Raw genomic sequence first — 137,938 nt, 5'->3', positions numbered from 1 at the left:
ACAAAGACGTTGGAGTCCCCAATCGGGATCCCTAGACCCCATGGCAGTATTTCCTAAAGCCAGAACCTCATCCCTGTGGGAAGTGAGGCCTTCACCCACAATTCACTTAGCCAGATACTGATGAGGGCAATACCGCTGCTGATGAGAGGCTCTGAGTGCCTGGCTAGCTGTGATCACCCCAAAAGGGGGTGGACTGGGTGAGGGGAATAATTAGCAAAGTCCCTTCAGGAGATAAACACTTTCCCCACTGCAGTCCAGCGGGCAGATGAGATCAACGGGGCCTGAGGTGGTGAATAAAGTGGTGAAAACTTCTTTTCATCCCAGTACTCATATTTGACAGATGACAACACTGAGGGCCAGAAAGGATAAGTGACTGCCCAGAGTCACACCACAAGTTAAGAGGGATGGAGCCAGGACACCTTCTAAATTCTGTCTGCAAGCTCCCATTCTCCACCCTCCAGCCAAGTGGCCAGACTGCAGAGTGAACTAACCGATTCAAAACAAAATGTGACCACAGCTTATCCAAGCTCCTTCCTTGTCAGAGAATAAGTCCCTGAGGATCCCACTGAGTCCCCATCACTCCCTTGCCCCGTTCTCCATCCCATCCCCCCACCGCACACTCTTTACTCCCCCAGCGCTGAATAACTTGCATTTTCTGGAGCATACCTTCCTGTTTAAAGTTTCTGTGCCTTGCTCATGCTCTCCTCTCTACCTGAAACGCCCTTCCTCCCCTCCAGTGTGAGTTAGCGTGACCTAGTGAAGGAGGCAGGAACCATGTCATCTGATGGGCTTGGATCCCAGATCCCACTTCCGGTCCTTAATTCTGTGACTTTCTGCAAGTTGTGTAAGGCCCTCAGGGACCTTCACCAAGAAAATGGCAGTGACTGCGGGTCTCCCTGGAGCAACTGACCTAAGTGTGTTTTTGGCAATAGAATCACTCCTGTGATGGTTCACAGCCTAGAAGAGGTGTTTGACTGTGATGATCAGAAGTGCAAGCTGTAGACACCACACAGCAGTTCTACCAGGGAAGCAAGATGTACCTCCCTGCCGTTGAAAGCCATGCTGGTGATTCCATTTGGAGGAGTCGATGGAGGGAAGAATGGAAGACGGAGCAGTACCTGAGAAGCAGGATTGGAAATGCCCAAGATTTTAGAAGGACCATGATCACATCATGATCATCTCCCAGGTGTGAGTGCAGCTCACCTCCCCGCTCTGAAGATAACACAGATCACCGAGGAGACCACTTGACCGATGGGGTCCCAACAAGTCCATGGATGCTGAGTTAAAAAATTAAAATCCCTCTAGAAGGATTATGGGAGCCCTGAACAGTCCACAGAGGATGTTGTGTGTGTGCCATTGTGTGTCCATGAGAGGGCACATTTGAAAGGACACAGAATAAATCAGGTGAAACCTGGCATCATGGGCTCATCACTGACCTTCCCTTTGTCCTAACATCTCCGTATCTAGAAATAATGCTTTTGATCTGAAAGGTTACTCTTTCTCTCTTTCATTTCTCCCAAACTCTGATGCCATTCATAAAGACAGTTTCTTAAAAGATGCTTTTTTTTTTAATACACCATGAAAAGTCATTTCTCACTCACTGGGTCTGGGCACAGATTCCTAGAGAGGATTTTTCCAAAGAAAAGGGGGCAGTTCTGAAGCCACACAGGCAAGTTCCCTGCCATCCTCTCTGTGGCCCAGATTTACAGCTTGTAAGCTTTAATTTTGAACAAAGTCAAGTCTATTCATGAATAATGAACAATGAAACACCATGGTTGCCAAAGCCTGGGTTAGGAAATGGGGCTTCTGCACTGGAACAGAACAGACATGCCTGTGCTTCCCAAAAGGAGAAAGATCTCCCACGTGGGGCCTCCTGACTGCAGGAAGGACCCTGAATGGCTGGGGGCCCCTACTGCCTTTCCTAATCCACAGGACTGGAAGCTCAGTTCCTCGAGTAATACTCTTCTCTGACTCTTCTTCCAGTCTTCACACTCTCCTACGCCCTGATTTCTCTCAGTCCCACTCAAACGAAGTCCAGACTTCTTATCTTGACATCCAAAGTGCTCCATGCTCTCATCCAAGCTGCCCTCAAACCAGGCTGTCCTCTGGTCCCAGGGGTCCAGATACCCTGAGTTTCCCCTAGTACCCATTTCCCCCCTCTCCATAGTAACAGAACCCTGGCCACCCAGATAAAAGGTGACCTCTGAGCCGGTTCTGGCTCCCTTTCCTCCCATCCCCTCCCGCCACTCCACAGTCAGCAGGCCATCACCTTCTGTGATGACAGGCACACCCTGGTCCTGCTTCCCTGAAGACAGTCTGTGCAGTTTGGTTTAGTTCAAGAGAAACTTCTTGAGCATCTGCCAGACACTCTGCTGGACACTGGAGATGTGGTGAGCCCCTGCCCCCAAGGAGCTCAAAGTCTAGAATTTCCTGCAGTGATGGGAATGCTCTCTTCTTGTGCTGTCCAGAACGGTAGCCACTATGTGTGCCTGCTGAGCATTGCACATGTGGCAAGTGCGACTGAGAAACTGAATTTTATTTTTCTTTCATTTTAATTCATTCAAGTGTAGATAGCAGCACAGGTGCACCCCGTGAGCTACATGAAACCAGCGCCTGTTACACTGGAGAAAGAAGGATAAGAAAACACATGCAGGGGCATTGGGGAGAGGGGAAATCGGGACGTTAGAGTGGTACTGACTGAGCTGCATCTTGGGGGGTGGGGAGGACTTCCCTGGGGGTCGATGTTATGAGTCCACCGTGTTGGGGAAATTCCAGCGTGCCTCCAGGCAGGAAAGGGGTCCCCGTGGGCAGGAGAGGCAGCTGGAGTGGGGGCCCAGGTTGTGAAGGGCTCTGCTGTCCTCCTAAGGAATTTGGGCTTGCGCTGATGCTGGTGAGAAGTTCCACTAGGCTTATAAGGAGCTGTGTTTTGGCAGAATCACCATGCTGCAGTATGGATGGTAGACTGAAAAAAGTGGATTCAGTAACAGGCAGTTTTAAATATAGATTTTAGGTGAAGGAGCACTTTGAATTATATTGAAGATGCAGTTAGCTTAACCCAATGGGATAAGAAGGAAAGAGATTCCATTAGCTTTGTAATAGTTAATTCATTTCCACAGCGACCTCTTCCCAGCAAACCCCTGCTTCAAAACTAGTGCCAATGGTGAGGATGTTTAAAATATTTTTGAGATCTTCTAAAGCACTTTAGAAATGTTAGCATTTCTAATATCAAATCACAAAATATTCATGTCTATTAATTAAAGAAGGACCCTCCTAAAACCGGTCTAGACCGGGCTGCTGCTCTGTGTCCTTTCAAACCTTCAGGACCTATAATTCAGATCTTTCATTAATTTAGACTAACCTGTCCCGTAAATCAACTGCAAAAGACCAGCAGTCCATGTTTGCACTAATTGGATCTTTCTAATATATTTGCTTTAGAAAATTAAAAGCGCATGGTGCATGACCAATTTTTTCCACTCTCAGTGACCAAATATTGGACAGACCCAAGTTCAGATAGATCCACAGGCAGCCACCAAAGTGTAATGAATGACAGCTTGTCGATTTTCTGTCATTCAGGAGCAGCATGAAAAGCTGAACAGGGTCACATGTAGAACATTCTGCCTTTCAGGCAAGATTGTTTGACTTTTTTATTTTTTTGAGGGGAGGATGGGAACCAGCATTTCCTGAGCACCGGCAGATTCCCAGTAGTTTAAAAATACAAGCCTTACAACAACCCTGTAGTGTAGGTATTATTATTATTACAAACTTGTTTTTTAAATAAGGAAACTGAGGCTTGGAAAAATCCAGGAACTTACTGAGGTCATGCAGCTCGTCAGTGTTAGAGGTGAGATCTGGTACCCAGGTCATTCTGTTTCCTGCCACTTGTGTGTAATTAACTCTTCCTGGCCAAGTTGGAAAAAATTTCATGGAGGAAGTGACCTTGGAAAGAAGGCACAGGAAGTATGTCTAAAGGCACAGAATTATGACAAGGCTGTTTAAAGAGCAGCGAGGAGCCCACTTTGTCTAGACAGGTAGGAAATAAGAATGGGAAGGGAGATTGGGGCAAGTTCATGTGCCTTGCTGAGGAGTTCGGATGAATCAGCACAAACCAGCACCACATCACAGAAAACAAACCAAAATGCAAACCCCGCTGACGGTGGGTTGATGACATCACCTTTATGTAGCGAACGAAGGTAGCATCCTGCTTGCCTCTTGGGTTAGTCACAAAATGTGCCCTGGAAAATATAATTCAGAAATTAGTCGGAAAAAACACTTATTGGGAAAAAAAAAACCTGCCTTCAGAAAAGGTTTTTTTTTATTTTTAAAGAAAATATTTTTTTAACATTTAAGAGGTTTTTTTTGAATGTATAGTTCTTTTTTAAAGGATGTTTCATATTTTTGTTGATGTATTTATTTTGGACCTCAGGTGCAGAGGATAGAGTAAACATATTTTTTATATTTTCCCACTCTTGCTTCTTTATGTGTTTATTTATTCTCTTTTATTCACATATCCATCTCCCCACCTCTGTCCTGCTGTCAGTCATTCTAATGGTTCAATGTGTATCTGCGAATGATATTGTTTGTAAGTGTGCATTTGATTGAGGTATAATTGACATACACCATTTTATTAGTTTAAGGTGTACAACACAATGATTGGGTATTTATATATTATGAAATGATCACCACAGTAATTCCAGTTAATGTCTATCATCATGAATAGATACACACTTCTTTCTTGTGATGAGAACTTTCAAGATCTACTCTCTTAGCAACTTTCAAATATGTAATACAATATTATTAACTGTAATCACCATGCTGTACATTACATCCCCAGGACTCGTTCATCGTATAACTGAAAGTTTGTACATTTTGACCCCTTTCACCCAGATCTGACCCCCCTTCACCTGTATGTGAACAAGGCCACATACAGAACATGCTGTCTTTTAGGCAAGATTGTTTGCCTTTGACTCAAGGAAATTATGAGCCAGAATTTTAAAGGTGTTTGTGAAAAGACTGTTTAAAGGGAAGGGGGGTTTCAACTTTTGAGTTATCTCACCATCTAGTTATATAGGCATTAAAGTACCCCAAAGTGTCAAAATTCAAAAAGCATTAAAAAGCTTAATTGCTAAGTTTATTTACTAATAGGATCTCTAAGGCGCTTGGAAGTCAACCAGCTTGACCTAGAAGGCCCAGATTCTTTCTCTGCAAACTTGAATTGTTGTTTTCTTACATATACTGCCAAGTGTTTTTTGGGGTTTTTTTTAATCCTTAAACTAATGAAAACCACAAGATACGTAAAGCTGTGAGAATATAAAAGAATTATGCAACCCTTCCAATGTCTACTTTAAAAACCTGGACCAGAAGGCACTGATGGCTGAGGTCTCTGCTTCCATCAGTGTTTACCCTAAACCCCACCACCAACTGGAGGGGCCGCCCAGATGGCCTTCTACAGGCTTTGGGATTCCCCTAACCTGGTCACATCCTCCCAACCAGTTCATCTTCCTGTTTCCTTTGTCTGGCACAGAGTAGGTGCACTGCAAATATTTGTTAACATTCTTGATCTACCAGATGCAGAGAACAAGTACTTTGAATTACATGAACCAGAGAAGGTCTGGTCCTGCCTGGACCTCCCTGTGGCCATAGTTACTAGACCAGGTGTCTCAAGCCTGAGCGTGCACCTGGAGGGCTGGGAACAGCGCAGATGCTGAGCTCCACCCCCTAAGTCTGATTGGACAGGTCTGGGGTAGCCCTGAGAATTCGCATTTTTAGCAAGTTTCAGTGGTGTCTGGAGACACCGCTTTGGATAACAAGGCACTAGTCGATTCATCTGTGTCCCCTCACCCATCCTTCTCTGGTTGCGAACCTGTCTCCATATACACCCTCCAGGTGGTATCACGGGGGAGAAGCAAGGCTTCCATGGGGGAGCAAATAACCGGTCTCAGAGTGGCTTCCTCGGAGTAAGTCTTATGAAGTGAGTGGGAATTAGGGGCCAGTGGGTAGGGAAGAACAGAGCACAGACAGCCACTGCTCTGCTTTATTGAATATGAAGGAACCCGGGCTTCATCTAGATACAGGGTTTTAATCAGGAGCAGGATATGCTCCGATTTGTGTGTTGGAAAGACCACCAGGACCAGGGCAGAAGCTGGTCTGAGGGATGGGGGAGTCGAAGAAGAGGGGTGGTCTCTGGAAGCAGGTTCTGAAAGGAGTGAGAAGACACAGTATCGACAAGGATTTTAGCAGCTGGGATCCTGTTGTGCAACATGGAAAGAGTTTGCCCCTCTGCTTGTAACCAGCTCCCCCCACCCTCGCCCTCAGATGTCAAGCACAGACTCTCCAAGGGCGGAAATGAAGGGCGGACATCCAACTAAACAGAACAGACTCACTGTCCCGGGCCCTCAGGAGCCCCGGCTCTCCCGTCCTCCTCCTTCTCCTCTCCAGCTACAGCCAGTCCTGGATGGAGAATGTGCCCTGTGCCAGGTGCAGGGAGCATGACACAGTGACCAGGGTGCTGTCCCCGTGCAGGCTGGCTGTGCATCTGGTTCAGCTCCGGGAGAGGCATCTTTTCCCAAGTCACACAAAGTTGCCCCAGGGGTTGAGGCATCCTGAAAACCGCCCCAAATTGCTGGTGGCCTCGGGGCAGGCGGTCTTCCTAGCTTTCACGGTCTGCTTCAGCGAGAGGGGGTGACAGAGTTCCCTGGAATCTATTAGAATCATCTTCAAAAAAGCTTTTTAAAAAATGACAATATCCAGGAATTTGGCAAAATTGAATAAATTCAGTGAACAATAGTATTGAGTCAGTGTTGATTTTCTGATTTTGATCATTTTACTGTGGTTGCATAAGAGAAAGTTGGTGTTTTGTTTTGTTTTGTTTTGTTTTAAGGAAAGACACACTGAAGTATTTAGCAGTCACGGGCCTTCTGTAACTTACTCAAACGTTTCAGAGATGGAGAATGATTAAGCACGTGCGCTTAATCTTTGAGGTATCCGGGCCTAGGGTATATGAGAGTTTTGTACAATTTTTGCATCTTTTCTCTAACCCTAAAATTATTACAAAATAAAAAACCTTTCGTAAAAGGGGGAAAAAAGGCACCAAGGAGCACATGAAAAGATTCTTAACATTGTTAATCATCAACAAATCAGCAAATCAACACCACAGTGAGATTCCACTTCACACCCACTAGGGTGACTAGAATCAAAAAGCCGGGTGGTAGCAAGAAATGGAGAGGATGTGGAGAAATGGGAACCCTCATTCACTGCTGTTGGGAATGGAAAATGGTACAGCCACTTTGAAAAACAGCCTGGCTGCTCCTTAAATAATTGAACACAAGAGTTAGCAGCAACTCCACGTCTAGGTGTGTACCCAAGAGACACAAAAGAGTATATCCAGAAACTGGTGCATGAGTGCTCATAGCAGCATTATTCATAATAGCCAAAAGGTGGGAACAACCCAGGTGTCCCACTGATGTGGTATAGCCAAGTGATAGAATGTTATGCAGCCATAGAAAAGAATGAAGGACTGATACATGCTATTCATGCCATGACAAGGGTGATCCTCGTGAGAGATTCACCAGCTCTTCCTTGGGATTACCTCGTGATGGAGGACCCAATTGGAGGAAGCCAGTCACAAAAGACTTCATACTCTATGCGTTCATTCACATTCAAGGTCTAGAACGGGAAAGTCCGCAGAGATCGAAAGTTGATTAGTGTTTGCTTAGGGCTGTGGGGGTGCTGTGGGGAAGATGAGGGGACAGAGAGGATATAGCTAAGGCATACAGGGTTTCTTTTTGAAAATATTTCAAAACTGAGTGTGGTGATGGTTGACATATCTGTGAATATATTAAAAACCATTGAATTGTATACTTTTATATGGTGAATTGTATGCTATTTGAATTCTATCTTAATAAAACTGTTTAAAAAGACCCTGAGGGGGGCGGGTGTATATAGCTCAGTGGTAGAGAGCATGCCTAGCATGCATGAGGTCTTGGGTTCAATCCCCAGTGCTTCCATTAAAAAATAATAATAAATAAATAGCTAAATAAACTTAATTCACCCCCCCAAAAAAATAAATTAAAATTAAAAAATAAAAATATTTTTAAAAAGACCCTCTAGAGGGTGTGATTGAGCATCTCTGCTGTCTAGTTTTCAGGGCCCCCCAGGGACTCCATTGAGCAGCCTGGCTGAGAATCACGGACAGGCTATTTCTATGTATTGATGCTACATGAATTGTACCCTTCGATAGCTCAGCTGGTAGAGCGGGGAACTGCAGAGGTAAGTGATGCTACATGAACACCTGTTTAAACCATCCAGTTTTTCTATAGCCAGCATAATGTCCTGAGAGATCCAAAATTCGGTGGCACTGGGAATTCCATTTGTCTAATCTTCAGCCCTTATTTAATCAGCTCAAACTGTGTTCAGATGAGCCATCACTTGCCCCCCAAAAATCCCCTGCCCACCCCTTGGCAGGAACAGGACACTGCCTGCCCACTGAGCCAGACAGCTCCAGCCACACAGCAGACCCTGGTCTCATCTTGGCTGAGTCAGATGTTTGCTTGCAGCGGAAGCCGGGTATTGCCTTGAAGTAATACATTCTCAGCTTGAATTTTCATTTACTTTGTTCCCTTAAACTTGGTTCCATCTGTGACATGACCTCCAGCTGTCACCGTCAGCACTCCTGGATGGCGATGGCATGGCACCGGCAGCACATTATCCATGATGAGTCATGCCGGGGTACTTTTCCACTGGGCCCGCAGCCACAGCCCTTTCTCCATCCTCCCTTAGTGTCACCTCACACCGTAGAGTCTGGTGTCTCCTTCTCTCCCACTGGACTCCACTTCTTGGGACCCATTTCTGGGTATCCAAGCCTAACCTAGCACCTGGCACTCAGTTATTAAACTGACTATCAATTCCTTTAAAAAAAACTAACTACCCCATTTTAGAACTCAGACCTGAAAGCTGAGTCTCTCGCACTTAACACCCGCCTTCCTGCCCCGAAGACCTGCAGCTGGATAGGAGGGAGGGAGAAAAACCAGAACCCTCAGCTTCAGGAAGAACAAGCCCAACCACTGTGATCATTCAACGAGATTTCAGGAAATCCTTGAGAAGGGCCCGGTTTCCCTGGTTTGAGATTCGAGAGGAAACAGAGTAACGACCCAGGTGGTTACTTCTGCACTGAACAAGAAATGCAGGATATAAAACTGTGCGTGCTGTTTGCTCCTGATTGTTTAAGAAAATGATCATCAGACTCAAACCTGGATGGAACAAAGCCTGAGTGTTAACAGTGGCTCTTTCTGGGTGGAGGGGTGATGGGTGACGGTTGATAGTTTCTGCTTCTTTTTATTTTCTGTACTGACTATTAATACTGGGGGAAATGGGCAATTTAAAATGAAGGACGGAAGGGGGAGGATATAGCTCAAGTGGTAGAGTGCACGCTTAGCAGGCACAAGGTCCTGGGTTCAATCCCAGTAACCCCTCTAAAAATAAATAAATAAGTAAATAAACCTAATTATCTCTCCCTACCAAGGGGGGAAAAAAAACTAAAATGAAGGAAGGAAAGGTCAAGAAAGCCTCTGGGGGTCTGGGCTCCCCGGGTATGCTCTCCTTGAAGCAGGGGCCCTCTCTCCTAGGACTCCCCAACATTGGGCAGTGGTCCTACGTGGGTCACTCCTAGTCCCTTAGGCACTTCAAACCCACCCTGTCCCACCTCTGAGCTCAGCTTCTGCCCCAATTGCTTTATAAACTCCATCCATGACTGCCGTCTATGTACTGGGCACACAGTAGACTATGTACCAGGTGCTAAGCACGGAACGAATACAAAAGATTACGGATTGTTCCAAATCTGTATTTTCTGACATTTTAAAATGAGGCTATTTTTCTATGCTTTTTAATCCACCAGGACATCTACATATCTTAAAAAAAGAATTCAACCTTGACGTCTTTAGAAAAGCTCTTTTGGTATCTGGACCTGGCTTATCCACTCCCTGTTTTCCCTGTTTTCCTGTCCCCATCCCTAAGGGCCAGTGTTCTGTGTCCTGGAACAAGAAATGGCCTTGCAAATGCTACAGAAGGTGGCATCTCAGGATACCTTCCAAGATGGTGTTTAGATATCAGAACATAATTTGACAATAATCAGGACAGCTGGGTATGGGCATATGGATGAAAATATAGTTAAATGGAACAGGAAGGAGCCCAAATCGGACTCATACAAATAGTCACCTGATTTAGCACAGGCACAACTGCAGTTACATAGGGTCGTTTCAATAAATGGTGCTGGATCAATTGTCTATTCATATGGGGAAATAAAATTAACCTAGGTCCCATACAGACATCAAACATAATTAATTCAAAGTGGATCACAGACCTAAATTTGACAAGTAAAAATAAAGAGGCCAGGAGAAGAGAATCCAGAGAGGAAAATATCTTTCTGATCCTGGAGCAGGCAAAGATTTCATAAACAGGACCTGAAATACATCATTTAAAAAATCGATAAATACAATTAATTAAAATAAAGAACTTCTGTTCATCAAAAATGTAAAGACAAACCATCAACTGGGAGAAGATATTTACAATACCTGTATTTAACCAAGGGCTTATATTCAGAATATACAACTCAAAAATAAAAAGACAAAGACATTTTTTAAAAATTTGTGTCAAAGATTCATAAAAGACATGCAAATGATGTCAGGAAAATACAGGTTAAAATAACAATGAGACACACCCACAAGAATCGCTAAAATTAAAAAGGCTAACAAACCTAAGGCAGGCAGAATTCTATTTTGACCTCCAAGCTTCCCACCCCCAAGGGTACAAGCCTCATATAATCCCCTCCCTTGATTGTGGACAGGACCCACAGATATGCTGGACATCACTTCTGTGATTAGGTTACGTCACATACCAAAATGGAGGGATTTTACAAATGTAACTAAGGTCTCTAATCAGTTTAACCTTGAGCTCATCAAAAGGAGAGTACCCTGGGTGGGCCTGACCTAATCAGGTGAGCCCTTTAGAAAGGGCATAAGTGCCGTGAACTTAGAGAGGGTCTCCTGCTGGCCTTGAAGAGGCAACCACCATGAGTTCTACTGCCATGTGCAAATGAACTGTCAACAACCATGTGCACCAGAAGAGGACCTCAAGCTCCCGTGACCTCCCCACCCCACCCCATCTCCTATCTACAAATCATCTGTGCCTGATGTGGAGCAGAAACTAGAACATCGGCTCCTTGAAGACAGGCAGCTTGTCTGTCCATCTGTCTGTTTCACGGCTCTATCCCAGCACCTCGCACAGAGACTGACTCATTGCAAGAACTCAGCACATTTTACGTTTAACTGACTGAGAGATGCTCCTCAAAGCTGGAATCCAAATCCAAAGGTTTTGAGACACCCTGTGCCATTCTACACATGGACGGGTTGGTTGTCTGTGTCCATCTCAAGTAAAATGCAGGATTTTTGGATTACAAAGGACTCATCTGAATTTAAAAGAAAATCTTTCATACTGTAGACATTTTGCAATTTTGCTGGTACCTCTATGGGGGCAGATTGTACAGTTCAAACTTTCATTGCCTTTCCTTTGGAAGGATTATGTTAGGTTGGACCACATAAAACTGCTGACAGTTGATCATTTTTGATTAACAAAATGGTAATCACCTATGATTCAACCTCATCCTTCCCTGCCCCTTGGAGGTCAGGCTTGAGCATGTCATTTTCTCTGGCCAATGAAATGTGAGCTTCTGTGGCATGTGGCACGTCTGGACAAAGTTTTAGGAGTGGTTGCTCGATTGGCAAGCATGTCTTTTCCCTCTGCCATGATCACCATTTTCCAGGTGGAGATTACTCAGTTAGCCTGGATTCCAGGTGAAAATGCAGGTGCAGGGCTATACCCAATCCACGACGGACAGACAGCCTGACTGATCAATAAACCTCTATGGTGATAAGCCTGCTGGGATCTTCGTCACTGCACTGTGGCCTCACTTCTGCTCTCAGATACGTTCTCCTCTGGCCTGCCTTGGAATAGAGGAAACTTCTGTGTGTCTGCCCCCCTTATTTCTTATACCCCAGAGTCCAAGAAAATTTCTTGTTCCTAGGAAGCCCTTGAAAAATATTGATTGAATTTAATCAAGCACAGTATTTCTTCTGCTGGAAATAAAAAACTGGCTGAGCACAACCGAAGCCATAGTGTGGGATTTACGAATGCCTGTTCTGCATTTAAGCGTAAGGACAAGAATCCATCACGAGTCAAGCATAATTGTCAGCAAAAACCCCAAAATGACAAAGACCCCTTTAAAGATGGAATGGAGTCGTTTCCAGAATCAGAATGAAACCCAGTTTTTAGCATGTGTGCTGGCTTCTCCTCTTGGGCCTTCCTGTTGCTCTAAGCAGGAGGCTGAGGTGCCGCCTGCAGCACTGACACCAAACCCAAGGTACGAGGGAGCTGGAGGACTCAGGACTAGGTCACATAGGGCCTTCAGAGACCAAGGGATAAGATCAATGGAAAACTAGCAAAGGTTTTTACTCAGGGGAGTGACAATCTGGTATTTTAAATGTTGTGAGAGTGGACTGTAGGGAGACAAGAATAGAAACAGGGAAATGGGATGAAATAAAAATGTTCTCAGAAATCATAAATTACCAATGTTGACAAATGAGAAATCTTAAATAAACTAGTGTCTATAGAAAAAAGAAGCTTTTGTTCAAACAAAAAATCACCTATGGAAAAGTCTTAAGGCCAAATAGCTTCATAGTTGAATTCTTTGAAACCTTAAATGAACAGATAATTTCATGGTTTTTAACTGATGTAGAATAGAGCACAGGGAAAAATGGAAAACTTTCCAGTTCGTTTTATAAAGCAGGCACATGCCAATATTAAAACTTGTGAAAGATAGCCTACCTTCTTGCCCTGCAAAACAATTTACAGATCAATATTATTTAGGGGCATTACTAAATATAATGTAAGAAAATCAAGCTGGCATTATATTAAAGATCTGAATAAGAATGAAAGAATAGTATAGTATTAAGAATTTTTTTTTAATATAATTCACCATATCATCTCAAAAAATTCCCAAATCCGATAAAGAACTTAATACAATTTCATATCCATTTAAGAGAGGAAGTAAAAAGATGTAAAAAAACTAAAAATAAAGAAGCCTACAAAAAATATATGATAAAAAATACCTTAACAGTTAGTATCATACATAATGAAACACCAGAGACATTCCTATTACTATTTGGACTAAAGCAGGGATGCCTGGCACTAGACATCCAGGCCAACTCAGTAAGAAACCAAGAACAAAAATTGGGAAGAAGGAGGTAAAAGGATTATATATGACTGATGATATTACTGTATTACTGAAAACACAAGAGAATCAACCAAAAAAAAACTTCTAATAATTCAGTATGGTAGCTAGCCTAAAAAATTAATTTATACAAACTATTAGCTTTCTTACAGACAACTAATAATAGGAAATAATAGAAAAAAGACACCATCCAATAGAAGTACAAATAAAATACCTAGGAATTTCCAAAAAACACATAGGAGCTGTATGACTAAAATTATCAAAGGATTTAAATAAAGATTTGACTAAACAGAGAGATATGCTATAATATTACTAGATGGGAAAAATATTACATAACTGGAATTTTCCAATTCCTTCCTCTGTGAATACACAAATTTTCACCAGCTCATGGGCTCCTCCTTCACAACTACAGAACCTCGATCCCCACCTCAGAGTCTGCAGGATTATTTCTGGTAAAGCCCAGAGTATTGCACACCACCCCAGAGCAGCAATCAGCTGTTCTTCCTTTGCAAAAATCCAAGACAGTTGTTGGCAGGTCTTCTGAGGGGCAGAGATCACTGCTGTCCCCAGTGCCAGGGGGTTTTGGTGGGAAGGAACCGCCTCCCTCCCCAGGGTGCTGCCGACCCCCCATCCTGACCCCCGACAATTTGTAAAACCCTCGAAGCAGTATTGTGCTGGTAAGCACTAAACAACCAGTTCTCTGAGGGGGAAAAATTTTATTGTAAGTTTCCCTGATATGTGGGATAATGTAGCACATGATTTACAAATAATAATAAAATATAACACTCCTGATTGCGAATTCCATGTAGCCAGCTGACTCTCACAGAATGCCTGCTTAGAGAACAGGGGTTAGCAAATGCAATCCATCCCCAGCAAACTGAGAATGGTTTTTACATTTTTGAATGACTGGCAAAAACACTCAAAACAAGAATAGTATTTCATTTCACATGAAAATTATATGCAATTCCAATTTCAGCATCCACAGGTAAAGTTATATTGGAACCCAGCCTCGCTCGCTCATTTCTGTCTTGTATAAGGTTTCTGTTGCTCTGCAGGGGCGGAATGAGGACTTATAACGGGAACCGTGGCCTCGTGCAGAGACTAAAACGTTTGCTCTCCAGCCCTGTACAGAAAAAGTTGCCAACCCATCATCTAGACAATCAATAAGAGAATAATTCAAGCCCAATTTGTAGCATTTGCCAAATTCCGTGGTGTAAATATTCCCACTGTGAGCGCGTCAAGCTACCAGCATGACATCACTGGATGTGGAACTGGGAGGAGAGGCAGAGAGCACAGCGCTATGGGGTCTGTCAACCACACAGCCCCATGGTGGTAAATAACCCCAAGCGTAGGTAAGAGTAGGTGCAATGAAACAACTCGGAAGGGATGACTTTGGAGTTCTTTGCTACCTTTGTTCCTGACGTGATTGATTTAATTGTAAGTCTATATAGTCTAACTTTCAAGAATGGCTGTGTTTAACAACCAGCTTACAAAATTTCCCCCAATTCAACAGTTGGCTCTCATGAGCCAGCCCCAGCACCCACTGACTGGAGTGACCAATGGCCAGGCAGATGTCAGCCCTGTGGCCCTTGTGCACACCGGGTCCCACAGAACTGGAAACACCCTGGCCGAGAGGCAGCAGCACCGCTTGTCCCATCTGCAAAGGCAGGTGTGACTCACAGCCTTCTCTGTGTTCAGAGCACCCACCCGCCCTTCCTCTGCCTCCAGCACACAGCTTCCAATCTGCACACCTCCTTCCCCCAAGCGCAGACCAGGAAGATCCCTAGTTAGCTGGGAGACTCACCTGTCCACAGAGTCACCAAACACAGCTAGTGTCTCATTTCACGTGTAATGGGGACGAGCACCTCACAACACTATGAACTTGAGATAACTTCAAATTTTTAAAAACTAGGATACTTTGGAACTCCAAAAAAAGATTCGGAGGTTCAAAAATTGAATAGAAAAACATTTCTGTGAGATTAAAATGTATTATTAACTACAATTACTCATATTGTATGATACTGGCAGAGAACTCTCCTTATTCATGTTACAGAAAGTTCAGAAACGAACTCCAGTCTAAGCGATTATGGCTTGAGTGCCATAACCTGAATGTTTGTGTCCCCCTCAAAATTCACGTCTTGAAACCTAACCCCCAAGGTGATGGTATGAGGAGGAGGGGCCTTTGTGAGGTGAAAAGTTCATGAGGGCTCCACTTTCATCCTTAGGGGAGACCCCAGAGAGCTCCCTCGCCCCCTCTACCATATCAGGACAGAAGAAGACAGCCGTCTATGAACCAGGAGGAGGGTTCCCACCAGACCCCAAAACAGCGTGATCTTGGACTCCCCAGCCTCCAGAAGGGTCCGAAATAAATTTCCATTTTTTGTAAGCCACCCAGTCTCAGGTATTCTGTTGTAGCAGCCTGAACTAAGACACTGATGAAAGTCTTCTTATTCCAAATCAGTGGAAAGAAACAGATTTTTAATACTAACAGCATAGAGAAAACTGGTTGAATTCATGTGCTGGGGTGTTAAGGACATCGTCGCTATGTTACCCAGTGTCCCTTATAACACGTCCATATGACAGAAGCTTCTGCATATTCAGTGCCAAGAAGGTTCTCTGGCTCAGCCCAGGTGTTATAGCACAATGTCTGCTTCTTCCATTAGCAGGAGGCTCAGAGTCAAATGGTGTAAGCACCTTTCCTAGCTTCCTGATAAAATTCTATCTCTAAGAAGATATCAAATAAGGAAAGCTTTTTATTCCCTTCTGACTGTGATCTGGCAAAGCAGGTGGATACATGCAGCCTTTCCCAGTGAGGTTCCTCAGCTGAGCCCCAGAACACAGATGAGGATGTGGGTGACTATTTTCTCAGCTCCTATTTTCTATTTTCTCCTAAGGAGATGCCTAGGAGACAATTCATCACACGCAATGGATGCTTTAAGGCAGGGGGTCAAACTAGGATCCCCTGGATGTGTTCAAATAGATTTGCTGGTCCCCATCCCCAGAGGCTCTGGTTCAGTAGCACCGGGGAGGAGCCAGATAACTTGCACATCTCCCAAGTTCTCAGGTGATGTGGATGCTGCTGGTCTCAGGACCAGCCTTTGAGAGCCACTGCTTCCAGGAATTAGAGTTTACTTTCTCTCACTGCAGGCTCAGAGGAGCCAGAGAGTGGTTAAGAGTGCCCTGGAAGTCAATGTAAAATTGAACGTGCTGAGTGTGAAAGGCGCCCTTGACCTCCAACAGCTGTGAGCGCCTGCTGACCCCCGCCCACAGCTTTCTCGTAGTACTTCTGCAGAGTGGCCGTCACTCCCAGGATCTGTTTAAAATTTCTTCCTGCCTTATTTACTCCTCTTTGGGGCCAATCTAATCAACAAACAGCTAGATTTGGGCTGTTTCCATTTTCTAATCTCTTCCAAATTTTGAAGTCATTGGCTTTATAAAAAGACTGCAGCAGTGAGAGAAAAAGCTATTTAGCCCTGAGTTTAAGAACAAAAGCTTACATTGAATTCCAGTTCCAATTAACTGAATTGAATGTTGGCATGGGAAGGGAGAGGCCATCAGGTATTTTGAGGTCATCATGGCGTGTGTTGTGGACAAGATGAGAAAGCAAGTCTAACATCTCAAGGAGAAAGTTGCATCTTAGTGAGACTTGAAGGATGAGTGGAATTAAACAGCGCAGAGGGTCAGGAACGTGGCGCTCAGGCAGAAGGGACAGCAAGAATAAAGACAGGGAGGTGGGAAAACCAGGAAACAAAGAATGGTCAGCTGAAGTGGAGTGTAGGATACACAAGAAGCACTGTGTGGGAGGTGGAAGCAGGGGCCTGAATGTAAGCTAAGAAGTTTGAACCCTTCCCAAAAGGAGAGTGTGTCTCGGATGGGAAACCCAGACTTGTTCTCCGGGAATCGGTGGTTATGATCATGAGAAATTATACATGTCACACTTGAATTTTTATTTTTGTAAGGCTCCTAAGTTTGATTTAGATGGACCCCTTATACCTGAATACCACCGTTTTATTCTGGTATCCATAATCGTGTTCGTAATTACCTTGGTACCAAGTAAAAATCAGATGATATCAACTTGCCATATAAATAAAATGTTCGTGTTAGTTCATATATATTTTTAAACCATTTTTTATTGAAGTATAGTCAGTTTACAACGTTCTGTCAATTTCTGGTGTACAACATAATGTACTTTCTTTTTAATTTAGAAAAATGCATTTAATTATAAAACTTTTCTTTTAATAAAAAAGCAATGGCACAAACCATCACAAAATTATTTAAGTGATCATATCCACAGGCTGCTCTTGTAATTATATGCTAAAAATTTGCAACTGTTCTAATTAGCAGCATTTTTCTCTACATAATATTTCAAGTTCGTATATTTTAAGTTAGAGACGAGGTGAGTTCTTGCACTGTGTGTTTTGCTCAGCTACATACAAATCCATTTGAAAACTTAGAATGTGTAATTTTCTAGGACTATAATTTATTAAAACTGATTCTGGGAAAGAGAGAAAACCTAACTGCATCAATTTTCATAGAGGAAATGAGGAAGTTGTCAGACGCGCCCCCGCAAGGGAGGTCCAAAGGGTTTCAGAGGGAAAGTTCACCAACTCTTTTGAGTAATAATTCCAATTCTTTTTAAGCTGTTCCAAAACAGCTTAAAAGAAAATCTTCCAAGTTCTTTCTATGAAGCTAGTATAAAACCATAAAATCTAAGACTAGACCCACACAAAAGAAAAATACAAACCAGTATCACTTGTATTTATGCAAAAATCCCAAATAAAATAACAGCAAACAGACTAAAGCAATATATTTAAAAATAATACATCCTGGCCAAATGGTATTTATTCCTGAAATATAATGATAGTTAAATATTAGGAAATGAATTAATATTATTCGCCAAATTATTTGATCTTAGAAGGGAAACGAGATTATTTCCACAGATACTGAAGACATTTGATAAAATTCAACTTCCATTCTACACACACACACACACACACACAAACTCAATAAAATATGAATAGTTAAATGCTGCTTTAATCTAATAAAATATTTCCATCTCAGCCCAAAGCCAGCGTCATGTTTAATGGGAACCACTAGAGGTCTTTCCACCGAAGTCAGGAGCCTGACGAAAGTGACCGCAATCATCTGTCACTTAGCACAGCACTTCATGACCACAGAGCTCAGGTGGGCTCTTCCTCAGCGCTGCCAGGACAGCCTGTATCTCCCCAGTCCATTCCTTCTCCTTAATCCAAGACAAATTCACATCTTCTACTCTCTTCTCAAACCTCTAATACCACCTGCCCCGCCTGCCCACTGAGGATTCTGTTTCCTAATTTGCTGAGACTGAGGCAGTCAGACCTTCAGAGAGTCCCTCCTTCCACATGCACCCACTTCGTCTGCCCTCCAAACACAGATGGACCCTGACGCTCTCGTGCAAAGCCAAGCCCTCTGCTTGTGCACTGGATCTCATCTCAGCTCCTCAAGGACTTGGTTCCAACAGTTCTCCCCATCCCCTACATCTTCGATCCTCCTTTCCCTTTTGGGTCATCCCATCCACAAAATGCCACTATTTCTTCTATCTTAAAAAAACAACAAAAAAATCTTGACTTTGCGTTTGCCACCAGCAACCATTCCATTTCTCTGCTCCTGTTGCAGCAAAACTCTCTAAAATAGTTCTATTTGGTCCACTCCACCTGCTCCTTTTAAGATTACTAAAGGCCTCCACAATGCCAAACCCAAAGGTCACTTCTCAGTCTGCCTCTTGGTTGACCGAGGAGCACCATTTGACACATCTGACCTCCCCCTCATCCTTGACTTGTTTTCTTCACTTGGCTCACAAGACACCACATACTCTCGGTATCTTACTGACCTGGTAATCACAGCTTCTCATTTTTCACTGCTACTTCCTCTTCTGAGCTCTTAATGTTGGAATGCCCCATCCATTCCTTGGTCCTCTTTTCTTCTTTCTTCATCTAATCCAGCCTCATAGCTTTAAATGTCACCTAGCATATTGAAGACTCCCCAATTTTTATCTCCAATGAAGATTTCTTCCAATTCCAAATCTGTATATCTAACTACCTTCCTGACATTTCTACTTGGGTATCTAATACTCAACTCAAACCATCACATTCAACACTGCAATCACAACCTTTTCACTCTACCTGCTGTGCCTGCAACCTTTGCCACCTCCCTTCATGGGCTCTCTGTTCTTCCAGGTGTCGGGGCCGAAAGACTTGCCATCATCCTTAACCCATCACTTCCTTTCAATCACCGTCTCTAATCCATCAGGAAATCTTCCACCGTCATAATACAAACAAAAGGAGAGGGAGGAAAAAAGGGTGATATGAACCAAGACAAGGAGCCTGATATATATGAAAGTCACAAAGGAATAGATGTCACTGGGACCAATGGCCTCTATTTGGAAATAATAATAAAGTTCCACAGGGAACAGATTAAGTTCATGTGGTGAAGGTGCCAAAGCTAAGCAAAAATGAATTTTGATGTGGTTAAGTTCCTAAATCAGGGAATGCTCCCCCACATTTCCCACCCACTCATTCTCTCCCTGCTTCCCCGCCCCAACACCCACAATGCTGAAGAAGACTAGCGTGACGGGTAAAGCCCCACAGTTTGGAAGGGGAGAGAGGCAATGAGCCTTCAAGAGAACAATTTAAGTTTTATGCACCAATTTGGATACTTCAAATTCCAAATCAACATTTCCAAATTATCATGTCATGTTTTTACTTATAAGTACCTTTTCTTCTTCTGGGAACTTTTAAAGTCCCCTCCATCACAATGTTTCCCTTATCACCCACTCCATCATTCACGGACCATCTGTCCCTGGATGTGTAGTTTCCCATGCTACTGTAGTTTTCCTAGACTGATTTTATTACATAACACACCTTCTATTTCCTCAGGCAAATTCCCTGGGGCCGCCTGCACCATCTTCTTCGGGCTCCTGTGCACTGCGTATTGTACACCGAAGACAACAATTTGACCCAAGACTTCATCAGAAGGCCAAGTTTCTTCACATGGAAAAACACCTCACTCTTACCCCACACCCAGTGACTATAGTCAATCTCTCCAACTATTTTCAATGCAAGAATTTGACATCCTAAAGCTATTTTACTTTATAACCCTTATTCTGGAAATCTTATTAAATTATATAATGTCAGATGTCAGGGCTTAAAACCTCTCAAGGAGATTATGATCAGGGTATTTACCTATTATTGATTCTTAAATGTTAAATTTAGATATATCTATAAAGAAATCGATCAAATATTATGGCTCTGAAAAATACTGAAAAAAGGTTAAAGGAAAAGTTCAACTCATTTACTAATCTGGAGACAGTACAGGATAAACAAAGAGGAATTTTTAAGACTTCTACTGAGGCAGAAAACCATAATGGTTAAGAGCCCAGACCTTGGGATAAAAAAAGATTCAATTTTAAACCTAATGTGATTTTAGGCAAATGACTTTTATTTCCAAATCTGTAAAATGGGAGGTAGATGTCATTATAAAAAGGCCAACAATGAGAGATCCTTGGGATGATGGAATTGTTCTGTTTCTTGACTGTATCAGTGTCAATATCCTGGTTATATTATTTTACAGAGTTTTTCAATGTTATTGGGTAAAATTAAAAGGGTATACTAGAACCCTGTTATTATTTGTTACAGATACACAAGAATCTGAAATTATCTCCAAATAAAAATTCAGTTGAAGAAGTCATTCACAAATGTTGACCTAAATTTTATATTACTGTCCACACTATCCTAGGCAATTACATATCTTCTCTAATTTTCTGAGTGAAATAAAATGAAACTCCAAATTCCTTTAAATGTAGCAACGTAACCAGAAGGTGGCGCTATTACCACACGAATATACCATAGTAAGGCACTATTCACTTTGCCATTAAAAATAGAATAGGATTTTATCAATCAAAACTGTAAATGCTAACCCCAATTCGGCAATATTTTCAATACACGTATTACATGAGGTTTGACAAAAATACGATTTTCATAAGTCATTAAAAAAATAAACAACATATGAATAATCAATTCTGGATCTGCTTAACAGGGAAGTTTACAAATGGAAAATACAATCCCACCTAAGTGTGTTTTTCCTTATGTCCTACATGGACTGTCAAACCCTTCCGATGACAAGGAAGATTCTTACCAAATCTGGTACTAAGCTGTTAGTTATGTCTTTCCATTTTTATGCTGCTCATCACCTGTTAGAACTTTTGATAAAGACACAAGCCCTACTTAAATTAGAAGTAAAAATGGCTGAGAAAGGGATCTCTTTTGGGGGGAGGAGGGGAGAAGCAATAAAGTGTCAGAACTTTCTCTCTCTCTTTTTTTTTTTTAAGATAAAAACATTTAAAATACTTTTCAGGGAAAGAAAATTAAGTTGCACCAGTTAATAAAAATTACCAAGACAGATATCCTTTATCCAATTCCATTATTATTAGATGCTGGACAGAGAGCAGATGTGGACTATTTGTTACTAACAGCAGGTGTGCAAGAAGCAGCCTCTAACACTTGACGAGGCATTTTCATGGGTGCATGTCCACAGCCACGTGGGGACCAGCATGTCCTCTGCACTCATCCTTACTTATGTCATATCCAGTCTAGCCAATAACCAAGCACTGCAAAAGCAGCCCAGATGATTCAAACTATGCTCTGAAGCCAACATAATTCTGCTTTTGAGAACATGTTTTGTAACTAAGCAAAAAAGGCAAGCTCTTTTTTCCAAAAGGACTCATCTTTCCTTGTGCAATTTCATATCAAGCTATGCCTTTCAAAGGTTACCAAATAATTAGCCTGTCCTTAAATATGTAAATTCAATCAACCAAACACATTTTATCCTAGTTCTGTTTACTTCACCCAAGAGCTGAGCCAGAACAAATGAGAAATGAGTTAGAATTAATTTGGGGCAGTTTATTCTCAAATCATTACAGTGTTCAACCAGTTTGACACATAAAGATACCAGACGTAAAAGTAAACTCTGGGAAGCACACATGTATTCCCATTCTGAAAGAAGACATGTTATATATACAGAAAAAAATGCAGCAAATATTAAGGTGTTCAAAGTAATTTCTGACAATTCAGATGTGACATATTTACAAGAAAAATGTATAAGTTTTAAAATAATTAAATAATTTTCATAGAATTATAAAAGTACTGAGATAAATATTAGGAGACCCTGACAATCACGAGAACATTTTCTTACGCTATTGAATACAAGTATAGTTCTATAAAAAGTCCCAAAATAGAGCTAATATTTTGCCACTATGAAATATATCAAATTACCAATTCCAAAGTATGTTAGAGTGAACATGCAATGTGGAAGCTGTACCAGAGAAAACAGCATTAGGCTCCTGAATGTCACCAACTGTCCACACAAGACTTCTTAGGTGTGTTCACAAAATAGGAGCTTTCAAAAGAGCCGCTGTAATGGATACATCAGCAGAATAACTACTTAAAACCTTTTCATTCTCTCATTTTTAAATGTAGCTGCAAAAAAGAAAACAACCTAAATATAACTTTAAAAATATTAGCTTATGGATAAAAATGTTGAGTGGTGCGTTCTTTATGCATTTGGATTTTTAAACTGATGCTGTAAGAATCCTAGGATAATAGTAACCTCTGGACCCCACCACTGCAGTAAGAAACCTCTTTCTCAAACAAGAAATCATCTTAGAAAATGAAAAGGAGAAAGAGTGACATGTATGAATTCAAAACAAAACAGTACTGTAGTATGGCAAAATATCATAAAAATAGCAGCATGTGAATTCAAGACTATTTTCTTAAAGCAAATGCTTAAGACTGAACCGTAAAAACGGTACTTGCTCCAACTGGTCTATTAGTCAACACCTGAAACTTAAGGATTTTTTTAGAGAGGTGCTTATATCTGTGATACCCCTGTGATTAAATGTACACTCAAATCTGTGTTTTAAAACATACATATTGCACAGGTAGTAGCGGAAAGCACTCTGGTATCTCTAACACAAAATGGTATCTTATTTAACATATTACCCTACGCTACTGGAAATTAATCTTATTCCAATTACTTAAAACCAATCATGTAGGACTTTTGAGCACATTAATCTCAAAACATTCCTAAACAAGAAGAAAAAACACAGGCACTTGAATATAGGTTATTAGTGACAAAATGTAGAAGTCACAGCCGCATCTCAGGAAAGTATGTCTTTACATATAAACTTGAGGTCTTTCACTGATCCAAATACAGAAATAAGAACTATTTACAAAACTTTGATAAGAAAATTAGATCGCTCAGAAATTTCACACCAAATAATTTTCACTGAATAAAGCAATGACTGCTGTAGCTCTCCATTCAGCATTTACAAACCAATGTCTGAGGTACAGGTGCCTGAATTAATTTTCCCCTTTTCACCACCCCAGTACATCCCACAACTCTCACTAACGGTCCAATAAGATCCTCTGCGCAAAACTCACCGCTCACCTGGAGACCCAGAGCGTCAACAACGGGGATCATTTCAAAACTGTCCACACTGCACTACAAATTTAACAGCACCACAGACGCCGTAAGTTCAGAGATCTTTGTCTGACAATAGTTCACTCAGTAATATTAAACAGTAAGAATGTGTAAAGACTGAACATCTGATAGGAAGTCACAGTAGCATTTTTAAAATAACCAAAACGACTAATAAGCATTTTTAACGTTTTAAATGGTGAAACATTTAAATTGTCATTCACTAGGGAAAAAATACCACACATTTTTATCCCCCCAATGAGAACAGGCAAAACTTCGACGGTTGATACTGAGACACTTAGGGGTTTTCTTTCTTTTTTTAAAGACGTTATGTTTAGTTTGGCCAGTCCCTAGACTCTTGATTTACCAGCCTATAAACAGAACACCTACGAGGCAGCATAACACATGCACATAAAACCGTTTCCCCGTGACCATCTTTGGCTGGAGCCTCACGAGAGGACACAAGGGTGGACGAGGCGGCCTGGGCTCCACGCGTCTCCGTCTCACACGTCACTGACTGGCAAGCTCGCGTCATCCAGGTCCACGGGGTCACAGTCGTGGTCCTGAGGGCCACTTTTACTTTGAGGTTTTAGCACAGCTGGTTCAGTCACTTTGGGAGCTGGTTCTCCTGGAGAGACAGTCTGGACCTTGAAGTTCCCTGGCTTGACCTTGGCAAGAGATTCGTAAAATCCTCGCTTCTCCACGGTAAAGCCTGAGACCAGAGAGTTGCTGCGAGAGGCTGTGGAATGTGAGGCGGCTGCGGCGGCGCTGGCCGAGCGGAGAGCGGGTCTGGACTCGGAAGGACCGCTGGAATGCTCCTGCGAAGAGGAGTGGTGGTCAGACACACGCAACCGTTAACCCCAAGGCTAGCAACTCAGTCTGAGCCTTTATTCTCTGAAAAACAAACAGAACAAAACACACACACACACAGAGCAGAAGCACGAGCCATGCAGCATTCATGTGCAAGTCCTTTCCCAAAGCAATGCATTTTTAGGAGTGAGTTTAAAGCAATGACAGCCAACAACCATTTCCGCTAAGAAACCCAGTTCTGCCACCAAAGCCCAATCTGCAGCTTTGACTCTTTGAAGGCTCCGTCAGCCTAAACCGGAATGCAGTGCTCCAACTGCTACTCAGCTGTGTCTAACAAGGGGCCTGCCAGCTTGATCGCTTTATTTAAGGGTACATTCTCAATACACTAGGAATTACCCCACATAATTTTGAAAGATTAAAAACGGAAAATGCAGAATTTAAAAATAAAAGGCCATTATTTCTTTAATAAGCAGAACTCAACATTTTTCAAATGCATTATTTTGTCTGGCAACCTGACAAACTTAGCTTTTGCTTCCCTGAATTTCACTGCAAACAGTGACAGCAGAGACTTTTCACTTCTTATTTAATTGCATTTATTTATTTTTGCATATGCCATCCATTCATAGGCTTAAGATTTTAAAGGTAACAAAGGGTACAAATGTAAGCATTTATTAAAACTGTGGTGAGATAATTTCAGTTGTGAATATTATTTTCGGTATGCTTCTAAATCAAATCTAAAGCTATCCTTAAATATGACCATTCCAAATGCATTGCCATATAGTTCCTAGTATACTGTGTTCATTTATGATGTTAGTGGCTTCGAAAACAAAGAGCTACAAATCACCAGAACACTACAGACTCCTATTTCATTTGAGATTCAATACGCCATGCAAACTACAGTAATGGAGAGTTTATCCAATGCATATGCATGCATGAGTCCGCACATATTATTACCACAAAGGCGCACTTCAAGTGGTGTAGTATAAAAATTTTCAAAATACATAAAATACAGAAATTGAAATTCTCATGGTAATTCAGTAAATTAAGCTTTAGAAGATAGCTACAACTTTTTCAATTAGTTAAGTTCTATTTTTCTCATTACTTTTTAAAATATACATATCCAACCTGTCGACTGTAGTGAAATAGTTTGCGTTAGTGTTGACAAAGTCAGTTATGGTAACTGCAGAAGGCAGTGTGGTTAACTCAACTTTCTAGAATCAGCTGTCAGTAGTGAGTTAAGTCCGGGCCCTCTAGTAAGAAGGCACGTTTGCATGAGAGCCCACATACGTGCTGCATTCCCCAGCTCTTGACGTATACCTCTGTATACAAGGATTCGACAGCCTTCTGGCCTGCCGCATCTGGAACACAGTGCAAAGCTAAGATTAGAGTTAACCTATACTGGAGACGAGGAGGGAAAAGAAAGTTCTGCTGATAGTGACAGCTGGAGAGCCCAGTTTGCCCCACCACGAAGCAAGAAACACAGACGCCCTTCTCCAGCTTCTCCTCTTCCCAACAGACACTGTTTTTACAGAGAGTCTCATACCTGACTGCTGAAAGGGTCACAGAAAACATGGGCAGTTACAAAATTAACAACTATGAAAATCATTTCTGAGATATTTCAAAAACATTATAGAAGAGTAACTTTTAAAATGAGGAAAATGGATTTGTATTTACTGATCTTCAATTATTTCTAACAAGAAACTATTAAAAGACAGCATTACTGCAATATTAGTGCCAGGAAAGTACTAGAAGTGCAAAATACCTAGCATGGACCGTGAGGCTAGATAATAAAGGCCGTCACGTACGTATCAGACCGCCTTCTGCAGGCAGCTGTGCTGCATTTCAAGACTCTTAAAAAGTTTTTCATTCCTCAGTAGAATTTGCATTTTCAGTTCAGAGATCAGTGACAAAGTATTCTAAAGCCAAACCTTATTCCTGTGATGTACACGGTAAACTAAAAAGCAAAGGAGACACTGCTTTGAGAAAGATCCCCAGCGTTCTCCTTACTTGCTGCAAGTAATAAACCCCTTTTTCTCTTGGGGGAAAAAAAAGTAAAAACATTTTCCTTACCATCTGAGAATGTTTAGCTGTTTCAGTTTTATTATTATACTACCACAAAGATAATAAAGACAGAGAAAATCAGCCTTTTAAATTAACCTAGTGAAAAATGAGAAGGAAAACATGAGATGGAAAATACTGACTGAGAACACTAGGCTATGTTTGAGGTTTGAGCTGCTCAACTGTCTTATGGAACTATTAAGGCAAAAAACCTAAACTGAAATTATAGGAAATAAAAAGGAAATTGAGTCACTCACAAAACTGTACAGTGCTACAACTGAAGGTGCCTTACATAATTAGGTCAAATACCAAGCTAAGAACTGGTAAGGTTATACCAAACCTGGACCTACTGTCCAGTAAGAACTCTTAAAACAAAACAAGGATACGTTCATTCTTTAGCTGCCCTGCTTGTGCATTTAAGACAATACAATGCACAGAGAGTTATGTATACGTAACACTACAGGAAGCATTAAATTAGAAATGCATTATTTTTTTTGCAAATCCAATTGGTATGAAAGTCAACATGCAGATAAATCTCAAAACAGAAAGAAACCAGAAGGATTAAGGGGAGAGGAAGAAAAATAACTTGACAGGATCAAGGGACCCATGGGAGCATCACCCCAGGGAACAGGAAACATACAGAAGCTGCCGATCTGCCAGGCCCCCGCTGTGCTACGATGGCACCCGAGACCGCTTTAATCCAGCTGTGCATCTCCTCCGGGCTGTCAGCCTAAGGAAGGAAGGAATCGTTCAGTCGGTTTTTGCACAAAATCAGCTCCTAAGTCTATAAATCTAATGTTATTTTAATAATCAATAGTGTCAACAACAAAATCGTTCTAAGGCAATGGTCTCCAAAAAACTTTAGAAATCACTTTTTTAAGCCAAGTTTTCCTGGCTAAGTTATGACAGAGACATAAGTTGGGCACTTCATATTTTAAGATGAAGACACATCAAAAAGTGTCAATATGAGTAACTCCAGAGACAACAAGGAGAGGAAGAAGTCAAAGACCTCATTTTGCTCTACATTCTGTTGCACTGTCTGAATCTTCAGGAAAAATATTTATGTAATTGTGCAGTTTAAAAAAGCCATTTTGACTTCGTTTTATATCATTTTTCTAAAAATAATGTCTAACCTTACCCTGAACCCTAAACGAAGTGCTGGTAGGCCTATTCCAAAGCATCATCTTCCTTGACAGGAGCACGGCTCCCGATGTGGATTAAACACTTTACTATGACTTAAATCCATCTAAACAAGGCCCTCGGAGGGGTGGAGATGTAATTCTAGAAACTAGAAGTTAAAATATTTTAAAGACACAGGTAATATTTTTGAACCAATGATATTAACGAACACTTTTTAAAAGGGAAAACTCAGAGTAGGCAAAGGCAGGGTATACCTTCATTCACTGCAAATACTTTCATTCACTGCCTTGTTATTTTCTAAATTTTCTGCAATAAGCATATGTTTATTTTTATAAAACAAAAACAAATGTTCTTTTAAAAAACTTCTAAGTAAATCAATGTGGTAAGTAAAAAGTGTATCTAAACTTAACCACAGAATATTTACCTACCATTAGTGAAAATTTAAGACCTATTGTCTACTTTTATTATTAGCATTTGAGCCCCCTTTATTATAAAATTACCAAAAAATGATGTAACTAAAATTCCAAAATATGTGCAAAATAATCTAAATTGAAAGTACACACTAGTATCTAGATTAAATAATATTTCCCTTCTTCCAAATAGTACTTAGTTCTATTCAACTAACTTACCGCAAAGAATATCCCTATTTGCTGAACATATGACCTACCAATAATCTTACATATAACATTTTAAAACTGAGTTGGCAATCACATTTTTCACATTTTTTGCTTATTTTTATGAGAAACATATTTATTTTACCTCTAAAATTATTATTTTCTTGTTAGGAGGATCTATAATCTCCAAAGAAGTATCTTACCTGCACATAGAAAGTTCGAGACGATGTTACAATTTCAAAGAGGTTGTCCCTCATCATTATGTCACTGTAACAAAAAAAATTTTTTCCAATTGTACCTAAATTGCAGTTGTTTGACAGTTTTCCTTTCATTTGTTTACTCAGTACCAAATGTGTCAATAAGAAAATAAATATTAGTGGTAAAATGCTGATTTAACTGAAAAATACCAAATTACCGATTTTCAATTTATTTTTGCATTAAATTTTACATATTTTATATAGGCATACGTATTTTTAGAAAGGTTTATACAACAACTTTAAAATTCAAAGTTTTCAACTGTGAAGAAATCAGCTTGCTCAAACAATGGCACAGGTAAACATGTTTTCTTATAAAGCTATTCTTCAGCAACCTTGAAATACTAAAATTAATAATACATCAATCTGTCACAAATGACAGAAGTTGTTCACATTATATTTCGTCCTTTCCATTAATAAGCTTAAAAACTGATAATTTTTAGTTTTCAAACAAAAGAATCTCAATATTTTACTTAATCTGAAGGTTTTCAAAGTTTTAGCATAACCAAACCATACAGAGTTTAGCACTAGCAATAATACAGAAAAATATCATCTTTACGTACATCAATTAAATTAAGGCACTACTGGGTATTAAAAAGTTGTGTCAGGCACCAAGTCAGAGCTGGCACTTACCTCTGCTTACATTCCTGGACTTTATGAACCTCTTTAAGTGGTATTACACGGAGAGGTTCCTTTTCCTATCAAAAAAAGCAAGTAAACAGATACATGACATACATTCTTAAAATCCTTTACACATTGGTTGTCTTATTTGGAGATCTGTGTAAAAATCATGCTTCTTTCTTGGAGCACATCTAAGACATAAATCTACCTTCTTGAACCATCCAGCATCCGAATAGCTCAAATATTACAACCTTACATACACTGTGATTTGAAACAAGGAAACTGGCATATAACCCATAATCACATTATTACTGTCCTTAATGACAGTAACTTATTAAAAGCCATCACCCATCAGACTTTTCCCCAGTGAACCCCTATGTACCCAGTAAATGGAGTACTTATTCTTTTGGAATTTTACTTTCATACAGAAAGTACCAGAGCAGTGAATACCCAGCATCTTTGAGTTAAATGTGCCATTTTAAGAATATTACTTTTATATAAATGCATTATTACAAGAACAACTTATTAGACATCCACTAAGTGCCAAGACATCTGCTAGGTGTTAAATGTGTTATCTCACTTTCCACAACCCTAGAATACATACACTGCTATTTATCTGCAGAAACTGAGGATTAGACATAGTAAGCACCTTACCTAAGGCTATAAAGCTTGATGTGAGATTCAAGTATAAGACGTAACTAGTTCCTAACAGCGTAAGATTTACACTAAACGTTTCATGAAATACTACATACTGTGTTTTACTGAATGACATCATGAGCTTAAAACGTATCATTATTCTATGTTAACACTAAGAAGATAATTAAATCATGGCTGAAAACTTTCTAAAAATTTTACAAAATAGCTCATTTTAAATTCTTTTCAGAACGTAAAGATAGAAAAATAGTACAAAGAATTTCTGTATACCTGCACCCTGTTTTCCAAGATATTACTATTTTTAATTTGCTAAATCATTGTTTGTGTACATATATGTGAATATGGGGTATGTATATATATTTTCCCTGAAATGTTTGAAGGCAAGTTACAGATATGATACTATGAGATACTTCAGTGTATATTTCCTAAAACAAGCACGTTCTCTTATATAACCACAGTATCATTACAAAACCCAGAAACTGCACACTCATGCAATACTGCTATCTAATCTACAGTACCATATTCAGACGTCATTAACTGCCCCACCAGTATCTTTTTACAGCGAAAGAAAAACTAGGCATTTTCTGACCCTGGGGTCAATCTGGGGTCAATCTGGGATCATACCTTCTGTTCAGTCGTCACGTTTCTCAGTCCCCTTTACCGTGGAATAGCTCTTCAGTCTTTCTGTTTCACGACTTTTAGAGTTTTAAAGTGTCCAGGCCAGTTATTCTGTAGCATGTCCTTAATCTGGGTCTGTCTGATGTTAATCGTGCTTGGATTCAGGTTAGGGTTTGGCAGGAAACCACAGACGCTGATGTGTTCTTCCGAGCACATCATTCTCAGGGGCACCTAAGAGTGCTTTGTCCTATTACTAGTGTGTTAGCTTAAGGTCACATTTGCCCGTAACTGTAGAATTGCTCTTTTCCACTTTATCATTGTTAAGTATCTTGTGGAGAGACACCTGGAGCTTGTGTAATACCCAGTTCCCATCATAATTTTGCCCAATAGTTTTATCAAACATGGAGGCTTTTTTGCCTGAAACCATCACTACTATAGTGGCTGTCAAATGGTGATTTTTCTAACCCTATCAATTATCTACATATATTATCTACATATATTAGAATTTTACTCTAAGGAAATGTTTTCCTTCTCCATTTATTTATTCATGACTCATTTTGCTCTATGGGTTGTAATTCAACACTATCATTAATTTTGTTGCTCAAACTGTCTTAGTTTTGGGCACTGGGAGCCCCTTCAAGCTGACTTGTGTGTCCTTTCGGCCTGTCCCCATCACCCTCTGAGCCACTTCCGTATTTTCTGTCACAACTAGAAGTTCTAGATGGCCTCCTCTTGCACTTTCCCTGTCCCAGCTCTGAAGCGGGCCATTTCTCCAAGGCGCCCTGGGTTCTTTTGTTAGAAATGGCATTCAGAGCTGCTTTTGGGAAAAAGGATCTGCCCATCTCTCCACTCAGCTATGAGGGAAAAAATAATTTTGTTAAGTTTCAATTTGAGCTTCTTTGACTGATGCTGCATATTTTTAACATGTTTAAGAACCATTTAGATTTCTTTGTAAATGAATTGTCTGGTTGTGTCTTTTGCTTATTTTTCTACCAGATATTTTCCCCTTGATTTTCTTTCACTAAACTCTGAACCAACTAGTAAGGAAAACAGAACTGATTTTCCTGAACCATTTCAGAGTGAGTTGCTAACCTGGCCCACACGACTAACCTGAATATTTTAGTGTGTATTTCCTACAAAGATATTTTCTTATATCGTCACAATATAACTGTCAAAATCAGGAATGTGCCCCACCAATGTCTTCCATTAAAGCGAAAGAATTCAGTTCAGAATCACAGACTGCATTCACTTGCCATGTCCTTCCCTTTCCTTCAGTTATTCTCTCCTTGACTCCCACAATTGTGACTCTATTGAAGATTACAGGGGCGCTGTTCTGTAGAATGTTCCCCATTTGGGTGTGTCTAACGCTTCCTCATGCTCAGATTCAGGTTACGCAGCTTTGGCAGGAATTTTCACAGAGTGATGCTGCAATCTTCTCAAGCTAGCCTGTCAGGTGGTAAATGATTTTAATTCATCTGAACACTGATGAAGTTCACTTTAATCATCTGATACACTGATTAAGATGGCAGCTGCCGGGCTTCTTTAGTGAAAAGTTACTCTCTCCCTCTTTGTACTTATGTATTTTGTAGGTAGGTTCTTTGAAACTATGTAATCTGTTGTTCCTCATCATCATGCATGTAGCCACTTGTTCATTTATTTATTCATTATATGAATATGGGTTCATGGATTCCTATTTTGTTCAATGGGCAATAATCTATTATCATCGTTACTTATTTTGATGCTCAAATTGACCCAAATTTGGTGGGGTAACATTTTCAAGTTGGATCTGAGGTCCTTCTGACATGTCCTTATCATTATGTGAGCACTTCTTTGCTTTCTGACACAAGACATTCCAATCTTATTTTATATTTATTTCTCCCGTCCCGACTCTGGAATCTTATCTTTTCTTCAGGGAGCCTAGGTTTCTTTCCATGGAAAATGGTAGTTTCTTTTTAGTACACAGAGCCACGGAGTATATTATATGCATACAGATATATATATAAACACATGAGGACATTTACATGTATTCCTATATCCATCTCTCTATACTAAAAGTTCATACCAATACATCCAATCTAACAGAAAACTCTTCTTCTTCTCCATATTCATTATGCCCTTTCTTGACAACATTTATGACATTAGCAACATACCAGTTCAGATTTGAAGTAGCCTATTGTGTTCTCATCCAATTGAAAGTATCTTCTCTTCCAGTTTTTCATCTACCAGAGATAAACACAGACATAAGACTTCTGTTTCTAAGAATGTAAAATGTTAATGACCACTTAATTATCCTGATGTGAACCCACAGTCAGAAACATCAAGCAATGACAAACCTCACTACCCTCCCTCCCTGGAGACACATAAAACTTCATCTCTTTTGCTACTCAGGACTCGAACTCCTAGATCAACTTTGATGGCTGGCTTTCAGCTCTTACTATATGATTTTATAATCTGGCCTTATATTTTTAATGCTCTAAAAGTTGGTGAAAAAAAAAAAACAAAGGCACTTCCCCATCCTCCCCACCCCCAACCCCCACCAGAGTTCAAGAGCAAGCACAGGAAATGTTATTAAACCACATCAAGTTTCTTTGTCTGTAGAATGCATGAATCCTTCTACAGGTACTTTATAATACTAAGTAACAAGGCAACAAATATTTAATAAAATGAACCTATTTTCTATAAATTTTTTTTGTCAATGAAACATAGTTTTTGTGAAAGCACTTCAATATCTTTAAGGGTTAGTATTTTGGACTTAAGAGTAAAACTAAAAGAAAGGAATTAACCACCCAAGTGAGTCACAGCCTAATGAGAATTCTGGCTTTACTCACAGACTTGCCAGAATGAAAAACCTTCTTCCCTCACCTTCATTTTCCTTAGCCTAAAGAAAGTCAAACAATAGGGCTGAAAGAACTTTCCTTTGGCTGACGTAAGCTAATTAGAGTTACCAGAAGTGTTGTGAAGTTAAGCAGAACCACCAGTAGACTTTCAAGTATTTCTTTACTCACAGAAATTTTGTAAATATTATTTTCAAACTCTGAAGTTTATTTTCTTATGAAAGTCTATGATTTAGTTTGTTTTGAAAGGTGCTTTGGAACCTTAGAAATTTACTTGCTGTTCCCACAACTCCCCATCGTGGATCTGGCTGGGTGCGAGCATCCAGGCTAACCCATAACAGCTCTTACTAAGGGCCAGGTGCTGTGACAAGTGCCCTCTTGCTTACATCTTTCAAAGAAAAACTCTGGATGGTAGGTTTTATAATATGATTTTCCGTAAGAAGAAACGAAGAGCCTGAGAGGTTAAGTAAGTAGCCCGAGGTCTCAGCGCCTTCAACTGGGGTCAGCCAAGCACCATGTCGCCTAAGTGACCTTCTACACCCCGTTCTCTGGCCCTCCCTTTCCTGCCATCTTCCTACTAGAGCTCCCTTTCTCTGACTTTCTGGAATAAACATAAACTGTTAGGAAAACTCATTTAAAACTGAAGGTTGGTGCTAATAAGCATTAACTTACGCAGCTGCCGACAGACCAAGAAAATAACAGCGCTGAGTTCTGAATACAGAACAACCCTGTTCTATCTCCTGCCTCCGGGTCAGCATGCTGGGCTTTCACAAAACAAAGTAAACCACCTGTATGTTGGGAGTCGCTAATACACACTCATTTTCCATTATTTCACATACTTTGTTCAGCTACTCACCACTGCTCCTTGTTTTACACAATATCCAGCTTTGATAACTGCACTGTCTGAAGGTGGTTTAGGAGTAAAGTAAGGAAGATGGCTTTGTGACCGCTTCAAATTATTTCTGTCAATACTTTCACCACATTCATTTACTTCTTCTTTCTAAAATGAAGCAAAATAAAGAAATTATTTTCTTGCTTGTTTAATTTCAAAGCACACTTGTAGTTCATGTCATTATCCTAGTAGAAAATCTTAAAATCTTTCTTAGGTCAGTTAGCAACACAGATTTTGAAGAGTTTTCTAATTAATTTGAGATACTTAATCATAACTTTCAATACCACTGATTAAACCACAGATTTCTCTTTTACAACAGAAGTCCTGCCACCAGTGTTTTTTGAGTGGGGTTGGATGGGAGGTTTTATTTTTTATTTTGAAATAATTTACAAAGATTCACAGAAAGTTGTTAAAAAAATGTACAGGAAGTCCTGTGTACCCTTCAACTGTTCTCCCCCCACAGTATCAAAGCTGATACTGAAAACCTTCCACAAATCTTATTCACGTTTCATCAGTTTTATACGCATTCCCCTGTCTCTGTGTCTATACTGTTCTGTGCAATTTTATCACCAGATTTGTGTGACCACCACCACAACCAATGTGCAGAAGTGTTCATCACAAGACAGAGCCTGTACTCCCAGTTCCTCGGCAGTCACTGATTTGTTCTCCATCTTTATTATTCTGACATTCAGAGAATTTGATATAAATGGAACCATACAGTAAGTAGGTGACCTTTTGAGACTGGCTTTTTTTACTCAGCATCATTCTCTGAAGATTCATCCAAGTTGACCTTTGTATTTTCAGAGTGGTTATACTATTTTACATCCCCACCAGCAATACACGGGGTGATTCAGTTTCTCCTCATCTTCGACAGCATTTGTATGATCACTTATTTTTAGTAGAGTCATTCTGATAGGTACACAGTGATATCTCCTTGTGGCCTTAATCTGCATTCCTCTACTGGGTCATGATGGTGAATATCCTTTCTAGCGCTTACTTGCCATCGGCATATCTTTTATTTTTTGGTAAAATCTCTGTTAGTGAGTTCTGCCCAATTTTTAATTGGGTTGTTTGACATTTTTACTGTTGAGTTTTGACAGTTCTTTATATATATATTCCAGATACAAGGGCTTTGTTGGATATGTGATTTGCAAATATTTTCTCCCAGTGTGGGGCTTCTTTTCATCCACTTAACAGGATCTTTCAGGGAACATTTTTAATTTTGATAAGGTCCAAGTTATCAATTTTTCCCCTCTATAGATTGTGCTTTTGATGTCAAGTCCAAAACCTCTTTGCCTTGTCCTAGTTACTAAACATTTTTCCTTTGCTCTTTTCTAAAAGTCTCCCAGTTTTATTATTTTTTTAACATTTAAGTCCAGTGCATTTAAAAAAAAAACAAAAACCTATACTCAGGTTTTCATGTTCCCCAAAGCATGAGCTTCCTGTTTAGGCACAGCATACCACACATGTGATAATCTATTCTACAAATTAACCAAAGGCGTATTTTCAAGAACTCCTAAATTTCAAGAGAAAAACTAAGTAACTTGAGTCATATTTTAAGGAATTTTCAATCTGTTCTACATTTAGACAGATCAACAGGATTAATTACATATTTAACTTTGTAAATTAGCACTTAACTCACTGCTAAACAAAGTTACTGAATAAATTAATCATGCAAATAAGATGTTTGTCATTTTCCTGATAATATAGCCTCTACATGCTTTTATAATGGGTAAATACTACTTTAAATAAACTATATTACAAAGTGATAAAGCAATAAATTCTTTGGGATCTTTTTAATATGGCACCTGCCATCGACTCTTAGAACCTACTGAATAATCTATGTTAAAATTAAAATACTTAATCTTAATTCTATACAAAATTAAAACAGCCACAGACACAAACTATTACAATATCTTAATACAACTATAGGCAAATTATTACTTTTTAAAAAAAGTAAACACACATACACATATAAACAAAAATCCTAGTTTATTTTTTATTCAATTCTGGTGGAAAATGTAACTTTCCACTAGAGCAGGGAATTTTTGCTCATTAATACAAATATCCTCTGCCTAGCAAAATAAACCATTTAGTAACTAATTAACTAATAAGTTATTTAAGTCCAAAAAGGCACACAGGTAATGAAATGCCCAACACTGGCAATACCAATTAATGACCTCAAAATTCTTAGTTTCTCAACTGCTAGTAATTTGCATTACAAACTCATTCAACTCAGTATCAACACAAGAAATATAAGTTCATATAAAAGTTTTAATTTCAACAAGAGTTTTAAAATAAGTTTATACTTTTCATAGTAACCAAATAAGAATTAACTTAGCAGATCAGTACTTTCGGGATAGAAATGAGTCAAAATTCTAATCCTCTGTCTAGCTCATCTAGGCCAGGCTGTAGAAAAACAAGTTTAAAAATTTACACATATTAACAAACACTCTGAATTGGCATTTTCTTTCTAGGAGTTTGTCCTTTAAGAAATAATTATCTATGTCTCTAAAGTTTATGCTATAACAATGTTCATCAAAGCATTTATAAGATAATAGAAAATGCATCTATAGGTCTCTGCCCACCCCTCCAAACCCGGTTCCTGGCACAGAGCTCCTAAAATCCTCGTAATTTCCTAAGTTGTCAGAGCACTAGGAGCTTCTTTTGTTCTAATATTTAGTGTCTGACACAGAGCTCCTAAATCCCTTGGAATTTCCTGGGTGATAGGACTGTCTTTTGTTCTAATGAGATGACTTGCTGGGCTCCTGGATTAGAGCTAGTCACCAAAAAGACCAAGCCACAAGTAAAAGCTTGCAATTTTCAGCCCCACTCCCTATTCTCCAGAGAGGGGAGAGGGCCTGGAAATGGAATTAAAGATCAATCACACCTACATGATGAAGCCTCCATAAAAATCCCCAAAGTACAGGATTCCGAGCTTCTTGGTTGGTGAATTCGTGGACGTGCTGGGAAAGTGGTGCGCCCAGAGAAAGCATGGAAGCGCCACCCCCTTCCCACATACCTTGCCCTACACATTTCTTCCATCTGGATGTTCATCTGTATCCTTTATCATATCCTTTTATAATAAGCAGATATACAGTAACTAAACTGTTTTTCTGAGTTCTATGAGCTGCTTTAGCAAATTAACTGAACCCAAGGGGTCGTGGGGGTTTCACAGGAGCCTCCAATTTATAGCCCGTCAGGAGCACCTGGACTTGCGACTGGCAGAGGAAGGAGGTGGAGGGGCAGTCCTGTGGTCCCGAGTCCTTAACCTGTGGGGTCCAGGCAGACAGTGTCAGAACTCAGTTAAACTGTAGGACACCCAGCTGGTGTCACATAATTGCTTTTGCAGGGAAAAATCCCACTCACTTTGTGGTAGAAGTGTTATGAGTGTAACAGCAGTGAGAGAATAAAGGAGGAACACAGGGTTTTTCCTACGTACACTGTTTGCAGAAGAAAAAGGAAAAAGAACTCTGTCTAACAACAGAGGGTTTGTAATTTGTGGTAAATCCATGGCAAAACTATTACACAGTCATTTAAAATGGTGTGAAATAATGTTTGAGATGCAAGTGAAAAGCTGTTTATAAAGTATTCTCATTGCTGGGGCAAAAGTACACAGAAGAAAAGCTCAGAGAAAACATGAAAAGCGTTACATGCTGCTTATCTATGCTTTCCAAAATTTTTACAATAAAAGCATACTTTTGAAATAAGAAATAAATACAAAAGTTTTTTGTATTAATTAACTATTGTATTAATTCAGTAAAGATCTACTGTTTTACTTTTGATAACAAGACAAAAATCAACACACAGCAGTGAAGCCATCACACCCTGGAAGAATTAACTTGTCACCTGAGTTGGGGTAATGATGGGCACGCCACCAACAATGTCAGTTCTGTAAGACACTTGCTTCTTCCCACATTCACCTTGGCGACTCGCGTTATCAGAGTGAGGCTGTGAGTCTGACTGCTTTGGTACCTAAAATAATACGTCAACAAGCATTATATGAGACCCTTCTTCCTCACAGTATTTCCAACTAATAATTTATATATAATTGGCACATACAAAAATTATTTCTAGTATGTGTATGTACCCCTGTAAGTTTCATACTAACCTTTCTTTTACAGTATTACTGTAATACAGCCATCATTTTGGTGCTTGCTTGGGCAGGTGCAATTTCCTGTGTTTTCCCGTTTAATCCTTATTAACCCTATGTGTAGGGGTGGCATCACCACTGTAGCCTCAGGAAACAGGCTCAGAGGCATTAAGGAACACAGTTTTAGACCCTGGCTATGCTAAGCCCTAGTTAAGTTTGTGTAACTCTCTTCCTCATTCACCATTACCCCACATCCCCAGTTTATCAGAGCACTTGACGCTGTATTATCGCTCAGTGCTGTTACCTTTCCCTTTCCTCCATTTCTGACCATGATTTTGCAACATCCGTGAGGTCAAGGGATCCTGTCCCTTTAGATCCCTTTAGACGCTTCCCCTCAAGGCTTTCTTCCCAGGTCTTAGGCCAACCCTCCATGCTCTCATCCATATTTACACCACAATACCAGTCAGGGGCAGAAACAAGAGAGAGAGAAAAAAACGGGAAAGAGAAGAGAAATGAATGCTAGAGAGGAATGCCTCCTGAATTCTTCTAAGAGTTTTTTCTAAGAGGTTGCACATTTTGAAGTGCTTTTTAAAGATAATTATGATAATGGGCAGAATTTTATTTGACAAGATTCACAGAAATATGTGAGTAAAAGGGCTACTACAAAAGACTGCACCTAGAAACAATTCGCTAAGGAAGCCCCCAGTGTTTTCTAATGAACAGTGCCATGTATTTCAATTATTTTGATAGAGAAAAAGTGGCCAAGTTATCCCATTAAGAGCAGAAAATAGCATTAAAATAATTTGAAAACAGAGAGAAAATTATCTAATACAGCTGAAATGTGCTGCTAAAGTTGACCCATGTGGAAAGTGCCTATTCTCTCTTTCAAGAAGTTGAGAATTTAGTCATATATGAGAATTTCCTTAAAAAAAATAGCTTTAATATCATCCTAAAAATATACTGAAATTTATATTGGTTTTTCCATTTTTCTTCCAGAAACGACAGTATATTAAAAATCTCTGCCTATACTGTTAAACCCACTGCTTCTCATTTGTCCTTATAATAAAACAAAATGCTAAATATAGCATAATTCTAACCTTATAGTTTGATAATTAACTTAGAATTACATTTTACAATAAAAAATTATCTAAATTGTAATCATCTTATTCCCTAAGAACCAGAAAAATACAAGCAAAATACCCTCAAATATAGTAACTCCCTTAAAAATTCTGAATGAAAATTTAGTCTAAATTCGGTCATTAAAAAAACATATTTTCAGGACCAAGAAAACCAATCAGGCAACTGTTTAGCTCACTAGGTAAATGTCAAAGACATTGAACACGCTTGGTTTCATCGCCTGTCACCTCTTGCCCCCTCCTTAGCTTCCCTATCCTCTTTTATTATAACAGTCGTGTTTTTTTTTTCCAGTGAGAGATCTGAATGTATTTTTAGCAGGCATTTGCACATGATCCTAACTGCAGGAAATTCCAACAGTAGAAAAAGAAAAGGTAAAAATGTCTAGAGAAGAAATGAACAAAATGGAGGGCTTGAAGACTGAAAGCTAAAAAAGATCAAACACGAACCCCTGGGTATTATGATCTCTCTGAGGGCTCTACCCATGACCTGTAGGTTGAAAAACACATTATAAGGCTTTAAACTTTGGGGCACAAATACCAGCGCATATACCATTTTGTTAGGTTGAAAGTCCTCTAGCTTATTCTACTTGCTCCCACTTGCCAATTAAAATAAAAAAGTGTGGAATTTTGGCCACAATTTCAAAACTCTAATTTTTAGATTAAACTTTAATAAATTTTTAAATTAAAATCTATAGTGGGAAAAGACACTATTTTTAAAAGTAGGTTTCTCCTTAGGAATATACCATATACATCTTGGGTAATCTTTAATAATCAATACGGGACCAGATCCCACCATATTTATAGTTATTAATATAAATGAATAGTTAGTTGAAAGCACACTTTAAAATTTGATTTTATGAACTCTAGTCATCAATACTCCTTCAGGGTTGGTTCCTCTACTGTTGCTTTTTTTTTTAATAAGGGGAAATTTTTTTAATGGCAGCCACCAACACACATTCACATACACTTCATGAAAGTAAGTAAGGAAAACCATGGACTGTGGTGTAGGATGATGGTCTATTAAGATGGCAAGGTACAATAATTAATAAGTAGTTAAATAATCACCATTCCCTTACGCACTACCCTCTAATCACCTCTGTTATGAAACCATATACTTCCAAAACCTAATTTTAGATTTTCAAAAATTTTAAGTTTATACATGACATTGTATTCTGCAGACAACAAAATTACATAGTTCACCAAAATGTCATTTGGAGTGATTCCCTAGAAAGATGAACTGCACACATATTAAAATGTAAACTTCAAATTTTCAAAGAAATCTACATGTAACTCACCAGCAATTTCCATAGGCAAGTATGACAAATTAAGGATTCCACACCCTAATACACTTAAATGAGTAAAACCCATACGAAATTAAAACTAGCTAAGATTTTTTAAAGAATACAATTAAATAAAACGTACCCTATTAAAGCATGGGAAACCCTTTCATTTCTATCCTATGAGTGAATGTGTATCTATATAAAGCTGATTTTTCAGTAAGTGCTATCTATTCTATATTCACTTCAATATAGGAATAATCACTTTGTTAACAAGCTAGGAATTCTATATCTTATACGTATTTATGTTTTCTAAATGTGAACTATAAAAACATGAATACCAATAGATTTATCTTAAACACTTGAAAATTTCAACATGTAAAAGTTGTAAGACCACAAAAGCTACTTAAAAGTCTGCATACTTTGAAACATCACCCAATCCCCAATCAGTTTCTCTTGTATTTGAATAAGTTTAAAGTGTCATCTGTATAAGATGGTTTCATATCTTTAATTCAAGAGCCCCCAAAATGATAAAAAGCCAGAGACCATTCACTACTTTTTCTCTTAAGAAACCAGTGCTGCTTATTATTACAAATTATTATAAAAATGAATTTAGTAAAGTTACTACATACTGTCTTTCTAAAGAAATTTTCCAAATAGAGAATATTTATTGAGTTAAAAACAATCAGTTAAAACTCTTTTAAGAATTCATACTTCTGAATAAGTTCAAAAAATTCCTTTCCTGAAACTGCACAAACCTAAAATAACTTCTGCTTCATGTACAGATCAGATGCAGTGCGTGGGTGTTTTCTGTCATGTGGTAACAAGCTGTTCTGGTGCAAGATAAAAAAATCGACTTAACTCTGAGAACAGCTTTAGTTATATTAACTCTTTATTGTGTTATGATATAAATATGGAACCATTCATTTTAAATGGAAACAAACATATGCTGTCTTTCAGGGCATATGTTTTGAAAGAATAAGTCGTCTATGGTCAGTAAATAATCTCATTTTAGCAAGACACACTTCAATTTACACAAATCTTACACAGGATCTCCTTCCTGACCTTTTGTGGGCGGGCCTACTCTGTTTCTCTACCAGTGCTGCGAAGAAAGGGAAGGAGAGGCTTCATCAGGGCATGGGACCTGTCTACTCGCTTATGGTCAGCAGGAGTAAACTCTCCCAGGGAAGTCTGTTTTCTGCTTTAGGGTCAAAGAGTAAGGATGGAGGCTCTTCTGTTCAGGAAGCAGTGAGGCACTGTGCCTCCGAGTTAGGCTCCAGAGTCAAGCTGCCTGGGTGTGGCTTACAGCTCCACAATTACCACCTACGAAACCTGTAAAAGTTACTCAACACTTCTAAGCCTTCCTTTTCCAGATAATTTAGGTAAAACCTTCAGAGCGAGGACTGGCACACTGTAAATAATCAAGGCGTATTAAAATTCATCAGAAGACCAAGAAGAGAAGCCCGGGCTGGAAGGGGAAGCTGCAGCACAGAAAAGGGGTGCGGGCACAGCAGGCCCGGGAACTGGAGGGCAAACAGCTGCGGCAAGGAGTTTCGAGCCTGAGACAAAGGCCCAAGGACCACGTAGGCAGGACTCTGGCTGCCACAGCTCTTCAGATCAGTCCCTATCAGTCCCTTCTGAGCCCTGCCCGGCCTCGTCCTGCTCCTAGCTTCAACTCCTACCCCATCTAACACCAGTCCCAGCCCCGGCTCATAGGACAGACGGAGGCCTCCTCCTATTCCCTGGGTGGGTGGCCTCAAGCCTCTTAATCTACTCTTGGGGTCGGGTAGGGGAGAGGACACAACCTCGAGGTAGAACTCTACAAGCATTTTCCCCTAGAAACACCACTGTAAAGTGGTTAAAATCTACAGTAACATGTATCCTTATTAGGTACACAAGGGGTTAAAAAGGCATCTATCTATGGGCTGATTTTAAGGGCCAATAGTTACCATGTACAAGAAAATATATTCCCATTATAAACATTGGTTTTTTAAACAAACTGTGAGTAAGCCTGGGACAAACTGTTGTTAAGCTGAAGACATTCAGTAGGTGTATTTTCAAAATGTAAAAATCACTTTCAGACATTAAAATTTTTTTCACAAAAAATACAAATACTTACTGTAATTTTTATAGCTTTGTTCAACACATTTACCCATTCTACTAGGTCCTGCTGATCATTGGCTTGTAGGAAATATTTCCTCATCCCTGCATTCATAACTGTTGAGAGAAAAAAATAAACTACAACACATGAAATTTTGCACTTATTATCTCTAAGTTTATGTCTGCAGCAGCTGAAAAATCTTGCTGGTTTCAGTACAGTGACTCTTCAGCCTGACAAAATGTCAAATCACATATAAAACTGCTTTTATCACCCAGTAACATAGGCAAAACTCTTACATTTAATGGCCACAGTTTTCATTAAATGTGGAAATACCACAATATATTTAGCCAATCCTCTAATGACGAACATTTAGGCTATTTCTAAATTTTGAAATTGTATAAAATATCTCAGTGAAACAGCACGTAAATATACTTCTCCATACTTGGGCTAGCATTTCTATAGGATAAATTTCTTAACATAGGCTTGTTGGGTCAAAGAAAATTCACATTTAAAATTTTTTATAGTATAGGGAACTATGTTCAATATCTTGTAATAACCTTTAATGAAAAAAATATGAAAACGAATATATGTATATATATGCATGACTGGGACATTGTGCTATACACCAGAAACCGACACATTGTAATTGACTGTACTTCAATATAAAATAAATAAATAAATAAATAAATAAATAAAATTTTTATAGGTATTAGCAAACTGTCTTCACCAAAGGCTGTTCACATTCCTACCAACAGTACATGCAAAGGCCTGTTTTGTCTAATACTCCTCACCCCTAATATCGTTTTCAGCCCCAAGGCTCTGTGGCAATGGGGCTGCAAGTTTGCAAACAATATTTTCTAGACTTCCTTGGCAGCTTGAGCCATGTTCTGCCAATGGGAGGTACTGCTGTGAGACTGGAAGGTGGGAGGAAGGTGAGGAGAAGGACTCTCCTGCAGATTCCTGCTTTTGCTGATCTCCCTCCAGCAGCAGCAACACACAACCAGCTACTGCTTCAGGCTCTTCTGCTACTCCCTACACCAGCCGTGCAGTCCACTCACAAGTCCCCTCAGACGCCAGTCACTAGCTCCATGGTGGCCCCTCCTCAAAGTCCTAGGTTCTGGTAACACCATCCCTCTTCCCTTTCCTCTCTCCAGCTGAGAGGGTGATAGCTGCTTCATACAGTTTCTAATTTCTGGGTTATTCCAGCATTCCCTTTGTGCTCCTTCAGCCTTTCATCTGCTGGGAAACCAATTCCCTGTAACAAATCCCCTGGGTTAGAAATGCCCAGGGTGGTGTGCTTTCCTGACCCGATCCTGACGGATACAGCATGACACTCTGCCAACCTAACTGGTGAAAAACTATACATTGTTTAAATTTGAATTTCTTTGATTACTGAGACAAATTAGTTTTATATGTTTATTGGCCATCTGTGTTTTTTTTTCCCAGCTACCTGCATTTGTTTTATGAGTTCTGTTTATCTTCTGTACCCATATTTCTCCTGAGTTGTTCATTTATTTTTTTATTGATATGTAAGAGCTTTTATATTAATCCTTTCTGTTTTATTTCAAGCACTTTTCCCAGTTTGTCATTTGTCTTTTCACTCTGTTCATTGTATCTTTGATCAAACAGAAATATTCTATCAGTCTTTTCCTCTTCCTTTAATGACTCTAGATTTCACATTATATTTAGAAAGATTAAACTCAAGATTACAAAAAACCGCTTAATTTTCCAACCACATGTGTTTTCTCTATATTTATTATCTTAATACATTTGGAACTTTTTATGCAATTTAGTTTGTATAATACCCCTTTACTACCTACTTCTATAAAGCAAAGTATACCTACGTATACAGCTGTCAACAAATAACTACAGTCAACCTTTAAATTAAAGCTTATTAATTATATTTTAGATAAATTCATTTTTAAAAACAAATATTATTTGAGGAGCTAAGGCATCTGAATAGCTACAGTGCTGCAATTTTTTTTAAATATACAAATAGCTTCCAGAAGCCTCCATCAAAATTTTAAATAATATACTAACACTCAGTTGAATGTGACTATGGGAATGGGGAAATGAAAATCAAAGAAAAAAAGGGTATTTCTCAAATGCACAAGATTTTGAAATTGACACTGACACCAAGACACTAAACCAGAGCTTCCTTGAATTGATATGAGTCTCATCTTGTGAAACGACATAAATCAATTAGTCTGGACCTAAGAAATTTAACACACTATAAAGCCATTCTTTTATACCTTGGTAGAGACTGGAGAAATTGTAAAAGCCATGAATATAAATTAAGATAAATTAGTAACTCAGAAGGTTATTATATATGTCAATATACAGCTTTTGTTTTTAATTTCTAGCAATCAATAAAGCATCTTTTCATAATCTTTTTCCAGATTAGGCAGAAGCTGAGCTCTCCTCAAAATGGCTTTTTCTCTTCAATGTTGTTTCGAGCATCTGCCAAGAATATCTGAAGAGTTTAAAAATTTAAGCACTTGGTAATACATTACACCTGCTATAAAGTGCTTAATACATACAGTTCTGAATAAATAATATTTATATAAGGATCTCTTTTAAGGTAAATAAAAGAGGCAAATATACCTCTAAAAAGACTCTTAGCACACTTTGTGGTCTGAATAAAAACTCAAGTGCTTTTAAGTTTTACTTCATGGTAGGAAGAGGTATAGCGATATGATGGGCGGGGGGCGGATCAGAGCCTGGAGTCAGCCAGACCTGACAAGCTCATGCACCTACTAGCAGCAGCATCTTGTAAAATGCATTTAACCTCTGAGCCCCATTTTCCTCCTCTATAAAATGGAATGCTATCCGTCCCTTCCTTTAGGGGTGGAGGTGATGTATGTGAAGAAACTGATGCAGTGCTTGAACAGAAGAGATATCCTTTTTAACCACCTTTAATCACCACCACCATCTGGAGATTTCCAAGTAAGGAAGCGTTGTGGAAAATGTAAAGCAAATTACTACAAATCAGTATTAGCAATGTTGGGGGTAGGGTGGACAGGGACAGGAAGAGAAAGAACTTTAAAAAACAGCAACAACAACAACAAAACTACATGGAACCTGTAAGTCTCTGTGCTTTTAAAGCAAAGATTCCACTGTGTATGATAAATGTATAGCAGAGGCTTGAGTGCTCACTACCTTTTCACTTGAGTACTTCTTTATTTCATTTCAAATCTTTATCATCAAAGTGAATATATCAAATGGATAAAATGTGAAGCATAAACATTAGCTTGACTCCAAACAAAAATCATTGCACAACCTAGGATCAACTGCTTATGGTTCAAACATGATTATGAATCAAATGGTTATGAGCCATTTTATCGTATTTCTTTGCCAATTTTCTCCCGTTTTCTCTATTCCCTCTTCTTTCCCTATCCTTTCCTTCCCTATTAGTTAGATGGTGGCTTTCTTAATGGAAGCTTTACTTTTATTTCTCTATTATCTTAGTTCTATTTTTAGCTTTCTTTGACTTTTTCATCTGAATTTTGCCTTGTCTCCTGTTTCCTTTCCTATTTGATAGTCCTCTCTCATCAAATGTCATGTAATCCTGGGCTCTCCATTCATACTCAAAACAAGGTACTAAAACACTGATTGGAAACTCTCCTAAATACACACAGGGTTTCTGACTGGTGGACTTTACTGCATGGCAAGCTCCCCTGGTAGAAACATCCAGATGTCAGTGCCTACGGCTCTCTTCTCTGGGGGGTTCAGATTCTTGTCCCACACCCACCTGGCTGCCTGACGCTCTGGGGCTACACAGAGGAAAGGGCTGCATCCAGCGTGCAGACTTTCATTTAATCCTCCTGTTTCCCATTTCATGCCTCATCTCCCCCCTTCTCTGGGACTAGTGTCTCCAGGCACATAGCCTCACTGATTCTATTTCTGGAGATACTACACATGCCATTCCTTGCTGGGATGGGGGAAGGGTGGCTGCCTGCCTGGGCCAGATGGAGGCAGGAACCAGAGACGGTTTCTTATATAGACATTCTAATGAACCCCTGTTTTCAGTCCCTCCCCTCTGTTGCTTCCCTAGACAGGATTCAGCACCTAGTCTATTGGTGTGGGGGCAGGACACTGAAATGACTCTGCTAGGTCATTTACTCATCTTCCATCCACTCTTCATCTTTATACACTATAGATTACAGGTGTCTGCTAGCTTCAGCAAAGATGGTTTGAATGTTTCTTGTTCTCAAGGTTTGGAGGCAATATGCGAGGAAAGTGAGGAGGAAAAGTCTTTGTGTTGCCATTTTGAATGGAATTTTAATTCCATTTTAGAGACAAGTGCCTCTCTCTGAAGGCGAACATTACAGAATCTTTACTCCCTCTGGTAGTGGAAGACTAACACTACTGGCAGACCAATAAAAAAACTAACCTTAATCTTTGATTTCAACTAAACACTCATTCTAAATACTCCAATAACTGAATGTCAAATCCCTTACTGTATATTACTAGCCCTTCAAACTGTACGAGATTTTACATTAGAGACGTGTCAAGAGTATGTACACAACACACTCTAAAATACAAGCTTCTGTCACTTGACTTGCCCTCAGTAGCGTTTCACTCACAAGGTTCTGAGACATTTTCCTATTTAGCAACCAAAAATTGTAAATTTGTAATGACTTTTTATTAGTTTTTTAGTGGTTATAAAAACATTACAGAGGATTCTCTGAACAGCTATATTACATCCTGCTCATATATTTTCTTACTGGATGTATATGATTGCCATCAGATGCTATCCCTAACAGACTGCCTACAGAAGAAACCTACTCTTTTCAAGCAAAACAAAACAAAGAAACTTAACATCAATTCTCCTCCAAGAAGCATCTTTTCTACTTTAACGTAAAACAGTCCCTTTTGGTGTCAGCTGGAAACTCCTAACTTTTGTCCCTTTCATCACTAATGTCCACTAACTTACTCTCTGAAAGTGTATCGATTCTCCCAGCTTCAATGATCACCCACTATTTTAACAGATTCTAACTTTCTCCATCCTTGATCTTTAAGCATCAACCAGTCCTCAACTACTGTCACCAGAATATTTCCATTTGGATGTTTCCTCCACTCCATTTCAAACTCCTTACCAAACATTTTACCCTGTCTAATCAGCTCTCTTTGATTCCTCATTTTTCTTGAGCAAACCTACCTGACACCTCTCTCTTCCCTCCGACTCCCACATATCCAGTCACGGAGTCCTTATTCTTTACCTTCCAATATTCTTTATCCCTCCTCTTTCCCCCAATGCCATCACCTTAATTCAGGCTCTTACATTAAGAACACTAGTTTAAAAGTCACTTAACTAATTTACCTGCATCAAACTCTATCCATACAAAAAAAAAAGTCAAAAACAAACAAACAAAACCTTCCTTCACCTTATACCTACTTTCTAGATGCTAATTTACTGCCTCTTTAAAAAAAAAAAAATCGACTTGTCAACATATTACACCCTGACTCCTGCCTGCCTTCTTACTTTCTAGTCTCTCACCAATCCCTCCAGCTTTGCTGAGTGTTCAGTTCCCCACACACACCACGTTCGTCTCTATGCACCCTCTATCCGTGTGGCCCTCCCATCTTTTTTCCCCAGGGATAAAGGAGGATCAGGTTAGACTCATTAAGTGTAGCTCCCCTGATGCCCAACATCCTTGATAAGAATTTGAAGCTCTTCCTTCATGATTCTTTACCAGATTGTACACCCCTTTATCTACAACTGTGATAAATGCAATGATAATTACCTGGTTTGTATCTGCCCGTGAGGTAACCAGCCTGTGAGATTCTTAAGGGCAACAACTGCCTCTTATTATTCACATAGCCCCCATGCCAAGCATACTGCACATATACTAGTCATTCACTAAAAGTTAATCAAATACCCTCAACTACCCCTGCCCACAAACTGTAAATGTCTCATTACCCACATGCTGCAAACTAAGTCCTTTCCACTATTAAAGTATTTAATATCCAATAATGTCAGGTAGAAAGTTTAAAATTAATCTTGCTGGATGGGATCACTATAAATGCATAGATAATGACTACACATGGGCAGAGAGGGAGGAGACTGACTGGGACAGGACACAGGAAAGAGGATCCAGGGGTGGAGGGGCAGTTTTATTTCTTCACCTAGATGGTAGTTTCAAGGGAATTTGCCTTAGAATAATTCATTAAACCAAAGGATTGTGTTGTGTGGTTTTCGGTGACTATTTTCTCTTACAATATGGTGTAATTATATTTGTCTAACTTAAAATAACTAACATATAAAATATGGCTACTCACCAAAACAGAACTCAGCCTTTGGCCTTAGCTTAGTTGCATCGCTAACCTAACAAGAAAGAGAGATGAATCACTCACTTCTTCATACGCTACTGTAACCAACCTTAAATACTATGTGAATTTCCACATGTATGATTTCCCAGTAATCTTACACATTTAGCACATGGATCTAAAATTAAACTTTAAAAGTAACTGGAAAAGAACTATAAATTAAATTTAGGAGATGTGTTCCAATTGTAAGATGCTTAAAACAAATGATACTTCCATGTTCTCTCTGGACAAAATTTTTTTTTTCCAAAGGAAATGTGAAGAAATTGAAAATAAACCATTAAGTTTTATGGTACACATATAAATGTTTTTGGTTTAATATAATTTTCAAAATGCCCTCAATGAATAATACTCCACAGAAACTGAATTCGTCTCAAACTGCGTATTTCTAAATTAGCTGTGAACTATAAGAGGAAATGGTGGTGGGTAAGGGGGAGATGGTATATTTAATAGAGTCCAAAAGTAGGCATTAATTTGTAATGAGGAACTCAAAACAGCACTGGATCCCCACTTGTACATTCAAATCCCCCAGGATGATGGGGCCCCCCTTTACTAATGCAGCACATAGCTCCATTTAGAAGGTGAAGCAGCTAGCTGCACCTGGCTGCTGCCAGCCCTTTCAATAAAGTGACTCACTTGCCATGCTGCTGCCCAGGGTCAGAAATGAGAATTTCTTCTGAAGGTACAAAACAGATGCTACAATTCTAGTCTAGGATTCCTGGCTGATCCCAATTACAAATTGAGAGTTCCAAGTCACAGTGAAATTTGTTCCAGGCATAAGTTCTGGGGGAAAAGTGGCATATCTAAAGTAGAATACAAGTTGTATAATTCAAACTTCAGTAAACTGTGAGACAGAGATAAAACTTAACAGAACTACACAGACAAGAACATATCTTCAAAAGGAAGCAGTGGAGGAGGGGAAGAGCTGGCCAGTCTGCCTGGTTAACTGAGTTAATTCCTTAATTTTTAAAAAGACTTCTCATTTTTAAAAAGACTGGGCAACAAGCAATTGAAAAGACACAGACACATGGGCAATTTCTACCTCAACTGCCTATTCTAATAAAATAGGCCTTTCCCTATCACTTCATTAAGAATCAAAACTCCTTGGCAGCATATTTACATTATAGTTACATGTAAACATATACTGCAGGCAATCATGTGAGGGGAAGCAGATCCGAAATTTGTTCTACAATGGAATTCTATGCTTCCTAATGATAATCTCTGTAGAACTGAAGCTGCAAGCTACCCTGAAGTATTATTAAGTGTTTTATATTTACAGGGACACTTGAAGTGTATTTAAACAATATTTGTCTTTTGCAAATTTACATAACATGGCCTTAACATAAAACGGTTCTCTTTAAATATGTAATAATTCTTACTGTCCAAGGACAAAATTCTTTTTTTCGGTCAATGAGAGAATGAATAGCTCCATTGTGATAGTGATAACAAAGCTTTTTGTTTATCAAAATATCTGTCATTTAAACAGAGGCACACTTGTAAACTGGTCTTCTGTTGAAGCTAACAAACTCCAACACATGCATAATAGTATGCACATTACTCAGTCATACGGTGTGGCTCCTTTTCATATCTCATCTCAAGTCATCATCAAGCTTATTCTTACTTTGCATAAAACACAAAAGACCCATAAAGCTACTTCCTCAGTGTCTCTGTCTCAGTTCCCAAAACACCAATAAAAGAAAGTAAGGGGGGAAAATACTTTATACCAAATCTAAATTTTTGAAGACAAAAGAAAAATAGTGTTGCAAAATTCTGGAAAAATAAACAAGCAAGAAAACAAATTAGTAGAGACAAAGTGAAATGAGGGAAAAATCATTCTTTCATCATGAAGATGGTTCATAGTTTCCTCAAAGTAAAATAGAAACAAAAAGTCAAAAGGTAATGAGATAAAAAAAATTACAGTTTAAATAAATAAACACAGACTTAGAAAAATCTTCTCCAGACTTCCCAAAGACAGAACCTAATTGTTAAGGGATTTCTCCCCTTCTGATGTTCATATATCTGATAATAAAAGTCTGCAATTTGCTGCATCCTGTAAGTTAACTCCATATTCTTCCTAATTTTGTCAGAAAACTTCCTAAACATAACGATCAGGTACTGTGTTCAGCAAGATATGAATCAAACATCATCACTAAATGACAAAGAGAGGAAATCGGTCTTTTTCATTCACACTCTCATTCTATGGGATTTTAACTCATGCTTGAATGTAAGACAATATTAGAAAGACTTACCTTTGAAATGTAGGTAAGTTTAATGGCTCCAACACGTGATGATCCAGAAGGTAGGTTCTGTAAACAAATTATTAATATCTAATTACTATTCAACATTACTAATTTATTTCATATAATAATGTTCTACATACACCAAAAAAGTTAAGAAATTAGATCGTTTAATGTCACATTGTACATTTTTTACACAGAATTTTACAAATTAACTTTTCAGTTCAAGTATTTACTAGGTCTGAAATCAAGCGGACAACATGGATTGAAAAATGGAACTCTATGCCGTTCGACCACAATGCGTTCTGTAACTAAAAGGCCACTTTGTTATCACTGTGGCTAAACTTTTCGTTTCCATGAGCTGAAAAAACCATAAACGAGATCCGATTTTGTTCCAGAAAACAACGAGAAAAACTATTTAGAGACGTAAAACAAATAGAGCTGTAAGAAATTTCCAGAGTATACGTAATACTTTGTTCTATTAAAGTTTTTAATCAAAAATCTCTCTTTAAAAAGATTAGATTTTCTCTCATTTAAATTATGAGTATTTATTATGCCATTACTAGTCTACATTGACACCATTTTTCAAAAAAAATTATTGATACTTTTTAAACCATATGCAGGGAATGTATATATTGCCACTTTCATAAAAAATATTTTTATTCTTTCCATAACAAATTTCGGATGTGGTTTGAATCATAAAAGAGCAATGGGTAAAGAATTAAGAAGAGAATCATTTCTGGCTGAGGCTATCAGGAAAGACTGTGGAGGAATGAACAGCATTTAAGCTGGACTCAAAGACAAATTCTGAAACACAAAGAGCAGAAGAGAATATTCCAGGCAGAGAAAACACATGAGCTACAGCCAACGGATGAGGACGCCAGAAGCTCTGTACTGACATGGGAAAGCTGCTGTGCTGGGTTATAATACAGGCTCACATAGGGTTGAAGTGGGAGATGGTGGCTTAGGAACTTGAACTAAGAACCTAATTACAGAGGACCTAAATAAGAAACAAAGTAGCAAGGAATTTATACTGTAAAGAATGTGAATCCATTAAAGAAGGCTTGTGAGCAGTTTTGTGATCAAAATCGTGCTTTAATTACTATATCTTACAAAATAATAAACTAAATGCATTATAAAGTGGGAAGATGGAGGTAGAAAAACCAGATAAAATAGTCTGGAAAAAAGGAATAAATATAAATGTAAAGACTGATAGAAGATTTCAAAAGTAAAAGTAAAACAATCCTGATTTTGGAAGTTTCCTCCATTGTAGATTAAGGATCAACTTTTTAACTTGCTTTATAATAATGTACATTAAAAAAAAATCTATGGGTGTATTTTCATGAATGATTAAGGTATCTTTCTCAAATCTCTATAAGCTTAGTGAAAATAGTTAATTACATGGAAGCCTAGACATTTAAAATACTTAAGATTCCCAAACATGAACTAATTATTGTTGATATGGACAGGTCTTTTCAAAACTGTCACATCTATGTAAAGTAAACTGCTTTATGTTCTGTTTTAAACTATGTACAAGTTTCTATATATAAATCATCAATATGCATACAAAATCAAATTATAATTTTTTAATGTCTAATTTTAAATGGTTGTGTTCTTACACAAAATGTTTTATGCTTTTTTTTTAAATTTTGGACAAAGGAAATGAAATGTTAAAATACCTTCAACATCTCCCAACCACTACCAAAGTGACTTTTTTTCAAGCATTGCTACCCTTCCACTCAAAACAATTATTTTTAAGTCCTCCATAAGTCTATTATTTAAACCAGCTGAGTATAGCTCTAATCTCTTATGTGAGGAAGAGAAACAAGCAACTATGTCATGACTGCATGCCATAAGGGGTCCTAGATTAAACAGTGGCACAGTACAAGGAAATATAAGTAGCTGGGAGATAAAAGATATTCAAAATAACTAGAGTCTATGAACTGGTATGATTGCTGCCAAGTTCAACCAGAAAAAAAGTGGGTTTCAAAATTTGTTACTTGACAGTGAGTAAGGAATAATAAACTAATATGACATTTAAGATAAAAAGGGAAATAAACCATTTGTTCTTATGAGTTCCTTTATTCATTCTGCCAGAATAATTTTCCAAGTTTCTTCAAATTCACTTCCTAATAAAGCGACTTAATTATTTAATTCTCCACCATTACTCACACCATTAACACAACACAGAAAGTCCCAAATTGATCCCTCGTAATATACTAGAATGGATTCTTAAACCAACGGTTAGTAATGAAGAAAGCAGTGATCAGACAAAGAATGGCTCCCAAGGACAAATGAGTCAAACTAATTTTCTTTTATTATCAGGGTTATTATGACCAGTTAAACAGTGCTGTTACAGCAGTAGGATCAATGGGTAAAAGATACAAGGAACTAGTTTTTGGCTCACAGAACAAATAATAATTAAAGCTGTCTCAAATATAATAAATACTTTTTAGTTATGTGTAGTTCAATCAACACTTAAAGTGAAGACCAGGGGTACATGGGTTTCTTGCATTAAGGAGAGGCTGAATTAATACTAAGGTCCCCTGCAACTTGAATTCTATATAAATAAATATAAATGCATGAACACATATGTATTTTGTCTAATTTAAAGTCACCATAGGCAAAGAATACTAAACTAGTTGTTAGGGGATCTGGTTCCTGCTCTCTGAAACAGAATGGACCCTCCTACCAGGCCCTGCTCTTCCTTAACTCTTCGTACCTCACCTGCACAAGGAGTCCACTAGACCAGATCAACTTAAAAGTCTGCTAGGGACTCATTCTTGCAACATATTTCTTAATCTGAATAAAAAGGTAGAGAAAATCTAAAACTACTCAACAGGTGATCTCTAATTCAAGCTCTCTCACAGATCTTTAAACTGGGATTCTAACTTTTAATTTATGGTATTTACCTCCAGTAATTTGCTAGGCAACAATAAAATCAAATTCACGAATGGCTGACACTCAAATGTGACACTACAAGATGAAAGGACTCACACGTGCAAGAATGTCAAAAAACAGCAGTCTCTATCCTAGGGACCATATCTTAAATCTAAACGATTTAAAAAATTTTTTACCAGAGATGGAATGGGCTCTCCCAAGGAAGAAAAATGTAAACACACGCGTAAGTTTTCATCAAATAAACTTAGTTTCATCTTCTGAAATTCAAGTAGGACAGCAGGTGTTGGGGGTACAGGGCAAGGAGAGAACAGCCAGCAGAAATAAATCTAAATGTATGTTGGTGAGGAAGACAAATCCTGCCACCTACATAGTATACCAAATACTTTAATAATGAAAATTCTTGTATGCTTTTGAAGAGGTAACCGTATGGATTTTACAAACCTGTGGATTATCCATGTACCATACAAAACTATCTTCTCTGGTATCCAGTATGAAGTACCTCCGAAGAAATTTCCCACTGTTTTCATTTTCTTCAATGTCTAGAAAACCACAAATGCGATTCTGACGATCCACATAAGGCATTTCTGAGCTTGAACATTACACTGTAAAATAAAAACATTAACAGTAAGTACTTCTCAGTGGACTTCAAGCATAAAACAGGCTATGGTAAGGTTTATTCAACAAAGAGCTTGCTTTCCAACATTAGGTGAGGGCTGGTTAATGTGAACACAAAAGCATGGGCAAAAATCACTTGAAATTAAGCTTATTGTGAGTGATTACTAAATGCAACTGTACACATTTATGGGGACAAAGGAGAACTATTCATCTTAGTTGAATAATTTACTTACTTTTTTCCCTATGATCCCCATTTCACAGATAAGATATTTAATACTGAGAAGATTAGAGAACTAGTAGGTAATGAATCAAAACATGAACACAAACAAGTTTATACTGTGTAGCACAGTGAACTATATTCAATATCCTGTAGTAACTTACAGTTTAAAAGAATATGAAAACAAATGTATGTATGTTTCTATTAAAAAAAAACATGAACGCAGATTCTTGAACTCTAGAACTTCTATCTTAACCTTTACATCATCCTGTCTCTCTAAAATCCTTTTAATTATTAAAACCAAAATGAATCAAAATAAAGCTAACATCATGAAGAGAGATAAGCAGGTATTATGTGCCTCCTAATGGAAGACACAAGCATCACCAATGAAGTGCATATAACAACAAGATGTTCTGATCAAGTCTCCAAATTTCCCTATATTCAATTTCCAATTTACAGGAAACAAAGAACACAGAGGAACATATAAACTGCATTGTAGGTATTCAACCAGCAAAAGCGGACTATGGGAAATGCCAGGACAAACAGCCATTTCCTCAGCAAATAAATTACTATAGGGAAAGAGAGAGAGAAGTTACAGATTAAAAGAGACTTGAGAGGCACATATTCTGATTCTAAAGGACTGAAATTTCTGTTGTACTGATTAAACTTAAAACCCATGATTTGGGTAAAAAGCATTTGTTTCTAGCCATTTTCTCTAAAAACTATAATGTGATTCCCTCCTGATGTGATGCAAACCTGCAGACTGTTCCTACTCTGGTACTTCTATAGCCGGTGTCAACACATTTTGGCAGGTTGAATTTATTTATATAACTAGTTCTTCATTTAACTTACAGTGTAAATTCAATTAGAATATGCCCTGATATACTGTACATCTTAATCACTATTCTATATGCAGCCAGAAGAACATCAAAACACATCAAAAAGTTTTAAACATAACTATTCATTCATTAAAGTTTGATGTGTGTTATTACAAATCTGGCATTTAGAGGAGATAATTTTTTAATGAACTTACCCAAAGTTTTTAAACATTTCCAAAATGTAGTCAGAACTTGAAAAATCAATACACTATACCAACACATACTACAGGCAAAAACTATCAACTTATGTGGTGCTGCCATGAGGACAGACATAGATCAAAGGAACAGAACTGACAGACCAGAGAAGAACCCATACATCTATGGCTAACTGGTTTTCAACAAGAGTGCCAACATCATGCAATGGGGGAAAAACAGCCTCTTTAACAAATGTTGCTGGGACAACTGGACACCCACATGCTAAAGAATTAAACTGGACCCCATTTTATACCATATACAAAAATTAACTCAAAATAAATTAATCTAAATATAAGAGCTAAAACTATAAAACTTTTTAGCATAGGGGAAAATCTTCATGACCTTGGATTTGGCAATGAATCCTTAGATATGATACCAAAAGCACAAAAAACAACAACAAAAAAATAAGACAAGTTTTTTTAAAAAATAAAACAAAACTTTTTTGCATCAAAGGCCAACAAGAAAAAGGCAACCTACAGAATGGGAGGAAATATTTTCATCAGGGTCTAGTCTACAGAATATACAAGTAACTCTTAACAACTCAACAACCAAAAAACTCAACTGAAAAATAAACAAAGAACTTGAAAACGCATTTTGCCCAAAGAAGATAACCAAATGGGCAATCAGAACACAAAAAGATGCTCAATATTATTTGTCATTAGGGAAATGTAAACTAAAACCACAATGAGATACCACTTCATACCCACTAGGACAAATACAATTAAAAGAGGAAAATAAAAAGTATTGGCAAGGATGTGGAGAAATTGGAACCCTCCTACATTGCTGGTGGGAATGTAAAATAGTGCAACAGCTGTGTAAAACAGTTTGGTAGTTCTTCACAAGTTAAACACAGAATTACCATGTGACTCAGCATTTCCAATTCTAGGTATATATCCAAAAGAACTGAAAACAGATACTCAAACACTTACACAAGAATGCTCACAGCAGCACTATCTGCAACAGCCAAAAAGTATAAACAACCCATATGTCCATCTACAGTGAATGGATAAACAAAAATGTGATACAGCCAAACAATGGAACATTATCCAGACACAGAAAGGAATGAAGTACCAATACAATATATCCAATCAAAATTCAAGGATACTTTATATAAAATTTGACATGGTAATTCTATTATACATTGAAATGTAAATGACCTAGAAAAGCTAAATCTATCTCCCGAAGAATAGACTTACATTACTTAATTTCAAGAGTTACAATAAAGCTATGGCAATAAAGAGAGTGTAGGATTGGTGAAAAGATGTAATAAATCAATGGAACAGAATAGCATCCAGACACAGACCTATACATATACTGTCAGTTGATTAATTTTCAACAAAGATGTCTAGGCAATTTCAAACATGGTCTTTCAACAATTGGTGCTGGAACAAGTAGCTATCCATGTGGAAAAATATTAACTTGAAATGGATCAGAAACCTAATGTACAATTAAAAAATTAAAAAGCATCTAAAAACATTATTTATACACACACACACACACACACACACAAATGAAGGTCTTGGAGTACACAAAGATTTCTTAGATATGACACAAAAAGCCTGAACTATATATGGTTGCTATACTGGACTTAATCAAAATTAAAAACTGCTCTTTGAAAGACAACAATAAGAAATCAAAAGACAAGCCACAGAATGAGAGAAAATATTCTGTACACATGTATCTATCAAATTACTGATATCCAAAAACAGACAAGGAATTACAATAAGACAATCAGTTAGAAAATGGGCACGAAATCTGAACAGATAAGTTAACAAAGAAGATATGCAGCTTTTTAAATAATAAAAAAGAAAGAAAAAGGAAGACATACAACTAGTAAATAAGCACAAAAACACACTCATCATCATTAGAAGATACTACAAATCAAAACTGAGATATCACTACACACCTATTAGAAAGGCTACAACAAAAACAAACAAGGAGTGGGTGGGTATAGCTCAGTGGGAGAGCACATGCTCAGGGTCCTGGGTTCAATTCCCAGCACCGCCACTGAGAAAAAAAATCTGGCAATACCAAATGCTAGCAAGGACGTGAAGCAAATGAACACTCATATTGCTGACGGGAATGACAAAAGGCACAGCAATTTGGGAACCCAGTTTGGCAGTTTCTTAGAAAGTTAAACATATCCCTAACTATATGAGCCAGCAATTCCAATCGAAAACTTGTATTTTCATAAAACCTGTATGCAAATATTTAAAGCAACATTATTCATAATTAGCAAAGAGCAGAAACAACCCAAATGTCTTCTGACTGGTAAATGAAGAAATTGTGGTACATCCACAACGAAGAAATACTACTTAGCAAAGTAAGGGAACAAACTGTTGATGCACACAATGTGGGTAAATGTCAAATGTACCTTGCTAAGTGACAGAAGCCAGACCAAATGGCTATAGGAATGGAGAACAGATCACCATGAGTGGGTGGAGAGAGAGAGGTTGACTTCAAAAGGTAACTTATGGAGTGACAGAACTGCTCTGTATCTTGATTCTGATATGACACAAAATACGCATTTATCAAAACTCATAGGCTCATACACTACAGAGTGAGCTGTACTGTATACAAGTTAAAAAAAAAAACCTACAGTAAATAGAAAGCAGATCAGAGTTCCTAGGGCTTGTGACAGGCCTGACTACAAAAGAACTTGAGAGAAAATTTTCTGGCAACATAAGTGTTGCATATCTTGATCGTGGTAGTGCTTACATAATTACATGCATATCTCAAAACTTATATAGAACTGTATACTAAAACAGGCAAAATTTACTGTATGTAAATTAGACCTCAATAATGCTGAATTAAAAAAAAAAAAGATGCCATCAACACTCACCAGAATGTCTAAAATTAAAACAGACTGACAATACAAAATGTTGTCGAAGATGTGGTGCATCCAGAATTTATGTACTGTTGATGGGAATATAAAATGGTACAATCACTATGGGAAAAGTTCTGGCAATAAAACCAAACATGCATCTATCCTATGACCTAGCCATCCCATTCCTAACTATTTGCTCAAGAGAAATGAGAACATATATGCATGCAAAGACTAATTCACAAATAATTAGAGCAGTTTTACTCATAATAGCCCCAATCTAGAAACAATCCAAATGTCCATCAAAAGGTGAATAGATCAATAAAATGTAGTATGTCTATACTATGGAACAGCACTCTATAATATAAAGGAACCACTACTAAGTGCAACAGTATGGTCAAAACTCATCAAATTGCAAACTTGAATACATTTTATTGTATGTAATTTAAACTCCAGAAAGTTTTTAAAAATCCAGAGGCAATGAAAAAAATTCATTGAAATATTTGACTATAAATAACTTTAAAAAAAATTTTGCATGGCAAAAGCCTGATCAAGTTAAAACCAGCAGAAAATACTTGCAGCTTATATCACAATACTCGCAGCTCATCTCCCTAACACTTAGAAGAGTTTGCAAAAAATGTCAAGGAAAATATATCAAAAGTTCAATAGAAAAATGGTCCAAAGACATTAAAAGACATTCTACAGAACACAATACAAAAATGATCCTTAAACATATAAAGAGATGCTCAACTTCACTCATAACAAGAAAATCCCAAAATAACATACAGAGATAAGTAGGCATTGCTACCACTGTCACAAAAAAGGCAACCAGACCTTACGTACCTCCTAGAATTCACACCACGTATAAGACATTCACGAAAAAAAAAAGGCATAAAAATACCTGAATCTGACCAAGGCTCTAGACCCAACTACAAATTTATAGGAAATAAAGACAGAGGAAGGACATATTAAACTCTATCACAGAGATTCAAATAGCAAAATCCAAACTATAAGAAATTTCTCAGGACAAACAGCACGCTTTCTTCAAAAATAAACTCCAAGGGAGTAAGGGGAAAGAAACTGGAAGAATCGATAAATTAAAAGACTTAAAAAGACAATCACAACATGTGAACCACTTTTTAAATCTTGTTAAAAACAACACTGATTCATCTAAGGAGACTGGAAATTTGAATACTGCCTCATGATACTAAGAAACTAGATATGTATTTTCAGTATGACGATGGTATTGTGGTTATGTTACCAAGAAAATGCACCCTTATTATTTAGAGATATTTACTGACACAAAGATAAAATGTTACCTGAATAACTGGGAAGGAGGGAATGGATGAAGGAGAGATGGCCAGGGTTGACAGTTGTTGGAGCTAAATGATGGATACTGTAGTTATACAGTTCTGTCTACTTTTGTGGATGTTCACAATTCTTCATAACAGAAAATCTTTTTTTTAAAATCTATGCCACACAGAGGTACAATTTCTCATCTATGAGACTGGCAAAAATTTTAAAGTTTGACAATACACTATATTGGTAAGGCTGTAAGAAAATAGGGACTCTTACATTTGCTGGTGAGAATGCAAAATGGTACACCTACTGAGGTGAATTTGTCACTGTTTAACAAAATCACATATGCATTTATCCTGTGATCCAGCAATCCTACTTGGTATTGTAATTCTGAAACTATTTATATGATAGAACTTCACATGCATCATAGGATAATGTAAACATATTGATGCTATCTATGACTATTTAAAAACAAAACTAATAAAACAAATTTTATTTGTTATTATGAACCTAGATTTCCACAGTAAAAGGAAAGATGTACAAATACAAAAGGAAAAATTCTACACAATACATCTGAATTAGAGGTAGTATGAATTCAGGATCTTTGAAAATATGTTAGTAATAGAAAAACATCACTTTGCAATTCCAGTATAATCACTGATTTAAGCAAGAGTATTCAATGAACACTAATATCATGAGAAAAGCGGTTGTTAGATCATACAATCTCAAAATTATCACCCCACGGTGTTCCTATCTAATCACAAAGAGGAAAATGTATCTTTACAATGGAGGGATCTTTTAGCCCCCACCTTTGCCAGATGATTAAGTACCTAAGGAATCTAGAAGCTAGGTACTAATGGGTATCACTCCTCTCTAAATAGACCACACATCACATGATTCCACTGGTATGAAATACCCAGAATGAGCAAATCCATAAAGACAGAAAGTAGGTAAGTAGTTGCCTAGGAGTATGGGGTACGAGGGGGAATGAAGAGTTGTCTAGTGATGGGAGGGTACAAGGTTTGTTTTTAAGGTGATAAAAATACTCCAAAATTGACTGTGGTAATAGTTGTACAATTCTGCCAATATACTAAAAATCCCGAATTGTACACTTTAAACGGTGAATTATACCTCAATAAAGCTGTTTAAAAAAAAGAATTTCACTTGTCTTTTGTCTTTTCATTCTAGACCACATCAGAAACCTTAAAAAACATTTTCGTCTCCCAGACCTGTGAATGCTGTAGTGTCCCAGGGGATAGTCCACAGACCTCTTCTTTATACACACTCAGTCTCCTGGTGAGCTCACTCATTCACATGGGTCTAAATACCGATGACTTCCAAATTGCTATCTCCAGCCCCGGACACTCTGCCGAACTCCAGACTCGTGTACACAACCACCCATGCTGCAGATCTACTTACTTATCTAACAGGCATCTCATATTTAAACTGAACTCCAGATACACCCCCTCAGCAATCTGTTCCTCTCTGTCCTCCCCATCTCAGTAAAAAGCCACTCCCTTCTCCCAGCTGTTCAGGCAAAATATCTTGGAGTCACACTTGATCAAGCCTTCTTTCACTTATGTCATGTTCAATGCATCAACAAATCCTACTGGATCTATCTCCTAAATATACCCAGAATCCCACCACTTCTCACCATTTGCCAATGGTCCAAGCCAACATCACCTCTCAGCTGGATTACTGCAAGGGCTTCCTTGCCCCCTTCCCTCTATTCTCAACACAGCTTATCAGACACATATTCATTAACTATATATTCAAGTGTTTATCCAAAAAACACTACACATATTATTACTTGCCAAGCACTATTCTGAAAATTTAAATATTAATTTAATCCCTATAACAATTTTACAGATGAGAAAATGAAGGCTCACATGATTAAGAAGTGGCAAAGCCAGGATTCAAACCAGGGGAATCTGGCTCTAAAGCTCACGCTCCTCAATACTATATCGTGTTATTCCGCTCAAAACTCAAAGCTGAAGAACTCTGGCTGCCTATTAGAATTACCTGGGAATTTCTGAAAATCCTGATGTCTAAACTGATACCCCTAGACCAATTAAATCAGAAATTCTGGAGATGGGATCTAAGCATCAGTACATTTTTAAAGCTCCCCAAGTAATTCCCATATTCAGCCAAGGTTAAGAACCATTGTTTTAATGCAATCCCATCTCATTCAAAGTAAAAACCAAAGCTGTTGCAAAGATACACAGGCTCTACCTACACCCCCTCATCCTGTCCCAGTCCTCCCCTCGCTTACTTATCTGGCCCCTGGACTCCTACTGCCCTAGACAAACTCCCCACTCAACAAAACCTTTTAATTCAAATGCCACTTTCTCAGTGACATCATATCTAAATCCTTCTTGACATCATATCTAAAATGCAAATGCTCCAAACTGTCCTGCCAATTCCCCTCTCCCCTCCCCTGCTTTATTCATTTCCTTACCGTTTATTGCTAACAAACAATATCGTTTACTTATTTACCTATCTCTGTCTGTCTCCCTACACTGGAACGTAAGCTCCAGGAAAGCAGGTTTTTTGTTTCTATTTACCACTGTTTCTCCAATGTCTAAAACAGTAGCTGGAACATGGAAGGGACTCAGTAACTATCTGTTGAATGAAATATGAAGAAATCCATAATTATTGCATCAAATATTAACATTTAAGTTTCCAGACAGAAAGTTGCTTTCTCCTCATGTGATAAGAAATCATTCAGCAGATTTAACTGACTGGCTTTAGATGACGGAAGGAAAAAGGTTCAAATACTATATTTCTGTTTGGATTTACATATTTAGTAAAACTAGTATGAGGCAAGAACAGATAAAATTGTATTATTAAAACCTCCACAAAATCTGTCCTTCAGCTTCCCTGGTACTCTAAGGGGTAGTTAGATCATACAAACATTCATAAATTAACATATTCAGTCAACACTTGATCAGTCAGGAACCATGAAGTCAAAAAATAAAAACAAAACAAAAATCAGAAACAGACAAAGAAAAGAAAAAGAAACAATAAATTCTGCACGGTGAAACTTCATTAGATCCACAGGACTTCACTATTATTTAATGATTAGATATTGAGTGGGACTAGTCTTGTCCCTAAGTTGCTGACAAACTCAAAGATGAGGATCTACAGACATCAAAGATCAAATATCTGTGAAATCTGGCACCGACGATCCCCACACACACAGAGCTCAGGGCTCTGGCACCCTAACCAATGCTAACCATCACTCCACTCTATACAGGCAAGATGACAGAAGAGAAGGAAGAAACGAATAGTCTTCCAAGTGATCAGACAGAACCCAGGGAAAGGAAGGGGATATTCACCCCAAAACAGTGGTGGGGGCCCCAAGAGAATCATTCACCAAGATCAGAAGTGCCTACAAGAAGGAGAGATTGTCATCTCATTCTCCAGTTCGAAGTCTGCTTATGAAATAGACTGAGTGACTGACCCCGTGCCTATCTGAGCAGGGGGACAAGGAGAATTAATCAGAAATGGCAAGGCACAAAAAGGGGGCAGACCTAAGCAGCCTACAGGCCACCATTTGGCATCAAAAGGAAGTAAGTTTCCAGCGGGTTAAGTGGAAAGTACAGAAGGTAGCTGGACTTAAGCTGTCTTGCTGTTATCAAAAAATCTGGCTGCAGAGAGAAACCCACGTTACCCACAAACACTCACAGGAACCAACAGGTACACTGACAGGATAGGAACAAGGAGGTGGGGCTGTAGGTTTGTAAGGTTTACCTACAGTGAATTTTATATCCAGGAACTGTGCAGTGGGGAGTCTCCCTGCAAGGTCTCACCAAAAATTCAGTTTGGAAGCCTACCAAAAGACATTAACAGCTTGCCATTCTTAATCTAGAGAGGGCTTTAATAACACCAGGTAAGAAATACTTGCCCTTTTCCATTTTTCTTCTGACTAGTCCCTGTCCAAATAAGTCCCCAAAGACGGAAGAGAAAGAGGTACTCAGAGAGCAGACCACAAACCCTCCCCACTCCAAGGCTTCAGGGAATAAGTAGCTAGATATTGGGGTAAGAGAGGAGAGGAGCTTTAATAGGAGATTGAAGGTTTAAACTGAAATAGATTAGACTTGAGATTTTGATAGCTGTAAATGTTAGAAAAGCTACCGTTTGCCCATGAAGTCATGAGGTAGTAGGGAGAGAGAAGATCAATTTTGAAAAATATAACTGTCTTATGTTTGTTCTCACCAAGCTCAGACTGCTCAATAACCTGATGACATACGGAACAGCATTACTGCCCTTGGTGATGAGAAGGAACACCTGACATGGAAATTCCCATGGGGGCTTTGCTGTACTCAGTAAGATGCTACACTAGAAGCTCTCTGAGATCTCTTCCAATTCTGCGTGCCTGTGATTGTCTTTTCTTCAAGAGGTTAAATTGAATCCAGAATCCAGATTTCAATGGCTAAGCTATTAAAGGCTAGCCTGCCTAAAGGAATAAGACCACAACGTTTTGAAGAATAAAACTATCAGACTGACAACTTTGATAAAGGTTCCGTGCAGGAAACAGCATTTGAGACTGCAATATTTTTAAGACTCTAAAGACTTATTTAAGTGTTAAAAAATATCCAAAATGACTTTAATTTTCCTTTACATTGAACAGAAATTCCAGTTCAAAGAATGCTTATGATATAAAATCCTCAAAATATCATCTTCCTGAATCAAAGCCATTCAACTAACCAAAGGCTTACCAAAATAAACAGCAAACACATGTTTGCTTAAATATCTTCTAGGAATTACAAACTTTCATGTTCTTTATCACACAGCAACTACTAGGAAAAAAATATTACTCAGAGTTCAAATGGTTTAATGTTACTTATTAAGCATTACAAAATCCTATTGTTCCAACAAACACCAACAGGAATTTTTATTTTTAAATTAAAAAATCCCATACATTTATGTTTCTAAAAATAATTAAGCATTATAGACAAGCATCTAAAGAAAGTTTCTGCCCTAAGAACTCCTTTCTGACATCTGTCAATAAATTTCCAAATGCTGTGTACTTACAAACGGTCAAAAGAATTAAAATTAAATTTTAGTATTTATCTCCTACTAAAGCCATTTTACTGTATCATTGCAGATCTAATGAGAGAATCATCTTAAAATGTTAAATCAAATTTTTATGTTATCAAAAGTAAAATGCTTTAACTCATGTGAAAAAGTAGTATTTGTATATCATACCTCAGCTCGCAGCTCAGGAAGTGACTACTACAGAACTTGAAATTCTCTAATAAAGGTGGAGTGTGAGTAACTATTGTCACTTCTGAATAATTACTCCATTCTATTCAGAAAACTATCATCCTCATTCTTAAATGACAGTTATTTAAACAAGAACGAGAATAATTATTTAACATCAACATTTCAGTATCAAAGCTCGACTTTTACTATACTTCATTAATAAATTACTTCATAGATTTCATTCTGGGTTACAAGTTATCATCAACAGAAGCAACTGTGGGTTTCACAGTGGGACTATATGAACTTTCAAGCTTAATTTAAGTAAAAGTGTCTCTTTTTTAAGCTGTATTAAAAGTTTTTAGAGAAAAAGCCCCAGGGAAAGATAAAATATTTCCATCTTTCCCAAGTATTTTCCAGGAGTCTTCAATATCATCATACCCTATATTTTAACAACCAGCATTCGAGTATTGCCCAGTGACTTTTTAAAGAAAATAACCCAATGCTATTCTTAATGTCCTTAAACAATTCTAAAAAGGTCCTTCCGGCTTATGAACTCATGGCAGTTTCCTAACAATTGTACACTTATCCTGTTTTACTGTCTCTCCTAGCCCACGACAAACACAAATTTACACACCACCTCTTTCCTATTTTGCTACACTGCTAAAACTTAGGAGGGAGGGATACAAACCTGCTACTTTCCCCCTCCCAAAGCAACAATAAAAATACTAATTAACAAGTTAAAGTGAGGTAGGAAGCAGTTTCAATACATATAAACCACAATTCCTTAATGTCACAAATGTTACGCACTGCTTACCACAAAGGACAAATTCAGTCACATCCGTTGATACAGGTTTACTCTTCAAGAGAATCCTGTCAATGGATACACTATAGGGTTTACAGCACTATAAAATAAATTATTAACTCAAATTCTGCTAAGCTTAAATATTCTTCTTCAAACATACAAGTATACCAAAATGTCACTTCCCCTGGGAAGACATGGCCAAGATAAGGACTACTAAACAAACTCTATTTGAGGAAATATTTTTGCCACAAATGTGTTAATACGGAAATCTTACAGTAAGAAAAGTAATAGGCATTTTAGTCAGAAAGACTCTTACTATTTTTCAAATAACAGCTCTTCAAGTTATTTAGATTGTGAAGAAAAACAGTTTTACAAAATGATTTTTCTCAAGTTTCTCTCTGAATCATATAACGCTTGCTCAAAGTTTGCTGTAAAGTGGTTCAATGGCATTAAACTAACATAGAGAGCATGAAAGCTGAGCGCTTGCGGGGGAAATAAAGCAGGCTGCTCAGTAGTTCTAAGCTAAAAAGACAACAGTATAACCTCATAGTGCGCTATTGGTTCCAGTCATTGAGCACACAGGAAATAAGACTTTCTACTTAGAAAACTAATTCAAAAAAGGTCAATGACTTCATTAAAGCAAAGAAAATCCTACCAAAACAGACAACTATCAATCGTGAAATAAGAAAACAAACATTATAGGCCTCGAAGGTGAAACAGGAGAGGAAAAGGGCACAAATTGCCTGAGTATTTCTTCTATAACCTCCTTCTGGACCTGCCCCCAAACAGACAGATCGAGTTTCGTTATTTACGTGCCCAGCCGAGGGCAGATGCTCCACTTTGGGGCGCAGCATAACTAGAATTCTACCAAAGGTAGTAAACACGACTTTCATTGACAACTTTCCCCTCTGATGGTCTATCCAGGAGGGTCAACAGAAAGCATCTGAAATAAACCACATACCACTCAAAACGGCCCCAAAGCGGTGCGACAGGCAGCTGGCCTCTATGCTTAAAGACCTGGGTTCTGGTCCCCTCCTTGGTCCTACCTGCGTGACCCTGGATAAGTCACTTCCAACTCTGGCACTGGTCGTCTGCACCACTACGGTGCGAGGGTAAAGCACTAACCCTGCGTGATGCTCCGGCACAGGGCGGCGCCGACTTCTGACTCGGCGAGTCCTAAAGTGAAAGCGCAATAAAACGACAGAGAACGATGCCCCAGGCAGTGGAGCCCCCGGGGGCACAGCCCAGAAGTCGAGCCACTCCGACAGGCGTCGGCGGCCGGGAATCCCCGGACAGCTGGCCGGCGCGGGCGTCCGGGAGGAGGGCACGACCGTCCTTCTGAGCAGAGCCACCGACCCAATTGCTCCTCGGCGACGACGACCGCCGCCGGGCTCCCCACCCTCCTCGGCCGGACGCCGCCGAGGGCCGAGGTCAGGAAAACAATAAAGGAAGGAGCCGCGGGAAGAGGACGCCGCCCCTCCCGCCGCCGGAGCCGCAGCGCGCAGGTGAGCCAGCCCTGCGGCCTCGCCCAGGTACAGCCGCGCGGGCGGCCCCGCGAGGAGAGGGGCGGCGAGGACGCAGCCGGGACCCTGCGCCGCCCGCCACCCGCCGCCCGGCACTCACCAGCGCCCGCCGGCCCCTCGGCGGACGCGCGGCCGCCTCCCAGCTCGTCTCAGCCGGCGCCGCGCTCCTGGAGCTCGGCCCCGCTCACCCCGCCCCGGCGCGGCGGCGCTTCTCACGCCGAACTTCCCCGCAGCCCTCAGCCGGGAGCACCCGCGCCGCCGCGGCCCCGGGTCCCACAAGCACCGAGCTGCCCGGAGCGGCGCCCACGACGGCCCGCCCGCGCACTGCGCACGCGTACCCGCGCCGCCTCAGCCCTCAGACGGTCGCCGAGATTCCGGAGCGGGCACTCCCAGCCCGCGGAGACTACAAGTCCCGGCAGGCCTCGCGCGGGTCCTGGAGGCGTGACGGGCCGGTTCCCGAGGTCTTCCTGGTTCCAAGGGAGGCAACCTCGGGTGCGTCGGGGAGGGGCGCGCGCAGAGCTCTGGGCCCTTGCGCTGCGGTGCATCCTGGGATTCGTAGTTTTCGAGAACCCCGGGGCTTGGTTTCGGGGAGGAACTCAGGGTTCTCTTGTGTCACCACCTAGAGCTTCTAGGCGCAGGGATCTTTAAAAATAGGCTTCCTTCGTTTGCAGATAATTTGTTTGCAAGCTGCCCCATAATCAGTACAGGAAGCATAAATGCACGGGCTGCTGTGTGACCTGGAGGAAAAACGCCTTACATCTCTTCGCACCAATTCTTTGCTCCTAACAATTTCTCTCTCCCTAGAACTGTAGCTCCACCTCCTACTGAGTAGCACAGGGAGCTTAGAGAAACTTAGAGAATGATTAGTCGAAATTCAATTAGTCGAAAGGCTGGAACATAAATATGTATTATCATAAATATTTAACATGTTTGTTGAGCACCTACTATGCCAAGTCCCGTAAGAGGCACTAGGCATACACTTGAGAACAAGACAGACACCGTCCTGTCCTCATGGAGAGTGCAGTCTGTAGGGGGAGCTAGTCTTTAAATAAGCAAGATAAATACAGATTTTAATGCAACAGAGAAACTAAGCAAGTTAAAGAGATTAGAGGGGTGGGGGGCTCTTTAGAGAGGGTAGTCAGGGAAGACTCTCTGAGTAAGTAATTTCTGAGCTGAAACCTGCAAAAAGAGAGCTGCGAAAGGATTATATGCCACGCCTTTCACAAAGCACGGCACACACTAGGCCCTCAATAAATATTTGTTCCTTTTGTGTCCTCCTTCCTTTCCTTCCCCTGCACAGCCTTAGATCACATCCTTCCCCCTTCAAAATCTTTATCAACAGCTTTCAGAACATCCTTCCTAGGCGAAGATATACAGAAGACAAATCAATGTCCAGCAGTAGGACGAGCTGTACGTGTACAGCTACTAGGACAGAAAATACAAGGTAAATGCCAATGAGGCCTGGTGACATGGCTGGAACCCTGACTACTTTACCCCTTCTTTGTTTGTGAAATGAGTTAAAAGGCTCAGCACTCAGGCCGGTATCCTTACTTCAGACTTCTGTTTATGAGGCAGAAAATCAGATTTGAAGTTTTCCTCTTTTAGATCCTAAAGGAAGCTTAGATACTATCTCATCCAAATCAGAGGTGGAGTGAAAAACACCCCTGAACTTACCTGTGGAGACCTACCTGTGTGATCTTAGGCAGAGAGTGACACTTTGCCTTTCTGATGCTCAGTGACCTCAGACGCTCACATATGGAATGTTCTCAGAGTCTGATAAGCTGGTAGAGGAGAAAACACTCTCCAGACTGCATGGAATGCTCTTGTCCTGGATTTTCCAGGCTACTTGTCTTCAACATTTCCAAGATGGTTGTTCTGTTATCTTTTGAGAAACCTTAGCTGTATAGTCTTGCTGCCACCTGTCCTCTCCAGGCCTCATTTCCTCATTTTTACAATGGTTGAAAGGATTTGGCCTCATCATAGTTTATAAACTGGCCAGAGCTGTTTCCTTTTGTCCACACAGTGGGTTTTATTTTTAACTGGATGTGTGGCTTAGGTTTAAAAATAGGGAGATTTCCCATAAGAGCCCAGATGTCACCTGCCTGATCTCTCTAGACATTTAAGCTAGTCTTCCCTGTCTAAAAGATCTGGAAGGATCTCCAGCTTCAGAATACTAGAAGATTCTAGACAGGATATTTGGGACATATTTAAATTTAAAAAAAAAGATTCTTGGTTTATCTGAAATTCAAATTCACACTTAACCTTTTGTATTTGATGTGAAAACCCTAGCTCACCAATCAGACAGACCACTGAAGCGGAGAGCCTCTTGTTCCCTCCAGATGGGAACCCGAGGGAATCTTTCTCTTGATTCCTATTAACAGTGGACATTATTGACTGAGAGGTTTTAAATTATTCTTTTGCTGTTTTTGCCTAACAAGCCCCAAAGGTTGCTTGACATTTGAGAGTCACATTTACAATGAAGAAAGCCAGAGAAGTGACTCAATTGCCCAAAGACACACAGCAAGGTAAGCCCAGGGCTACTCTGAGTTTGCAGTATAACCAGCCAATAAACACAATGACAAAAAAAAAAAAGAAAGAAAAACAGAAAAAAGAAAACAAAACAAAAAAACACTCTCTGCTTTTCCTCCAGCCTTTTTTTTGGATGGAGAGGTTTATTACATAACGGTACTTTCAGTGTTATTTTAAAAAAAAAAGTATGTGGAATATTCCCTTGTTGAAATTACAGTCTGGGAGCAAACCAAGAACATTCAGGTCCCACAGACGGTGCTGAGGAATGCTGGAATATTCCATGGATTTCTTGTCATCTGAAGAAAAGAGAGGGGAGGAGTCTGCATACAAGAATCCACAGTTTACCTTTAAAACATCGTTGTCATCGTCATTATCCTGCCTTGCACGTATAAAGCACTTGGATGTTTCGATCAAAAAAATTTATTGAGCCCTTTCCAAATGCTGACATGCTGGGCACTGGGTCCTCCAGACAGGCATTAGCTCCTCCTACAACACCAAATAGAGCAGTGAAGAGAAGTCAGGAGACTGACCTGAAGTCACGCAGAAAATGACTGAGCACTTGTTGCCTCTCTCACATTTGACTTTCCCTCCACTCGCAGACACTTCCTAACTCCTTTCCTGCTTTTTTTTTCTGCTTTATCATTTTCTTCTTAGTAGTGATCACGTTCCTACACATTATATATTTTACTTGTTTATCTTTGTCTATTCTCTGCATGTCACACTAGAATGTAACCTCCACACCCATGGAATTTTATCTGTCTTGTTCCTCACTGTATCCTCAGTGCCTAGAACAGAAATATTTGTTGAGTGATAAATGCCACCACCTCCCTTTATGGACATAGTCAGAATCAGAAGTTAACAGAAGGAGCAACTCCAGAAGTAAACTCCCATTTTTACTAGAAATCAGAACCAAGAGAGAACAAGAATCAAATATGAATTGTGGAATCAAAAAAAAAAAAAAAAAGGACAGGTTATCAGGAAAAGCGAATGGGAAAGGATGAATTTGGCAGTTTGAGATTTACAAATGTTAACCACTATATATAAAAATAGATTTTAAAAAAGTTTCTTCTGCATAGCACAGGGAACTATGTTCAATATCTTGTAATAACCTTTAATGAAAAAAATATGAAAACAAATATATGTATGTATATGCATGACTGGGACATTGGGCTGTACACCAGAAAGTGACACATTGTAATTGACTGTACTTCAATAAATAAATGAATAAGTAAAATTAAGGTATAGTCACTCACACACACACAAAACCATGAATCGAACACTCTCTAAATCCACCTTTTTCCCTTCCTGTCCCCTCCAGAAACTGGGTAGCAGAGAGTTAAAGACAGCTCTTCCCTATATTTCAATGTAAAGATGAAACCCACATGCTGGGAAGGGAGTCAGTGTGGTTTCCTTTGTGGTTGAGGAGTCAGAAGACAGACGGGCCCTCCTGGCCCTACCTGGCCTCAGCCAAGCCATTGGAAGGATGATTCTCAGTCATCACCCTGGATGGGACGGGATTAGGTGACCTGCCCAGAATACAGTTCAGGTGACTGATTCTCCTTCTGGAGCTAATTCTTGCGTCCCAGGCCTGGAACACAATCCCCCTCAGGGAGGAGCTGTGAGGGACTGTCTGTATATCATGCTTACTGAGGTGCAGGAACAGGATTTCCAGACAGGTCAGCAACCAACTCAAATCCCAGGTTCACAAAGGCAAAAAAAAAAAAAAATTGCAGGTCAGGGGAGAGGATTGCCTCCAAGATTTTTAGAGAGCAGGACCAGGTCTTTCCTGCCTCCGGACAATCAGGCAACAGAGGGGGAGCCTGATGCCACAGGAGCCCTACATACAGGTCCCTGGCAACCCCTGTGACCCCTGGGCTCTGGTAAGGTTCCAGCCCCGTCAGATTCCCCAGGGAGGTCATGCATTAATCATCCTGACCACACGTGGCAGGTGCGGGATGTGGTAAAGCCCTGATGTTGTGGAGCACACAATGCCTGCTGTCACTCAAACACGTGGACTCTTGCTTCAGAGTGGCATGAAAACTTGAAAAGGAAGTTTATTCTGAAGGCCAGGTGCTTGCTCAGGTAGCTAATTACCACATCAAAGTTGGGAATATTCTAGAAAGTGAAGGGCTCTTTCCAGACGAAGCTGGGAGAGGATCTGGGAATGAGCCTGTCTTGGGCTTTACAAGCCCCTGGGCCTGTGGGAATTCCTCCTCAGACCCCTGCAACTCACCCATCTGACGCCAACCAAGCTCCTCCTCGAGTCAAAAGCCACTGCTTTCTCTCATCCGTCTTGCTTGTCATCAGAAGAGTTTCTTTACCGTCAACAAGAACCAATGCCTCAAGTGTTTGGGAGGCTGACTGCGTGCCAGGCCGGGACCCCCAGGGGAAGGGAAGCAGAAGTCACAGCTTCCACCAGCTGACCCTGGAAAGACAAGCAAGGAGCCCGGTCTCTGGAGTCCACCTGAGCTGACCAGCTGTGACCGGGGGCTTGCTACCATGTTTCTCTGAGCCTCCACATGTCCTCATCTGTAAAATGGAGTCGACACTCCCCGTAATACTTCACAGCCTCATCATGAGTCGTAAATAAAACAATGCGTATGTAAAGCTCTTAGCCAAGTGCCTGGCACATATTAATGCTTCCATCCGCGTCAGTAATTGTATCACCTCGTTTAGCTCAATTCCTGAGCCCACCTGAGCAAGGTGGGTGACACAGTCTCAGAGTCTCTCACCTGGGCAGGCAGTCAGTTCTAGAGTTATTTTCACCTGCTGTGGACCTCACCCATATCCAGGTGACTGGGAGAGAAGTCTTCATTGCTGTCTAGGACCTTGGGGAATTTGGTATGGCTGGGAGCAGGGCCATGTGGATACGGTGCTGGGGAAATAAGATGGGCCGGATTTGGAAGGACCCAGGATGCCAGTCTTGGGGCTAATTGTATGTTTCAACTGAGTGGGTTAAGGGATGCCAAGATGCTGGTAAAACATTATTTCTGGGCGTGTCTATGAGGGTATCTCTGGAAGAGATTAACATTTGAGTTGGTAGACTGAGTAAAGAAGATCACCCTCCCTAATGTGGGTTGACACCGTCCGATTCATTTAAGGCCTGAATAGAAGAAAAAGGCAAGGGTAGGGTAAATTCACTCTCTCTGCTTGAGCTGAGACACCCATCTTCACCTGCCCTCAAATATTGACCCCTTGATCCTCAGGCCCTAGGACTTAGACTGAACGACACCACTGGCTCCTGATTCTCCAGCTTGTAGAGAGCCGGTAGTGAGGCTTCTCAGCATCCATAACCGTGTAAGACATTTCCTGTAATAAATCTCCTTCCTATCTATCTATATATTATCTATCTATCTCCTATTAGTCTGTTTCTCTGGAGATCTCTGACTAATACAGGGGGACTTCAGTTTGCTTTCCCAAGTGCCCTCCACCATGCCCCTTCCCCTGGACACAAAAATAAATAAATAGAAACACACTGACTTAGGTGGATTAGAGCAGGATTGCGATGGCTTCTTCACCATTTTCAATTATCTTTGCTCCTTCAGAAACATTTCACCTAAAAGCTGGAAGGTGTCCCCCACCCCACCCCCATCAGCCCCTCCCCCATTAGCAGACTTAGTGGCAGGACAGCTCTAAAAATAGCTTGCCTTCCCCAACCCCCTGGCAAGTAAATACATCTTTGTTCCTGGCTGGCATTTAATAACTGTACTTTATGGTGAAACAAAGCTGTAATCAGAGCCCAACAATGGAAGCTGCAGTCAGCCCTGAACAATACTCAGAATTCCCATGGTGATCCCCCTCCACCACCCCCCATCCGCAGCTGTGAGAACCAGAAGTCTCAAGCATGAATCCCATTCACAATTATTCGCCTGGTCCTAGTCCCACTGTGGCTTATTCGAATCACAGCTTTCCTGCCTCCTCAGCAGGGCTTTCGAGAAGCTGAAAAGGGATGCCAAGCCTGGGCCCCTGCCAAGAGCAGCCCATGCAGGTGTGCACGCGGGGGCTGGTCCTGAGAAGTCTGCACAGTCACGTGGTGAGAGGGCCAGACTGCCCCCAGGCTGGAGGCTTCAGCAGCCGTCTCTGCACCAGCAATTCATGCAAGACTTCCTCCAGATAAAAGAGAGCTTTGCTCCGATTTTCTTATCCAGCACTGCAGTCTGTGCATTCCAGGATAAGCCTAGCAGCTGGTTTCTCCTGCCAGATTCAAGTCCTAGAACCTCAGAGAGAGAAGGTCTTCAAGAGGAAGTACTCTAGTGGGTCTCAAAACTTGATGCATGTTGGGATCACTGGGAGTGATTTAAAAAAATTCTTAGGACAAGATCCCATCCCAGACCAAATGAATCAGAATCTCTGGCAACGAGGAATTGACATTAGTGTTCTTTCTTTCTTCTTCTTTTATTTTGTTTCCTTTTGAAATATAACTTAAGTATAGTGTTATGGGCTGAATGTGTCCCTCCAAGTTATATGTTGAAGCTCCACCCCCAATGTGACTATATTTGGAGATAGAGCTTAAAAAATGGAGGTAATTAAGGTTAAATGAGGTCATATGGGTGAGGCCCTGATCCAATAGCATTAGTGTCCGTATGAGAAGAGACATCAGAGTTCACCTCCCCAGAATGTCAAGACTCAGCGAGAAGGTGACCATCAGCAAGTCAGGTAGAGAGCCCTCACCAAGAACTGAATCAGCCAGAAAGCACCTTGATCTTGGACTTCCAGCATCCAGAACTGTGAGAAATAAATTTCTGTCTAAGCCACCCAGCCCATGGTGTTGTTATACCAACCTGAGCTAAGGCATACAGTACAGTCTACAACTCTTAAACATTAAGGCCAATACAGTGTGTAACCAACATCCACATCAAGATACACTCCTAACACCCCAGAGGGCTTCCTGTGACAGCCAGCGGTAACCACTGCTTCATTTCTACCACCATCGATTAGTTCTGCCTGTCCTTAAACTTCATGTCATTGTAATTACACACTATGTTCTGTCTCTTTGGGGCCCAATATCATTTGCTTAACATTGTGGTTGTGAGATTTACCTATGTCATTGTGTGTTATAATGTCTGATTTTCTTTTATTGCTGTGTAATACTTCATTTTATGAATAAAGCACAATTTATCTATTCTCCTATAGATGGACATTTTGATTGTTTCCCCTCCTGTTTGTTTTTCCATGTTGCTTCCTCTGCCCAGAATGGCTTTTCCCTCCTGCCCTATCCCACCCCTTAGTCTCCCACAAATAAAACCTGCCTACGCTGAGAAGCAAGCACTAAGCCATCAATCAAGACTGTCTCTGGGAATCTTTCTGACTTTTCAGAGAGGAGTGACCCTGTCTCCTCCGTGACCTCACTGTTCCCCAGTTTGAAATATAAGGGTCTCTCTGCCAAGGGGCCATGATTTCCTGAAGGGCAGGAACCATGTCTCAGTTATCTCATTAGCCTCAGTCCCTAGAACAGTGCCCTGAAGATAGGTGGGGTCAAGAAATTGTGGCTGGTTTCTGGGAGGCAGGCTCCCTGCCAGAGATGGTGGGGACACCTGGGGGCAGATCCTGGCTTTGGGAAGGAAAGCAGGCAGAAACAAAGTGGTTTCCAGGCATAGAAAGGGCCTAGGCCACAAAGGACGCCCGACAGGAAGTCCAGTGGGACAAACTGGGCGTGAGCATGGCACGCAGCTGCCCAGGGCTCACGCCCAGTGGCAGCCCCAGGTGCCTTCACTCCAAGCCCCAAGCTTAGCTCTGGATGCTGAGCACCTTTGAAGACGGGCTCAGGAGCCTGGGAGAATGGAGCCCTTAGGTAGGGTATCAGGGGATCCAGCCAGCCACGAGGGACCTGGCGGGGAGGGGCTGCTGAGTCCTGGCACAGTCCAGAACACAAAGAACTGCCACAAGGTCCTGATCCCTCATGAAAGCCACCCCACTTCCAGTGGGGCATTTACAGTTACCCAGGAAGCTGAGTGAGAGGGGTTCCCTGGATTTCCTGCTGTGGGATTCCTTTTTCTGCTATCTCTCTGGCCCTTCATTTATAAGGCCACCAGTCCAGTGTTCAGTCCAGCATGGCAAACCAACTGCCCAACTCAGAAAGCTCAGTCTCTGAAGCCATCAATTCATGCTTTTTGTCAGAGAGAGATGATCAGCATTGTTTAGAAAATCTGCTTTCACAAAGACCGAAATGATCACATCTCTGTGAGCTAAGCTTTTTGACCCACGATGCTGTTGCAAAGGGATGCTGTTGCTGCCAGACAGACCCGAGTTCAAATCTACTGCTTGCTGGCTGTGAGACTGAGACCCTTGTTTGCGTGTTCTGAGCTTCAGATCCCTCACTGGCTAAATGATCTCTCTGCTGCATAGTGTTTGTGAGGCTGGGGCTTAGTGCAGAGCAGGTACTCAATAAGTAGCTACCATGATTGTGTCTGCCGCTGGAGAAGGTTCATGCCCCTCCCCTCAGCCCCATTCCACAGGCTTTGCTCTGGAAGCTCTCCTGGTTGTCCTGAAATGCCCTCCCCCATTTCATTCTGCTGCCCACATGCCGCCTGCCAGACTGTTTGTTTTGGATGCAGGAGGCCAGCCAGGGAGTGGCGGGCCTGCCCATGCGGTTCCTTGAAACAAAAGTTGCTCCCTGAGTCATTGCTGAGAGAAGCCAGCACATCCAAACACCTTCACAGGCATGTCAGAGGTAAGATACCCTGTGGGCAGGACTGCTGGGGGGGGGGTGCATAGGCAGAGTGATGGGGACAGAGGGCCTGTAAACCAAGCACATGGTGTGGGCTTTATTTTGGGGGATACCAAGAGGGGTCACTGAAAGGTTTTAAATAAGAAAGGGACATGATCAGACTTATGGGTTAGAAAAATCCCCTGAACTCTCTCAGGAGTCTTTCTGGAAGGGAAGGACCCACCTTATATTTCAGCATCTTCTCCTTCCTTTACCCACTACAGGTTTTCTGCCCTGGCCAACCCCCTCACAGACTCTCTGCACTTCTGCCCCATTGGAGTGCTCTCCACCTGGCAACATTTTCCTGCACCAGTCACCTTGAAGGCTCTCTCTTAGTGGCAGACAGATGCCCCTGCCAGGTAACCGGGGTAACCAGGTTCCTGAAGAGTAGCAGCATTTGGCTCCTTGAAAAGCCCATCTAGGTCTATCTTAGCAACAGGAACAAACGCTCTGGGGCCACATGGACTAGAGAAAGTGCCCTCTCGGAGCAGCCAGCAGTCAAGCTCAGGCCAGGTGCTCTCCCAGCTTGGGCTGGGGCTGTGTCCTTGGGGGTCCCTGACTTCCTGCCGAGGAAGGGGGGCATCACTTGTCCCACTAGAGAAGATGCAACTGGCTTGAATAAGCTAGGGAAATGAGACTCCCGGGAAGTGGGGAGCTGGAGAGAGGTGGGCGTGGCTTCCATCCTACTGATCCTGGGCTTGTGGGTTAGGAGATGGCTCCGTCAGTCACAGCAACACCCTGCGGGCAAGGAACAAAGACCCACCTGCAAAGGCGCCTTGACTGAGAAGCCATTCACAGTGTGGGCTCCTTTCTTATACGAGTGCGCTCGCTCGGAGGCAGTGCTTGCCTCTCTGTCAACCCGTTTGTAGATAAAGAGGCCCAGATAGGAAAAAAGACTTGCCCAGGGTAGGAGAGTGAAACATCAGATGAAAAAAAAAAACATACAAATCTCTTAATACCTCCACCCTTCTCTACAGGCTCTCAGTATAAAGCTGAGACCCACTTTCAGTTAAATTAAAGGTCTCATGAACATCTTGTGAAAATCAATTGGAGGGGAGGGCTTAGCTCAGTGGTAAGTGCATACCTAGCATGCATGAGGTCCTAGGTTCAATCCCCAGTGCCTCCATTAAAAAAATAAATTAGTTAAATAAACAAATAAAACTAATTACTCTCCCCCGCCAAAACTATCTATCAAGCCTGCAAGCTGGCGAATTATCTATTGCCTCATTCTCCCCTCAAGACATTTTTGCATTAGCCATTTACCACTTCTTTAAGGCCATGAAGGAAGAGGCTTGTAATCCCCTCTTCTGCCAACAGACAAGTGAGGTGTCACAAACTGCCATGTGGGCCAGACCCTGTTTTAGTCCCAGTTTTAGACCCTGTTTTATGCATGTTGTCGCATTCAAAGCTTACAACAGCCCCTTCAGGCATTTCACCCATTTTACAGGTGAGGAAACCAGAGCTCACACACCCAGGAGGTGGACAAGCCTGGACTCAAGGCCTTGCATTTCCTGCTACACCAACCGTGTCTGTTTTAACAGACAGAAGAATGCTGAGCTTAATAAAACACACACACAACAGTTCATGCTCATATCATAATCCTGTATGTGTAAATTTCCCAATGGGAGAAGCAAAACAAATCCTTGCTCATCGAAACCAAGAATAATGTCAAAAAATGGCATGTGTTTATCTAATTTACTTGCATGAAATGGGGCCTTCTAGGATGCATGAAGAGTTGGTGATACACCGTTGGTTAGCGTGTTGGGGCTCAAAATATTACTGTATTACTATTGTTATTAGTTAGAATATTTAATAGCCACCAGTCTGTAGAAACAGTAGGATTTCTATGGTTTGTTCTCTACTTGGAGTTCAAATGAAGTTTAAAAATGCCCAGCTCCAGTGAGAATATGAAATTAACTGAGTTTTAAGAGGCATTCTCAAGGCCACAGTGAAGAGCAGTGATGGGGGTGAGGTAGGCTAATTGCCCAGCTTCTTGTCTGTGATCAGAGAGGCTACTGCTGCTGTATTGAGCTCTTCAGAGAAGCTGACACCACAAGGAAGGTGGCCAGTATCCCTCCTGGGGCTAAAGCCCTGAACCCCACATCCTCACCAGCATTTGGTATTGTCATTTTTAAAACTTTTAGTTATTCTAGTGTGCAATGATACCCAAGATTGCTTCTTTTATCATTTCTTTGTGCTCAGAGAACTTCCTTTAGCCATGTTTTAGAGTATGTCTGCAAGCAATACATTCTCTTAGTTTTCCTTCATCAGAGAGTATCTCAGTTTCCCTCTCAACTTGGAGGATATTTTCAGTGGATATGGAACTCCAGGTTGGTGATTCTCTTCTTTCCACACTTGAAAAAAATGCACTGCCACTTTCTTCTGGCTCCCATGGTTTTTGATGGGAAATCTGCTGTAATTCAAATGCAGTTTCTCTCTCTCTTTTTTTACTTTCTTTTTCCCCCTATAATTGATACATCATTTCTCTCTGGCTGTCTTAAGATATTTTACTTTGTCTTACATCTTCAGAAGTTAGCGATGATGTTTCTTGGCATAGATTCCTTTCGGTTTATCCTATTTGAGGTTTACTCAGCTTCTCGAATCTGTTGGCTTATATCTTTTACCAAAGTAGAGTCACTTTTAGATATTATTTCTTTGAATGCCTCCTCACCCTCACCCTGTGGACTCTGACAACACATTTTTTGTTATAGTCCTATGGGTCCTTTAGGCTGTTCATTTTATTTTTCAGTCTATTTTTTCCTCTTTTATTCAGATTGGGTAATTTCTGTGTTTCTACCATTAAGGTCACGGATTTCTTTCTCTGTCCTTTCCATTCTTCTGTAGAATGAAAACATCATCCATTGAGTTTTAATTTTGGATATTACATTTTTCAGGTCTAAATTTGCCATTTGTTCCTTCTTTGAATAATCTGTTTTGAGACTTTTTGTCTTTATGGAGAATTTCTCTTTTTCATTTGTTTCAAGCAGGTTTGCAATGGCCTACTGAAGCATTTTCATGATGGCAGCTTTATGACCTTTGTCAGGTCATTCTAAACCTGTGTCACCGCATGTTGGTGTCTGGCAGTCTTCTGTTTTCGTTCATGTGGAGATCTTCCTGGTTGTAGATATGACGAGTGATTTTGAATTGAAACCTGGACACTTTGGTACAGTAGTATGAGATTCAGGGTCATATTTAACTCGTGTTTTAGCAGGTCATCTGTGACATCACTCTGGCAGGTGGCAAGATGCCACCTTGCTACTTCAGGGTAGGGGTAGAATTCCAGGCTCTCCCCTTGGTCTCCAGTGACACCAGAGGGAAGATGTCCTTACTGTTGCTGGGCAGGGCTGGAAGCTCCAGCTTTCCATTAAGCCTCAGCTGACACCACCCTGGCTGTGAGGGGTAAGGGTGTTCATTTTGCTTCCCACATTGCCTCCACTGACCCTGAATTTGGGGGGGTGGCCTTGTTACTGCTAAGCAGTAGTGAAAGTCCTAATTTCCCACTACACCTCCTCTGACACCACCCTAGCAAGGAGGGTGAGAGGTACCTCATAATGTCTAGATGACAGCGGAAGTCCAGGCTCCCCAGGTGTTCTGCACCAACAGTGTGGGGGAGGATGGGCTTGTTCCTGCATGCCTTATCTTCCCACTTGGCCTGCTCTGACAACACCCTTGACGGGGAGGGGCTGGAGTGGCTTGAGTGGCGGGAGGGGGGACCACAGTTTTTCCTGTGGTGTTTGGCTGAGGGGGAGTGGTCATTGTCCAAGAGTTTTCGGTCTTGCTAGACTATGCCTTTCTTGGTCCTTTGGCTGGACAGAGCAGGCTCTCTTAGGGCTTCTAATGTGGTCTGTACTCATTGATGTTTTTGAGTTTCCAGCTTCTCTAGTATGCAGTCTGGACTAAATGAGGCAAAAAAACATAAATTAATGAATTAATGAATTAAATAAAATAAGCAAAAACCAGAGAACTCACTACCATGTCATTCTTTGACTCCTGAAGTCCCTAGCTAGTGTGTCTTCTTTCCACTTTACGAAGTTTTCTAATGTTTATTTTATATATAATATTCAGGATTTTTTGTTGTGCTTAGTGGAAGGGATACAGACAAATATGTCTACATACTTATTTTTTTAATTCAGCAACATGACCTGTACATCTTTACCCACAGCCACAAATACAGACCCATCTCACCAAGTTTTGCTGAATGGATGTCCTATAATTTGCATGAGAAGTTTTCTATGAATGGGCAATTAGGTAATTTCCAACTAGTGCTAAATAATGCTGTGCTTTATATACACATAATATATTATAACATGTATATTTTATATATATAATATCTTTGTGTATTTTATCCTAGTAATAAATTGCACATTGTGGAATACTAGCCAGAAGATAAGCAACTTTTTTTTTTTTTTTTTTTTTTTTGCTCATTGCAGTTTTATTCATAACAGCCAAAACTGGAAACCCAAATTTCCATCAACAGGTGAATAATAAGCACTGTTTACCCCAACAATGGAACACTACTCACAAAGAGAAAGAGCTACTGAAACAGAAGTACTCAGCTGAGTCTTCAAAATGTGCCAAAGTGAAAGACGACAGACACACAGGATTACGTACCATGTGCATCGATTTACGTGTAGCCCCAGAACAGGCAAAACTAATCCATGCAGACAGAAAGTGGTTACTTGGGACTGGCGTGGGATTAACCGGGAAAAGGCCAAAGGGACCATTTCTGGGTGAGAGAAATGTTATTTTTCTTGATTGTGATGGTGGTTACACAAGTACATTGATATGTCAAAATTCCGTACACTTAAAAATAGGTGTTCTACTGTATGGAAATTGGACCTCAACCAAAGTTGGTTAAAATGGTCTGACAAAATCTGCTTCTATACCACCTGAAACATCTGGTGAGTTTCCCAAAGGGTGGAGTACTGTATGCTCTTTTTGAATTATTTACCCCCTCAAGGCTTCTGGCATTGTGGGAATTTAAGACTCAAAATACACCCTCATGGGCAAAACATTGTTTTAAATCATTTCAAAACTGGTTGTTTTGTTAAATGTTTAGATAAAAGAAATTAAGAGGCAACAACTTAATAGTCCTGCTAGACAGTTTGCCGCCAGGTGACAGAACTTGCCTGCTTCTGACAGCCCCTCCTAGAAAGGGAACTGCCACATCTCCCGTTCCGCAGGTTCCCGCTCCAGGATCACTATCCTCTCTAGCTGATATGTCTGCTTCTCTCTGGAGGCCAGTTCAAGTGTCACCTCTGCTGCAAAGCCGTCCCAGACCCCCACGCCGAGTAAGTCAGCTCCTTACCTACGCTCCTACACGACAGGGACACATGCGTACTTCCACTCAGCATGCAGTTCCCCCATCAAGCTGTGGATGACTCGAGGTGAGCAGTCTTAACTGTTCCCCAGTTTTAGGGCTGGTCCTTGTAGAGCAATACATTTTCAAATCAATGCCAAAGCGAGCCAGAGAGCAGGGAAAGGGAAAAGAACTGGAGTCAGTCATGGAACTGCTGAGACAGGAAAAAGTCATGCAGTGCACCAGGACTGTGAGCCCTTGGAATGAATTAGAAAGATGCACAGACAACTAAGTGAAGACAAGGGTCCCCTCAAAAGTGGACAGTCTTGAATAAGCTCTGATGGCAAAAAACACAAGGGGTGCTAGTCTTACACTGGCCTCACTGAATGAAGTGCAAGCAGAAGCCAACAAAGGGGCTGAGAGGGAAGTCATTTCCAGTAGACCAGAAGGCTATATAGTGTTACAAAACAGAACAACAAAAAGAACATCCAAACAGGTTTTTTAAAACAGTACTACAGAGAGGACAAAGCCCAGCACACAGCTCAGGCGCGCTCTTTCTATACCTCACCCTAGACTCCAGCGACACATGAATCCATCGGATATGCTCACTGTTCTCCAGGAATTAACAGTGTAATAATGGAAGAGATGGTACAGAAAACACAATGTTGACATATGAAAGTAAGTGCACTAACAGGTGAGTGAACAATGAGCAGCAGAAGCAGAGGCGGGGGAGCCGGCTGGGCCCAGCAGGGGGCCTGAGGCGGGTCCTGACTCGTGCGGGGAGCCAGGTGAGGAGAGAGCGACATCCAAGCGAAGACCAAGGCGAGGAGGCTAGAGCGGCTTGGCTGAGTGGGAACGTCTGGCAGTTAATGGCCAGGAGTTCACCGGTGGCAGATGGGGCTCCAGGAAGTGCAGGGAGTTTGGAATTTATCCTGAGGACAACAGGGAACCAATCCGTGGACTTGGACAAGGAAGTACCTTTCTCCAACTTGCCTTTCTGATAGACCAAAATTTGCTAAACAATCTTCTTTTAAATAAGGTGAGATACACACTTCTGAACTTGACTGGAACAGGATTGAGCTCAGGGGCGGTTGTAACGGAGCAGTAAGATACAAGAACCTTCTCTCCCGGCCCAGCTCCTGCCCTGGCACTGTGCCAGCTCAGCCAGTTGTCCAGTCGCATGGCTCCCCGGAGGGTACATGTTCCCACAGAGGAGGATGGGGGCCAGCACTGCCACAGTGGCTGGCAGGGGTCCACTGCGGAGGCAGCCCCGCCTGTGACGCAGGGAGACGCAGACCAATCCATACTTGCGTGAACCAGGCCTCCTTGCCACGCGCTTCCAGACCCCACTCGGCAAGGTGGAGGGTCATCACTTACGAGTCCGTGTGCTCCCCCTGACCTACATACTTCTCACCCAAACGTACAGGGGTCTTACTCAAGGAAAGTCCCTCCTGGTGAACATCTTGTTACTTTTAAAGTTTGGAGCTGAGCTGAACTCTTTCCCATACTGGCTGCATTCGTAGAGTTTCTCTTCAGTGTGAATCTTCTGGTGCTGAAGGAAGTTTGACCTCTGAATAAAGCCTTTCCCACAATAACTGCACGCATAGGGCTTCTCTCCAGTGTGGACGATCTGATGCAGCAGGAGCTTGGAGCTCTGAATGAACGCCTTCCCGCAGTCCTTGCACTCGAAGGGCCTGTGCCCCGCGTGGATCTTCTGGTGCTCTGTGAGCTGCGCCTTCTGGAGGAACGCCTTCCCGCACTCCTTGCACTCGTACACGCGCTCCCCGGCGTGGACCTTCTGGTGTCGCATGAGGTACGAGCTCAGAAAGAAGGCCTTCCCGCACTCACTGCACTGGAAGAGCTTCTGGCCAGTGTGGATGCGCTGGTGCTGGGTGAAGTTGGACGTCTGGCTGAAGCGCTTCCCGCACTGGCTGCAGACGTACGGCCGCTCCCCGGTGTGGGTGCGCTGGTGCTCCACGAGGTCCGAGCAGTGGCGGAAGGCCTTCCCGCACTCCTGGCACTCGTACTGCCGCACCTCCGTGTGGCTCTGGTAGTGCCGGACCAGGCGGGAGCTGCGGATGAAGGCCTTCCCACACTCGTTGCACTCGGAGGGCCGCTCGCCTGTGTGAATCCTCTGATGTCGAATGAGCAGCGAGCTCTGGCTGAAGCCCTTCCCGCACTCCTTGCATTCAAAAGGCCTCTCGCGGGTGTGAACCCGCTGGTGCCGGGCCAGGTCTGCGCTGTGACAGAAACCCTTCCCACACTGGGCGCACCTGAACGCCTTTTCTCCCGCGTGCGTTTTCTGGTGCTCCCCAAGGCCCGCGAGGTGGACGAAGTCCTCCCCACACACGTCGCACACGTAGAGCCTCCCTCCGGCGTGAGCTCGCCGGTGCTCGGCAAGGCAGGCGCTTTGGCCGAACCCCTCCCCGTGCACGTCGCGCCAGTGCGGGTGGGCCTCCCCTTCTATAAGCTCCCTCTGAAGTATGAGGCGGTTGGAGCTCAGGACCGGGCTCCCCCCTGACCTACCACCCACCAGGGCTGCTTCTCCTGCTTGGATCTTCCAGTGGGTGACCGTCACTTGCTTGAAACCTGCCTCCTGGGAGGCACAGCTCGGCAGGCTCTGCCCTTCCAGGTTTCCCAACAGCCCCCTCAACCTGAGTTCGGGCCCCCCCCCCAGACGCAGGGGCAGCAAGCTCCATCACCGTGAGGGCTTCTGATGTTGCCGTCTGCAGATTTCCATGCTCAGAAATTCAGAGTCTGGGGTTGCCTTCGAGTCACCTGTCAGAACCCGGCGCCCAGCGGCGAGAGGACAGCACGCACCCTGCACGCAGACCGGGGTCCGCCCGCCCCGCAGGCCAGCCAACCAAGATAAGCAACTTTTGAAGGCTTTTGCTTTTCTAGAAAAGTTCTAAATTTATACTAGGCCTAAAGTGTCCATATCCCCAACCTCGACCCACACTAGATCTTGCTCCCCAACTGCCCTTGAAGGTCATTTAACCCTGTAGTTACCTCTATCTTTCTTTTTCCCTTTCAAGGCTCCCTTGCTCCTCACGGTAACCTGGTTCAGGTGTGCACACATGCTGAGTGAAGGCGTGAACTGTCTGGGATGACCTTGAACTTGAACTGCACGGGGGTGCCTGGCCTCCACAGCTGCTCTGCTTGAGATGGAAACATTCGAGTGAAGGAGTAAGGAAGGTTCAGATAATACTGGCGGTCCACAGATTTTCTGCCCCTAGCGTCTGTGCTTGTCCATTTTCAGGCATTCTCAGAAAGTAGAAGGAGAGGGCTCTCCGTAGACTTTTCCTTAGAACCTGAACACTGAGCCGGAACATCCCCCACTACGTGGAATCCTCAAGCAGGCATCAGCTTCTAATTCCTACTTCATTAGAGGGCCTTACTGATGAGCATTTAGTCTAATTTTTACAATGTGAGATATTTTGCAAAAAGGACTTTCAAATATAAAATGTTATGCACTTCAAGGGAGCTGAGTTAATCGTAGTTTTAAAAAAATTCTCCTTTTGCTATAACTTCCAATGTTATCAGCATTCTCTGTTGATAAAAAGCAGAGGAAAGTTTCTCCCTAAGACTCTAACTCAAAGCCTTCTTATTGGTCCTTAAAACCTGCTGAGTCCTGAGTAGAAACAGAAGACAGCTAATTCTCAAAACCAACACCTTTCATGTGTTCAAAAAACTCCAGCACTGACCTGCCTCACCTTTCCCCCAACCCAATCCCTATGCCCCAAGCCTGAGAATTCCTGCCCATTTAACCTTTACTGACAGGTTTGAGTGTCCAAACTCTTCATTCACTTTGCATGTCTTCTTGGAACCTTTCAGCCACAAAATCCAGAACGTAGCACAAAGCTCCATTTTATAATCCTTGAGGGGTTTGGGGATATGATCCTAGCATCTTATCCAACAGGCACATGCTGGAGCATCTGGGCCCACCGGAGAGCGTTGGCTCTGCTCCTGGCCTTATTGCTAAGCTGTTGAGGCTCTTTGACATCCAGTCTTGTCGTCTAAAGTCCTGTGTCCCAGGTCCCTCCAATTCCCCTCAGTTTCCTTGGCAACTTGGCAGCATCATTGCTGGTTAAGGGCGCTGACACTCTTTCCTCAGCAAGTCACCAATAAAACATCCCACGGTCTGCCTCTGCTCTCGGTCTGGTCTCCATGATGTCTGGGACCCTCTTTAGTACAGGCCTCAGGGGCTTCTCCTCACTGCAGACCCACCAATGACGATGTATATCAAACCGCAGGGTTATCCGCTCTCCCAGGGATACCGGTTTCCTCCTCTCTGCAAAGTGGTGGACATCGATCGAGAGATAACAGGGCCGCTGGGTGAGACCCTCGCTTGGGCAGCAAGGAAAGATCAGGATCAATTACCCAGAAGGGGGTTCAGTCACAAAGATGGAGGAAGACACCCTCTGGCCACCCACAAAGATGTTGCTTTTTCATTTCTGCTCCTCTGCAGTTACACTGAACCCTTTGCCTGAGTCATTTCCTCAAATAACTGAGAGCAATCTGTCTCCGAAGCCTCAGGTCACTTTGTTCAAGTCCCACTTGCCTCCTCCCTGAGTTGTAGTTACTTAAGTTCTGTCTTATCTCTGCTGTGGGGTGTGAGCACTTTGATGGAGAACACTGACCCTCTCCCCTGCCTCCCCCATGCCTGGCACATCTACACCACCCACATGGGCCACCAAAGGTCACATAGCAAGTCAGGAAAAGAGGGATGACCCGAAGATATGCAGCTACTAAACAAGACATAGCCCCAACTATCAAGAGCTGAAAATAGAAGACTTCTAAAACATGGCATCTTCACCCGAAAGAAGAGATTTCTAACGGTGGGACCCTAGGCCAGGGGACAGACCTGGGGAAAGATGATTAGGCCAAGGGCTCTTTTCTGAGGTTTCATCCCATGGTCATTACCAACTCCATCCAGGCATAATTCTCCCTCAAGCATATCACTTTTCATTTTTCTTAGGACAAACATGCTGTATTGGCTTTTCATTCAGGAAGAGAGGGCAAAAATAACCTTTAATTTACCAAGAATGCTTTTTAAATGCATCAGCTAACTCAGGACTATCAGGAAGATAATGATTCTCTGTCCTCATAATTATGGAATAAATTTCAGCCAAGACAAATTTAAATGTTGTTCGTGGGCTATTATTATTTTGGGTTTTTTTTTAAAATTAATTTCGCCCATCATGAGTAAGCCACTGGCCTTCCCAGCTCCGGACTGTTCTTCCAGTGTCTCTTGCCTTGGTCAAAGCCATTCTCAAACAGTTTTCAGCTAGGTGATAAGAGATGGACCTTTTTCTCCAGCAGGGCAGTGGCTGAGAGCTCTGAAGTCTGACAGTCCCAGGCTCACATCCTGGCTCTGTTGGTACTTGGCTGTGTGACTTAGAGACTGCTTCTTAACCTCTCTGTGCCTCCTTCCCTTATTTGTAAAGTGAAGATAAAGATGGAATCTGCAGGGTTATTTAAAGATCAAATGAAATGACATATGTGAGGCACTTATCAAGGGCTGTCACATAGGAAACTCAATGAATCTTAGTTATTATTATTATTCTGTACGAATGTGACATTATTTTTGTTGTATTGTTACTAGGCCTCATGTTATCTCATTCCATCCTTTCTCCCTTTATCAAGCCTTTATCCCCTATGGTTTGGCTTTTCCTCCCCCATGTCTCCCAGTTGTGGCTGAGTTGCTACTGAGGGCAAGAGAACCAGGAAATGTTCCTGAGGCAGGAGGGAAGGGGGAGGGCACAACCACTCAAGGGATGACAGCAATTTAACACCAAAATGGTGGAAGATTCACCTCCTAGTTAGCCTTTAGGATTAAGAGGTTTGGCTTCTAGTAGACCTTGAGCTTCATTATATGCTCTTTGTAACAGTATGATAAATAACATGCCCACAGGCGCCATGACAGCTCCAAGGCTAACCACAAAAGGCCAAAAATGGGCGGTGGCCCAATTCCTGGGAATCCCAGTCCCTTCCCCAGGGCATTTGGAATGGTGTGAGAAGCTACTGAGCCCATAAAAACTGGCAACACCACGCCTAGCAGCCTTTTTTCACTCCCTCCTCTTTGGAGATGGCCCGCACTCTGTCCATGGAGTGTGTACCTTTTACTTTAACCTGAGCACCCAATCCCCACACTTCTTTCCTTGCCTTTCTCTTGCCTTACACTCTATGCAGTATGTACCTCTCTAAATAAATCCACCTTTACGCAACTGTGGCTCGCACTTGAATTCTTTCCTGCGCGAAGCCAAGGACCCACACATGGTCGGGCAAGTCCCAGGGGCTCAACTGAGACCTGGGACATGGCCCTCCTCACGCCCCAGATCCATTTTCCTGCATCAGTCCCTGTTGGTGCAGTTGTAGGTGCAGCTGGAAGATGGGCTGTGGGTCCTGCCTGTGGGCTCAATGGAAGTCTAGCCTGTCCTGGTGCCTTTGCCTGCAGCTCAGTGGCAGGAGCTCCTCAACCCCACAGGTTCCCAGTGAGGCCAGGGGCACCCAGCTCGGAGATTCAGCAGGAGAACCCTCCAATCCCAAGCCTCTCAAACCAGTAAGTACATTACTTCCCACCAAGGATCTGAGGTGATACACCAGGACACATGCAAAACGCACAATAAATGCAGTCGCTTTCCCGGAACACGGATTACTCTTGGAAGCTGCGGGGGACAAACGTAATGTTTAATACTGAAATAGAGGTGCATATGTGATGGCCCGGAGGGCAGAACGATGATGACTTTCAAAGACATAACCTGGAGGATTTCAGTAACCCTGCAGACACGTGGGGGACCAGCTCAGACCACACCCCTGGCTGTGGCCTCTGATGGCCATCAGGGTAAGTGTGGGGCCAACTGATGTCCTTCAAAATACAGCGACCCTCATTCCTGGGCTCTCAGATGTCCGCCTGTGATCCCTCAGTAGATAAAGCACATGCTTTACAGGGTGTGTTTGCTCTCATAAACTAACAGCTCAGGCTGGTTCCTTTCAGCCCACGTCTCCAGTTTGTCAGAGTCAAATACTGCCACCCTTCATGGACCCTAAACTTCTTACCTCATGTATAACCAATCAAAAAACTTGTACATGAGCAGATTACACAGCCCCCAGCGCACTGTGTTCACCAACTGCTCCCCCTCATAAAAGCCCTCAGCAGCCAACCCCCAGGGCTCACACGGGCACCTCTCCTCTCTATGGCCCGCTGCTGTCTGTGGTAGTTCACCTAATAAACTCCTTTTCTATTTTCATTCTTTGTCTTTGGTAAATGCCACTGGCCCACCTTGTCCCCCGACAGTAAGGTCAAGGACAGGCCAGCCCACAAGGCCTCTGCTGGGGCTGGGGGATGAGGTCCAGAAGCGTGGCTCTCCTCCATGCCATCAGACCAACTCCAGGTCAGGGAGGCACCAGGTGGCTTATGATGGGTTGGGCCGTGTCACACCCCGCTAACGCCATCCTGCCTCTGAAACAAGTCTTGCTGAAGCACATTTAAGTCTTGGCGGGCAGGATGGTTCAGAGAGAGGAGAGTGCAAAACAGCCACGTGACAGCGTGAACGTCCCACAGAGCACTCCCACAGCGTCACCTTCACTGTCAGGGCCTCTGCTTCCCTGCTGAGCGGCAGGTGGGGTCATGGGTGCGGTACTGATTCTGGAAGATGCGAGAAACCCAGTTTTGAGTTCAAGCTCTGTCCCGTCCTAGCCATGGGACAAATCCCTTCACCCAATCCCTGGTCCCCTCGCGAGTGATGCGGGCCTGGCTAGAGTGTCCTTGTGGGTGTGAACGTGAGATCGAATGAAATGCTGTATACAGTCTTGGCCATTTGTAGATCTTGGTCTATAATACATAAGTGAGGAGCATGCATAGAGAAGAGGAGGGTGAGGCTAAGGAGAGTGGCCACTTAACCCCCTCCCCTATTCTCTCCTACAGAGGGCCTTTGCCCATCCCTTACTCACTGGGGGCCCACCCAGCCTCCCCAGTGGACACCTGGCTGTAGGCATCCAGTGTCTGGAGACAGGCACAGAACTCCTGCCGCAGCCTGGTGTCAGTCACCCCGGCAGTCCCCACACTGTACCCCTTATGGCTGAAAAGGCGGGTGGGGCCGTCCATAGCCATGGGATCTGAAGGACGCTGTAGAAGGGCTAATAGAAGGAGCCCCAGAAAGTGCCCCATCTGCCCCTGACTGCAGGCTTCATACGATATGTAAGTGCCAAGTTTCTAAGGGATTCTCCAGTGTGTGCATCTCCCCTTGACCTCTGTCCTGGGCATCGGGCCTTGGCTTGGGCCCAGGTTGCCACTCCCTGGGCCACTCCCTGTCTGGCAGAGGCCCCTCCTCTCTCCTGTGCCCTCCTCTCCTCCTCTCATCCTGTGTCTCTTTGGCTCCTTCCCTCCCTCCCTCTCCCAGTCCAGCCTCCAGTGATGGTCAGTCTCTGCTCTGCTGGATTCTGGGGTGCAGAGCCTCCCAAAGACCTGCATTCAGGGGAGGATACTTAACATTCAGACCTTTCCCACCCTGGAGGTGAACAGATCTCCTAGGCATTATTCCATAAAAGGAGATCATATAATGAAAAACCCCCACATACCTTGGCTTCTAGCTGCATGTAGATGGGGACTTCTATCCAACAAATATTTACTGAGTACCAGGCACTCTTTTAGGTACTTGGGATACATCAGCGAAAAACACAAAGATCCCCGTTTTAGTTCTCTGGAAGGCTATGTTCCATCTGGGTGAGGTAGGAGGGACAGATAGTAAACAATAGACGTAATAAATGAGGTATTGAAGGTGACAAAGTCAAGCCAAGTAAAGCAGATTAGGGATGCCAAGGAGGGGAGGGTGTGGTCAGGGCTGGCCTCATGGAGAAGGGGACACTTGTGCACACACTTGAGGGAGGTGAAGGAATGAGTCGCTCAGGAGAGGCGCCCAGGCTGGGCTGTCTGCGGGAAGAGCATCCCAAGAGCCTGTGGAATGGAACAGTTTGACCTTTTTTTGCTTTTTGTATTTAATGGAAGTACTGGGCATTGAACCCAGGACCTCATACATGCTTAGCACGGATTCTACCACTGAGCTAGACCCTCCACTGGAATATTTAAACCTTCAGGCGTTAACAAGACAGCACCTAGATCTTTGAAAATGGTTAAAACCAGAAAAAAAGACAATATATTAGCTTCAAAATGTAAAAAGTGATACTACTAGAATCAATAAACATTAAATTAAATGTCCACACACAATGTAACATTTTGTCAACTTCCTTAATTGTTGAGTTCCTTAACTGAGTGTTAGAACATCTTGACATTTAAAGATAACAGAGGTTGGAATTCGTTCATGTCACAAAAAGTTCCCAAACATACATGATTGCTAAGAAATCATAGACAGTTATACGTTAACTATTTATTACAGCTAAATAATTTCAAAAGCAAAATTATAAAAGCCCTTTTGAAATTTATAGTGAAATATATTAGCTTTCATGTGGAATGGACTGAGCTTTCATATGTTTGATAAGGGGCAGAACCTCTGAAAATAAGACTAGGTCCAAGATAATCTTAAAATAGTTCTGCATCTAATGTTCAAATCGTCCCACAGGAAAAGGTCAAATTCAGTTGCCCTGCAATATGCAGTGTGCACCCCCTCCACGCAGAACTGGATCCTAGTGCGTTGAGTGAATGAGCTGAGGCAGTGCCGAATTGATTTCTGTATTTCCCTTCATAAAATTTCACTTGCATATGGAATCTCATTTTTCTGATTGCCTTTCTTGTCATTTCTGGGTTGGGTAAGTACATCTCCAATTCTGGAAATACTTAGGCAAGGTGATGGGGGAGGAGGGAAAGTAATGGCGACCCTTCCTCCCACCCAGGCAATATACTAAAATTCACAGGATTTACTCATTGGAGAAAATCTACCTGGGCACTTAGCAGACACCTACTGTGTACCTGGCACAGGGCTCGGCACTGGGGTCCAAGGAGATATGAGATCATCTGTTCTTGAGCCATCATGCCTCAAAGCTCACTGTGCATGACTGTGCTGAATTAGAAATTCAGGTGCTTTAGAACAAACGGCAAGTAGTCAAGAAGAAAGGGGCGGCGGGAAGCCCCCTGGAGTTGACAGAAGAGCTGTCAGCAGACCTCCCCACTTCCCAGGCCACCTCACCCAGGGAGCAACTTCCTTATTCAGAGAACATTTCGGCACACAGTCCTGCCTCTACCTGCCTCTAGACCAGTGGTTCTCAAAGTGTGGTCCAGGGACCAGCAACCTCATAATTGCCTGCCACCTGTTAGAAATGCAAACTCTCCAGTCTCACCCTGGACACTCTGAGTCTCACGGTGGGGGTCCAGCAGTCTGTGTTAATAGCCCTCCAGGTGATCTTGATGCAGGCACACTCAAGTTAGAGAGCCACTAGACAACAAGGTCCTACCGTATAGCACAGGGTGCTATATTCAATACCTTATAACAGCTTATAATGAAAAATAATATGAAAAGGAATATGTATGTGTATAACTGAACCACTGTGCTGTACACCAGAAACTAACACAACATTGTAAACTGACAATATTTCAATTAAAATAAAAAAGAAGAAAGAAAAAAGTTAGAGAACCACTGCTAGAAGCAAGGTTATCTGTGATGATTCAATTCTTGTTCTGACATCACAGTTTCAAGGCACAGAGGTTACCTTTGACTCTGGGGAGCCCTAAGTCAGGGAATATTTCCCCCCAAAGTCATCAATAGCCCTTTTAATGGATGTGGGAGGCAGCATGATGCATTAGGTAAGCGTGCTTTGAAGCCAGGAGGTCTGTGTTCAATTCCCAGCTCCTCCTGGCAGGGCACTCTGGCTCCTTGAAGCCAGATCCCTGATCTGTAAAGTGACATGATGACAACGGAAACAACCCATAGGATAATGGGAATGAGCCCTTGTGAGCTCTTAGCACTGTGTCTTCCTACATGGTAAACCCTCAAGCCATCCTAGCCATCAATGACCATTTTGTAAATTAAGGTTTACGCCCACTGGATTTTCTGACAAGAGCCAGTCCTATCTTTGTATTCTATAGACATGTCAGTCTGGGATGGACTGGGGACAAAAATAGAACTGGTTCCCACTGCAGGCAAGCATTAATTGCCTCTAAAGGTCTCTGAGAGGCTCAGATCAAGAACATTTGGGATTTGGGGAGGGAGGGTGTAGCTCGGTGACAGAGCACATGCCTAGCATGCACAAGGTCCTGGGTTCAATCCCCAGTACCTCCATCAATAAAATAAATAAATAAGTAAACCTCATTACCCACCCCCCATCCCCCCGCACACAAACACACACAAAAAGAACGTTTGGGATTTTGAAAACTGGCTACCAATTTCCAGAAGGAGATGAATTCTGTAAACAAATGGGTCCTCTGGCTTGCTCCCTTCTCCCCGCCCCTGCTGGCACTATGGATTTTGAAATTCTAGAATCACTCAGTTCATCCTATTCTGAGAAAGGTGTTCAGGAGAAAACCCCTAGCGATGCTAAGGCCCTTTTGCGAGATGTTCCTAAACACCAAGGGACCAGGAAGAACTTTCCAGAGTCTCCTTAACGTTTGACTAGAGGAGCCAAGCTTGGAAGGGAGAGCAGGCAGGGCAGTGGTGAGAACTGGATGATGCCACCCGTGACAATGCCACAAAACAAGGCTGCAGAGGAGGTGGGAGGAGATAGACCCCAAAGGGACACACCTCTTGCTTCCTCCTCCATCTGCCGCCCCAGTCCCTCCAGCCCCTCCTTGGAACAGAAAACTGCAATGAGGCAGGAGAACCAGGCCGACCCTTCCAGATCTTTCCGCTGACCCTCGCTCAGGCCATCCTGATGGAAAATCACTTCATGGGCTTCCTCTGTCTTTTCTGCTTGGCTAGTTTCTGAGATTTTCCAGCTCAGGAAGCAGTGGATTTATATGTGCCGTGTTGGTACAGCAGGAAGAAAATATGAGAAGAGTAATGGGGCAGAGAGAGCCTTGAGGGGTTCAGGGAAGCCACCCTGGGGGGTGACCTGGAGCTGAGACCTGACAAGATGAGGCCAGCTGTGTGAGGATCTGGGGAGGAATGTACCAGGCAGAGGACAGAAAGTGCAAGAGGTCAGAGGGGGAAGGACTCAGTGTTCAAGCAGCAGGAAGTGGCTTAGTGTGGTGGGGCTGGTGGGGAGCAGGTGTGGGCAGAGCCCGAAGTCCGCCAGGATGGTGAAGGTGGGCCCCCAGCATCCTTTTGGCCAAGGCAAGGAGTTGCGATTCCATTCACCGTGTTCAGTGAGGGTCGCCAGATAAAATACAGGACACTCAGTCAAATTTTAATTTCAGATACGTTTTATACTACACAATTTTTCCTGTGTTATCTGGAATTCAGATTTAACTGGCATCTTGATTTTCTATTTGTTAAACATATTTCCACATCCTGTTTGAATGCAGTGGAGGGTTTTAAACCAATGGAACGACTATCTGATCCGTTTTACAGCCTATTTGGGTCGTTGGACCTGCTGGGTGGGTTGAGGGCTGTGCTGGGTCAGGAGGAGAGGTGGGAATTGCAGCAGATCAGGAGGGAGAAGAGGCTGCTTGGCCAGCCTGGTGGTGGAGCAACTGAGTGTGCGATGCGACCCAAGGCCCACCCACTCGGGGGTTGTTGACTGAATAGTTGAGCAGAGAGGATCTCAATCCTTGGTCCAGCCCCCGGGGTTGCAGGGCAGCCTTGCCATCAATTGCAGCGCTGCTGGGTTAACAACACTCTGGGACACCTGGAACATGAGAAGCCTGGTGACAGCCAGCATCCTGCCTGGCCTCTGGGTTTACAGCTCTCCAGGTGGACTCAGAATGCGTGTGGCCAAGAGGAGGAGGAATTCCCAGAGATTCATACACGACTCAGGTGAATAAGCCACATTATGAAATGTGAGGTGTGGTCACACCTGTGCAGGGAGCCGAGGGATGGCCATGAACCAGGTCAGTGGATCTTCTGGGGATCAGCTCTTCCAGGGAGAAACTTTGGCGGGTGCCCACGGGCAGGCCGAGCAGTGGCCTGAGGATCCCACGGGCGCCGTCACACTTTGCCCAAAGGACAGTCGCTTGTGTTCACCCCACACAGGGCTCACTGCATTATTTCTCTGGGGGAGTTTCAGGGGAACTTCATGTCTTTGGCTCAAACCTCTTAGGGATGCCAGCTGCCTGCAAGGCCCCAAGGGGGATGTTTCTCCACTGCCACCTGGACAGTGACCCAGGTCGAGGTAGACGTCAGCCAGCAGCCTTGAGATGCAGCCTTCAGGATGCCAGAACATGCCAGGCAGTGTCTCCTTGCAGGGCTGCAGCCATGCTGTGTTGTGTACAGAGAGGGGTCATATCCTCCCTCCTCCCTCTGTATCCTGTCACTGGGCCCCAGAGCAGCACAGCTGGTCCCCAGGAGGCTGTCAGAGGCCCTTGGAACCGTTTCTTCAGCTCTCGCTGGAGCCTCTCCCCGCTGGACTGGGGCTCCAGTCAGGTGACCAGGCAGGGTCAGGCAGCTCCAGCCACACAGCCACTCTCCGCCCTTCCCTCTGGCAAATAAGTTCATGCAAATAGACATCTTCAGGCTGCCCCCTGGCCGCCTTACCAGGCACGCCCACTGCCTTTGGGCTCACCTTCTCTGGCAACATTACAGCCAGCCCTTCCATGTGTGGGGGACTTTATGGTTACACATCAGACTCTTTTTGTTTCCTGTGGCCAATGTCAGGAATGTCCACAATCTTGGCAGCATAAAACAGCACATCTGCATCCTCTGATGGCTCTGGAGGCCAGTGTCACTGGGTTAAAGTCAAAGCACTGGCAGGGCCAGTTCCTTCTGAGGGCTCTGGGGAAGAACCTGTTCCTGGCCTCCTCAGGCTCCTCCAGTCTGCTGGCGTTCCCTGCCTGTGGCCACATCACTCCAGTCCCTGCGTCCATAGTCTCCTCACCGTCTCCCTCTCTGCTCTGCTGCCTTCCTCTTATAGGGACCCGGATGCCTGCGTCAGGCCCACCTGGATATTCCGGGAGCTTCTCCCCAGCTCAAAAGACTTAATTTAATCGCACCCGCAAAGTTCCGTTTGCCATACCAGGTGACAGTCACAGGTTCTGAGGATTAGGACGTGTGTCTCTTTGGAGCCATTACTCTGCCTACCGTGCACCCCCATTCGTGTCATCTCATCTTCACAGTGAGTCTGGGAGGATGAAAAACTGAGGCTCAGAAAGGTTAGGTGATTTGCTAAAAGTCACACAGCTAGAAAGTCGTAGGGAAGGGGAGGTGGAATCCTGGTGTGCCTGCTCTGACTGAATTGAACAGAGTACATAGCAGTGTAAGAAGAAAACAAGAGATCTGCGATGTGAAAAGGTCTTCAGCTTTTCCCGCTGCGATTGCTGCTCCTCGACGTGCCCCATCAGGCGCAACTCTCCTTCTTTCTTTTAAGGGTTAAGAGTTGAGTGTCTGAGCACAAAGGCAACACCTGCAGCCTGTCCTAGTTTGGGGAGTGACCCACATTCAAAGAAAGCAGCTCAGCAAGCCACAGCTGGGTCTCTGGGCTTCTGGCAGTTCAAGGGTTGCTCGCACGCACGCTCATGTGTGGCTTGGTAAATGATTTTCTTAATTAACCCATGAGTTAGTAAGCTTCCTGTTACTTAAGGAGATGCCCCACACCCCAGGGACCTTCAGCCTTGATTCCACGCTCAGGAGAAGGGGAAAAAAAATGAGGACTCATCTCTTGGGTACTGAACCAGCAGAATAAAAGACTCTGGGGGCAATGTTATTTTGTTTTAAGTAAAATATTATAGAATCAATATTTAGTTGGTGTTGGAAGGGGGAACAGCAAGCATCATTCACTCCCTGGGTATCTCAAGGGCACATACACGAACAGTCACACCTGCTGCAGTGAAATGTGCTCAGGCCACAGTAAGACACCGAGTGACTCATGCCAGGCTCACTGGGGAAGCTGAGCAGCTCGCCGTGCTGTTCAGCGATGCAGAGAGAAAGAGAAGTTAATCACTGTGTTCGAGGCTCACCGAGCCCTTTCTGGTGCTCTGGGTGGACACACGACAGCTCCATGCTGCCAGCTGCCATCGCCTCCCTCTCCCACGGTGGCTGGCCTCCTGCTGCATTTGTGTGATGCTGTCCCCAAACGGTCCCTTCTCCTGAAGGGTGTCCAGGAGCACATCAGGCTCCTTTGTTTGGGTGAGAAATAGGTCAGGGTAAGTGTCTCCGGATGGCCAAGGAACCAGGAAGTCTTGTTCCCTGAAATAAAGATTGAAGCTACCTTTGCTTTAAGTCACATCAGCTTTAAGAATGGATTGACCTGCCTCTCAGATGTGGATGGTGGCAAGTGACTGGGACATAGAGAAGCTGGTGGGAAAAAAATTGTCACATCCACTTGAGAGAGTGTTTTAAATTATCGAAACACAAAGGCAACTTCCATATTAAAGCATATTTAAAATACATATTTTAATGAGATCATATATGCTTTTAGAATGTGTTTTGTTTTCTCAGTTAATAGTACATGCTGGAAATCTTGCCACTAGACTGCTTCGACAATAACTTCTCAATGATTGCATAGTGTGCAGTGTTCTATCACATTTCAGCTGTTGGGCTAAGATCATGCTGTTGTTTCACACTAAAAACAATGCTGCAAGGAACATCTTTGTAACAAAATTGTTGGCTCGTTTCTGGGTTTTGTTTTCATCAGTACAAATGCCTAGAGCAAATTTTTTTATTCAAAAGGGTATGTATCTTAGTAGTATTGCTGGGTAATAAACCGCCCCCAAACTTAGTGGCTTAAAACAACTGATTATTTCTCATGATTCTGAGGGTTGGCTGCAGAAATCCTTCTCAGCGGGATCCCCTTCTGGGGTAATTCACACAGCTGTATCCCCCGGAGGGCCCCCTGGGCTGGAAGGCTCCACATGTCCGGCAATTGGTGCCAGCAGTTGGCTGAAGCCTGGGGTCTCCTCTAAGTGGCCTCAGCCTCCAGCAGGCTGGCCTGGGCTACGGCACCATGTAGTCCTGGGGCTGAGGCTCCCAGAGGACAAGGGTGGAGACTGCAAGCCCCTAATGCTCCAGGTTTCTAAGTTCACATGATGTTATATCTGCCACATTCTACTGGCCAAAGCAAGGCCCAGGGCCAGCTCAGATTCAAGAGGGTGGAGAAATAGATTCTATCTTTTTTTCCTTTGTGTATGGGGTTTTCTTTGTTTTTTTTTTTGGTTTTGGTTTTGGTTTTTTGGGTTTTTTTTTTTTTGTTGGTAGGGAGGTGATTAGGTTTATTTACTTATTTTATTTTAACGGAGGTACTGGGGATTGAACCCAGGACCTCATGCATGCTAAGCACGGGCTCTACCAAGCTCTGCCCTCCCCTCCTGATGGGTGGAGCAGCAAGGCCAAGGGACGCTGACACAGGGAGATGGGACATCGCTGGGGCTGTAATGATAATGACCTACCACAGGAGTTTATCTCCTAAGCCCTTTTCTAAAATTCTCCAAATTGTCCTCAGAAAGGCAGTACCGATTTATACTGCCACCAGCCAGTGTCCTTTGGGAATATTTACTTTTAAACATACTGGGGCAACCACTTCTGGAAGAATGCACATAGTATGTGATAGCAGAAGGGACTGGAGTGGCCACGGTCATACCCCTGGGTTGTAACCCAGGGGCCTGGCAGCACAGCCAACATTCATGCAGGGCAGTTAAGGGCTGATCATTCCCTGTGGGCAGGGGCAGAGCAGGGGCTGGGCTCTGTCTCCCCTACTCTGTCTGGCATCTCCATGACTGTCGCACCTGCCCAAGCCCTCTCGTGTCTCCCCAGATCATCCAAAGAGCCTCTTAACTGCTCATTCCCATTTTGCTCACCTGCCCCCCAACCTTTGCCATGTATCATTCAAAACGACTTTTTCAAAATGTAAATTTCATTTGCAAGTCCCTCCGAGGTCTGACCCACCACAGCTCCAGCCACTGCTGCCTGCTCCCCTGGTCTGGCCACTTGGCCCTTCTTCCTTGTCTTCTAAAGGAGCTGGCTCCCCTGTACATCTTCTCAACTGCACTGTATCTTCTCCTGAACCCCCAACTTTTCCTCTTTTTTTTCCCCTAAAACAGCTTTAATGAGATAAAATCCATGTATCACACAATTCACCCATTTAAGTGTCCAGTTCAATGGTTTTTAGAATATTCAGTTTTGCAGCCATCACCAGCAGAAATCTTGGACCTTTTAGCTATCACCCCCCTCCCGCCCCAGCCTCTTCTTCCCTCCAGCCCTAAGCAACCACTGATCTACTATCTGTCTCTGTATATTTTCCTGTTCTGAACATTTCCTATGAAAGGAATCATATTATACATGTTTTTTTGGTGACTGGCTTCTTTCACTTAGCATAATGTTTTTTTCAAGGTTCATCCACCTTCTAATACGTGTTGGTACCTCATTCCTTTTTATAGCCAAGTAATATTCCACTGTATGGATATACCACATTTGTTTATCCATTCATCAACTGACAGATGTTTGGATTCTTTTCACCTTTTGGCCACTAGGGGTAATGAACATTTGTGCACAAGTTTCTGTGTGGATGTACGTTTTTGTTTCTCTTGGGTGTATACTTGGAGGAATTGCTGGATCATGTGGCAACTCTATGTTTAATCATTTGAGGAACTGCCAGACTGTTTTCCAAAGTGGCTGCACCATTCACATTCCCACCAGCAGCATACTTCTCTACCCAAACTCATTTTTAAAAGATAATTTATCCTATTTTTATTTAAAAATAAAGTGAATGGACTGAAATGTTAAATGTGAATGTACATTTCTTTTTTTTTCACATTTTGCATTGAGTTATAGTCATTTTACAATGTTGTGTCAAATTCCAGTGTTGAGCACAATTTTTCAGGTACACATGAACATACATATATTCGTTGTCACATTACCCATTTTTATTCCATTCATTCTCCAGGTCTCAGCCTAAGTGTTACTTCCATGCAGAGGGCACTCCCTGGGCCTCACACCCACTCCTGGGGTTGAGGTCAACTTCTTTGCTTTATCCTTTTGAGAGAGAAGGGAAGGGGACAGGGCACAACCATTAAAGGAATGGCACAGCACTTAGCACCAAGACAATGGAAGATTCAACTCCCAGTAGACCTTGAGCTTCAATATATGCTTGTTGAAATACAATAGCATGGTAAATGGCACCCCCACAGGTGCCATGGCAGTTTCAAAGCTGACCATAAAAGGTCAAAAAGTGGGTGATTGTCCCATTCCTGGGAATCCCATTCCCTTCCCCGAAGTGTTGGAAATATCCTCCCACTTGTTAGCATATGAAGTTACCAAGCCCATAAAAACTAACCACCCCGCACCCCAGGGCTCCTGGGCTCTCGCGCGCGCGCTCTCTCTCTCTCTCTTCTTCCCTCTCCCTCCTCCGCCCCCACTCCCTCTTCCTCCCCCTTTCTGGAGAGAGCCAGCACTGGGACTATGGAGTGTGTATCTCTCTAAATAAATCTACTTTTACTCAACTACGGCTTGTTCTTCAATTCTCTCCTGCACAAAGCCAAGGACACTCACTTGGCGGGGCAGATCCTAGGGACCAGCCTGGGACCTGAGACACGGCCATCCTCTCCTGCCCCATTTTTCCTGTATCACTTTCAAAGAACTGGGCTCCCTCTCTTCAGGGCGCTCGGGCGCTGGTTAATGCAATGATTCCATCAGCACCCACCTCTCCCCACACTGTAGCTCCATGAGGGCAGAGACTGTCTGCGTTGTTCACCTTTGAACCCCTGATCTAAGACTAGCCCACAGCGGCAGCCCACGAAAAATCTGTAGAATAAATGAATGAGTCAGAGAATGAAAGCACAAAGGGCACATGACTCATTCAAAGTCACCAAGTGGAGAGACGTCCTATTCTTTTGTTCTGTTCCACCCTGTCCAGTATGGTATCCACCAGCCAGATTTGGCCACTGAGCACTGGAAATGTGGCCAATGAGACTAAGAAACTAAGTCGTTGATTTTATTTCATTTTAATTTATTGAAATTTAAATAACCCGCAGTGCAGGTAGGGGGAGTGGGGTAACATTGGTATCGCCCATGCAGAGCTGAGTTCTGCTGGCATTAGAACCTTCCTTTCCTCCAGCACAGCTTTTCCCTGCTCCCGGGGAGGCGGCCTTCGCCCAGCAGTCCAGGCAAGTGTTTATGAGACAGGAGGCAAGGGGGCAGGGCAGAGCCATTCAAGGAATGACAGCACTTAACACCAAAATGGTGGAAGATTCAACTCCCAGTAGGTCTTGAGGATTAAGATGGTGGGAGGTTTGACTTCTGGTAGAGCTTGAGCTTCATTATATGCTCATTGTAACATCAGCATGATAAATAACATGCCCGCAGGTGCCATGACAGTCCCAAGGCTAACCACAAAAGGTCAAAGAGTGGGCGGTGGCCCAGTTCTTGGGAATCCCAGCCCCTTCCCCAGAGTAGTTAGAACAGTCCTCCCACTTGTAGGCATGAGCCCATAAAAACTGGCAACTCTGCACCTCGCAGCTGCCTCTCCCTCCCTCACCTCCGGAGGCGGCACACCTCACTGTCTATGGAGTGTGTACCTACTTTTATTTTAACCTGCGCACCCAACCCCCACACCTTGTGGTCTTTCTCTTGCTTTTTGAGACAGCCCACACTCTATGCAGTATGCATATCTCTAAATAAATCTACTTTACTCAACTGTGGGTGGGTCTTGAATTCTTTCCTGTGCAAAGCCATGGACCCACACTTGGAGGGGCACGTCCCAGGGGCTCAGCCGAGACCTGGGACATGGACTTCGTCACACCCCACGCCCCTTTTTCCTGCATCATTTAGATTGACTGCAGGCTGAGCCTCAGGCATGGCTGACCACTGAGTCTCTGGAGGGTCTCTAGACTCTTGAGGACCCAGTCCTGTTCCTTTGCTACCCAGTTCCTCCTGCTTGCACTTAAGGTTACTTAAATTGAAATACATTAAAATGAAGTAAAATTTAAAACTCAATTTCTCACAGTAGCCATATTTCAGTGCTCAGTGGCTACCATGTTGGACAGGGTGGATATAGATTTCTATCACTGTACAAAGTCCTACTGGACAGCACTGTCCCAGAGGTTTCCCTACAGAGCTTTCTCCCATCTCCTCCTCCCCCAGGGGAATCCACCCTCCCTGCCTCCTGGTTCCCAGGGCTTAAGGGCTGTGGGCCAGCCTCCAGTATATCCTACATCATTCCCCTGTGTGCAGATGGGGCTGGGACTCATCCCACCCAGTTCCTGGGGAGCCCACCCTTCTCCCCAGCAGCTCAGCAGGCCCCAGCACTTCCCCTTCTCATCCCAGGCTTGCAAGAGCAAACATTTCCTCTCTCTTCTGGTACTCCAGTCTCCAGGATGCAAAACCCTCTGAAGGAGAGAGGGGGGAAAGAAGCACCTCTTGCTGTTTCTAATTCATTCTCATCCTCATGAGCTCATGGGAAAACAAGATAGTTCATTTCCTCCCCGGGTCGGCCTCTTCCTGGTCACAGGTGCCATCATTCAGTTTCCTCCTCCTCTCCTGGAATCAGAGGACTCCAGGTTTACAGCTGGAAAGGTTTACGGAGAGCACCTAGCTCAACCTTTTCACTTTGCATAAAGGGAAACAGGCCCAGAGAAGGAAAAGGACTTCCCAAAGATCACCTTGACTTAATAAGCGTTGAATGACACCAAGCAATGAGCGGGAGTCAGGGATAAATTATATCAAGCTCCTACTGTGTATTGGGTACTTTACCAATCACACATCAACTTATTTAACACTTACCACAGGTTTAATGGCCCACTTTAGATTAGACTCTGAGGTTCAGAGAGGTTAGGTGACTTGCCCAAAGCAACACAGCTAGTAAGGGGCAGAGCTAGGATGCAAATCCTTATCTAACTGACTTCAGGCCCCCAAAGAGTTGCTGTGCACAGAGTGGATCCTGGGTCATCTAAACCACAGGGCCTGTGGTGTCCTCCTTGGTACAAATCCTTTCTGATTTCATTCAGCCTCCTAGACCTTCCCTGAGTTCCAAAGGCAGATTCAAACAGTTACTAATCAGAGAAGGGAGGGAAGGTGGAGACAAAGGAGGAACAGTCAAGAAACAATAGCACAACCTTGAGGCAAGGTCCTGGCTCCTCCTCAAGGATACACAGAACAATATCTTTGAGCTCTTCTGCAGAAACTAAGGCCCTCACCCAGGTGGAGGAGGGTAACTTCAGGCTCAGCACAAGATTCCCAGGACACCGCCCTGTTACCTCACCACCAAGCAATCAGAAGAAATCTGCAGTGCCCCTCACCCCAAATTTGTCCTTAAAATGTTTTTCCAGAAACTATCAAGACTTCGGGTTTATTCCTCCTAGATTGGCCCTGCAACAAAACTTTCTGTGCACCGACATACAGTTCAGCAACAGTCTCTGTTGGAGGGGAGGGTCTGGGGAGGTAAGCCAGAAGGTGGGTGATGGGGGAAGCAAAGGTCCCAGACATGGCACAGAACATGTTATGTTGACCAACAGGCATAATCACTAGGGGAGGTACTGGGGATTGAACACAGGACCCTGTGCATGCTAAACAAGCTTCCTACCACTTGAGCTATATCCTCTCCTCCCTCCATGGCTGGTCTAAGAAGTTCTTGTAAGAAGAACTTGTAAGATCATCTTAAGAATTTTTGTCTCAAGACATACATCCCAGGTTCAGAGATTTTTGTGATGTAAATACTGTGTTTGAATGACCAAAGCCTCCCCTGGGATTTAAAAGAAAGTTCATTTTGAACTAAAGCACAGAAGATTCTGGAAGATGAGTTTTTTTTTTTTTTTGTCTTTTTTTTTCTATTTTAATTGAAGTATAGTCAGTTTACAATGTTGTGTCAAGTTTCTGGTATACAGCGTAATATTTCAATCACACATGTACATACATATATTCCTTTTCATATTCTTTTTCATTGTAGGTTAGAACAAGAGCTTTTAGGTTGCAAATTTCTGCCACTGAAGTTCTGGTTCCCACTTTTGAGGCAGACGTCGCCCCCTAGTGGAAAGGGGTGGACTCTGCATCAGAATAAATGGTTCACCCTTGAGGCGGGGTGTCTCGCTCAGGTTCTATATTTCATATTACAGGAAATTTGGGTTTAAATAACAAAATCAGCCAAGGTGATGAAATAGATTCACAGGTTTGTTGTTGATTTTTTTTTTCCACTGGGGAAGGAAGACAGTCGGGTGTGCGGGGTGCAGTGAGGAACCCTGCTGTGGAATCGACATTTTCAGATTGGAGTCGTTTCTGGGTGTGACCCCAGATCTCCTGCACCAGGATCTCCTGGAAGCCCGGGAGTTACAGTGCAGGTTCCTGCGTGGCTCCTAGGCTGTCAAATCAGCCTTCACAGCTGGGGACGAGGGATCCATTTGCACCAGCAACCAGGCGATTCTGGTGAAGAGTCTGTCCAAGAGCCGTGGACCAGGAGGCAGGCCTGCTCTCATCTGTTTCAGCCTCACCTGTGTGCTGTTTCCCAGCAACCCTCCACCTGCCAGGACACTGCCCATCCTCCAAGACTATTTACGTGCCACCTCCTCAGTGGGACCACCCTCACTGTCCGAATGCCCCTGTTGGAATCAAATGGGATGTCCCACATAACAGCACCCCGTCCATAATGGTCCAATGTGCCCTAGGTGCTCCAGGCACAGTTCTGTCCAGTGTGCAGAAGGTGTTCAATAAATACTTGAATTAAGCACCGTAAAACATTTCACCGCTTCTCAGTGGGCCAGTGGGAAATGGTAACAGCAGGTGGGCCCTGTGGCCAGGCCTGGGGTGGCCCGCCGGCTCTGCCATGCTGAGAAACCTTGGAGGCACAAACGCCTTACTCTCCGAGGGCCAGCTCCCACCCTTACCAGACATGGATGAAGCCTGCCTCACGGGGGGCTGGAAGAATTCAGCGAGAGGGCAGGCGCCAAGTGTAAGCATTTTCCAACCAGAGCTGTCGCTCCAGCTGGCCTGGCCTGCGCAGTGAGGAGGTAGAAATGACACCAAAGATCCCCGTCCCTGGTGCCCCGAGTCCTTCTGCCTCTTGTATCCCTGGTCTCTGGCTCTGCAGGCAGGGGACGCAGCCTAGTCCTTCAGGCCCTTCCCTCGTCCTTTCTGGGGTGGCCTTTCTCCTACATCCTTGGCTTTTGGACCCTCACAGCTCTACTGGTCACCTCAGGGAGGTATTTTTGGAATTGTTGTTCTGCAAGTTTCTCCCAGACCTGCAGGCAGGCTCCTGGAGGGTGGTGGTGCATATTCCAAATAGCTGAGCGAGGACAGCGGTTTCGCCTAGAAAGTGGGCAATCATTCCGGTTTCAGTAGTGCTTCCAAACAGCCTCTTGTCTCTCAGACATCTGCAGGCTGGCTTTCCAGAAGTTTTTAGTTCTTATCTGCCCTGTTATCCCCTAGGAGAAAATGCCGGGAGGGCACTTCTTCTCCAGAGCCACTAACCCTCACTGCCCCAGGGGCAGGCTCACCGAGGGGCTGTTAGGGGCTCACAGCCCTGAGAGGGAGGCTGAGGGGCTGGCTTATGCCCTTTTCAGAGACTAGGAAGCAACATCCAGAGAGGGGAAGCCACAAGTGACTTTTCTGACTTAGTGCAATTAGTTTGGAGGGGAGGCAAACACAGCATCGCCTTCTCCCAATTCTGTTCTCTTCTCTTCAGAGCAACCATTCTACCTTTTGAGAAAAAAACTCAGGTTCTAAGGGGAAATGCATTTTGAACGGGAAGAAAACTATAAGCGCATCTAAAAATCATTCAGGAGGGTCACCTGCCAAACCTCTGAGCGCCAGGCATCTCAGCGGACTTCGTCTTTGTATTTTTCTCATTTTTCTTACTCAAGCCTGTATTGTTACACGGAAGTAACACTTCATGTTACAAAAAGAGACAACCAATCGTGCTTATTTGAGAATAAACCACAGCTCTCTATGAAAACAGAGATGAATCTCTTAAACGTGATGCTGCACAAAAGAATGTGGGCACGAAAGAGAATATGTTGCGTGGTTCTGTTTATTAAATATTCAAACTAAATGGCCACATAACGGTGGTAGTTGGGACAGCGTTTACCTGCGAGGGGTGGTGACTGGGAGGGGGTTCAGGGTTGCCGGGCGGTCTGGGGTGCTGATGATGCACTTTCTGTTTTTGATCTGGGTGCTGGTATATGGGTGTGTTCACCTCGTGGGAGCTCGTTGACCTACATCATAGATTTTCAGCATTGATTCTGATTTTTTGAGATGGTGCACTAAAATATTATTATCCGAATTACTGAGTATTTTGACACAAGGGGAGTGCCTGACTCGCCTCACCCTGTCCGGGCCCTGCAGGGGTGGGAGGAATAACTGAGGCTGTGTTTTCCAGCAATCTACCCCACCGGGTCACACCTACCAGCTCATCAAAACCCTTTATACCAGGAACCAGTCTGGAAAGCATAAATTACTCCAGAGATTTCAAACAGAATAAATATAAAACAGAGAACTGATCACACAGATGAAGGGAGATCTGAGAAGACAGACAGACGAGAATGAGGCACCCAGAGACCGGCAGCCGAAGGAAGTCTTCACCACCCTGAGGCTGGAGGGACACAGGGACCAGGTGGTGCCACCAGAACCAGAAACAGGGCCACCTGATGGGCCTGGAACCACAGCAGGAGGCTGCCAGGCAGGAGCTGGGACAGCAGACCTGGAGCCACGAGAGGGACCCAGCCGCTGCTGGGACACACCCTCCACAGCTGAGAGCGAGAAGTCCCCTGGCTTTTCCCAGACTCTTGCTCTCCAAGGTTCTGTCACTGCTTCCCCTTGGCTGGACCTGGCCAGAAGCAAGCTGGGGAACAGGGCTTGCCGGAGGGGGGCGAGGGTGTACCCGAGAACAGACCCAACTCCTAGTTCCTTTGTCCGATTCTTCCACCGTGTCCCCTTCCACCTTCCCACCAGCCTCTCTCTGCCAGGTCACTCTGCACGGGGCACTGGTCCTCTGCCCGGGAGGAGGCTCTCTTAGCCACCGTCTGATTCCAAGGTGATCATTAGACTAAATATACCCACCTGTTGTCTATACAGCATCAGCGATGCTCCATCACTTTTCCAAAGACGCTGGATAACACACTGTGGCAGATACACCCTAGGTGGCCCCTTGTATAATCTTCTTCCTTTGAGTGAGGTCAGACTGTATGACTCACTTTTAGCCCAGAGAACATGTGACTTACTTTTAGCTCAGGGAACATGGCCAAGGTGATGGGATGTCACTCCCAAGATTTCCTTACATTATGCAAGACTCTGTCTTATCAGGCTAGAGTGAAAGAGACTCTCCTGCTGGCCTTGAAGGACAAATAGCTGTGCTCTGAAATATCTACAGAGAGCACTGTGTGGCAGGGAACTGCAGGGGGCCGCTAGGACCTCGGCAGCCTTCTCCCAATAGCCGGTAAGCAGTCTGGCCTTCAGTCATATAGTTGCAAGGAAATGAATCTACCAAAAATCTTGCGAGCTTGGACGTGGCTTCTCTCACTCATGTCTTCAGATGAGAATACAGCCTAGCTACCCACTAGATTGTAGACTTGACCCTGAGCAGGGGACCCAGCAAAGCTGCCTGGACTCCTGTCCCACAACAACTGTGAAATCATAAATATGTATTGTTTTAAGCCACTAGTTTTGTGGTACTTTGCTACACTGCAATGGGAAACTAACCCACCAAGTGGGAAGAAAGACTTTCCTACCTTGCTTTTTCCAGACCAGAGTGCCATTGAAAAAGGTGGGATACTAAATAAGTCACCCTATACTTTAGAATTGCTGGCTTCCTTTCCTACCTCTTGTTCTGGCTGAGCTGAAACTGCCAGGGACAATGGCCAGGTGTGTTGTCCTGTGCAGCAGGCAGAGAGGTATCGTGAGAAGGGGAGAACTTAGCGCTCTCAGCTGGAGTTCACTGTTCCTGCTGGTGCTCCCACGGGAGTCCTCCCGCGGTGCAGCCAGTTAGGGCTGGACTCAGGGTGCTTTTGGGTCAGTGATGGCAAATGGACTCATGGTTCTGGTACTTTCCATCCTCAAATGATACAATTGTGAATGCTGTGGTCTGAATGTGTCTCCCCAGAATTCATATGTTGAATCCTAACCCCCAAAGGTAATGTCATTAGGAGGTAAGGACTTTGGGAGGTGATCAGGTCGTGAAGGCAGGGCCATCACAAATGGGGTTAATGCCCTTCCTGAAAGAGGCCCCAGAGAGCTCCCTGGCCCCCTCCGTGATGTGAGGACTCGGCGACAAGACAGCCGTCTATGAGCCAGCAAGCAGGTTCTCAGCAGAGCCCACACGGAATCTGCCGGCACCTTGATCTTGGACTTCCAGCCTCCAGAACTGTGAGGAATAAATTTCTGTTTCTTTGTAAGCCCCTAGTCTGTGGTATTTTGTTATAGCAGCCCAAACAGAGGGAAGACAGTGGGCAACAGTTCTAATAAGACCATTGCTAACTCGGAGAGTCAGCTGAATACTTGAGTGGTCCTTTTAATGTCATTTTATTTCCTTTTATGTAGACCAGTGGAAGAAAGAAAATCCCATAGGTTCTTCTGAAAACTGTTAAGATAATGAGAAGATGAATGAAAAACTTGCATAGATTGGAATGCCCACCGTTTGGATTTTCAAGGCCTAAAAGATGAAACAAAACAAAGCAAATGGGACTTTTGGGATAGACACAGTCACCCTCTAGAAGCCTAACAATTGTGTAAGATGTTGGTTCTTAACTCTGGCTGTGCATGAAGAATCCCCTAGGGAAGGTTTTTAAAATAAACTTGAAAAAGATTAAGTATAACTTAAATACAATAAAGCACACAAATCTTAAGGATACAGCTTGATGAATTTTCACTCCTGTGTGACCACCACCCTGCATGATAAAGAACATTTTAGGTACCTCTGGTCCTTCCTACACCCTTCTGGTCAATATCCCAGCCTCTCCCACTCCCACCTCCACAAGGAAATTGTTCCTCTGATTTCTAACATCATAGAGAATAACTTGAGAAGCTTTAAAAATGCTGATTACTGGGTCCCACCACGGAAAGATGAACAGCCAGTCTCACCTGGGTGGCACTCAGGCCTGGGACCAGGTGATTCTGATGTATGGCCAGGACTGAGAAGTATTCACAGGTTTAAGTTCAAGTCCCGTTCCCCACAGGGCAGCAAGGGCCTGAATTAACAGTCCAAAGAGCTCCTCCCAGCACTCCAGACAGCCCCTCTGGCAGTTTCTGGATTGCATCCATCATGAGCCCGGCCAGGTACTGAATCCGCCCGGATGCTGGGGTGGCCCACTGAGGCAGGTGACCTCAGTTCTCGGACGGGCCAGAGGCAGGTGGGCTGGGCCATGGATTTCAGTGGAAGTGACAGGTGACGTCCAGGCAAGAGTGGAGATGGCGGCGGCAAACACATTCCATCAAACATGCCTCCTTCCCCAAAAAGTCCCCTCCGATGTTTATGAAATGGATCTGGTGTGACCCAAAGCAGGCAGTCTGGTTTGGACTACAGTTTTCAGTACACCCAGATCTCACTGTAGGAGATTTCTCTTTAGCGTTATTTGGAGCTGTGATGATCCCTAAGACTCTGAGCACGCTTCCCCCAGAGACCCCTGCAGATGTAAAGCCAGCGACCCTCAAAAAGGGGCAGAGGAGAGAAAGAGCAAAAAGAAATCAAAGAGAAATGACAAGCACTCACGTGGCTTTTGCAGGACGGCTTGCCCAACCCAAACTTCTGCGTGATCTGGTTTGTCCTGAACTCTTGCCATTTGCCACCCACCGGGGTCTGGGCTCTGATCTCGTAGGTCACCAAGCGTTCCGCTCTCAGGCTGATAGGGCCGTGTTCACAGACCAAGGAGGGGAATTCCAAGTCGGTGTGCCTTATTCTCTGCAAGGAGGGTGATCCACCTTAGGTGGAACTGAAACCGGGGTGACCCGGTGTTAGCAAAGCCTGGTTTCTGGCACGTCGGCCCCCCTGTCTGATGTGTGCAGAGAGCAAGCGTTTCCCTGTGGCCCCGTTTCCTGAGCAGGGCTGCTGCTGAGTCAGTTGGCATTTGAACCTTCACCGTGAGCAAACCACTGGCTGACAGACTAGGGTTTGGCCAACCCAGGAAAACGCCATTAAGTCAAGCTGTAGTGAATTGGAAGGTCTTTGCTATTGCTTTGCCAGAATTAAAAAACCCACGTAGTATTCATATGAGCATTTTCACTACTGTTGTTACATAATTGCTCCCTCCTATCCAGTAAAACCCATTATGTAGGGAAATGCCTGAGTCACTGAAGACCGAAGTTCGGCCCGACTTGCTCAAGGACACACAATGAGGTGGTGGCCAAGCTGGGATGAAAACCCAGGTTTCTCATTCATGTATTCATTCATTTATTCATTCATGATACAAATGTACTGGCCCTGTGTTCCTGGTTCTGTGATTGGCAGTGGTAATAAAAAGATTTGTAAGACATGATTTCTCAAGGAGCTTAAAGTCTATGAGACTTATAATCAAATCCTAAGTGGAGCACAGCAGGCCACCATCACAGCGGTCATCGTCATCATCACATGGGCCCTGTTCCAAGCCCTTCGCACAATTTAACACATTTAAGACTTACAACCATGCGGGGAGGTAGGTCCTATTGCCTTCTCCAACTTAAATTAAAGGTCAGGAAAGTGGACACAGGGAGGTCCCTGGACTCGCCAAGGTCATAGGGCTCACCAGGTAGTTTGACTTCAGACTCTATTCTGAAACCCAGCTCTCCTGCCCCTCCTAAAAGTCCAGCAGGAGCCTGGAGGTGAAGCCATCCGCCCTCCTGACTCCTCCGGGGTCCTGTCCACAGCTCTGCTCTGCCACTCCGAACAAGACCATTCTCTCTCCCTTTGTGGGCACTGCTAGTTACCTCCATGGAAGAATGGCCATCTGTAAAGCGTCACCCAATATGAACAAACTGAAGGTGAACTGTGCCCCTTCTGATGTGGTTTCAGAAGACCAGAATTTAACCCTGGATCTACCAGTAGAGGTCATGTGAACGTATAGACACTCAACTTTGAGATCGTCATCTATTAAACGGGGATAAGAGCAGCAACCTCAAAGTAAGGGTGCAAAAATCAAATGACGTCACATCTGTGTGATTATCGCCAGGCTTCTAACACATCCCATATTAAGTAGTAATTAATGTTTAATCAACTATTATTAATTCAATATGAATCGGCTCTGAATCTAAATGGCTTTTTCAGACACATACCTTTCCTGTGCTCTGTCCTTCTTACCTGCATGTGAAAACTATACGAGGTAGTGCCATGTTTGATTCCCTTTATCTCAAAGAAGAATCCATATATGGCAATCATTTTCGAATGTGTCGTATACTCCTAAATTGAGAAAGATAAGCAACAAAGTGACAGAAAAAAAAAATCTTCAGTATTCGGAGGCAACAGGACATAGCCAAACCAATTCCAGCCACAACTACAAAACTAGCTAACCTGTGATTTAAAACTCAACAGCAATTTTAGCCTAGGAAGCAAAAGAAAAGACAAATTGTAGTGACTTCACAAATCCTTACAGGTTAGCGCTCAGTGGCAAAGCTATTTGCTCTGCACGCCCCTCGGTTCTTGGACGACCTGCAATCTGCAGAGACCTTGGAAACAAAGCATTTTGCTCCGTGCTCATGATATTGCAGGGTGTCCTGGCCACTGCAGTCTGCAGTCTGTCCACTTGGGCAAGTCTCTGCAAGCAAGGGGCTGGACCTGGCCCAGCCAGGCCTGGTCCAAAGAGGAGTCTCTGATGATAGATTCAAGGCCCCAGGCCCCTAAAACACAAATTCTTTTGAGATCACTACTGGGGTGGCTTTGATGAAGTTGGAGGAAAACAGTAATCTCTTGGAGAACATTGCCTATCAAGGGAGCCCAAGACAGAGCCCAGCCGTCAGCCCCACATGCTCCCCTGGTGACTGAGTGCCCAGATGTCCTGCAGCCAAGCTCCCTGATCCACTGCTGCTTTGATTCTGGGTTCCATCAAAAGAGCTGCCCAAAACAGGTTCACTCTTGAAATCTTCAACGTGGGCTCAGAGTGGAATCTCTCCTTGAGCAGTTGGCAGCCCGTCATGTTTACTCAGAAGGAGATGACCAACTCATCCCAGTTTGCCCAGGCCTCTCCTGGCTTTAGAACAGAAAGTCCTGCATCCCCAGGGAAGCTCCCCCAATTCTGGAAAACCGGGAGATTTGGTCACCTTTGTAGGGAATCTTGGGCATGCACATCAGGTTACTGAATGGCCTCTTCCAGGTTTTGTGAATTTTACTTCTGAGGGGGTGGTAAGTGTGCAGAAAAGACACCTATGATTTCCTCTTCTACCCTGGCCTGCCTTTCTACCAGAGCTAAGAAGTGATCAAAGGTCCTTAACTAAGCATGGAACAGGGGTGTTCTTCACCCTGCTCACCCAGCCGACAGTACCTGGGTAAAGAGCAGCCCGAATCTCACCGCCTGGGTGGAGAGATTGTTCACGTGGGCCATGTCGCCCCCACTCTCCAGCTGGAAGGAAAACACACACTGCTTACCAGCAGCCTGATCGCCCAACACCATCTTCACATCGGTTCACTGAGCCCTACAACCCCCACTGTGCTTGAAAGAGTTCTGTCTCTGGATCCTACATTTATCCGTGAATCCAGTCCGCAGCATTTATCTGACAACCAACTAGCCAGGTACTGTGCGTGATGCTTCCAGAGGATTCAAAGACAAGAACAAGAAAGATGCCCCAGCCATCTTACTGGGGAAATAAAATGCGTACATTAGTAGCTGGATCACCAGGCAGAGAATGACCGTGGCTATCGAGTCAAGAGCAAGTACGGAACTGCACGAAGGCTGGGATGGGGAGGGAGAAGATTTCAGGAGGATGACATTGGCAGCAGGGGGCAAAAGGAAGGAGGTGGGCAGGGCCAGAAGGACATCAAGAAGGAGGTGGGGGACTTCCTGAGGTGTCCAGCCACAGCCCAAGACTGTCCTCTCTGTGTCACCCCCTCCCCTCCTCTGCTCTGTCAGAGCACAGTTCTAAGCTATGTCCCAGAGAAGCACGAGTGGTTATACTGTGCGGGGGGCACTGAGCCCCATGGTTTGCACATTACAATAGGTATTTGTTGAGCTGAACTGAATTTTTAACTAGTGACTCATAAATCTTCAGAGCTCAAACACTGCCCCACTTCATCTCTGAAAATGTATGATTGGAAACACATAAGAAGTGCAGCAGTTTGCATGGACAATTCACAAAGGGGAAAATGCCACATGAAGAAAGATTCATGTTTACTAGTAATTAAGGGAATGCGCGTTACCAAATAAGACGCCATTGTTTGCTTTGCATTTAACTCAAGTCACCTGTAAGGAAAATGCCCTTCGCTGCTGAGCTGGTACCGAGTGAGGAATCTCATGAATCACTGGGGGAAGAGTAATTTGGTTCCAGTTTTGCTAATATGTATCAAGAACAAAAGTGCACATTCCTTTCGGGGCCAGTATTTTCTACTCTTGAGAATCTCCTTGAATCAACCATTACGTGCAAATGCATTCACCATTCGGTCTATTTATAACAGTTAACAATAAACAACACCGTGACTTTAACAGCAAGAAACACGGTGACTTTTCTACAATAAAGGAAAGGCCGAGTAGCATTGTTTGTTGCATATCTTCTTGGTGGAAGAGTTAGAAGTGATTACAAGTGGTGATAGGAAGCATATTTAACTACGAGTATTTTTTTTTTTTAAAAAAGACTGAAAGGCAGTGAAATGCAGTGACCTGCTAGCAGCGGTTATTTTTGGATGATGGGTCTGAAGGGATGTGTTTTCTTTCAATTTCTCTGCATTTAAAAAACTTCTAATAAGCACGTGACATTTGTGTCTGTGAGGGGACTTGGATTGGAGGGCTGTGTGGCCAGTGGGCCCTGACTCTCCAGGTCCCACAGGGCGGATGCTCTGAACACCTGGGTTCCAAGGCAGGGCCTCCTCCTCCTCCTCCCCTCCGGGCTTGGCTCTCCCCACTTCCCCTGGCGGAGGATCCAGATACATCCCGACCTCAAAGGCCCAGAGGTTTCCAATGCAAAACACATCTCCAGAAAAAGGAAAGTCCAAAAGGCAATAAATTTCAACAACTGATTCCTTGCCGAGCTGACGACTCACCGCGTGGTAATGGTAGGCTGTGGCCCGCAGCAGCCAGGATTCGGGGAAGAAGTTAATACGCCTTAACTCCTCCAGATCCTTGCCTGGGAAGAAGCACGGGGGGGGCATTCTTATGGCTTTATTCATAACAGAACCACAAAAGTCTCATTTACCGAGGGAGAAAGGAGGAAGTCAGGAGCTGAGGACTGGAGGGCCTTCCTGGGCCTGGGAATCATAAGGTGTGCAGAACCCAAGTGGGACGTCCCAGAGCGCTTTCTACCAAAGCGTTCACAGCCCCCTGCCCACCACCCTGCCCGAGGAGGGAGGGTTGAGGTCTGACCATCAGTGTCTGTGGAGGGTCTAGAAGCAACTTGGACTCTCTGGGCTCCATCAACCGTCCGTGGGTTTTAGAGCTGCTCATTCTATCTGGGTCACTGGAAATGGCTTTGAAAAAATCTTTCAAATGTCCTTTCAGAGGCAAAGATCTCACTGGGTGGCCACCTGGGCTGCCCAAAACACACTCTCCAATAGTTCCCTCTCTTTCCAAGTCACAGAAGCCTTGCCCTGGGCCAGAGCATGACGCTGAGGAGGCTCAAGCCTGGAGCAACAACCCAGTTTTCTCCCAAACCATGAACGAGCGACCAAGAGGGGATGTCGCTCGAAGAGGCAGGGCCCGCGTTTAGACGGCAACAAGGCAGCTGTCAGCACTGAGAACACTTTCACAGCTCATAAGCCCTTTCCATCCGTCATCATGTTTCACAGAAGCTCTGATTATTCCCATTTTACAGATAAGCAAACTGAGACCGGGCTGTTCAGTGACTTTCCCAAAGTCACACCTCTTGGAAGTGACAAAGTCAGATCTCAGCTGATTCCTTTGGAAACATCTGGTGGGGCCTCCCCGGGAGTGGCTGAGGGGTGGGGCAGGTCCCCAGCAGCCTGCCACGGACGCACTCACATGGGCTGGAGCTTACCTTTGGTGATGCCATGCAGACGCAGGCAAAGGAAGAGCTGCATCAAGTTCTGTCCTACATCCCGGTCCAGAAAGGAACACTTCTCGGGAAAGCTTAGCAGAGATGCAGAGAGAAATAAGAGGCTGTCAGAAAGCTCTTTTCTGGATTTGACTAGGGCTATGAAAGTCACATCAGAGACTAGTGGTTCCATCAGCCAGGGGTGGAAGGTGCCTGGTTCTCTCTGGATGGGTGAGGAGTGTGGAAGCAGAAGGTGGTTGCAATGAGGACAAAGGGTTATATTCCCTGGTCATTGACCACTGAGCTGTGCACTTAGTAAGTGTCCGACAAATACTCATTAAATGCCCATAGGAACGCATGTGACTGTACAGAGGTTTTCAAGATACATTTTCTCACTTGAGTCTCACAAACATTTCAAGGAACAGACAGGACAAGTATTATCAGCTTCATTTTACAGATAAAAAGAACAATGGCTCAGCCAGGACTTGAACCCAGGACTTCTGATTCCTCCTCTACACAAACTGCCCTTTGAATAAATGGCCACATCAGGTACTTCAAAAGCACTTTCTGGAGCACCTAAATGTGTAAAACAAACACTAGCAGACATAAAGGTAATACAATAACAGGAGGAGACTTTAACACCCCACTAACATTATTAGACAGGTCTTCCAGACAGAAAATCAATAAGGCAACAGAGATATTAAATGGCACATTAGAACAATGAGGCTTAATTGATATTTTCAGGACATTACATCCCTAAAAAATAGAATGCACATTATTTTCAAGTGCACACGGAACATTCTCTAGGCTAGACCACATACTCAGACACAAAACAAGCCTCAACAAATTTAGGAGGATAGAAATTGTTTCAAGCATCTTTTCTGAATACAGTGATATGAAACTGGCAGTCAACCACAGAAAGAGAAATGAGAAAAAAACCAACTGCATGGAGACTAAACAACAGGCTACTAAAAAGCCAGTGGGTCAAGGAGGAAATCAGAGAGGAAATCAAAAGCCCTTTCCAGCAGAGCTGAAAAGAAAGGATGGTCGGATGAATGGGTAACTGTCTTGGCAGCTGGTTCCAGGATCAGCTCTGCGACACTGTTATTACTAAAATCCAGTTAATTTCCACATGCGGCTGAGGTTGGGGCTGGGTTGAGATCAGATCCTCCTTGAGAAGACACATTACACACAGACACACGTTCACCACACTTGTTTTGAAACAGGTTACTTCATAAAACGGTCACTTTTGACAAATGGGGACAACAGGATGATAATTTTTCCAAGTCCCTTTGGAAAGACAAAGTCATTCCCTCAAGACAGATCCTGTATGAGACCAGCCAAGGGCACTTTTAGATTATTTTTCCATGAATCAAGTGTGATGTCCAAATCACAGCCTGTCCCAGCCAGACTGAGCGCTCCGTTGCCCCGTGTCCTGCCTCTGCTGGAGGTGCCCGCCAACCTGCCTGCGGACCATTTGTTTTCACAGCATCTGGGAATTCCTGGAACTCTCCAACTCCTCCTGTCAGTGGTCCCAGGAGGTAAGTTTAGGGATGCTGAGGCATTGTGAGAGGCGAGAGGGGTATGAAGACGAATGAGTTAATTCAAATTCAATGATTACTTATTAGAATTCCCTGGAGGCTTGTCTCTGGGGATGGACAGACCAGGTAAAAAGGAGGGCTGACACTTCCAGGAGTGCAGGGCTATCGACCCTGGAACCAGCCCCCCTCCGTTACCCGAGGCAGGTGGAGCTGGTTGAGTGTGGGCCGTGCCAGGGCCTGAGAGCATGGCTGCCTTAGCTGGACGATTAAGACTCACCTGCCTCCTTTCCCTGACCTGAGTGCTGCTCCCCTCCCTGCCTCTCTCTCACCATGTAATGGAGTAACAAGTTAGGTGGCATCACAGTGGGTGCAGCTGTAAAGGAGGAAGGAAGAAGCGGAGCTGGCGTGGGACCTCCAGCCCTTGAGTGCTCTGGGGGATGAGCCTGCACCCTTGACAAGGGCTCCCACAGCCCCGAGTGGCCCCCAAGAAGGGAGCACTTGCTGAGCCGCACGTTAATATGGTGTCTGCCCAGAAGGGAGAGAACAGCCTAGAGGACAGATTTCCCTGCCAGCTCAGAAGCGCCCAGGCGCCAGCCCCGCAGCTTTGTGGGAAGGCTGCTGGGAGCGTAGGAGGGCCCCTGATTCTTCCTATGAAAAGCACTCAGACCCGACGACCAACAGCCAGGACCTCACCAGACAGTCCTCCTCCCGCAGAGGATTCTGGAAGAGCTTTGTTTAGACAAGTGATTGGACTTCATAACCCCTTTGAGTCACAGAGAAGTGGCACTGGTGGTGGCTGACTTGGAGAGGTCAAAAGTCAGCTCATCCATCACTCAACCATGCTTCCAGCTCCTGAGCTCTGGCCTTGGAGTCGGACAGACTGGGTTCCAGGCCTGGGCCAGCCAGCCATCAGCCATGTGACCAAGCCTCCCTGACCGTCCATCTCCTTCTTTGTCAAAGGGGGACAATGACCGCATGTATTTCCCTGGTAGTTGGGCGAAGAAGAGGAGACAGTGCTTGTGAGGTGCTGGGCACGGCTGCTGGTTCCCAGTGGCACTCTGAGCCTCGTGATTACCACCAGGGGAAGTGACCTGGACTCAAACCGGTCAAGTCCATGGCCAAGTTCTTGGTGCCATTCATTACCACTGCCACCTAACTTAGCAGAGCCACAGGCTACCTCAAAGGAAGAGAACAGTGACCTCAGCTGCTGATTCTCTAAAATCCCAAGGCATCTGAGCAGTGTGGTCCAACTCCTCCAACAATTGGCATAACCCTTCCCCTAGAGCCTGGCGAGGTGATCGCTGCAGAGGCAGGACTCCGCCAGGCCTCCCGAGAACAGCCCAGCTCGCTTCCACCTAACTCGGCTCAACTCCGCATGGCTGTTTGGTGGAATCAAAGGCTGGCATGGCATCCTCAGGTGCTGAGCTCCGTCTGTGCAAAGATTTCTTTGAGTTTAGCACTGACTTTTCTGGAACAAACTTCAGGCCATGGTGTCTGCCTCCCAGAGTTCATGGAGAAACCCTTGGGGAATGACTCCCTTAGGGAAGAAAATTCATAGGTCCTGGATACTGAAAGATACACTCAGATCAGGTCTGCCTCCTGCTCACAAAGCCCTGGGACAACCCCCTCCCCCAGACCTTCTGAAAGGCAGTGCCCGGGACAAGTCTCCGTCTGACAGGCACAGACTGTAATTTTAGAGCGGCCGTTAGCCATGACCTTCTCACTTTCTCCATCCTGTCATCTGTTGGCATCATTTACCCTTTCAGACTCCAAGTGCCACGAGCCTAGCACTTCAGATTTTAGCCTTAAAGTACATACTGTGGAATTCTGACATCTGCTGTAACACAGACAAGCCCTGAAGTCGTTCTGCTAAGTGAAATAAGCCAGACACAAAAGGAAACATACTGTGCGATTCCACTTATATGAGGTTCCCAGAGCAGTCAGAGTCACAGAGGAGGAGGGTAGAAAGGTGGTTACCAGAGGGGAGCAGGAAACAGGGACTTATTGTTTCATCTGTGTGGAGCTTCAGTTTAGGAAGACGGACAAGCTCTGGAGGTGGATGGTGGTGATGGCTGCACAGCATTGTCCATGTACTGAATGTCACTGCACTATACACAGAAAAATGGCGAAAATGGTCAATTTTATGTTGTGTATATTCTACCCCAATAAAAAAGAATTAGGGTCAAAAAGTACTTAGTGTCTATGGAAAATATCTGAAATAATATTTTAGATTTTAAGGTGAAGTTTGACAAAATGACACCCTTTGGGGCCATAACTCATGAGAAGAAGGGAGCATGACTTTTTCAAAATGTTAACTCAGCACAGAAGACCTGGGCACCTTCCGAAACCCAAGAAGCAGGAAATAGTCCTCTTGGCTCCTGATACCAAAGTGTGGTAATGAAACAATTCTGACTGTCGCCACCACCACCATCACCTACCAAATGTCACCACCATTCAGGACCTCCTGCCAAGTGCCGCACCGGGCTTTTTCTTTGAGTCAGAACAAACCTATGTCGGAGTTGATGAGAGGGCATTGTTAACCTCCACGCAGGAAGGTCAGGCATTTGCCCAAAGTCTTACAGCCAGTAAACGGCAGGAGTGGGAGTCAGACTCCGGACTGCCACCTTCTAACACACACCTCATTTACTGAATGTGCTGTTCGCCTCCGCTTCCACTGTGAAGATGGGAATTTGTTTCTGTTTTATTTACCCTTTCATCCTCAGCACCCCTGACGGCGCCTGGCTCTCGTTTGGCTTGCAATATGTTAAGTGAATTAATTGGATGAATGAGTTGGTCCCTGCCAACTCACTAGCCCTAATTCTACCATCCCCTCCCTCCACTCCCCGATAATTTACCTTCTAGGAATGCAGTTCCAGCCCCAGGGCACGCACACCTGCGCGCACACACGTGCATGCACAGACCAGGCTATTCCACATCAAATTTCCTATGCTCACGGGGTCCTGTCTGTTGTTGTCACACTTATTTGTCAGGCCAAGTCCTATTGGTCATTCGTCGAGACCCAGTGCAATGTCATCTTGAGTATGAAGACAGAGATGGTCCTGACCTTTGCCCAAAGGCAGAACTGGGTCAAGAAATTTTTTCTAATGACGACTTTATCTGCCCTCTGCAACGACCTCCTGCACCCAGACCTTCAAAGCCTCCACTGTGACTGTTGAAGATGATTTGAGGCCACCCAGTTTGGGTGGAAAGCCAAGAAGTCACATGAAGGAAGTGGAAAGGTCGTAAGGAATAGGAATCAATTTATAGGGACATTGAAGAGAAGGGAGATTCAGCTTCTAGGGAGCCAAGCTAAGTGGGGCTGGGGCAGTGCTGGTCAGAGAGAAAAAGGCAAGAAACTCTGAAGTCAGGTCATGAGAAATCCTGACCTGAAATATATCAACCTCCCTGCGCAGGTGGAGAGATTCCAAGAGAGAACAATTCAGTTGCCCTCATGTCCATGACTCGTGGAATATTCCAGAATGAATGTTCTGGTAAAGAGATCAGAGTTGCCACACAAGGGATGCCAGGTTTCATGATGACTCTGTGGTCGTATCTGCAAATGCCATCCATTAATCACAGGAGACACATGGCGCCTGCCCGTCCTGGCACACAGCATCATGGTGCATTTCCTTCGAGACGTCTGTGGGCTGGGGTGCCGGCGGTGCAGGGCATGGCTGGGCAGCTCTCCTCGGAGGTTCCTCTCACATGGTGGGAAGGTGTGCTGGACTTGTCGCACATGCACACAGCCAGCATATGCTCTTGTTCTCTCTGCAAGAAGCTCAGAGCAGGAAACCGTCCAGTGTGCAGGTGAGATCCTGGAAGGCTTCCTGGAGGAGTCCTTGGGCAGCTCCATAAAGGCTGGGTCAGATTTGGACAGGGAATACGAAAGAGGAGACTCTGTGGCAGAGGTCAGGGAAATCTAATATTTGAGATCATGTGGATACTGGCTTCTCTCACTGCTTTCAATGACTTCCTTCTGGTGAGGTTGCTGGAATCCACCCTTGCAGTGTTTGACAGATCCATTTAGTGATTAAGAAATCAGTTAAGGACCAGCATTACAAGGCTGTTAATGACTTGCACTTAACCCTGAGATCTCAAAGTTAAAGGATGTGTCAGAAGATCTGGGAGACCCAGGTCTATCCAGCGCCACCATCAAATTGCAGAAGGAGCCTGAGAACACCCCTTACCTTCCCTGGCCACCTTCCTCTGGATGGATTTTATAGACACACTGTTGAGTGAAAGAATCCAGACATTCAAAAGTCCATGCTAGGGGGGAGGGTATAGCTCAGTGGCAGAGTGCATACATACGCAGCATACAGGAGGTCCTGGGTTCAATCCCCGGTACCTCCATCAAAATAAATAAATCAATAAATAAACTGAATTACCCCCCCCAAAAAAACCCAAAAAACCAACAAACAAAAAGTCCATGCTATAGGATTCTATTTATACAAAGTTCAAAACTAGCCAAGAGAGCTCCATGGTAGAAAAAGTCAGGATACTGTGCACCCTGGCGTGAGAAGGGCAGTGACCAAGATAAGGCACATTGGGGGGGGGGGTGGGCAGGTCAAGTTCTGTTTCTTCGTCAGCTTCCCGGTTACACAGGTGTGTGTATTTTGTGGCAATTCATTGAGCTGTTCACTTAAGGCTTGCACACTTTTCTCTAGGTAATTTCTTTTTTGATGAAAAACGTATTTTTTTAAAAAAAAGTGGAAAATTTGCCTGCCACTGGCTCTTCTCCAGCTGACGAGTTTTGACAGCTTCCCTGGACTTCTCAGACTGCTAAGTGAGATGAAAAGATGACTCTTCTCCATGGCGGACGAAGACACTGGTTTTGCTTACATTTTTTTTTCTACAAGGAAATGTTAAATTTAATTCTGGACAGCCTATTTGTTTTTCTAAATTAACCACTGCCAGGAAAACAGACTGTGGGTGCCGAAGGGTGTGTGTGTGTGTGTGTGCGCTATTCAAATGCCTTCACCCCTCGCTTGTCTTCCAGACGTTGCTAAGACAGATGAGAAAAGGAGTATCTGATCCACTTTACTCAATACTGCTATAAACGCTGCTTTTTGGATCCTGGGCCAGCCAAGGCCACGCCCAGAGTCACCGCTCAGCCTCACTCCTGGTCAGTCACAGGGCCTAGTTAGCTAATATTCAAGCAGCTTGTCCCCCTGCCGCCACATTACGACAGCACAGTCCCATTCTGGAGGTCCCCATATTGTGATGGTCCACTCTGACCTCTGTCCCCAACCTGGGAGATACCTTATAACTCACTCTGCCATCTAAATTATTTCTTTAATAGCTGCAACTTTAAAAATTGGGCCAAAGAGCCAAAGTCCTTGGTTCTCATCCTCAAGCCTGTGTACTGTCTCCCGGAGTCTCTTCCTCTGCCCCACCTCTGAACGCTGCTGGCATGTCCCTGTCAGTGGCCGTGGAAACTTCCTCAGCTGGCTGTTCCTTCTGTCTTCACTGGACTGTGGAGCTCAGCCCCCCTGGTGACTCAGCTCTGGTCCAGACTGACTGCGTCTTCCCGCAGGCTCCCTCCGCCACCGCTGGGAGCAGAGGTGCCTTCCTGCAGCCTGGGCCCTCAGGCTACTAACTCCGCTGGGCCAACAGCTCCTTCCAGTAGAAATGGCAAAGCCAGAGCACGGTCACCACCCATGCCCGCTCCCACGTCCTGGGGAGACATAAGCAACCGACTGAGACATTACTTCTCACTGAGCCTCGAGAAAGCCTTAGTCTAGTACACCAAACAGGCCCTGCCCATCAATAAAGATGGAAATACTTCTGCCATCCCCACCATTTCATGTTGCTGCAGACATGGTGTTCTCTGAATTTGGCATTAGCATAGTAAGACCCACTTCTCTGAGGGGAACCGAGCTACATAAAAATGTGTGGTGGACTCTTATCACTCCATCAGCTGTTTATTATATGCTCAGCATGGTGCCAGGGAAGCTAGGGGTGTGACAAAGGATCATAAATCCTTCCTTTAAGCTGCTCTTGACGTACCCGGGGAGGCAGACTGTATGCACACACCAAGATGTTCATAAGGGACAGCGAGGCTCCTAGGGGACGCCCCACCGTGGGGGGACTGAGAAGAGGGGACAGAGCAGGCTAAGGTAGGGGGCACATGACCCGTGAGAGCTGGTCCCTGAGCAAATGAGTCTGGGGACTCAGGGGACATGCATTTGGGAGGTAGAGGCCATTGACCAGTGGGCACCATTCTCAGGCAGAAGAGTGAGCTTGTTTGGGATGAGAACCACCCATCATCCTAAAAATGGGCCATGATCCTCAAAGTTGGGCGTAGGCGTGGGTGACCACTGAGGGAGGAGCATCTGAAGTCCAGACTGCTTTCTCTTTTCTCCCAAGGGGACACCAAGCTTGCTGCGGGAGGGAGTGGGAGGGAGGGAGGGAGGGACGGAGGGAGGCAGGGCAGGCTGGCAGGACTCACCCCTGCGCTGCAGTCAGAGAACATGGCACGTGGGGAGGAAGATATGGTCCTGGTTGCTCAGGCTGGGGCAGTGAGATGATGTGGAAACACACAAATGGTTTCCAACAAGGAAAACCATGCAGGCTCAGGGGGCTGGGGGAAATGTGCATGGAGGGGTGAGGTTTGGGGTCAAAATGGAACGAATGTGGACTCAGGAGGAACGGAGAAGCTATGATGGTAGAGGCATCCTGGTGTAGAGGAGCCTCTGAGACCTAGCTCAGGAAGGTCCAGGAAATCCTGCTGTCAGTGGACAGGGCCACATGCCTTAGCCCTCTCGCTCTCACTTGTTTCTCTGACATTAAAAACACAGTTTCAGTGAATCACCCACATTCTAGCTCATTTCCTATCTCCCGGTTCTAGACGTTTCCAGGAGGAGAGCTAACCTGGCGCCAAATAGCAACTTCTCCTGGTGTGCATGACTCATTGGAAACAGTGTCTCTTGGACTATTAAAAGAATAGGGGAGGGTGGGTTGAAGACACTTGGGTTCAAAGCAAAGTATATAGAAACTAAGCAAGGACATATCATTCTGGCACTGAAGACTGTGCCTTCCCCAAATAACAAGGCAGGAAAAACGGGCTCTTTAGTTAACACGGTGCACAGATGTTCCAGAAAAGGAGTAAATGCTTCGGAACAAGGCAAACGAAACTTGGCTTAAACAGGTCAGTCTGCTGATGAGTACATGGAAGGTGTGTTTTATCTGCTAAACTTGCAAGTGCAAAAGAAAAGGAGTCCCTGGACGTCCTTGAACAGGTCTTATCATGATGCTTGGAAGCCCCCGTTCCTGCTGATGTGGGGAACGGAACGTAAACCTGACAGTGAAGGTAATGCTTCCTGTTTAGGGCAGATCCTCTGAGGACCACCTGGCACCGTCTTGGGCTACAGGCCACCACACTCCGCAGCCAGCTTGGATGATGCGAGTGCACTTACAAAATTTAAAAAGAGGCTAAAGAGACACGAGATGGAGCCCACAAACTACTGCTTTCAGCCTCACCTGCACCCTGTCCCCCTGCCCCACGGACCACAGCCGACATCGCTATGGGGTTGAACAGATAGAAAACACAGGCAGAGGAGGACACAGGGAGGGGTGGAAGATGCCCTGCAGGGCAATTTGAGAAGTAATCGGCTAACAACACTGAACCTAGAGGCAGCCTCAGGATCTTTCTAAACACCGTGCCCTGGGAGCCACCACCAAACCAGCTGCAGTGGGCACAAGACAGGAACCCTATCTGCTGTTTGAGGAACGGTCAGCAAAGCGTTTTGGGATTAGGCAGGTCTGGGTCCAAGTCAGGCTCCACCCCTTATCACTTGTGGGATCGCTGACAAGACACTTCATCTCTACCTCAGTTTCCTCATCTGTAAAATGGGAATAATAAAACCAGCCCCCTGGTACTATGTAGATTAAACGAGATTACAAATAGAAAGTGCTTTTCAGAACTACTGCATTTAGTAAGCACAACAAAATGGTGCCCATTATTGTACTGGAATTGTTATTTTTCACTTAAATGTTGAGATATATAACTTTTAACATTTAGAAGTTTAGATAGTGTAAGAGACTGGATTAATGCTATGAAACCTTTGCACATTCAAATGCTTTTCCATTTGTCTAGAAAATTCGGAATTTTATATGCTAGATAGTGAAATATAAATGAGAATGATTTGGTCTCAGCAGGGAGGGTATAGCTCAGTGGTAGAGCACATGCTTAGCATGCACAAGGTCCTAGGTTCAATCCCCAGTACTCCATTAAAAAATAATAATAAATTAATTATCTTCTCCCCCAAAACAAAACAAATACTAAAAGAAAAAGAAAGAAAGAAAAAAAAAGCACAGCTGAGAGTGACTTGGTATGATTCAGGTACATTTTAAGGATGAATTTTTTTTAATTTATGTTTTAAAAAATTTTTTGTTTTTTAACGGAGGTCCCCTTGGGGATTGAACCCAGGACCTCATGCATGCTAAGCATGTTCTCTACCACTGAGCTATACCCTCCCTACTAAATATGAACATTTCAAGGTCAGTGCAGTGTGGTACTTTCCCTGAATAAAAAGAATACCTTTTGCATCATGTCTTTTACTGGACACAGAACACGTGCTCAAAAGCACATGACTACTTCACAATACTTGCCTATTATTCACTTTTTCAAGTAATCTAGTCATTCAAAGTTATCCCATACTCTTAGTCTTCACAAAGAAAACTGAATTTTATGCACTCTGAATAATGCTATGAAAAATAATATCACTGATGCTTACCTTCAGGATATCACAAGCCAAAAAAAAAAAAAGTACAATTCATCAACCAACGCTAAGTTACTTTACCTGCGAAAAAACGCCAGCACGGTTTCGTATGTCGGAATTGTCTGAGTTTTGTTGTTTAGTTGCAAGTAGACCCACAAAAGCAGTGTTTTCAGAAGGTGAAACTCACTAAATGTAAACAACCTGGCCAAAAGAAAAGATTGAGAAGAAATTTCAGGAATAGCAAAACACCACGCTGTGTGTAAAGAAAGGGAAAAATTAACAGCGAGTTTGAGAAGGAGGTCACACCACGCCCTGAGTCTGTAGGTGGGCTCAGACAGAGAGACATCAACTTGTTTAAGGTCTTGTTCAAGGTCTTGTTCAAGGTCACCAGCTGGTTAATGACTGGGACTTGAACCTCAGCAGCCTGCCGCCCAGCCCAGGGTGTGTTTTCACCCACTGGCTGAGCTGCTGTAAAACAATGGTCATCGCTGAGTGAGCTCTTACTGCGAGACAGGTGTTCTCAAGGCGTTTCCATATGTTCTTTTATTTAATAACGCCCAGCAACCCTGCAAAGTTGGGATATATTCCTTACTTTTATAGATGTGGAAATTGAGATGGATCCTCTGTTTATTTAAAAATATACGTTTTGTTCCTCATGGTTTTTTGCATTAATTTTCATTGTAAAATATTGCACTAAAATATACTTTATCTCCATGACCGAGGTTTCTGGTGGCCTCTGAAATTTTGCACCCAAGGGGAGTGCCTCACTGGTCATATTCTAGTCCCAGCCCCGATTGAAGGCTGAAACGTGAATAACTCATCCAAAGCTACACAATTCTGAGTTCAGACTTGAGTAGGGACTACCCCACACTGGCTGTGGAAACTCCTGCAGGCTGCTGGCCGGCCCTGCAAGCCATGACTCTTTTGTCTGTAAAACAGTGATTAAGGCAGTTGCTCAGAGGACAGTGGTGAGGTCTGTGTGAGGTGACGTGTCGTATGAGCTCCCTATCGTTGCTGTAACAAATTGTCACAAACTGAGTGGCTTAAAACAACACAAATTTATTATCATATAGTTCTGGAAATTGTTACAAAATGGTTCTCACTGGGCTAAGATCAAGGTGTGGGCAGGGCCGTGTTCCTTCCTGAGGCTCTAGGGGAAAATCATTTTCTTGCCTTTTCCAGTTTCTAGAGGCCACTAGCATCCCTGCGCTTGTGGCCCCTTCCTTCATCGTCAAGTCAGCAGCACAGCATCTTCAAATCTCTCTCTGGTTCTGACTCTTCTGCCTCCTTCACCCACGCTGAAGAATCCTGTGTTGACACTGGGACCCCCCAGATAATCTGGGGCCCCCCATCTCAGGGTCATCCAATTAGCAACCTTAGCTCCATCTGCAAGCTTAATTCCCCTTTACCGTGCAACCTAACATATTCATGAGTTCTAGGGGTTGGGATGTCTACATCTTTGGGGGACCATTATCGAGCTGACCACACATCCAGATTGCTTAGCACAGTGCCTGGCACACAGCAATGGGCTCAGGGAGCAGCAGCTCCCACTCCTAAGTGGCGGGGCTGGGTCCTGGCTCCAGAGCCCGCATTGTGCCTACAGCGGCCTGAGGCATCTCGTCAAGAAACGAGGGATGAGGAGGAAGGGGTGAGTCAGCTCTGTGAAGGATGCTTCCCAAACAGCTCTTCTAACAGGTGGCTCGGTTGCCTAAGGAGCCATCTCAACACTTCTTAGGCCTGTTGATATTTCCTGTCTCTGACCATGGACGTGCACTCTGGCTTCAAAATACATCATAGCCTCTTCCCCCACCACCTTCGTGGTCATGATGGGTGGAAGCCAAGCTAAATTGTGACTCCAACGGCCAATGAGAGTGTCACCCACCCACCTCTCCTGCTATTTCTGGACAGCGTAGAGCTGTCTCTTTCTCTTAGTTGTTTTTAGGCAGCTACAGATGCGTGGGCTTTGACTCTAGCCAGACAGGGCCAAATTTGTCACCGTCTGGGCAACAATGTAAGGCAAGATGGGAGACGTCACAGAATCACTTGCTACGATGTCCCCACAAAGACCTCTGCCGTGACTTCAACCACCACTAGGCTGGGGAGCCATGTGACCTCTGGTGCAGAATCCATGCTTGAAGCCCCCAAGCCCAAAAGGTTCTTTGAGATCTCACCAAAGAGGGGCTAGCAGCAACACAGGGGAGCAACTGGGATTTCTATGAATCAGGACCCGGGTTTTACAATTTATGATGAAGATTAATTGATGAAATAAATCTTCTGTCTTTAGGCCAAGTACCAGTACCCTAAAGTATTAGTTCTTGCAGGAAGTAACCACGCTGAGGACATTCAAACATATTTTCATTGGCCTAAGAGCTCTAATGACCTTAATCAAGATGGAATTCACACAGATTCTAAACTTCCCTCCAACACAGGTGAACATCTGGGCTGTTTGATCTGTGTTTGCTGGCTAGTAGCCACTGGGATGTAACTGGTGTTTTCGTTTTTTAACAAGACATTTTCCTCTATTTTTTCTTTTGAGAAAAATGTATGTAAATAATAGAAGGTCTCATTTTGAGCACAGACCGTAGAGAAAGCTGTGCCCAAGTGAACAAGAAAATCTGATCAAAGATGCTCTTCGCAACACTGATCATCAGAAAAAAAAATGAAGTAAAACAAAACAAAAGGCCATTAGGAAGGGAATGAAAAAACTGCTCTCTCGTCATTCTTTGGAAGCCTGGACAACGATTACATTTAAAAATTGCGTATTAGGTACATAAATATCAACACGGAGAGAACACGTCGCAAGATGCTAGTGAATAAAGTCAGTTGTAGCAGTGGTTGTACACAGAGCAGTCACAGTCACTACAATCACTGTGAGAAAATGGATGCACAACAGTGGTTTGTTTGTCTTGAGGGAGGGAGGGAGGGAGGCGGAGAGGAAGGACGGGGAATAGGGCTGGTGGGGCAGGGGTAGGGAGACACACAGGTGACTTCTGCTTTATTGGCAATGTTTTCTTAGCTTATGACAAAACGTTACCATCTGTTCATTTGAGGAGGTGGATCCAATTGTGCTTTGCATTACCCTGCCACCTTTGTAAAATTTTTATGATAAAAAATATGACCATCAATATCCTTTTCTTCCCCCTAATAAATTAGGTTTATTTATTTATTTAATTTTTTCCCCCTTAATGGAGGTACTAGGGATTGAACCCAGGACCTCCTGCATGCTAAGCATGTGCTCTACCACTTGAACGACACCCTCCCTCACCAATATCCTTGTTGATCTTGACCATCAGCAAGGAAGGAGGAGGCTTGGAGTAGGGTGCACGAGCTGGCTGACAATAACCACAGGCGCAGAGGCCACTGAGATCCAGGTTCAAATCCCAGCTCTCACGCTGCGTGGGGCGGGGGCAGCAATGCTCTGTGTCCTGTAATTTCCATTCCGCATGTGAGAACACGAGGAGCACCTCCCGGGGTGCTGTAGGAATTAGACTGAAGGCCCGCTTGGAGTGTTTGGAGACGCACCTGCGCTTCATAACTGGGACACGCTGTTGTTATCAGCCAGAGAAGCGGCAGCTTCAGGAATGACGATGTTTGACAAGGATGCCCAGTGATGCTCCGGGTGCTGGGGGGAACGCTGCGGGACAGGCATGCTGGGGAGGACACGTGGCTTTCTTAGGGAATTCCTGAGCCCTCAAGGCTCCTTGTATCAGAGACAGGAAGTCAGGGAGGGTGGGCACGTCCCCCCTGGTTTCGGGGCAGCCTTTGGTGTCGACAGAACCAGATAAACCTCTGAGCTCTCCCCCCTCCTGAGTCTACAAGGAGCTTGGCTTTCAGAAAAGCAGAACTTGGAATGAAGCTTTCATAATATTAGAGTGAGTAAAACAGGGTCACCGAGTGGTGACCTCTAAGAAGAAAATTAACTGAAAACTAGAGGCCCAGGAGGTCAGGAAGATTGAGTGCATTTTACCACAGGTCATTTACAAGATGGAAAGAAAACCCAAAGGAAGATGAGGTCAAGGCACTTCAGGTGGGGAAGGTGAATGGTCTCGACGTTGGAGCATCTGCAGTGATAGATGTGGGTCCAACAAAGCTTAGACATCCAAACACCATGACCACAAGCCAGGGATGAGCCACAGTCTACACTAAGTGGGGCCAGGGACTCTCCAACCCCGACCTCGGGTTGGCCTTTCCACAAAGCCATGTGACTTCCCGGGACAACCCAGTCTTCACGGAGTGCTGATTGCTGGGAAACCTCTGTTACAAACGAGAAGATGGTGCAGTAATGAGGGTGGGACCCTGGACTTTGGAGCCTGAAACCAGCCCTGCCTTTTATCATCCCTCTTATCTTAAGGGCAATAACTGTACCTGGGTTGTGGGGATTGAAAGAGCCAGTGCACACAGCACCGCACACACCCAGAAGTGCTGAGTACAAGTGGTGGGTGGTGCGCGGTCCATCAGCCACCAGGAGCACCAAGATTCAGAGCCCAGGCCTGGTAAATTTCTAACCCTCTCCCCAGGCGCTAGGTGGGGCCCAAGGCCCCTCTTCCTGCACCCTCTGTTTCCCTCTTCCCTCCAGCTTCAAAGCAGGCGGCCTCCAGACATCAACCAGGCGAGGAGAGTTCACATCAGAGGACTGGATGTGAGCACGAGGTCTGGGAGCTGTGGGCCTGGTCCCTCCAGGGCTCATGAGCTGATGACATGCTTGAGGCCATGTCCAAGGGCCATGCAGGCTCTTCCCTCCTCCCCTGGGATAGCCCCGGGCTGTCGGTGCAGACGGCTCCTGGGGCGGTGCCGGAGGAGCAGAACCTAGTTTCCACATCAGTCATGTCTCCCCAAACTTGTGAGTCTAGACACTTGACACGTAATGTTCTTGACCTCTTTTCCTGCCCAGCCAGCGCTTTCTAAGGCCTGTCCCATCGCTAGCGTTCTGCTTGTGGTCAGACACGTTTTGCTCTTTCTTGGTTAAGTGCAACCAATGTGGGATAACTCAGCCTTTCCAAGGGAGGGACAGTGTTACGAAAAGTCTACGGGATGCCATGTTTATCTTTTCTTCAACGGTTGCATAACCTTTGCTCCATGGAGGGCAGGGAGTGGAAAAATCTCGGGGAGCAGGGCAAAACGACCCTGGGAGCCCACCCTGGGCCCCGGGGGCTGCTCTTGGGGCCCGAGTTCCTGAAGTCTTCTTAGATAACAGTCTCCCCCAACACCAGAACCCAGAACACAGTTCCACCAACCTCATTTCTCCATTAGTCTGAGGGCATCGCAGGCTACTGAGTAAATTCGAACCAACGGTAGAATAAACCTTTCCAGATCTAATTCCTGAAATCGGAATGCTTTCTATCACACTTGCACGAGGAAAACATTTTCTAATATACCATAACAATTTTTAGTCGAATTTAGTCTTCATTCTTGAAATTCACCCAAAGGGAATACAATCTTGGTAACTGGGCAGTGGGTGTCAAGAACCTTTTAAAGAGTCCCCCAAAGACATGACAACGAAATGCAGTATGTGGTCCTAAACTGGATCCTGTATTGGAGGGAAAAAGATGCTACAAAGGACAGTGTGCATCAATGACCTTAAGCTATTTACTGAAGCTGTTAATTACATTGTGATTATATTAGAACAAATTCTCTTTATTAGGAAATAAACACTGAAGCATTTAGCAGTAAGAGAACACGATGGATGCCACTTCCCTTCAAAGAGTTTTAAAAAATGTGTATTGGTAGATAAATACACAGATGCAAATGATAAAGCAATCAGGGCAGAGACTGAACAAAGCAGGGTGAAGGGTATTGAGATATTCCTTGCACTATTGCTGTCATTTAATTGGTTTGAAATTATTTTCAAATACTAATAGTAATAAAAGCAAACAGAATGCCCTTTTGACTTAGCAGTTTCACTTCTAAGAATTCAACATGGGAAAATAATCTGAGATGAAGATAAACGTACATGGAAGGATGTCACCAAGGTGCTATTTATATCAATAAAACATTGGAAATGACCTAAAAGGCCAGGCATTGGCCAGAATCTAAGGAAGGCCCAGTGGCTGCCACGTGGGTAAGACAGAGGTGTCAGATTGGCAGAGCCAAAGGCTCTTCGGTTAGAGACGTGATTGGGGGGGTGGTCAAGAGCAGGCCAAGACCCTGAGTTAGGGGTCCCTGCACTGGTCCAGATGAGAGATGTGGAGGTTTGGCCTCTGGCCGGTGCTCACACAGAGGCCCCCAGAGACGGGTTCTGTCTGGAAGTAGAATCAACTGCACTTGGGGAGGGGGAGGGGAGTAAGTGTCCAGAGGACCCGGGCTTGAGCAGCTAGCCAAAGAACAGGGCGGGACAGGGCACCACAAGTGGGGCTTCAGCCTTAATTGTCAGAGAGGTTGTGCAGGCAGAGGACCGTCTGGGTCTAGAGCTGTTCAGAAGAGGAGTCCGGGCTGGAGTTAGAAACTGATTTAGGGGAGAGAGCCTTTTCCTTTTTCTGCTTTTCCCTGGCCTCCAAATTTTCCACAAGTATTAATGTATTAATGTTGAAAGAATTTTTAAAAATTACTTAGGCAATAAGACATGGAAACAACCTAAATATCCATGGACAGATGAATGAATAAGGCGATGTGGTACATATATACAATGGAATACTACTCATCCATTAAAAAGAATAAAGTAATGCCATTTGCAGAAGCATGGATGAAACTGGAGATCATCATTCTAAGTGAGGTAAGCCAGAAAGAGAAAGAAAAATATCATATGATACCACTTATGTGTGGGATCTTAAAAAAAAGACAAATGAACTTATTTACAAAACAGAAACAGACTCATAGACATAGAAAACAAACACGGTTCCCGGGGGAAAGCGGGTAGGAAGGAATAAATTGGGAGTTTGACGTTTGCAGATACTAACTAACTACTACATATAAAATAGATAAACAACAAGTTCATACTGTATAGCACAGGGAACTATATTCAATATCTTGGAGTAACCTATAATGGAAAAGAATATGAAAATAAATATATGTATGCATATGTATGACTGAAACATTATGCTGTGCACCAGAAATTGACACATTGTAACAGACTATACTTCAGTAAAAAAGAATGCAAATTTTAAAATTACTTAGGCAATTAATTAATTACCAGTGGGTACCGTGCCTACACTCAGTACCCAAGTTCCAGCCCCTCCAGGAAGTTTGGGATGGAGAAGGCGCTGCACACTGGACATGTCCAGCAGGGGTGTGGGTGCGCCCAGGCGAAAACACCTCCCTCCCTGCACCAGCCCTGCTCCCCGCCGTCCACCCAGGGGCAGCTCCCTGGGAACCGGCTCTGACCTGGGGGACCGCAGCACTTTGTGGAGCAGTTCTTGCGGGATTTTCCGGAGGTGGATCTGTGTCCCCATCAGAGGGACCAAGTTCATCTCCATCCACCTCTCGCAGGCGGTGGTGAGCAGCTCTTCCTTGTACTGAGAAAGCAAGAAAAGCCCATTGAGAAAAGAATCCCTGAACTCTCAGCGCCCTCTGCTGGAGTGCGGCGATGCTACACGCGCGCTCGCAGGGGAGCCACGCTGCAGCTGTGCTCAAATCTCTCCAAAACACATCAACTGCAGCAGATAACGGTTTCTGAGTGTTGGCTACCCCTGAGGTACTGCATTAGGTTGGTTTAAATCAATCCTCACTGCGACCCTATGAAATCCGTTCATTTTTATTCCTGTGTTAAGATGAAGAAATGGATGCTCCCAGATTCCTGCTGTCACCCGCGGTCACTCTAGTTATGTGGTCTGACCACGGGGCTTGCACACTGAAATCGCTGGACTGAAGTCTACGACTGATATGAAGGCTCCCCTCCTTGGGTCTCAGTTGTCTCCTCTGATAATGAAAGAGTTAGATTACATCATTTTTTGCCAACACGGAGGCACGGACTGGGCCCAGGTGGGACAAATTTCACTGGACTCCACCAAGAATGTCCCAGAAGGTTTTCTGCTGTCTTGGTGGGACAGGCTGTAATTCCCTCCACCCACCCTATTATCACCACCACCAAGATGAAAGCTTTTCTGCTTTGTGAGTATTAAAATATTCTTTTAAAAATAAAATGATTTTTAAATCTTTTTTACTTGGCGAAATAAAACGTGAGCACCCTTAGGCTGGTACCATCGGATAGATCTTATGGAGCTGGGTCTGGTGCATGAAATCCCAGAGTCTGGGTGCCCTTGAGGGCCCCCAGGTGCTACATGCCTTGTCAAGGTTGTTCTCACCTTGCAGCCGGCCACATAGAAGTTCTTGATGGTGCTTGGCGTAAGTCCGTTCATCATCATGGTCACACACCTGCAGAGAGAGGACTGCTATTCCTGAATGCTTTTAGAGAAGTGGGCAGCCCCGGGGGTTCTCATTCAACTCTGAGACGTCGGCAGAGACCTTTCACAGAAGGGAAAGAAAGGGAGCCTTATTTTAGGGGTAGAGACATTTGGCTGGAGAACAAGACCAGCAAGGCAGGTTACAAAGACCTCTGGACTGAGGGAGGTGAGGCCTGAAATCAAATCCTTTGGATGGAAACAAAATGGACTTGACGCCAGAGAGAAGTATTACTGTTCAGAGCTTAAGCATGTAAAGGTGCCTTACTGAGTTTTCATTTTAGCCAGGATGACCATCTAGTTGTACCCCTAGTGAAGGCATTTTCTTCCTGTACAGACCATTGTGATGCTGCTAGAGAGGCCTCCAGTCCTGCTCCTCTCTGTGCAAGAGTAGATTCAAAGAGCAACTGTCTGATGAAAATCTCAGTCACCTTTGTCCCTAGGAATGCAGAAAAGGGGGATCTAACCTAATGGGGAAAGGGTCAGAAAAGTGACGATTAAAACCCGAAGGAGGAGGACAAAGAATTGGCCAGTCCAGGAATTGGGAGATCAGCATTCCAAGAAGAGGAAACGGCATATACAAAGGCCCTGGGGCAGGAGCAGGTGCTGTACTTTGAAGGAACACCAAGGGGAGCAAGATTAAGGAGATAAGCCAGGGGAACAGGGTGTGTGGTGTGGTGGAAATGCTGGGTGGATGGTGGGGCCATGGAGTTTCAGTGACTCACCTTCCACAGCTAATATGAGTCTCTCTTTAGCAAAATTTTAAGTCATGTTCACTTCATCAAACAGAGCACCAGAGAATAGCTACTGGGCTCTCGAATGAAGCACAGTCTTGAAATCATTACTGCTCAATGCTTATGCTAAACTCAGTTGAGATACATGTTGCTCTTGGAAAAAAGCTTCAAGAATATCCAGTTAAGTCTTGCACATATTCTAAAACATATTCTTCAGTTAAGCTAAGTCAGCAGAGAGCTGGGGAGCTCATTACCTTCACCAACCACACCTCTGAAGAATAGCTTTAACTGAGTTGTGCTTTGGTGTGAAGACTTTGCCAAATTCAAGAAAGAACATTATTAAATTTATCATCACATTTACTCTATTCATATAGTTGAGGACATTGATCGTCAAGTCACTCAGCGTCATCAGATGAAGACACCCAGGATTTTATTGCCAAGAGTAGCTGTGCTTCTCCTAAGTCATTTTATTTGTTTGTCTAATCTATGATGTCACTGATCAAATTTCCTTTTCGTATTAGCTGCTAGGGAGCTCAGAGTCAAAAATATGGTCCACTTATAGAGTGGAGGTTATGTTATTCAATTTCAGCCTCTCCATCCTTTTTTTTTCTTTCTCCTTTTTCTTTTTTTTAAACAATGTTGTGCCCTGGTATTTTATGTATTCTTTAAAGCCACACTGACTCTTACTAAAGCAAGGCAAGAAATCAGGAATGAAAAAACAATCTGGTTATGATCAAGGCACATCAGCCCCTTGGATCCTAGGACAGCCCCTTCACCACAGTGAGACTGATCATACCCATGATAAGGAGTTGCCCTGAGCATTGGAAAAGTGTGTGCTGGGTAAATACCAGACCCTGCTTCATCTCTCAGGCATGCTGGAAGGTGAGACTGCTGCGTCCTGTCAGTTCTACACCTTCACTGTCTCCTAGATGACCTGCCCCCTCCTCTCCCTTCCCACTGCCCCTGCCTAGTTCAGACCCTCCTCATCTCTCACCTGGGCCTCTCCACAGGTCTCCCTGCCCCCACCAGCCTCCCGCGTCCCCACTGCAACCTGAAGGTCTCAGCCAAAAACAGAGGGGCTCAGCCCACTCTCTCCTCCCCAGCTTCAGGCTCTCCTCTGCTGGTAGAACCAGGTGGAACTGGCTCACCTGGCTTTTGAGGTTGCATGACCTGGGCTCACCCTAACCTCCCCACTCACCTTTCCCTTCATCTTTCAATGCCCCTCCTCCATACCAGCCACTTGGGGTCTTAGCAGCCAAGCATGTCCCAGTCTCTAGGCTCTCCTCTGCCCAATGTCCCTTTCTCTCTCTCTTCCATGGCGGGAATCCTTCCAGTCTCAGCTCAGGTATCACCTCCTCTTGGAAGCCTGCCTGATTGCTTCTCCTCACATACTCCCTTTGCTTTGATTTCCATGCCCTCGTTCTGCCTGGTACCTCTGCCTCCTCCCACCACTCTCCCATGAAACTACAGATGGCAGGAAGCAGCCCTCCCCGCATAAATCCATCCCCTGCGTGCTGCCTCTGTGCTGGCCTCTGTGCCTGGTTCTGGCAGTACCTGCCGTGTCCAGACAAGGCTCCTCTCCTCCTGGAGCTCCTGGCCTCACTGTGAGCTGAGCTTACTGATCAGCAAGGGGGAAACCAGGTGTGAAAGGGGCTGTGTGGGAGGGGGTTCAGTCCGACCACTCACCAGGCACAGTGTTCTTTAGGTTCTGGCTTTTGCCTACAGAGATGCGTGGGCAGAATTAGCTGGGTTTAGAGCTGGGATGAAGAAACGAGCACCTAGGAGGCTGACGCCTTCATTTGTGCTCCTGCCTCCTCACTGTCAGAGTCACCGGCCAGCAGGCCTGGAATGGTCAGGCTTCCCAGACCAGAGGACACAAAGCAAGCCCTGGGGCCACTCGGGCCACTTGCCTCTGGGCTCAGGGAGGGTTGCAGAAATTCTAACAACTAGGCAATTGCCCACAGAGAGAGTTCAGCCCTGCATGGAGGCAAGGAATTGCCCTCCCAGCCAAGTAACCCTTGGGCGTGCGTGCGTGTGTGTGTGTGTGCATGCCCACTTGTGCACATATGCACATGACAACCACGATCTCAGTCGTGCCAGTGCAGACACCAATGCGTGAGTTTAATGAGCAGCGCCCAGTGGAGCCCACATGCACACACTTCATCCCCAAAAGATGGGTGGCCTTGGGTGAGCGTGGTTCACACATGACCTGGGCAATTTTGCACTGGCTGGGAGTTCGGCCGAGATGACCTTTAAGGTCTCATCCAGCACCTAGATTTGAGATGCTATCAGAGTGATTCGGCATTCACACGTGTGCAGGCATACACACACACACACTGAGGCTTGCACCGCCACACCCCGGCCAACTGCACCATCAGCCTCTCAAAGGCAGGCGAGCCCCAGCCCAGCTGTGTGCCAGGCCCGCCTGGCTCCGACTTGGGATTCCAGCCCCACCTCAAGTATCTGCAGAATCTAGGGCGGGGCCCATCAGCCTGGGGCGGGCCTAGGTCTGCTCGTGGGTGGAATGATAGGTTTGGCTCAGTATCCAAAGCCCTTCCTGCTCCAGCATTCTAAACCAGGCCTGCGGAGGAGGAAAGAAATGAAGACCCTGCCGATCTCGGCCCCGCCCAGATAAGCCCGGGCTAGGCTTTCGCAAGGAAGACTGGGCTCCGAATCTGGGCCTCCGGTGGGGCAGCCGAGGCTCAGAGCCAGAGGTGGCAGGAGGTCCCGCTCCAAGAGGGAAGCTGGCCTTCCAGCTTTTTTTTTTAAATTGAAGTACAGTCAGTTTACAACGTTGTGTCAGTTTCTGGTGTACAGCACAATGTCCAGTCACATAGGAACATACATATATTCATTTTCGTATTCTTTTTCACCATAGGTTACTACAAGATGTTGAATATAGTTCCCTGTGCCGTACAGTATGAACTTATTGTTTGTCTATTTTATGTATGCTAGTTACGGCCTTCCAGCTTTGGGGCCAGAGATATATTCCCGCACAGCACCAGGAAATAGACGCTCAGAAATGTCTGCACACAGAAGCTGTGGTTTTGTAGTGACTCTCTGTCTCAAGGCTCTTCGGAGCTGAAGGTGGGTGATACACACGA

At 43.6% G+C, this 137,938-nt stretch overlaps 3 protein-coding genes across 12 annotated transcripts in view; all 3 read right to left on the bottom strand.

The window, feature by feature from the left end:
• Window positions 1-22,194: 22,194 nt before the first annotated feature.
• On the bottom strand, window positions 22,195-68,298 carry PLEKHA1 (pleckstrin homology domain containing A1). 5 transcript variants are annotated; one of them, XM_072972042.1, is made up of 13 exons: window positions 68,020-68,298; window positions 54,800-54,960; window positions 51,470-51,526; window positions 49,176-49,221; window positions 42,912-43,009; window positions 38,136-38,261; window positions 34,251-34,394; window positions 32,711-32,779; window positions 29,301-29,365; window positions 28,617-28,680; window positions 27,300-27,389; window positions 25,889-25,959; window positions 22,195-24,609 (listed from the first exon to the last, which is right to left on the bottom strand). In XM_072972042.1, exons 2-13 carry the CDS (start codon window positions 54,938-54,940, stop codon window positions 24,399-24,401), a joined length of 1,182 nt encoding a protein of 393 aa, XP_072828143.1. In that variant the 5' UTR covers window positions 54,941-54,960; window positions 68,020-68,298; the 3' UTR covers window positions 22,195-24,398. The 5 variants fall into 5 exon arrangements, with proteins under 5 accessions (XP_072828143.1, XP_072828144.1, XP_072828145.1 ...); XM_072972043.1 differs by having other exon boundaries at window positions 25,919-25,959; window positions 68,020-68,296; XM_072972044.1 differs by lacking the exon at window positions 25,889-25,959 and having other exon boundaries at window positions 49,176-49,216; window positions 68,020-68,294.
• A 14,938-nt stretch (window positions 68,299-83,236) lies between these two features.
• Window positions 83,237-90,566, bottom strand: LOC140699922 (uncharacterized). The gene is given in 4 exon segments (XM_072972406.1): window positions 83,237-83,915; window positions 83,918-85,127; window positions 85,129-85,179; window positions 90,438-90,566. Coding segments are annotated over 4 exon segments (1,479 nt in total). The 3' UTR covers window positions 83,237-83,826.
• A 16,786-nt stretch (window positions 90,567-107,352) lies between these two features.
• Window positions 107,353-137,938, bottom strand: part of BTBD16 (BTB domain containing 16) — a 50,799-nt gene continuing 20,213 nt past the window's right edge. The window contains exons 8-17 of one of the 6 annotated variants that reach the window (XM_072972372.1): window positions 134,005-134,074; window positions 133,085-133,215; window positions 125,849-125,968; window positions 115,510-115,601; window positions 114,560-114,642; window positions 112,851-112,928; window positions 111,674-111,772; window positions 110,114-110,302; window positions 109,257-109,292; window positions 107,353-107,625 (exon numbers count right to left, since the gene is read on the bottom strand). In XM_072972372.1, the coding sequence (XP_072828473.1) occupies window positions 107,422-107,625; window positions 109,257-109,292; window positions 110,114-110,302; window positions 111,674-111,772; window positions 112,851-112,928; window positions 114,560-114,642; window positions 115,510-115,601; window positions 125,849-125,968; window positions 133,085-133,215; window positions 134,005-134,074 (1,102 nt within the window). In that variant the 3' untranslated portion in view covers window positions 107,353-107,421. Of the gene's footprint in view, window positions 107,626-108,911; window positions 109,058-109,256; window positions 109,293-110,113; window positions 110,334-111,673; window positions 111,773-112,850; window positions 112,929-114,559; window positions 114,643-115,509; window positions 115,602-125,848; window positions 125,969-133,084; window positions 133,216-134,004; window positions 134,075-137,938 lie in introns of those variants that run through there. The other 5 variants (XM_072972374.1, XM_072972373.1, XR_012078124.1 and 2 more) reach the window with 5 other exon arrangements.

The sequence above is a fragment of the Vicugna pacos genome, chromosome 11 (genome assembly GCF_048564905.1).
Source record: "Vicugna pacos chromosome 11, VicPac4, whole genome shotgun sequence".
NCBI lineage: Eukaryota > Metazoa > Chordata > Mammalia > Artiodactyla > Camelidae > Vicugna > Vicugna pacos.
The sequence above is the reverse complement of the archived record's forward strand: the minus strand, read 5'-3'. Positions and strand labels throughout refer to the sequence as shown.

Excerpts from the sequence above, each read along its gene's own strand:
- PLEKHA1 (XM_072972041.1), bottom strand. The coding sequence starts at position 54,940 with ATGCCTTATGTGGATCGTCAGAATCGCATTTGTGGTTTTCTAGACATT. Across the intron at positions 34,395-38,135 it reads CCATCATTACCCCAACTCAG|AAAGAAGAAGTAAATGAATG; the intron begins GTGACAAGTTAA and ends GCTTCATTTTAG. Across the intron at positions 29,366-32,710 it reads GCTACTTCAAATCTGAACTG|GAAAAGGAACCTCTCCGTGT; the intron begins GTATGTTGCTAA and ends TTTTTTTGATAG.